Source organism: Homo sapiens, chromosome 5 (assembly GCF_000001405.40).
Source record: "Homo sapiens chromosome 5, GRCh38.p14 Primary Assembly".
Classification (NCBI taxonomy): Eukaryota; Metazoa; Chordata; class Mammalia; order Primates; family Hominidae; genus Homo; species Homo sapiens.
The window spans coordinates 143492384-143636562 of NC_000005.10; the positions used below are offsets into that span (position 1 = coordinate 143492384).

General features: G+C 39.4%; 2 long non-coding RNA genes and 1 pseudogene across 3 annotated transcripts, besides 7 other annotated features; 2 read left to right on the forward strand and 1 right to left on the reverse strand.

Moving 5' to 3' along the window:
* Window positions 14841–15135: an enhancer, noted in NCBI's record as "tiled region #10277; HepG2 Activating DNase matched - State 5:Enh". NCBI's record gives its function as "activates a minimal TATA promoter and a strong SV40 promoter by Sharpr-MPRA in HepG2 cells {active_cell/tissue: HepG2}" and the evidence as "EXISTENCE:reporter gene assay evidence [ECO:0000049][PMID:27701403]".
* LOC105378208 (uncharacterized) lies at window positions 38951–67759 on the forward strand. Of its 2 annotated transcripts, none has more exons than XR_944374.4 (5): window positions 38951–39022; window positions 47458–47613; window positions 48855–49035; window positions 52231–52300; window positions 66622–67387. It is a non-coding gene; the product is annotated as an uncharacterized LOC105378208 (long non-coding RNA). The 2 variants fall into 2 exon arrangements; XR_944373.4 differs by lacking the exon at window positions 38951–39022 and adding an exon at window positions 42517–42619 and having other exon boundaries at window positions 66622–67759.
* On the reverse strand, window positions 50131–50204 carry RNU7-156P (RNA, U7 small nuclear 156 pseudogene; annotated as a pseudogene).
* Window positions 67760–68929: 1170 nt separating the features above from the next.
* Window positions 68930–106051, forward strand: LOC105378209 (uncharacterized). The gene is made up of 4 exons (XR_944375.1): window positions 68930–69017; window positions 94280–94316; window positions 95060–95109; window positions 105635–106051. It is a non-coding gene; the product is annotated as an uncharacterized LOC105378209 (long non-coding RNA).
* Window positions 100341–100400: an enhancer, noted in NCBI's record as "active region_23349". NCBI's record gives its function as "activates an Ori minimal core promoter by ATAC-STARR-seq in GM12878 lymphoblastoid cells {active_cell/tissue: GM12878}" and the evidence as "EXISTENCE:reporter gene assay evidence [ECO:0000049][PMID:35858748]".
* Window positions 102858–104057: an enhancer, noted in NCBI's record as "P300/CBP strongly-dependent group 1 enhancer chr5:142974806-142976005 (GRCh37/hg19 assembly coordinates)". NCBI's record gives its function as "activates an origin of replication core promoter dependent on BRD2, BRD4, P300/CBP, MED14 and CDK7 cofactors, with strong dependence on P300/CBP, by STARR-seq in HCT116 cells {active_cell/tissue: HCT116}" and the evidence as "EXISTENCE:reporter gene assay evidence [ECO:0000049][PMID:35650434]".
* Window positions 102858–104115: a biological region, named in NCBI's record as "P300/CBP strongly-dependent group 1 enhancer GRCh37_chr5:142974806-142976005".
* Window positions 103821–104115: an enhancer, noted in NCBI's record as "tiled region #10152; HepG2 Activating DNase matched - State 5:Enh". NCBI's record gives its function as "activates a minimal TATA promoter and a strong SV40 promoter by Sharpr-MPRA in HepG2 cells {active_cell/tissue: HepG2}" and the evidence as "EXISTENCE:reporter gene assay evidence [ECO:0000049][PMID:27701403]".
* Window positions 103936–104080: an enhancer, noted in NCBI's record as "145 bp enhancer 27 fragment used in the MPRA reporter construct; PK_construct_1637". NCBI's record gives its function as "activates an SV40 promoter by MPRA in HepG2 cells {active_cell/tissue: HepG2}" and the evidence as "EXISTENCE:reporter gene assay evidence [ECO:0000049][PMID:23512712]".
* Window positions 104002–104015: a transcriptional cis regulatory region, noted in NCBI's record as "HNF4 motif; MPRA enhancer 27 activity is reduced when this motif is scrambled". NCBI's record gives its function as "necessary for full MPRA enhancer 27 activity {active_cell/tissue: HepG2}" and the evidence as "EXISTENCE:site-directed mutagenesis evidence [ECO:0005528][PMID:23512712]".
* Window positions 106052–144179: the final 38128 nt, after the last annotated feature.

The following is a 144179-nucleotide window of genomic DNA, read 5'->3' on the forward strand; positions in this document are numbered from 1 at the left end:
TCCACAAAAAGGCTGCAGAGGACAGCTCTTATGTACCTTCAGAATTGTGTTTATTTATTTGTCAACAAATCTCTTTATGTGCCAGATATAATAAAAGAATTTTAAAGACATAATAACATCTCCATGGCCTTTGCCATGTATCTTCAATGCTTCTGTGGTATCTGGCACATACTAGGCATTCAGCAGATATTATTGAATGAGTGGCGAAGGCCATGATTCTTGACTAGAGATGCTCAGTCTCACTGGGGCAATCAGACATAGAAAGAGTTGAATGATAAGGAAAAGACAACAAATCCATTACAAAATGAGCAAATAATATCAACAGGAAATTAATGGAAGATGAAAACCATATAGCCAAAAACATCTGATATAATGCTTAATCTCATTAGTAATCATGGAAATGTAAATTAAAATGACACTGAGATACCATTTCACAGCTATGCAATTGGCAAAAATTGAAAAGTCTGACAATATCAAGTGTTGGTAAGAATGTGGAACAATTAGAACAATAATACACTGGGGTGGGTGGATAACTGATAAATCAGTTTGGAGAGCCATTTGGCAATATGTTGTAAAATTTAAAAGTACAGAACCTGTGACTCAGCAATTCCATCTCTGGGTATATGCCTTAGAGAAATTATTCCACATATGCAGAAAGAGGCATGTACAAGAAGTTCATTGAAGCATTGTTTTAGCAGCAAAGAACTGTAAAAATCTAAATGTCCATCAATGAAAGAATGGATAAACAAATTGTATTATATTCATCAAAGCAATATTTTTACAGCAATGATATTGAGTGAACTAAATCAAATGTGAATAATTCTCAAACATCAGAATTAAATTTAAAAAAGCAAGTTGAAGAGGGCCAAGTTACAGTATGATACCATTTGCACAAAATTTTAAAACCACTTAAGCAATATTATGAAAATAACCATACAAAGTAAAAATATGTATGGGAATGATAGATGTCAGACTCAGGATACTATGTAATTGCTTACTGGGCCAGGGTAAGGAAATGTAATTGAGCAGGAATATATAAGAGGCTCCAACTGGATTTGTGATGTTTTATTTTTTAGCCATGTATGGTTGTATAGGTACACATATGACAATTTTTTATAGTAATGAACCTTCTACAGCCAGGCTTGTATCTAAACGTTAGCTGATTCGATCAGGAGTGGGTGGACATCTGATAAATCTAGACCAATCCTATTCTTTTTCATGTATGTGAAATATTTTCTTTTTCCCAAAAGGGAAAGGCAATAGTGCCAATTGTGGCAGACAATGCCCTTTAGCTGAAATATTGCAATTATTGTTCTTCCTTGCCATCTTCTGCCCAATACTCATCTTTCTAGCCTCAGCTGCAGTTGATGGTGTACTTGAGACACAGTTCTATGAATGAGATATAAGCAAAAGTCTTTTGGAATTTTTTCAGAGAAAGTTTTTGTATTTCTGATAATATGAACAAATCAAGCTAGTAACAATCTTCCTCTTCTTTTTCCTGCTTTGAACATTGATGAGATATCTGGAGCTCTGACAGTTATCTTGCAACCATGAGGTCAAGAAAAGGTCAAGAGAATCACAGAGATGACAGCCTTAACATCACTGGACCACTCACTCAGTGCCAGAAACTACCTGCCTCTAGACACCTTGCTATGTAAACACGAATAAATACATTTTCAACTGTTTAAGACCGTCTGGATTAGAGTTTTTTAAAAAAGGCTTTTGAACTGATACAATGGCATGTTGTAAAGAGAGATTAAGTTCCACCACCTGTTCCAGTTTGCCAATATTCCTGTTAATGAGGCACCTCAGATCGAAGGCTCTATTCCAGGAGAATCAGATTTTTATCAAATGGAGGGAGGCTGTCATTTTTTCTCATTTTAATGTATACATGTATATTATTATGTCCCAAGATCAAGCTTGCTCATTTGGTAGCCTTATAACACTGGTGAGTCATCTTAAACTTACTGCCAACTCAGGCCCCAGCATCCTTGACTAGCAGTTTGGTATTTATAAGGCAGTGTTCCTTACAGTAAGTAGAAAGTATAATCCATGACTGGTAAGCAGAGGCTCATACAGGCTAAAGTACTTTCCCCAAAGCCATGCAAGTCACAGAATTCCTTTGACCCTTCTTTCCCCTAAGAACTTCTCTTCAGTCTGCCCCCGTGGGCTCCCATGCACCCATGTTTGCATTCTTGGTCCTACCTGATTGGTTCAAGTGTGGATACCTGACTGAAGCTGTACTAGTCCTGTTGTCTCTCTGCAGTGCTTTCAAGATTGGAAAATCATTCCGATTTTTAAAGAATTCATTGCAATGGATGTGGAATGAGACTCAAAGTCCCAACATTATTTCAGAAACCTGTTAATCTTGAAGAGCAGGTATATGTAGGTCATTAGAGATAACAGTCAAAAATGTCTCCTGCTGAAATTGGTGTGTCCCCCTCATACTGTGTTGCCACCTTACCTGACTCATCCTGCTCAATACTACTGTGGATTAGGTGCTCTATGCCTTTTAGTTTCTGTCTCTCCACATTCAACCTAATATACTTCTTCCTAGGAAGAAGTGTGTGCTACCACATTATATTATGGAGTAAGAAAGTAAACATTTTTTTCCAAGTAATACATGCTTATGTCTATGTATCTGTCTCCTTATAGTAAAATCTACAAAAAGAAGGCAACAGAAATAAAACATTGTTAATTTCAATGTAAGGAAAGATTTAAGACACAAATTGACTGCAAGCTGTTAGGGACTGATTGTACCTTTGCTCCTGTGGATACTGGGAATTTTAAGGCAGTTTTCATAAATGAGAGAATTCAAGCATTAGAAAGATTTTAGGGAAGGGTCTCTGAAAAAAAAGGATAGCATCTAAAGGTTGGCCTTCTCTATATTTGCATGGGGTTAGCCTTGAGCATTTTGGTTTACGCAATAACTTGGGTGGATCTTGTACTTTCATTCCTGAAGAGTGCAGTGAACTTTTTTTTCTGAGACAGCCTACAGTTGAGTGACATGTTTTAGATTACCAGAGCCCTCAAATTTCAATTTTAACTAGCTGGAATGAGCAGACATTTTATTTTTATTGTTTGGTATAGGAACTTTGAAGAGTAATGATTCTTCTTTGCCACCGGAGTAGTCTTTAGGAAAAACAAAATAGTTAAGGTAATTTCCATAAAGAATCCTGCTCATGGCAACAGCCCCCATTGATAATTAGTCCCATTCAGAGAGATGGGTATGGAATTCAACTAACATCTTATTTCTCTACAGGAAATGTTTAGGTATCCCCCATGTTCTTGACTGTCACTTGGGACTAAGACTATTTTAGAATGTAAGGGGAAGATAGAAGAGATTTCTTGGAAGCAAAGAAAACAGCCTATTAGGGTCAAAACAATTATATGAGGAGTCCCTGTGGGTTTTGCGCTAAGTAAGCATGGCCTTATAGAAAATACAGATTGAGGCAATCAGCTCCTTCCAATTTTATGCAAGCAGTAGCAATGGGAAGTATGCCAAGAGAGATGATTAAGGATTAAACAACAGCATGGGAACTTGCTCAGAAGCTCCAAAATGTTGTCGCCAGCACCTGATATTTCTACATCCCTAACTTCTGGATTGTGAAAGGTGGTGCCCTTCTCCCAAACTCCACCCCTTAGCCCACTTACAGCTCCAGGGAAAGTTGAGGAAGAGAAAGATTCTGTCTCTATCAAATCCTAATAGGGAGCAGAGCCAAGAGAGACAGGAAGAGGCATGCTCATTTCCAACCTTTTTTGGCAAGCTCAAGCGGGAGCAAAAGCCATTGCCAATTCTATTTTTTAATACAGATTTAAAAAGGGTTGTGTCTACACATGCAAAGGGGAGTGCACAGTGCACTGTGTTAATTTAAGCAGCACAACAATTTTTTTAATAAAAAGAAAGGCTGACTATTCAGATATTTGTTTTACATTTGGTAGATCCAAATTGGGGGAGGAGACCAAAGTGCAATAATTTCTCCTCTAGTTATGCGTGTGCTTTCCAGCCCTACATTTATCGCTCTTCCAGTTCCAGGCTGGGCCAGCCAGAGACCATCCCTGGGACTTTTCAGTTTGAAGTGAGGAGAGAGAAACTCTTTCCTTTTGGAGACAGAATTGAGTTGCTAGATGTAGTGGACCATGATGTGAGCGCACTTTGGTAGTCTGAGTTGGATAACTATTAGGAGAGAGCAAGAGGCCAGGTGCGGTGGCTCACACCTGTAATCCTAGCACTTTGGGAGGCTGAAGTGGGTGGATCACTTGAGATCAGGAGTTCGAGACTAGCCTGGTCAACATGGTGAAACCCCGTCTCTACTAAAAATACAAAATTTAGCTTGGCGTGGTGGCGGGCGCCTGTAATCCCAGCTCCTCAGGAGGGTGAGGCAGGAGAGTCACTTGAACCTGGGAATCGGAGGTTGCAGTGAGCTGAGATCATGCCACTGCACTCCAGCCTGGGCAACAGAGCAAGACTGTCTCAGAAAAAAAAAAAAAAGAGATTGAGAGAGAACAAGAATGATAGTGAAAGCTAGAGAATAAAAGAGTGATTCCAATTGTATAGTTTGATGAAATGAGAAGTGAAGGAAATGCGTGTAGTTTAAAGGCAAATACACATGCTTGGGCCTGAAAAGTTAACACAAATTGGAGTTGTTTGGTAAAATGGTAGTTGAGTAATTTGGAAAAAAAACCTCATGGTATGTATAGATGCCTTTCCTGGAAAGTCATAGGTTCAATGAATTAACAAATGTTTGTGGAGGACCCTCATAGGATTAGTCATGCTAGGCTATTTGCAGGGGATCCTAGATTGTTTGATGAGAGCAGGGACCATGGCTATTTTGTTTTGGTCTGCATAATCCCTTATGGGTAGATATTGTTATTACTTTTTTTTTTTTGAGACAGGGTTTTGCTCTGTTGTCCACAGTGGAATGCAATGGTGCAATCTCGGCTCACTGCAGCCTCTGCCTCCTGGGTTGAAGTGATTCTCCTGCCTCAGCCTCCCGAGTAGCTGGGGTCACAGACAAGCACCACCATGCCCAGCTAATTTTTGTAATTTTTAGAGATAGGGGGTTTTGCCATGGTGCCCAGGCTGGTCTTGAACTCCTGGGCTCAAGTGATCCTCTCACCTTGGCCTCCTAAAGTACTGGGATTACATGTGTGACCCACTGCAGTTGGCCTGTTATTAGCATTATGTAAAGACTCAGAGAGCTTAAAACTTGCCTAGGGTCATCAGCTAGTTAGTGTGACTGCAAAGCTTGCTGGTACTGCTATTACAATGCTATCTAGACAACAGGTATAAGACTGTTGTTCTCTGGGCTGATAGAAGAGAGAAAGGAGGACAAAGGAAGAATGGTTGATTTAGAACCTTTTTAGCAACATCTATCTATCTATCTATCTATCTATCTATCTATCTATCTATCTATCTATCAGTCATCTACCTACTTCCTTATCAGGGTAAATAGCTGTAACCATTTATTGAATGCTTGTATGTGCAAGACTCTATGGTATTTTATCTCATTATATCCTCACTTCAAAATAGATAATATTGCCCCATTTTATGGATGAGGAAACTGAGACTCAAAAGATCACACAGTGGATTAGTGTTAGACCCAAGATTTGACAGTGGGTTTGTCTGACTCCAAAGTCACCACTCTCAACTATTTTCTACACTGCTGCCCTGACAGAGGAGTTTCTAAAATAGTCTTGCTTCTCTCTTCTAGTCAGTGAATATTTCCCACAGTCTGTTTCCCCATCATATTTTAAAAGGCAGTTTTACATTCCCCATGAAAAATTTGTGCTCCAAAGATTATATATAAAGAAACATTCATTTATATAGTCAGTGTTACATTTAACAGCCTTTTTATATTCTAGTCTTTTAAATTGAAAAGTATCTCGGTCAAAAATTCAAACAGTCAAAATAGAGAAATCCAGCAACACAAATCTCCCTCCTGTCCAAGATACCGAGTGCTCTTCTCCAGAACCCACTGCTGCTAATCTGCTTCCTGAGATCCTATATGGATATATAAGTACAACTATGTTTTTTGGTACCTTATTTTTCTTCTAGCTTCAGGACTTGGGGATCTTTTACTTTAATACATATTGCTCTTCTTGGTTTAATAATAGCATAGCAGCCACTGCATGAATGCAGTATACCTTACTTACTGAGCCCCTAATTGATGGGCATTTTTGTTGTTTCTGGTATTATGTAATGAGCATCCGTATACCTATTCCTTTATATACTTGTTCCAGTTACGGTCAAGTTCTTGGAAGTGAAACTGTTGGTTAAAAGGGCATCTTTGTCTATTTTGAGAGTCCCACAATGCCCAGCCATACTCAGCTGAGTAATAAACACACAGCATATGCTAAGTAAGAGGCAGTGAAGTACTGTGGTTAGAGCACCAACTCTGCCATCAGCCTGTTCCAGCTCTGCAACACACAGTCGGTATGCCTTTGGGTGGGTTATTTAAACTTCCAGAACCACAGTTTGCCATCTATTAAACAGAATAATAATAATACTTTTTTGAACTAGCTATGTAGCAGGCACTCTTTTAAATGCTAGGCTCACACTATCTTATGATGTAGGTGCTATTAGCATCCCCCCTTACAGATGAGGAAACTAGGCACAGAGAGGTTACTTACTTTGTTCAAGGTCACACAGCTAACAAGTGGTAGAGCCAGGATTTACCATCTAGGAAGTATGGCTCTAGAGCCCACCTTTTAAATACTTTCTTGGAGGGGGAGTTGCATGGATTAAATGAGACAGGTAGGTAGGTAATAGATGGGGGGAGTTGGGGAGAAAGAGAGAGAGAAGGAGAAAACAAAGAGTAAGAGAACATGAATATGAATGTAGCATGGTGTGCGGACCTCAAATTATGGGATATGGCTACAACAGAGATAAAATCCCAATCCTTCTTCCTCCAGTGCACATCCTTTAAGGATGAACAAGCTGGTCTGATGGATTTCCTTAAGATTTCATTTCTATGAAAAGGAAGAGTAGAAACGGAGAAGCATGTGACTCTGGAGATCTGCTAAATCTTTTAGTCTGGAAGCCAACAGGACCATGGGAATATATATAATGCTGAGACAGGGAATCAAGTGGTACTGATTAAAAAAGCTTTAATGAGTATAAGCCATTAGTATTTTATCTGAGGAAGCCTAAACGTGGGGTGGACATGGGCAACTAGTTACGGAGTATGACCTTGGCTGTGAACAATGGATTGTCAGGCTAGACCACATGGAGAAATTCTTCCTGATAAAATGAAGTGTGATATTCTGGGAGAGTTAGGCAGGGTTCCTAAAGGGTGAGGCAGTGCTCTACATGCATGACCTCACTGAATCCTCACAACAGCTGTCTGAGGTTGATGGGATTATTGCTCCTGTTTAACCAATGAGGAAATGGAGGCAAAAAGGGGTGATATGACTTGCCCAAGCCTCTGTATTCTTATTCATCACATTTAGCCTGAAGAGGTGGTGGCCATTTCTCTCATAGAGAGCACAGTTAAAATGGCAGAGACATGAGTTTGTGTCTTGTGTCTGCCACTAGGTGGGTAACCTTGGGCAATACACCACATAGTTCCAAGCCTCTGTGTTCTTATCTGTCATATGGGGGTGGGATAGTATCTAACTTACAGGTGGAAGGTTAGATGAGGTAATTCATGTGAAATACAGCACAGTGGCTGGCACATGGTCAGCACTCAAGAAATATATTAAGATCTGGAAAATACAGATTTTCAAAAAATGGATGTCAAAAATCACAATGTTTAAAATTAGGCTTTTTTTTGTCTAGATTATAAATACTTTCTAGAGTAATGAGTATCAAAGTGTCTCTTACACAGGAAATAGAATACATACAGCATAGATCATATGTCCTTAGTTCCAGTGAAACCAAGACTATTGTTACGGATTGTTTTTTATTGGTAATTTGCTGGATTCCACATGGCTTTGGACATGCCCTCTGTGGGACTGAACTGTGTTGTTTATAGTGTAAGGATACAACTATAATTCATAAATTATTAATAAAAAGGAATAAATAGAAGAAAAATTTACAAAAATAATTACCCTAACACATAGAATAAATTTTTGCTTGGTTCTAACTATGAACTTTGTCCTAGTTTTTGTTTTTTTGAGATGGGGTCTCACTCTATTGCCCAGGCTGGAGTGCAGTGGTACAATCTCTGCTCATTGCAACCTCTGCCTCCTAGGTTCAAGTGATTCTCCTGCCTCAGCCTCCCAAGGAGCTGGGACTACAGGCATGCACCACTACGCCTGGCTAATTTTTGTATTTTTAGTAGAGACGGGGTTTCACTATGTTGGCCAGGCTGGTCTCGAACTCCTGACCTCAGCTGATCTGCCTGCCTCGGCCTCCCAAAGTGCTGGGATTACAGGTGTGAGCCACTGTGCCCAGCCCAAAATTTTTTAAAGAAGAGAAATAGTGCCTCATGAAATAATAATAATTACTATTTCTGAGCTCTAACTATGACTCAGGCACTGGGCAGTGTACTTGACACACATCAGTTTAGTTAGTCCTCTCAACAGTCCTATGAGGGCCATAGCATTATTTATCACCTTTTAACTAATAAGGAAAATGAAGTTCAGAGAGAGAAGTAACTTGCTGGACATATCAGATTACCTGTTATCTCCTTCTCTTCCAAACCATGGTAATAACAGATAAAAGTGTTATAAAGTCCCTGTGAATAACTGGACTAAACAGCCAAGAAAGTCCTATAATAGATTATTTAAAAATTATTCTACATATAGTTATTGCTTTTATTACATCACATGATGACAGGTGGCAAGTAGTTTCCCGGCATAATTCACATCACAGGATTTCTCAATTATGTGCTATAACAAAGCTTTACCAATTTCGTGTTGTGCTTCTTTTGAAATTGTGAAACAAGAATGAGAAAATAGAGTTGATGACTCCCTGAGCCCCTATCAAGCAAGTGTCCCTCTATTGCAAAGCTGGCCCAGGGCCATACTCCGCTCCAACAGCCTCCAGAAGTCTCCTTCCAGGAGGCCCATCTGCCAGCATCCAGGCCCACAGGACAGTGTTCATCCTCCTGCTTGCAGGCAGCGAGAGGGGATGAAAAAGCTGCTGTACTTAAGTGGTTAATAGAGAAAGCACTTGGGGAGAGATCAGCCTGCAACAAAGAACTTTAGTGCGAATCCCAAGTCAAAGTCAGCAAGTTTTCAGAGAAGCAGGCTTGGTTGGAGGCTTTAAGCATGAATTGCAGATCAGGATAGGCCTGCTGTAAATAGGAAACAGATGGGGGTGAAGCTGAGGCTCCCTGTGGAAGCTTCTTCACCCTGAGATGACAGGCTATGGAGTGGGTGGCAAGAGGCCATCTCCAGAGAGCCACAACAGTTACTCTGGCCTTAAATGGGCTTCAATTATGTACAATTATGCACAAAATTTCCAGTTTCCTCCCTTACATGTCCATGAGCACCCCAGGCTCTTCCTGCCTCAGAGCCCTTTGGCACGTTTCCTCTGTGAGGAAATTTCTTCCGTCAACTCCTTGTGTTTCAGGTCTCACCTCCTCCGAGCTCTTCCCTGCCATCTTATCTGAAGAAGGCCTTTCCTACTATCCTCCCTCCCTTCTGGTGCTCATCATAATTCTAAAAGACACAATTCCAAATGCCAGAACCCCGAATGTTGAAATCCCAAAAGATCCAAATTTCTAAAGTCTAAAATCCTGAAAATCACAATTCTGAAAGATTAAAATCCTGCAAGCCGAGTTCTGAGGAAGGCAGCTGTGCATTTTTGATCGTATACAGCATAGTTGCCTTTTGTTTGTTGCAATATGTTGGCAGAACGATAAAAGACAAGAAATCGTCTTTACTTGCAAATCAAGTATGGCTTAAGGAGATATCTGTGGGTGCCAAGTTGACAAAAGGTAGACTAGTGGACTTAGTTTTACTTGTCAACTTGGATGGATTAAGGGATATGTGGAAACCTGGTAAAGCATTATTTTGGATGTGTCTGTGAGGGTGTTTCCAGAGGTTAGTGTGTGAGTCTGAGTGGATTAAGTGGGGAAGATCTGCCCTCAGTGTTGGTGGGCACCATCTAATCAGTCAGGAACCCAGAGAGAACCAACACAGAAGGTGAGTTGGTCTCCTCTGAGAGCTGGCACACTTTTCCTCTCCTGCCTTAGACATCAGAACTGCAGGCTCAGCAGCTGTTAGTCTCTAGAATCTACACAGGGTCCTGAGGCTTTTGGCCTGGAACTGAGAGTTAGACCATCAGCTTCCCTCCTTGTCAATGTAAAAACATCAAAACTTCTTCAATCAATAAAGAGATGTCCTTTTTGTACATCTATCTAAATTTGTGAAAGAAAAAAATTCTTGAGATCTCAGCTCTTCAGGAGATTGCCTATTTGGTAGTGATCTGTTGTAATGTTTGACAAATCTTGTCAAAAGCCTTAAGGTGTCGGTCATGGTATTTCAGATGACCACAGTTAAAAGCTAGGTGCACACAATTACCAACCATAGTGATAGGCATTTATACATTTTGCTTTTTGACCTATTTATTTGTGAATATGGTTCATCTTCTCATAACTGTTATGCTCATGTGACTGTCATTAGTATACCTGAGTGTTTATGCTTGCAAAAATATGTTATTATTGCCTATTTTATTCTGTGAAGGGGACTATGAGTGTTTGATTGTGGGTTTATGTTTCTAAAATAAATCCCCTAATATAAATAGATGTCTTAAATTTTTTTAAATTATTTTTTCCAGAATTATGTTTTTAGAATTTTGATCTTTCGGGATTGTGATTTTGGGATTTTAGACTTAAAGATTTTGATCTTCTGGGATTTCAACATGTGAGATTTGGGCATTCGGGATTGTGTCTCTCTGGATTATGGCCCAAACTCCTTCCCTTCACCCTGTTTGTTCCCCTCATAGCATGTGGCATGAGCTTAATTCCAGGTTCTGTTATTTATTCATCTATTTATTGCCTGTTTCTGCCATTAGTCTACAAGGCCCAGAAAGGCACATGTGTCTGACTCTCAACATTGATCTCAGTGCCAAGCACAGAGCTGGGAACAGAGTAGGTGTTCAGCAAATGTTTGCCAAATAAATGAAGGAAGGAATGGAACTCTCAACCACCCCCTGGGCAACATATTTGGAAGAAGATTTTAATAAATCCATGGAATAAGGAAGTATTAAAGGCCTTTGGAAAGAGGTTAATTTGATTTTAAAAACATTCTCAGAGAAGAACCTTGGGAGAAAAAGAAACATAAATAAGCTGGTTCATGGTATTTCCTGGAAATGACTTAATGACATTGCCTATCTGACATCCAAAAGCTGTGGGAACATTGTCCCTTTTATATTCTGTCTCTTCCCAGTTGTATTTCTAACAGGATTACAATGATAAAAGTACAGAGAAAGTACCAGAAGAGTTATATTTTCAGCTATGCTAAGATTACATTTATGGACATTGAAGTGCTGTCATAGCAATGTTGACATTTTGGCTGTTTGACTACTCTTTAGTGTAAAGAAATGAGTATGAAATCTGTATATTTATTAACAGTTCTTGTAAAGATATAAGAGGATGTAAGTTATTGACCAGACTAAAGTTTATATTATAATAAACTTACTTAATAAATTTCACTTATTTAAGGTATTCCTATGCCCCACGACCATAGTTTAAGACTGGAAGTACTGAATCATAAACTCAGCTCCACAATCAGTTGAGCATAGATAGCAGTGGCTGTGGCTGTGAGCAGCTGAGACTGGGCCTGGGCCTGGTGGAGCCAGTTGCAAGTTGCTGTACTGACCTGCTGGTTGGGGAGCTGAATCCCAGCTTCAGGGATATTATTAGAATTATAGAGTTAATGTGAGCACAGACCAGGTCTACTCTTTGGGATATGGGCCAAGCATCAAGCTAGAGGAAGAACTACAGCAAATCACAGTGGCTGGGAAAGGAAGAAAATATCTTCCTTCATTCCTAGTATTTGAATATAGGTGAAGCCCACTTAGAATTCATTCATTCATTCACCCAAACCTAAACTTATATTCTTGTGAGCGTGTAGTAAGTTACTATGATGTACCAGACGTAGAATTGATGCTCAATATATAGGCAGTCCTTACTTTGCATGTGGTGCAGGACCACAAATATTACCATGCAAGCTGAAACTGCGCAAAGTAATCATCATCATAAATAGGAAAAATTATGACTGTTCCATGACCTTTAAAAACTGCCAGTGATAAATATATAGGGAAATGAAAAATGTAATAAAACTATTATTTACTTAGTGCATGATAATTGAAAACATTAGAAACACTGAGAATTAGTGTAAAACACTCATCCAAAGTAGTCTGAACAATGCCTGCTCGCCTTCTCTTATCATCATATATCTTACAACATGGAGCAAACATGTTTTCTATGTAGCAGTAAATTGTCATATTCCTTTCTAAGTATGGATCAGTTTCTAATATTTTCTCCTTTGTTCTTTGTATGTTGATGTGAAATATCTCTGAGAGTTCTTTCAAGGTGAAATGGTTGGCCGGCATCACTTTCTCTGGGACATCTTTATCCTTTTTGTCACAGCCACTTTGCTAAGTTTCTCTGACTGCATATCTAGAGTAGATGCAATGGTAAAGGATGTCAACATGCCATAATCAGTTACTTCTTCTATAACTTCACTTACATTTGATTCGAATTTGACTTCCAGGTTATCACTTTTCATTTTTTGGAGTACTTTCATCTTTTTCAGCTAATTTCCAGTTTTGATTATTCATGTTTGTAAACTGTCACATGGGTTTATTACTGGGAGACAAGGAAGCAACACAACCACTTGATTTGCTCTTTGTGTGTCAACTGAATAACAAATGCACAGTGGAAGAAGTGATGTGATCGGTTTGGAAGAAGTGATGTGATTGGTTACTGATCATGATGTGAATCTGTTAAGAAGTGATTTGTGGACCAAAGAGCAAGCAGCTCACAGTTTATAGTTCATATATCATGGTTACTGAAATTTGAACTGTGTTGTTGAAGGGCTGGTGCTATTTAACTAAATTGTGGTCATTGAAGTTCATGCATAGTGGAACTGTGTAAAGCAAAGTGTTTTACTCTGTTTTATGCTGCCATAACAGAATGCCACAGACAGAGTAATTCATAATGAAGAGACATTTACTTGGCTGATGGTTCTGGAGGGTGGGAAGTCCAAGAACATGGTCCCAGCATCTGACAAGGGCCTTTGTGCTACATTATCTTATGTAGAAGGCAGATGGGCAAGAGAGGGTGAGCACAAGAGAGCAAGAAGGAGCTCAACTTGTTTTTATAACAGACTCTCTCCCATGATAACTAACCTGCTCCAGTGATAATGATCATGACCTAATCACCTCCCATTAGGTCCCACTTGCCAGCACTGTCACATACGAGATTAAGTTTCCAACACATGAACTTTGGGGGACACATTCAATCCATAGCACAAGGACTGCTTGCACATAATAGGGATAATTTGAGAATGTCGTGGGGGTACATGATAGAGATTCCCACTAAGTCTGTGGGTCAGAGAATAAATTCTTAGAGAGATGACATATAAGTTGAGACTTGATAAATGAGTAGTAATTATCTTATTAAGGGGGAAGTGTAGGAAAGATTGTTCCAGGCAGAGGGAAGGGTATGTGTAGAGCCCCAAATGCAAGAAAGTGCATGGGACTTGGGGTGGTAGCCATGGTTGTTTCAGGCTGACTGTGGGTGACAATCCAATTCCATTATCTTGACTCCCTCCAGCCATGCAGGCTGCTGCTTTTAGTTACCAGGCAGCACTGACTGCTGTAGCTGGGGACCTCAAATGCTCTGTTTGGGACATTCACCTGAAGAAGGTGAAGTGCAGTCTACTGCCTCTTCTATACCAAGAGTCGCAGTTGGGGCAGCTGGGAAAATCACCAGGAAAATAAAACCAAATCAAACAAAATTAATTTAGAGGATAGTTTATATACATAAGATAGGGAATACTAACGATTCAGATGCAAACACTCTAAGTACAGAATGGTATAAGACAGGAAGAAAATCCCTTTCACGAGTCACAATTCAGAAGGTCAATTCAAACCTTTAAGTGATAAACCACATTTCTAGTCAAGCTGAATACAGAGTACAGTATTTTATTTGCTAAAATCTGAATGGTTACTACGAGCCACCCAGCTTAGGTAACATACCCAAAATAATCTCTATGAATTCCCACAACACTCTTATGGGATAGCCATTATTATCTCAATTGTATAAATGAGAAAACAGTGGTTAAGTCACTATAAGGTCACAGAGCTTGGATCCAAACCTAGTGCTTATTTTACAGCCTGTGCCTTTAGCAACTATACCACCAGTATATTTAATCATAACTAATAGAAACAAACACAAATATTGAGTGATTACTTTTATTTTTTATAAGATAAACAGACCAAGAGAAATGCTAGTTAAAAGCATTTATCTTTAGAGCAAGAATGCTCCATCCTTGTAGAAACATTGAGACAAAAAGAATGCATAAGAGCAGCAGTTTTAAGAAAAGTTTGGTGAAACTAAGTGAAATTCCAGGCATGAGCAATCAATTTAAGATTCTATTAGGAAAGCAAAACAATGAGATTATTTCAATTATTGAGTTAACAATGAGATTTCACCATCTACATTCTAGCCATGAGTAAGACATTTATTTGAATCAGATAAGGAGATATAATGTCATTTGAAGGAGGCCCAGTACATTTAATAACAGAGATAAATGAAACTGACAATGATCTCATACTTTATAAATCTAAACAAAGGACCAAGGTTAGACACAGGGATCCTAGTGGTTGATGAGTTAGTTAAAATGCCGCTTTTTACCCTATCTATTGGAGACCAGACAGGATTTTTGTTTTCTTCCTCTAAACAAGGAGGTTAAGAAAGAATTAATCCAATTGCATTTAAAACAAAGTGCAGGAGCAAGAAACAACCTTGAACCTTCCTTACTCAAATAGCAGCTCTGTTGGTAATTTAATCACTAACTGAGTTGTGTAACTTGCCTATGACAAATGGTAAAATACCTACAATGTGGAAATCTGCCAGAGTAATTCCTTCACAGGAATGGGAGGGAAAGGCTCAGCCAGCTCACACTCATACCCTGCCTCCCTATGCTCAGTGTCTGAAATTGCTTCTGTATTAGGAGAGAATATGGGAACTGTTCTGGATCTCAGGAGAATGTGAAGTCACTGAAATGTTTTTGAATACCCACTTCCCTTCACTCCCCTTCCCACCCTACTTGGTACTTGCTGGCATGTGGCACCATGTGAGCTACAGGCAGTGCATAATGAAGTCTAAATGTTAGCAAGGAATGGACAGGAGATCCTGTGGTGTGTGATCTGGCTTGTCCTTTCTGCCTTCCTTGCGCTAATGTTTAGTTTCAGACACGGAAATTTTGAATGGGATCAATCTGAACTGTTCCTTTCTTTGCTGATAAGTACAACTTTTCGTTCTCCAGTCTCAGCTTAAGCTTCATTGTCTCTTGGAGGCTTTCCTAAGTCACCTGAACTACATTAGGACTCCTTGGCACACACTTCCACAGCTCCCTATGCTTTCTAGTACTAAACACACTTCTTCCATCTTCTCCAGTGCATCAGAGGGTTCACTGCAACATTTCAACACCCAGTCACAATGTCTGGCATGTTGCTTGCCTTTAGTCAATGTTTGCAGAATGAATGGTTGCCTTTGTCATTTTCTTTTTAAAAAGGTATTGTAGACAAAGGCAGTGGTTCACGCCTGTAATCCCAGCGCTTTGGGAGGCTGAGGCAGGCAGATCACAAGGTCATCACAAGGTCAGGAGTTCAAGACCAGCCTGGCCAGCAGTGAAACCCCATCTCTACTAAAAATACAAAAATTAGCTGGGCATGGTGGCACACATCTGTAGTCCTAGCTACTCGGGACGCTGAGGCAAGAGAATTGGAACCCGGGAGGCGGAGGTTGCAATGAGCTGAAATTGCGCCACTGCACTCCAGCCTGGACCACAGAGTGAGACTCCATCTCAAAAAAAAAAAAAAAAAAAAAAGGTATTGTAAAATATTTAAGACAAACACAAATGTGTAAATAAAAATATTACAAACCCCCACATATTGACTACAGATTAAGAATGAAAACAATATTGATACAAGTTTAAGTCCCTACTTAGTCCTCTTTGATCACATTCTGCTCTCTAGAGGCAACTAGTGGTCTGAATTTGGTGACTACTATTTCCATGCATTTCTTAATACTTTCACTACACATATATGTAAACTTATTGTTTTGCATATTTCTATAGTTTGTACAAGCATTATACTATATGTATCCTTCTGATATTGACTTCTTTCAAACTGTGTGTGATTCATGATTCATTCATGCTGTTGTATTTAGCTAGAGGTTATTTGTTTTCACTGCTGTGTATTTCATTGTATAAATGCTTCATTATTAATCTGTTTTCTTGTTGATGGGTTATTTTCTAAATTTTTGCTATTGCAAAATATTATGAATGTCCTTGTACTTGCAACACTTTTCTTCTTTTAGGTCACATTGTGGTTTCCAATATACTAGACCTTTTCATTATTCACCTGTCAAAAGTGACCTGCACAGGATCTCTGAAAGCTGTAGGAGAGATAGGTGATAAGCAAACCTATGCTTGTATGAAAATGGGTATCATTGGATTTACAAGAAGCAGTGTGGAACAGTGACATGAACATTGATCTGGGAATTCAACAGACATGGATTCCAGTAACCACTCAACTTCTTAGCAGCCACGCTGCACTGGGAATACAATGCTTCAGTTTTCATACTGTATAACTTGAATAATAGTCTCCTATCTGCCTACCTCACAAGGTTGTAACTATGATCAAATGAAATAATATTGCTAAAAAGATTTTGAAACCTGATATATTATGCAACATTGGAACATCAACAACCAAAATGTATTACCCAAGTGTAATGTGGCAAAAGAGGTATAATAAAACAACCATACAAAAATATAAAATAATGTGTTATTGCCTTCTACATTTAAACTTGTTATTGTCTACAAGTTGTTATCCTTTATCTACATTAAATTGAGGTGTTCTAGAAATGATACTTTATTCCCAGAGGAAAGATTGGAAGAAAATCAGGCTTTTGAGAGAAATGGACTTTGGGTTTCTACTGCCTATAAAATCCTACTGAGAACATCATTGAAATGAATTGAATTGGTTCGAAAAATGGTACTTTTGCCAAGGTTCTGTCTTTAGGCTTAGGTGTACGTTGAAGTAGGAGAGTTGTAATGGTTAAAATGAGGATTTTAGAGTGCAAATGACCTGGGTGCAAATCTTGGCTCTATTTTCCTTCTCTTTAATGAGTATAATATGATAATTTAACAGGATTGTTGGGAAGATTAAATGAGCTAATGTAGGTAGAGCTGCATATTTGGCCCTTTGAATATGTGGCTCAAATCCAGGCTTAGCTGAGATTTCCCAACAGGTGAGGCAAGGTTGCTGGGGTTTTGTTCCTGTCATATGATCTCAGTTACCTCAGTTTAACTCCTTCTCACTTTAAAAAAAAGTGTTGGTACAGCCATTATGTCAGGACGTGCAGCTGTCGTATGTCTACTGATAATTTTGAATGAATGACTGAGCTAGCTATGTTCAGTGAACAAAGAATGCTGTCACTACTAAAAAGAGTTTCGGATGTGTCAAATGTTTTGCCCTGAAGTGCTGACTTCTGGTTTGGAAACTGAGAAAGAGTAGCCTGGTTAATCTGTTTGACTAACCAGCAAGGAACCAAAGAGAGGGTTTCAAAGTAGTTGAAGACTAATTTTAATCATGCAATCTTTTTCTCAAGCAAGAGCTAAGAACAGATAAGACTGAGGCCTAGTATCAGAACTCTGGGTTCCAAATAGCTATTCTTGAAGCATTTTTTTTTCTTTTGAGACAGTTTCGCTCCATCCATGTGCAATGGCACAATCTCAGCTCACTGCATCCTTTGCCTGCCAGGTTCAAGTGATTCTCCTGCCTTAGCATCCTAAGTAGCTGGGATTACAGGCAAGCGCCATGACACTTGGCTAATTTTTGTATTTTTAGTAGAGATTGGGTTTCACCATGTTGGTCAGGCTGGTCTTGAACTCCTGACCTCAGGTGATCCATTGCCTTGACCTCCCAAAGTGCTGGGATTACAGGTGTGAGCCATCGTGCACAGCCTTCCTGCATTTCTGGTACCCACATCTGCTTTACCAGAATCCTCTTGTGTTATTCTTATGGTCATAATGAGTCAAAGACCAGACTGACCTGGTGCATTTGCGCACGGATGTTTGATTTCTTGGGAACTGGCTTGCTTTGCAAGTACATATTTCTGTAAACACATTTACTATAAAGGTCTCTCCACATCTAGGAGGAGGTGAAAAAGAGTAGGAAGGAGGGACAGAACAATGTCCTCTCCATTCTAGTAATCCCGGGAGGCTTCCTGGAGGGATGTGGCTGGAAAGAATGGGTGGAGATGAGTAGATGCAATTTTGCTGTCATGAATTTCTTTTGTTGCTCTATAACCTCTACTTGTTCACTCAAGTAGGTTTATTAAGCTCCTCCTATCAAACAACATAGCATAGTGACTTGGGAACTAAATTCCTGGGTTTAAACCCCCAATTCTGCCATTTACAAGTTGCATAATCTTGGGCAAGTTTCTTTTAATCTCTCTGTACCTCAATTTCCTTATCTGTAAAATAGAAATAATAAGAATACCTGTCTCACAGGGCCACTGTGGAGATTAAGTAAATTAATTATCTGTATCTATATCTACATCTAGCTTTAAACAGTGGTGGGTCCATTGTAAGAGTTTAAAAAATTTTAGCTGTTATTATTACTTCCAGCTGTAATTGCTGCTAAAAGTAGTAGTCCTATAAAATTTTGGTAAGGACAGGGCTCTTCTGATAAGTTCATCAGTTCTTCAGGGTTAAGAAGATACTTAACAATTTTGAGGTTATTAATTTTCTTGGGTATGACAAATAGCTCCAACTTGGTAAACTGATGTCCAGAACTGGTTTGGGGGGTAAAGACTCCAAGCTATGTCTAATAGTAAAGAAAATAAATACCATTATGTACCTGCTAAATAAGCTGTTCTTTCCAAATGGAAAACATTGCAGTCATTTCAGTTTGCTACTGAGTTCAGCCAATGCCATTGGAGCAGCACAAATGGAACATAATATAAAAGTATACACACAATGTACTGTTCTAAATTCAAAGAGTGCATTTCTCTTACACAGCTATTCCCCGAAATTTTCAGAGAGATGATGCATAGAATGAGGTGGTTATTAAGCTGAAAATGAACAACAGTAAAACAGAGGAGGAATTGCAAGCACTGATAGAGTTGAAGGGAAACCATTAAATATTATAGATAACAGGAATGGAGGGGGATTGTAAGAAATCTCATTAGCCCTGTTACTTTTTGGGAAGACTAAGGCTACTATAGTTTGAAATTAATGGACAAAAATCTTTAAAGAAGCTAAAAAGAAAAAAAGATGTCCACAGATGGAAAACTTACTTGTTTGTGCAATAGCCTATTGTTTAGTAATGCTCCTAAGAAAGTGACTTTTGTGCAACCTAAATTCCTAACACTGCTAAGTCTGCCTAAATGATGCTGCTGCCACTGTAGGAAAAAAAAAATACATAACTAGTATTCTTGAGAAATGGTTGGTCCTGTTGTTACTGTTTTTGTTGTTCTACTTAGTTTAACAAAATATATTTCAAGCTTTCTGTTTATATACATTTTTGCAGAGGGGGCTTGTGCAAGGCTTAGAAGTACAGTAGAATGGAAATATTTTAATCTTCCTTAAATAATTCACAGGACACTACAGGGCCTTGGGGCTCATTAGAAAGATGATTATGACTGGGCAGGCAGATGTAGAAAGCTGAGAAGACCTGGCTTAATCTTTGTTCATACTATACATATCTTGGAAGTAATACTTTTTATGGGGTGTGGGGTGAAAAGGCAGTCAATGTCAGAGCCTTTTCTGAAGAGAGTGAAAACTGAAACAAAACAAAATAATGCAGTTCCAGAAAATTAGAAGATTGTGACACTAGTTCTAGTTCATATAATTTTTAATACTTTTATTGAGATATGTCACATACCATGAGATTACCCATTTAACATATACAATTCAATGGAAGGTTTTCATTATATTTATAGGGTGGTGCGACCATCACTACAGTCAATTTTAGAACATTTTCATCATCCCCAGAAGAAACCCTATACCCATTAGCAGCCACTCTGTATTCCTGTTACCCACTTCATGCTCCAACCTCAGGCAACCACTAATCTACTTTCTATCTCTATGGGTTTGCCTATTTAGTACAGTTCACATAAATGGAATCATACAAAATGTGATCTTTTGTGACTGGCGTTTTTCACTTAGGATGATATTTTCAAGTTTCACTGATATTGTAGGATGTGTCAGTACCTCATTTCCTTTATTGATAAGATTCCTTTATATAAATATCGCACATTTTGTTTATCTTTTCATCAGTTGATGACATTTAGGTGGTTTCTACTTTTTAGATCTTATGAATTATGCTGCTAGGAATATTCATGCATAAGTTTTGTGTGGGCAGATGTGTTTCTCTTAGGTCAATACCTAGCTGTGGAATTGCTGGGTCATATGGTAACTCTATGATTACCATTCTGAGCAACTGCCAAACTGTTCTCCAAAGTGGCTGCACCATATACTATTCCCACCAGCAATATATGAGGGTTCTAATCTCCACATCCTCGTCCAACATTTGCTATTATTTGGCTTTTTTATTATAGCTTCCCTAATGGGTATGAAGTGATACCTCATTGTTGTTTTCATTTTCATGTTCCCAACGACCAAGGATGTTGAGCGTCTTTTCATGCACTTATTGGCCATTTATGTATCTTCTGTGGAGAAATGTCTACTAAAATTCTTTGCCAAGTTTTGAATTGTGCTATTTTTAATTGTTGAGTTATAAAAGCTCTTTATGTATTCTAGATACAAGTTCTTTGTCAGATATACATGATTTGCAAGTATTTTTCCATTTTGAGGGTTTTAAAATATCAATTTCTTGTTAGTGCCCCTTGAGGCATAACCATTTTCAACTTTGATGATGTTCAATTTGTTTCTTTATTTTTAAATTGTTGTGCTTTTGGTGCCATATGTAAGAAACCATTGCTTAAGCCAATGTTACAAAGATATACACCTATGTTTTCTTGTAAGAGTTTCAGAGTTTTAGGTCTTAAGTTTAGGTCTATGATATATTTTTGAGTTAATTTTGTGTATGCTGTAAGAAAGGGTCAACTTCACTGTTTTGCATGTAGATATCCAGTTTTTCTAGCATCATTTGTCGAAAAGACTATCTTACTCCGTTAGCTCATATAATTTAAAAAGCCATAGGGAAATATTTAAAAATTCAGCTATTAAACACATATCTGTGTGATACCAAACATTGATTTTGTGGATTTTTCTTCCTTACCAATACATTGTTTGACTTTGGACCAAACAGCTTTCATGTATTTGTCCATGTGTTTCATTAATTTATCAGTGGTATGTTGAATGCCTATTAGGCAACACTGGGCACACAGTGAAAAATTCGATAGTGGGTGCATTGAACCTGAGGCCAGTTCCTTCCTCCATAGAGAAGGGATGGGAACAGTAGATGATTCTTGCATCTTCTGTCTCTCTTCCTCTCCAATACTCCAGTCTTAATATGCAAGGGCCGTCAACATGCTATTTTCCCCTATCTTCAATGCTTTTCTTATTTGTTCTCTCCTGATGAACTCCTACTCACTTCAGTTCTCAACTAACCTTTCACTTTCTCAGGGAAGATTTCTTGTTCCCCCAGGTCAGTTCCTCCTTGACTTCAGCTGTGTAGGACTTACATGATGGTAATGAATGAATTAATTGGTAATTGTTGGCTTGATGTCTATCTCCACTGTTGGTGCGATGGCTTCTCCAGGATGGGTACTTTGTCTATCTTTCCCTGCTCCCTATTGCATATTGCTTGAGAGAGTAGGCGCCAGAGTCAACAGGCTGATCTGGTGAGACTCCTAGCTGTACTTAGCCACTCTGAATCTCTGTTTCCTCATCTATAAAATGGGGATAATAATGGTACCTCCCTCACAGGGCTCTGTAAGTATTGAAGAATAATAGTATGTGAAGTGCCCAGGATGGTGTTTGGCACATGGAAGCTGGTTAAAATCTATCAAATGAGTGAATGGTGCAATTTGCCATGTCCAATGGATGCATGTGGCCAATGTACACTTCCCATGGAGGCTGGAGGAGAAGGTTGAATGACTGAATGGGCACAATGAATCCCTAATAACATACTGGAATCTCAGGCAACCCCCCAGCATCCTGGATGGAGGTCAAACATCCTGAGAAGGGGGAGATGATGTCTTTCTGAGCCATTGTCTCCAAAACCACTAAAAACAATTATTAGCCAAACTACTTTTCCACAGAATACCAAGTAACAAGTTTGGCTGATTTAAAGAACAGATTTTTTGTGCCAACATTACTATAGCTTAGTGTTTAACATAGTGCTTAAGAGAAAAGACTTGAGTCCAACTGTGTGGCTTCTCTACTTACCATTTAGGGAAGTCACATCACCTCTTTGTGCCTCAGTTATGTCTGTAAGATGAGAATATTAATCATACCTTCATTGCAGAGTTGTTGAGAAAATTCAGTGGGACAATGCACAAATAGCACATAGCCTAGTGCCTGGCATAATTCCACTGGCTCAAAGAGCATGAGTTACTTTCAGTTGTTAGTGTTGGAGAGGCTCTGATTTCTGGCTATGAGAGATCTAAAACCCAAAGTATTAGTTTCATTAAACTCTTGACAATCTTCCAAGGAGAATGAGAAACAGAGGGCTTATAAAACACCCATTCTTGCTATTTTATTGTAAGCTACAGTTAATCAGGTTGCCAAATTTTCCATTCAACCCCAAGAAGTCATAATTGGGAAAACACACACACACACACACACACACACACAGTGTGTGTGTGTTTGTAACAATTTGGGGATGGTTGAAATTCAGCCAATTTATTTTTGTCTGGGTTCATAGAACATGAAACAAGTCAATCTCTTGAGTATTTCAGTTTCAAATTAAGGTAAAAAGACAGTTTCTATTCATCTTTTGTTTTAGGCCTTCCACAGTCATTCTATCATTTATCCCAGAAGAAAGCTGAGCTTGGGATCTCTGCCCTTTTCTTTCCTTCTTCCCTTCCTTTCCCCATCTCTCTCTCTCCCTCCCTTCCTTGCCATTCCCTTCCTTCCTTCCTTTCTTCTCTCCCTTGTCCTGTAAAGTGACAGCCTTACATCTCTGTGTTAAATGGGAAAAATTAAAATATTTACTTCATGTAGTAGGCACTGATTACATGTTAGTTATGATTCTTATTACTATTTAGAAAAGGCCCATTCTCTATTATTCCTTTTCTCTTGGTTCTTCTGAGTTTGTCTCTTCAAACTCAAAGTCTTGGGAAAAATTTGCCTATATTTCTTTCCCTAGATCTTTCATTTGAGCCTGGCTAGCAGCTGTCAGTAATGGGAGAGCATCAGAGTTGCTAATAAATGGTTTGTGTATGAGACTCCTTAGGAACCAGGCATCAGGCCAGCTTCTTAGATGAGGATTGATTCCTCGCTGGGATGTGCTCATGGCATTGGTTAGTGTGTGCATAGGTCCTGGCTGCTGCTGTCATGTTAGACCTGTCCCAAGGGTGCTGGGGCAATGACCTTTACTGTGCAGTGGGCGGGGAGAGACAGGCTCAGACACAAGAAACCGTTTCCATAGGGACCAGTCAATACCCTCACGGTCAGTTGTGAGTGCCTGCAGCCTTGCACACCATATTAAGTAGCATCGCATGGATCTCTGAGGTTCAATGTTCTAAATCAATGCATAGATTGTCAGTTGGCCAGCCTATTGGAAGGATTTCTTGCAGTCCATTTCTCTGGCTCTGGGGACTGAGGCAATATGAAAAGTAGGAAAGATGCTGGCATTCTTGCCTGATTCTTCCCTGAGGCCTAGCAGGGAGGGCCATGGCTCTTGCACTTTAGAGGGCAAATGACTCACTTTGTTAAATGCAGATTTCCCCTAGAGACCCAGATAGATTCAGTTAAGGGTAGAGACCAGGAAATGGCATTTTTAGAAGCACCTGGGGCTTAGAACTTAGTTGTAATCATTTTCTTATTTGTGGTCTGTTTCCCTTCCCTCTACCAGTGTGGAGGCTGATGAAGGCAGGACCTCGTCTATGCTGTTTACTGCTGTAGCCTTGTGGCCTCACCTTGGAGGACAGGAATGAAATGTAGCATCTGTCAAACTTCATTATGCACACTTTTGTGCATAATTATCATAAATGCAAATTCTCATTCATCCTGTCTGGAGTAGGGTCCAAAAGTCTACATTTCTAACTATCTCCTCCTGGGAAATGCTGCGGGAGGTTGCCCCTCTGAGTAGCAAGGGTGGAGTCTTTAAGAATACGACTTTGGAATCAGACTACCTGAATTTGAATCCTGATTCCTCCCCTTTCTAGTGGGGAGACCCTGAGCAGGCCCCTGCCCCTTAAAGTGGGGCTAGTACCTCCGTCACAAGGTTCTTTCGGGGTTTTCATAATATACTGGAAGCAGTTAGGCCAGTATATTGGGAGTGATCAATAAATGTTAACTCTTATTATAATTATTATGAATACCACCAAGAAGTTTGTTCTCAGATCACAACTTAAGAGACACTGGTGTTGTGGGTAATGCACAGAGTTCAGTGACAGACTGCCTGGGCTTACTTCCTGGCTCTATCACTTACTAGTTATATGGTCGTGGGCAAGTTTTTTAACCACTGCTGCAAATGGGAATAAGAGCAGCACCTATTTCCTATGTTTCTGGGAATGCTGGAGAAGGTAATGCATCCAAAGTTCTCATCTAGTATCTGGTGTCTTGGAGCCTCATTTATGTTACTATTATTATTGGTCAGCTGTAGCTATCTTTATGGAAAGTTTGGTATGAGATTGTAAATTACTGGGACCTCTGCTCTGATTAATCCAAACTAATAGTCAGTTCCATTACATATCCTCAACTAGCCATAAGTCATCAACATAGCCACCACTCTTCAGCTATTTCTTAAGAATAATCACAACTTCATTTATTAGCTGTGTGCCTTTATAGAGTTATTTAACATTGGTGTACTTCACTTTCCTTATTGATAAGTAGGGGAAAATAATAGATTATATAAAGCATATAATAATAATCACATACTAGCATTATAATCACATTTTAATAATTAACATTACTTATGTGGCGGAAAATGTCTTTGTTTTGCCTTCATTGACATTTATTTTATTAAAAAAATTTTTTTTAACTTTTAATTTAGGTTCGGGGTACATGTGTGCGTTTGTTACAGAGGTAAATATGTGTCATGGGGGTTTATTGTATAGATAATTTCATTACCCAGTTACTAAGCCTAGTACCCAATAGTTATTTTTTCTGATCCTCTCCCTCCTCCCACCCTCCACCCTCAAGTAGGCCCCAGTATCTGTTGTTCCCTTCATTGTGTCCATGTGTTTTCCTTATTTAGCTCCCACTTATAAGTGAGAACATGCAGTATTTGGTTTTCTGGTCCTGTTTTAGTGTACTAAGGATAATGGCTTCCAGCTCATCCATGTTCCTGCAGAAGACATGATTTCATTCTTTTTTTATGGCTGCATAGTATTCCATGATGGATAGGTACCACATTTTCTTTAGCCAGTCTGTCATTGATGGGCATTTAGGTTGATTCCATATCTTTACTATTGTGAATAGTGCTGCAGTGAACATTCACATGCATGTATCTTTATGGTAGAATGATTTATGTTCCTCTGGGTATATACCCAGTGATGGGATTGCTGGGTTGAATGGTAGTTCCGTTTACAGCTCCTTGAGGAATTGCCACACTGCTTTCCACAATGGCTGGATTAATTTACACTCCCACCAAGAGTGTATAAATGTTCCCTTTCTTCACAACCTTGCCAGCATCTGTTATTTTTTGACTTTTTAATAATAGCCATTCTGACTGGTAGGAGATGGTATCTCATTGTGGTTTTGATTTGCATTTCTCTAATGATAAGTGATTGAGCTTTTTTTCACGTGCTTGTTGTCTGCATGTATACTTTCTTTTGAAAAGTGTCTGTTCATGTCCTTTGCCTACTTTTAAATGGGATTTTTTTTTCTTGTAAATTTGTTTAAGTTTCTTATAGATGCTGGAATCAGACCTTTGTTAGATGCATAGTTTGAAAATATTTTTTCCCATCTGTATGTTTTCTGTTTACTCTGTTGATGGTTTCTTTTGCTGTGCAGAGCTCTTTAGTTTAATTTGATCTCATTCATCAATTTTTGCTTTTGTTATGATTGCTTTTGGCATCTTCATCATGAAATCTTTGCTGGTTCCTATGTCCAGGATGATATTGCCTAGATTGTCTTCCAGGGTTTTTATAGTTTTGAGTTTTACATTTAAGTCTTTAATCTGTCTTGAGTTTATTTTTGTATATGGTATAAGAAAGGGGTTCAGTTTTATTCTTCTGCACGTGGCTAGCCAGTTATCCCTGCACCATTTATTGAATAGGGAGTCCTTTCCCCTTGTTTGTTTTTGTCAGGTTTGTCGAAGATCCGATGGTTGTACATGTGTGGTCTTATTTCTGGTCTCTCTGTTCTGTTCCAGTGGTCTATGTATCTGTTTTTGTACCAGTAGCATGCTGTTTTGGTTACTGTAGCCCTGTAGTGTAGTTTGAAGTCAGGTAGTGTGATGCCTCCAGCTTTGTTCTTTTTGCTTAGGATTGCTTTGGCCACCCAGGCTCTTTTTGGTTCCATATGAATTTTTAAAAAGTTTTTTCTAGTTCTGTGAAGAATGTCATCGGTAGTTTGATAGGAATAGCTCTGAATCTGTAAGTTGCTTAGGGCAGTAAGGCCATTTTAATGATATTGATTCTTTCTATTCAGGAGCGTGGAGTTTTTCCATTTGTTTGTGTCATCTGTGATTTCTTTGAGCAGTGTTTTGTAATTCTCATTGTAGAGATCTTTCACCCTGGTTAGCTGTATTTCTAGGTATTTTGTTCTTTTTGTGGCAATTGTGAAAGGGATCACATTCCTGATTTGGCTCTTGGCTTGGCTGTTGTTGGTGTATAGGAATGCTACTGATTTTTGTACATTGATTTTGTAAACTGAAACTTTTCTGAAGTTGCTTATCAGCTGAAGGAGCTTTTGGGCCAAGACTATGGGGTTTTCTAGATATAGAATGTCATCTGCAAACATGAATAGTTTGATTTCTTCTAAATAAATTTAAAACACTTATTTACAAATTTTAAATTTATATTTGTTATAAATTTAAGATTAAAATATAAACTGTATTTTAAAAAATGTTAAATACATTTTGAATTTGAAATTTATTTAAAAAATTTAAAATAATTATAAAATATGTATAACATTTACCGTCTTACCTATTTTAAGTGTGCAGTTCAATAGTATCAATTATATTCATGTTTTTCTTCAACCACCACTATCATTCCTCTCCAGAGCTCTTTTCATCTTGCAAAATGCAAACTCTGACCTCATTAAACAGTAAATCCCCATTAATTTCTTCTAATTCCTTGTAAATGCCATTTTGTTTTCTGTTTCTATAAATTTGACTACTCTAGGTACCTCATACAAATAGAATTATGTAGTATTTGTTCTTCTATAACTGGCTTATTTCTCTTAGAATAATATCTTCAGGGTTCATCCATATTATAGTATGTGTCAGAATTTTTTTCCTTTTTGAGGCTGAATAATTTTCCATTGTATGTATATACCATGTTATTTATAGTTTCAAAAATTTTTATTATCATTTTTGTGTTCATCCATTATCTATCAACAGGGACTTGGATTGCTTCCATCTTTTAGTTATTGTGAATAATGCTTCAGTGAACACGGATGTATAAGTATCTCTTCAAGGTCATAGACATTCTGTCAGTTCTCATGACTTCTCACTGTAGTCAGAGATGTCTCTCCTTACATTATCATACCTTACCTTGAGGAGAAAGCCAAGAAACAAACAAGTAGGAACTTCCTTCATTCATTTATTTAGGTTTTATGTATGCTTTTATTTGTAGCGTTTCTTTGATTACCTGCTATGTGCAAGGTACTGTGCTAGGTGCTGTAGGGCTTAGTGGCAAATATTCTAGTTAGCTATTTGTGTGTAGAAAAGTTATATATACATAGCGACTTTTCTTCTTTCCCAAGTCACCACATAGAAGCTCAGAGTTTAGGTTAAAAAAAGTTCTGTTCACTGTTGTTTGGATAGAATTCCAGCTTCAGGCATACTCAGAAACTTGGTCTAAGTCAAAAATGGAATAGTCATCTCACATGAGGCAGCTTTTCTACCCAAGGGATTTCAAAATAGTCTCAAGACTTTGCAAGAACTGGGAATCTGTAGAGGTAAGACCTGTGTAGAAATTGTATAGAAGTACAAACATGTGGTTATACCTTCTATTGCTCAGAAACATATTTGGAAAAGTTTTTTTATTGCCTTTTTTTGTATATGGACAGGTTATTTCACACTAACTTTAGGGAAACCATAAATGTAAAGCTCTATACAAAAGCCCTTTCCTACCCCCTGTGTCTTAAAAGGTGAGCTGCCATGGTGGCTGGCGGTGCAGTGGGATGTGTCTTTGGGGAGGTACAGTGGTTAAGGGTGTGAGCTCTCAAGCCAGGCTGTCTGGCTAGAAATCCTAGCACACTTATGAGATGTCAGACCTTGGACTCAGAACATCATATCTTAATCCTAACTTCTCTGATGATTCTCAGCTTCCCCACAGTAAAATGAGGTGAACAACAGTTCCCAGCTCGTAGGATTGTTGTGCAGATTTCATGAGCTAATACTCCTAGTGGGCCCGCTTGTCACAGGGCCTGGCACAGAGAAAGTAAAAATTATTGTTGACAATCCATCCTAAAATGAACATGCTCCATGTTCCCTGCTGCAGCTGCACAGACCATCTTTTAATCCCTCAAATATGCTGCACTCTCAGTCTTCTATTGGCCCTTTGCCCATGCTCTTTCCTCTGCCTGGACCTTCTTTTCTACTCTGGCCCCCTCTGCCTTTCTAATCTCGTTCATTTTTCATGTCCCATCACAGATATTTTCTCTAAGAAGCCTCTTTAGCCCCAAGACTGGTTCCATGTCTTTTTCGTGTGCTCCATAAATACCCTGCCCAGACCTCCGTCATGGTAACCCACCACCTTGTGTTCTCATCCCCTCACTGAGCTATGAGTTCCATGAAGCCAGGGCCTGTCTATCTTGGTCTCTGTAGCATCTCAAGCAAAAGAAATTAATGAAACATAGACCTGTGTGTGGTATGAGCTTCCACTGGAAGGACCTCTACTTTGGAGAGCCAATCCCAGGCACTGTGGAGACCCCCGAGTATGGTGCTCCGTGTGACCCTTTCTCATAGACTATCTTGGAAAAGGTCCTAGTCAGTTCCCAAGTGGAATGTCTGTTCCTCCAAGCAACATTTTGTTGGCTGCCAAAGGGCAGACACGTTCTTTAGCTTTGCAGAGCTCCGATTCAGGTTTCAGATACAGCCATAAAGATTTTCCAAGGATGTTCTTGCCTGGGACCACTGGCCAAGGCTCTCTCCACAGCACACTAGATTTACTTGCCTCTTTCTTCCTCAGACCACTGTCTCAACCCTCATTAGCATTTCTCTATCCTGGTTCTTACAATGGCATATTTGTCTCCGTTTCATTCCAAATGAATTGCAATTAGCTACTGGGCTTGCCGGTTGGCTAATTTCTCAGAAAGGCTATGTTCTTGGTGATGAGACACTTTTGTGCTATTTCTATTCAACCCATCAACCTTCCTGTCAAATTAATTCCTCTCAGATTAATGTAAGAACCACTGCTATCATAGTAAACATTTATTAAGTGCTTTTCTGTGCCAGATGCTGTGTGAGTGCTTTACATGGGTTATCTTATTTAATTTTTATAACACCCTGTAAATTATTAGCATCCCCCTTTGCAGCTAAGGAAATTGAAGCAGGGAGAGATTAAGTCATTTGTTCAAGGTACACAGAAAGAAATTGACAAAACAGGAACTCAAACTCAGGTCTGCATAACTTCAAAGGCTGTGCTCTTAACCATGAGGCTCCATCACTGCCCTATAATTTTCAGTTATTATAATGTCCCCATTTGAAAGTACCAGGTACACTCAAAAATATACACTTTGTACCCAAAGTGACTTAGCTATCATGATCTTACTAAACCCATGCTTTTTGTGTTACATTCTAGCTTCCATTTTATCTTTTGTTTGAAGGGTAAATGGGATGGAAATATTTCATTTTCTCCTCTTCTTTCTTTTGGAATCAGGCATTGTTTTATTTGTTTTGGATTTAAGATTGAAGGTTATGAGATTGTCAATGGATAGATAGCTGGGCTAGTGTCCTGCCAGCAAGATTCATTTGATGATTTTGTGTTAATGGGAGCCACGTTTCTTCTCTTTGAGGACTGGCAGGCTTCACCCATCTGCAAAAAACGATCTTAGTTACGAGAGGTATTGAAGCGGTCATATGGACAGCTCTGCAGGCAAATCCACTCTTGTTATTTAACAAAATACTCTAAGATGTTCTCTAAACTGCCTCCATTGTTTGTGTGTGTGTGTGTGTGTGTGTGTGTGTGTGAGCACGCACGTGCAAGCATGCTGTGTTTGAAGATTAAGAATAGAGGGAGAAGAGAGGTTGGAAATCAGTAACTCCCAGTTTTGCTTTCAAAGTAAGTCCTTGTGATTCACCAAATTTGGAAAATGAAGTTTGATAAATATAGCAACTTGTTCATTCTTTTTCAAATTGCTTTTATATAAAAACTCCGGTAGAGGAAGAACTTAATACTTCTCAGGAGGAAATAATTGTTTCAATCTCATCTTAATTCATTTATCAAATACTTATTGAGTGTCTAATATTTGTCAGACATGCTGAGCACTTGGGGTGTGGAGGTGAATAAGAAGTCAAAATCCTTGCCCTCACTAAATTGAGAGAATGAATACAAATACTTAGATAGTGAACAAAATTAACTTGGCATTGGAACATGAGAAAGGAAGAACTGTCTCACAGGTATTGTTAACACATGGTTGGATGAGACTCTTGGCTGGAATATAAAATGGAAGAAACAATCTTCTCTTGCCTTTGATAATAATCTGTTATTAGGAAAGCATTTTCCACATTTTTGACCTAGCCTGCTGTTGATAGCCACCACAGTTAATATTCTATTGCCTCTTCTTTTCTCTAAGTAGCTTGATAAATTCTTGATTTACTGTGGTTTTATTGGTCAGAATATGGAAGAAACCACATGAGATTACTATTGTTTCTCCTATGAACAACAGACCACTGATTGGTGATGAGGAAAGGATGGGAATCTTGCAGAAAGTGACACTCCATTAAAGCTAGGGGATTCTGGGCATTTACATGTGTGTCCCAGGTTTTGGGAAGCTAGCTTTCAAATGACTGAGGCAGGTTTGTTATGGGCAGAAATTGTAAAACAGATCTAACTCAAGAGAAATTTAGGCACCAAAGAAGGTGATTCTGACTGCCCGCTTGTGGATAATTCTAATGAACAGAAAAGAGAATGTCTAAAGCAGGCAAGGTGAATAGATTTAATCCCAAATGCCAACTCAGACTGAATGGTAGCAGAAGCTGCAGCACTAGTTGAGAAATATTCTGAGCCTAATCTAGAATGCCACTGATAACAGATTAAACCTCAAATACACAGACGTTAGCCCCAAATCCCACAGTATAACTCCCTGAGGGTATGATTGAATTAGGATCCAAAATAATGTTAATATGCTAAACAGTGAATCAAAACCAACAAGAAAGCTAGTGAGAATAACTATATGTATATATATGTATATTTTTTTATTTAAATTCAAAATTCAGTGGTGGGTTACATTTTGGGATTGAGGAAACTTGATAGTGGTTCAGGAAGAAAGATTTGACCCTAAGTTCCACATAAATCATAGAATTATGGGCTCCAAAATATCCTAGAACCATAGTGGGCTTTCTAGGGTTGTACAAGGTAGCTCAACATTAGCCACTCCTCTGTAACTGAATTTTAAAGTGTCCCCTCCTCCTAGCCTGCCGCTTTGCTTGTAGACTGGAGTGTCTGCATAAGCCCTAGATTTCAGGAGTTGGACTTTTCTGTCTCTGAGACTAGGAAGGAGCATGCTCATATAGAAACAAAGGGGGAAGTTCCCTAGAAAAGACCAGTAACTCTTTATTTTTGAAAGAGGCCAGATTTGGAATCAGTAAAAAATAAAAATGCATCAAATGATTTTGCAAATGCATGGGTTTTTGAAAAGCTGGAAATGTGTTTTGCCCCACATGCTCTATCCTTAAACACACCCACATGCACTTCAGGAAGAATTTCATCCATATGGTACATTCATTGCAAGTTAACTCATCAAGATCACTATTGTGTCAGAACCATTTGATTTCCAAGTTGCCATTTAAGTTGTTCCAAAAAAGCTCCTGAAAGCTTATTTTCTTGAGCTAGGATATGGAGTTTGGTAAAAGAAATCAAGAGAATGTGGATTTTTCAGTTTGATCTTAACACGGAGGGAACTCAATAATTTTAAGCTTGTTAGAATTCGTTCTTCTTAAAACCAGGTTGACCTTTGCCACTCCCTTTTAAGGATAATGATAATGATGGCGATGATTGATGATGATGGTGATGATGATGATAATGATTGTGGTTATTTGACTCATTGGATTTAAGTTATTTTTCTGATTGTTCTTTGAGCAAACTTTTTCCTAATAATTATGACTGCAAAAATACAGCAGTTGTAAAAACTAGAAAGGAAAGTTAGAAAATAGCCAGAGTAGTTAGGCTACAAGCATTGGCATAGATTAAGGACATTAAGTTTGCAGGCAGAAAACAGTCTGGGAATAGACTTTCTAAGTAGAAAGCATTTAATTAGCTCTCACTTAGTTTTTCTTCATGTAGGAAGGCAAATTCCAGGGTTAGGAAGCCAACAGCTGGTTTGGTAACCAGCATCCAGTCACCATCTGTTTGCCGTCCAACTAACAAGAGAGGATGAGGACCTGGCCTAACTTAACATAGTGAGTGCAAGTTGGAATACAGGTTTCCAATCTCTGTGTAGTGGGCATTTGCTTTTTTTTTTTCACTAGTTTTCATAGTCTTCTTCTTTAATTGCCTTTCCACTAAAGACAGGGAGAAAGACTACAGCAATATTCTCTGGCATCCTACATAAGTAAGTAAAATTAACCCACCTGTAGATTTAAACTCACAATTTCGGTCTTATGAAGACATGGTCTCATGATTGGTCCTAGTTCTGTTTTCAGGTGAATGCCCCAGGTGTTGTTTGACTCAATGGGTGATGACTATTGATTGAGGGGGTAAACAATTCTACTTTATAGTCTTTGGTATATTTACCTTTTTTCAGTTGATATTTGAGGAGAGGGGCATGAAAAATTTTAGCTAAATTGAGATTCATAATAAGAGAGATAGTATAGGTACCACGTGTGGGTGATTGCAAATAATCTCAACTCAGGTATTTTAGTGGGTGCAATGAAGGGCCATGGATAATATTTAAGCAGAGAAGAGAAGAGAAGTGGATTTAGCATCTCTCATTTTAATACTGGCAGCCTCTGGAAAGCATTATTTGTTATGCACTGTATTATTATTCCAGAGAAATAGTTAGCGTCAAACAGGTCTTCCTTCATCTCCTTTGCCTTTTCTAGCCAAATAACTTTGAACATTTTTTGGTGACTAGAAATCATCAGTGTAGGCTGTAAGTTATAACAGGTACAGATAAGTTGCACATTCATGGGTGCTAGGTGTTTATTTTCTCAAGGAGGTCATAAAAAACGCACATTTACCCAAGCAACCCTTTATAATATTCTAGTTCTGGGCTCCTTTCGAGATTCCAATACTTTCTCTAAGGCCAATAGAACTGTTAAATTGGTGCCAATATTTTATAAAATAGCAAGGATGGTGTTGATTTTGAAAACAAAAATGGAAATGGTGCTTGTCCAAGGAAGGAAACAAGACAAATTTAGATGTGCGAAAACTCACTGTCTCAGGAAGAAACTTCCCAGGTAGCTGGCTGACCAGATTTGCTGCATGAACAGTTTCTAAGAGCTTTCAGTTCAGACTCTTAAAAAAGCCTGAGTGGCCGGGCACGGTGTCTCATGCCTGTAATCCCAGCACTTTGGGAGGCTGAGGCGGGCGGATCACCTGAGGTTGGGAGTTTGAGACCAGCCTAGCCAAGATGGTGAAACCCTGTCTCTACTAAAAATACAAAAATTAGCCAGGCTGCGGTGGCATGTGCCTATAATCCCAGTTACTCTGGAGGCTGAGGGAGGAGAATTGCTTGAACCTGGGAGGCAGAGTTTGCAGTGAGCCAAGAATGTGCCGTTGCACTCCAGTCTGGGCGACAGGGAGACCCTGAATCAAAAACAAAACAAAACAAAACAAAACAAAACAGAACAAAAAAAAACAAGGCCTGAGTTCCAGTTACAAACTGTGGGTTCTCTCATTCTTCATTGTTATGGTTCTGATTCCAGCCCTTTTGGGGCAAAGAGTGGTAAGTAAATAGAGGAAAGGTGAAGGTTTTGGGTCAAACATTCTATCCAAACATAATAACCATATATTAAAGAACTGTTTTTTCCCCATATTATCTAATTCATTCTCTGACCAACAAGGAAATATTCTATGAATAAAAAAAAAAGATTATACTGTTTTAAGGAAATTAGAAATTGTATCACCATGGTAGAATTTAGTTTTATACGTGATTAAAAATTATCACTTCTTTGGCAAGCTCTTTTTTTTCTTTTAAATGTTCTAAGGGTTTGCCTTATTTTGCTTCAACTTATTTTATTTTTTCCTATCTCTGTTATTTCTAAATCCAATTTAAAAATCTCATCATATATTGAGAACACATGAACACACAGAGGGCAACAACACACACTGGGGCCTACTGGAGGGTAGAAGGTGGGAGGAGGGAGAGGATCAGGAAAAATAACTAATGGGCACTAGGCTTAATACCTGGGTGATGAAATAACCTGTACAACAACCCCCCACGACACATGTTTACCTATGTAACAAACCTACACATCTTGCACATGTGCACCTGAACTTAAAATAAAAGTAAAAAAAATTCATCATATACATCTCCTGGTTATTGCTTATTTTTACTTCTTTTTAAAACATTTGTTTTAGGTTCAGGGGTACATGTGCAGGTTTCTGATATAGGTAAATTGCATGTCAAGGGGGATTTGGTGTACAGATTACTGATTTTTACTTCTATTTGCATTAAATCACTCTTTGAAGTACACATATAGCGACAGAATAGAAAACTACAATATATTCCTGAAGAATACATTAAGTGCTCAGTAAAAGTTTGTTCTATTAAGTAGCAAAAATAAGGTCTAATGGAAGATTCTCATTGCCTAGAACCACTTCATTGATTCTTGCAAATTCATATTAATTCAGCAAATATTTGTTGATTACCACTTATCTATGTGCCAGACACTGCTGCAGGTGCTGAGGACCTCTCTGAACACATTTAAGCTGAGGTTTCATTCTACTTACTGTGGCTTCGCTATGAGTCACCCTTGAACTCAGTGGCATAAAACAATGTATTATGCTCATGGATTCTCTGGGTCAGGAATTCTAACAGAGTATAGTAGAGACAGCTTGTCTCTGCCACACAGTGTCTGGGGCCCAGCTGGGAGGTGCTTGAAGGCTGAGGCTTGGAACCATTTGACGGTCTGCTCCCTCACATATCTGGTGGTTGTCACTCGCCGTCAGCTGTGTGTCTGCACTCCTATACAGGCCTTTCCATGTGACCTGCTCTCCTTACAGCGTGGTGGCTGGGTTCTGGGGGTTAGCCTCCCAAGAGAGAGTCATTGAGCCAGGTGGAAGTTCTATTGTTTTTTATCAGTTAGCCTTGGAAGTCACGTAGTGTCGCTTCTGCCAGACTCTTTCAGTTAAGACGGTTACAAAGACCCACTTCGATTCAATGTAGAGAAACATAGACACCATCTCTTGATGTAGGAGTTTCAACATATTATAAGAAGAAGAGCAGAAGGGATAAGATATGTATTGGTGTGGTCATCTTTGAAAAAATCCAATCTGCCACAGTCTGAATGACAAGATGCAGTTAGGAATGTGAAAACCAAGAAGAAGAATATTCTTGGAAAGGGCCTTGGTGGAAACTAACCTGGTGGATAGTTGGGCCATAGGTAGAAGGCCAGGTAGCAGGATATAAAGAGAAGGGCAAGAGTGCTACAAGGTAAACTTGGAGAGTTGGGCAGGGGCAAGGCCACGGAACACTGAGAACTGCCTCTGCTCTAGGCAAAAGGTAATGAAGACCGGGTTTGTCTTGGGGATCATTCATACCTTTGCGGGAATCTCTTACTGTTTCTTTGGTCAGTTTGACAATTGGGGCCTATATTTCTCTAGATTCTCATAGCACTCTTCTTAGCAGTGCTTTCGTTTGAAATTCCTGCCGGTCTAAATTTTTCCCTTACTAGACATTGGACACTGTGGGGTAGGGTGGGGAATATAAAGAATCATTTGATTTCTCCAGCTTTTCAAGGACCTTTTAATCTATTTGAATAGATTCACACACACACACACACACACACACACAAACACACACACACACAGATGTAAATTTAAATATGAGTTAGTACAAGTTTTGTCAAATATGCAGTAAGAACCACATGTGCTTCAGAAGTCAGAAAAAGAAGAGATAATCAAATATCTAACTAAAAAGAATTCATTGCAGTAGGTCTAAAGGAAAATATTGTACATCTATCTACATCAATGCTTAAAACTTCTATTTTTAGAAGTAGAAAGAAATGCCATAGACGAAATAAAAAGATGAATGATAAACGAGAAAAAAATTCACTGCACACATGACAAAGGCCACTGTTAGACAGAGATAGCTTATACCAGTCACTGCACAAAACAGAAAAATTAAAAAATGAGCAAAAGTACAAAGCAGAAGTTCACAGAAAGGAAAATATAAGCAATAATCGTGAAAAGATATTCAACCTCATCAGAATAAATAAAATAAATCACTTTCACCAAATTGACAATGTTGACATTTGGTAAAACTCAGCATTGGTGAGTATGTGGGGAATATCAGCACTGTTGTAAACGATTGGTATAAACTTTTTCAATGGAAACTTGGCAATATTTAGCATTTAGCATTTAAAATGAGTATTTTCTTTGCTTTGGCATTTCAAGGTTTGAAAATAATCTTATGGTTATACTTACTCCTATATGCACTAATATACATTTGAAGATATAAATTTTTATAGTATTTATTTGGTTATTTTTATAATAGCAAAAAATTAAAATTACCCAGATAACCTTCATTAGGGAACCAGGTTTATAATTGTGGCCCATTCAGAGGAGTATGAACCCTGAAATATCATGCAGAGGGTGGAAAATTAAACAGTGCTGAGAAAGAGAAGGATAAACGCCAGCCAATTCATAGACTATTAAATAGAGCAAGAAAGTGGGGGACAAAGGAAGAACATGACATCACAGTGACGAATTCTTCACAAAAGGTGATAGATTTGCACTAAAGAGCAATGGGATATTTGTAAAGAAGATATCATGTTATTAGTGACCTATTTGTATCCCATTGGTTTTCTAACCTCAAGAACATTTAAAATCTCAGACTTAAAATTTCTATCTAAACATAACAATTGTAAGCACACTGTTCATGATACTTGCTCCCTTCGAAATGCAGGCATAGTTGGAACTTTGTAAAGCATGGGAAGGCAAAAGATAGAAGTCTACAAATCTTGAAGGCCCAAGTAGACCCCAAGTAGGAATGATCATCTTTTCTTGCTTAACTCAGTTCTTTCCATCCACCCTATCCTCATCCTTTCATATTCCCAACACCCCCACAACTCTGATACCAACTCAAAATGAGGGAGGAGCAGACTTGTGAGGTGTCTGCCTCACAATTCAGTGATGAATTCAGCCTGCCTCATTTCAGTGATGTCTGCTACTGAAATTAGGGTAGAGTACTTTTGCAATTATAGCTTGGAATAGAATTTTCTCAAAGGTGGAAATTTTTTAGATTTGATATGAGGAGTCAAAGAGGTAAAACAATGTTTTATGACTTTTTGACTTTAAACTGAGAGTATTATTTATAGCCTATGCTTTGGCACACCCAGCCAGCAAGGATGACAAACAGTATAATTTGAGGGGCACCAAAGAACCTAAGATATGACAGCATATCAGTGCTTGACATTCCCACCAATAACTTCATTATCTAAGGACCTTGTAGAGACATGCTCGGAAGACATTTAGTATTATTTTTTAATTTTAAGATTAAAATAAGTGAACAAGATCTTAAAGGAAAAGATCAAACATGATAGAAGGTATATGATAAAAACTAAAATTCTTTCTACTCCTTTCAGCCTAGAATTCTATACTTCAAAGGCTACCATTAACGTTTCAGAAACTGTATATCCTTCCAGAATTGGATTATGTACATTTTATATATTTAACAGTATGTGAACTGGTGGTCATTTACCTACCTCTTTCTCACTAAGAAAGTTTTTAGGACCGGGCGCGGTGGCTCACGCCTGTAATCCCAGTACCTTGGGAGGCCGAGGCGGGTGGATCACCAGGTCAGGGATCGAGACCATCCTGGCTAACCCGGTGAAACCCCATTTCTACTAAAAATACAAAAAAGTAGCCGGGTGTGGTGGCGGGTGCCTGTAGTCCCAGCTGCTCGGGAGGCTGAGGCAGGAGAATGGCGTGAATCTGGGAGGCGGAGCTTGCAGTGAGCCGAGATCGCGCCACTGCACTCCAGCCTGGGAGACAGAGCCAGACTCCGTCTCAAAAAAAAAAAGAAAGAAAGTTTTTAGTTGTTGTTTAGTTTTCCTATTTAAAAAAAATCAATGATAAAAGTCTGTCTTCCACACGCATATGCATGCACATACTCATTCTATGGCAGTTAAGAGCAAAATTCCAAGTTAAACAGAATACCAACGACAGTCTGGAAGGGAAAAAGACAGCACACAAAGGTAGAAGGCAGCTTTTGGATTGAAAAAAAAAGGATCCATGGCTTTAGTCTTTTCTTTTTTTTTAATTTTATTTTAAGTTCTGGGATACATGTGCAGAACATGCAGGTTTGTTTCATAGGTAAACATGTGCCACATGATAGTGGTTTGCCACACCTATCAACCCATCACCTAGGTATTAAGCCCTGAGTACATTAGCTATTAATCCTGATGCTCTCCATCCCCCTGCCCCCAAGACAGGCTCCAGTGTGTGGTTCCCATCCCTGTGTCCATATGTTCTCATTGTTAAGCTCCCACTTATGAGTGAGAATATGCAGTATTTGTTTTTCTGTTCCTCTGTTTACTGAGGATGATGGCTTCATCCACATCCCTGCAAAGGACATGATCACATTCCTTTTTTATGGCTGCATAGTATTTCATGGTGTATATGTGCCACATTTTCTTTATCCAGTCTATCATTGATGGGCATTTGGGTTGATTCCATGTCTTTGCTATTGTGAATAGTGTTGCAATAAACATTCACGTATATGTATCTTTATAGTAGAATGATTTATCTTCCTTTGGGTATATACCCAGTAATGGGATTGCTGGATCAAATGGTATTTCTGGCTCTAGATCCTTGAGGAATCACCACACTGTGTTCCACAATGGTTGAACTAATTCTCACAGGCTTCTCCAAAGCAGCTAGCGTAACCACCTTCTTCATCCTCTTTTTTACTTCCTTGAGCCATTGTGGAGATTTCTTCCCTTGGCTCCTTTACAGATGAGAGTTCTTTACTCACATCTTGGCAGCATCTATTGAAAATAAAATTTCACCCTGTGGCCCAGCAGTAACATCTCTAGGTATCTATCCTTGTAATCTTTTGCCTTTGCACAGGGGACCATGATAAGGACATTCAGTGCTGCGTGGCGTTTAAGAGGCCCAAAGTGGAAATGACCTTTAGATCTTACAGAATGGGAATAGCTAAATAATTATGGTGAAATGATAAGAGGAAATGCCATACAGTACTTAAAATGGATGACTAAACATATATCAATATGATAGATGTCTCAAAACATATTTTGCACTGAAAATAGCAAGTTGCAGAACAGTATGACACCATTAATGCAAAAAATCCAAACCCATATTATATGTTTTATGTGAATTATGAATATGCATATTGTGTGCATGTAAAAGTGTGTGTATGTGTGTGGGGGACCTCACTACCTCTGGGAATATGGGGAAGGGATTAGGATGAGGATATTGGTGAAAGAGGACCTTAGCTATATCCATAATATTCTAACTTTTAAAAGTAGAATTGAGTCATACGAATTACTTGTGGAACTAAAACTAAAGTTAAAATATCTAAAGAATTATTAGACTTCTGCCTTTAAAGAATGTCTGGATAGGGTAAAATAATCAAGCTGGGTTCTGTGGAACACTTGTGCTCTGTCAGATAGCATTGGGCATTTGTTGATTTCTAATGTCATTAATCATACAGAGGTCAGAGAGTGAAACAGAATTGGCACTGGACTCAGAGGGATCAGAAAACTCAGACTTTGCTTCCATCTTCACTTTCTGCCAGGGAGCTTGTCAAGGATGAAATGGCTCTAAATGGCTCTATAATGGCTTTCCTTTTAGTGGTGTTATAATATTTTGTTAAATATATGTCTTTAGATTTTAGGACTTTGTTTCAGGCCTTGTAAATAAGAGGATAGGTGGGAGAGGTAAAGAATGTATTCTTTCTGCCATCTACATAGAAACTCAGAATCTTTGCGATCTAGTAAATGTTCAAAGGAGGCTGCCAATGGCCTATTTGCAATATTAAAAGATGAGATGAGACCTAACAGGACCTAACAGACGACATCTATCGTCTCTCTTGATAAGCTCCTCTCTGTTCTCTCCCATTTCGTGATATAGGAAATCATGTTGTGTGACAGGAGTAGGTTGGAATTGGAGGAAGAGATCTCAGGCAGTTGTTGTCAGTTTGGGGCTCTGTAAATTCTTTGAGAAAACTTTTCTGGGTCAGGTTAATTCCTGGACTCTCAAGGGCAGGGGAGGGAGGATGCCATGAGGTCAATGAAATCCCTTAAGATTCTACTGGTCTTAGCGTTCTATATTTTTAATTTTATGCCCCAGAATCGAGGGGACATGGTCATGGGAGAATGTGGCTTTATAGCCATAATGGTAATCTCCTCCTCGAAAACAGTTGGGTGCTCAAATAGGGAAACACTGGGTAAAACAAAGTTAATATGTGTCTGTACTGCAGGACTCTTCAGAGCCTTTAAAATGTCTGTCCACACAGGGATTCTCCAAAATTAGGGTAGCATATGCAATGGGTTTCTACATGTGTTTGGCTTTTTCTCTCTTCCCTCCTTACCTACACCTGTAGTAGATAGCATCTATAGAATATTGGATGGTAAAAGGCAGAATGAGAAAGTGCTACCTCATCTTAGTGAAGGTGAAGTTCTCAAATTGCTATGATGGTAAATTTTATGTGTCAACTTGACTGGACCATGGGATGCCCAGATATTTGGTTAAACATTATTTCTGGGTGTGTCTGTGAGATTAGCATTTGGATCAGTAGAATGAATAAAGCAGATTGTCCTTTCCAATATATGTGGGCCTCACCCAATGTGCTGAGGACCTGAATAGAACAAAAAGGGTGGAAGAAGGGAGAATTCACTCTCTTTGCCTGACTTTTTGTGCTGGGACACTGGTATTCTGCCCTCAGACAGGGGCTCACATTATCCTTTTATGATCAGTGTTCCTGGTTCTCAGGCCTTTGGACTTGGACTGGAAGGTCATCACAGGTGTTTCTGAGTCTCCAGTTTGAGATGGCAGATTGTGGGACTTCTCAGCCTCCATAATTCAATAAGCCATTTCCTTATAATAAATCTTATATATATTTATATTTTATTGCTTCTGTTTCTCTGGAGAACTCTGCCTAATACACACCAACTAAAAGTGATGCTTACTGGACTCTGTACTGGGTTCTCACACTTACTGTAGCAAGAAAAGAGTAGAGATTATGAGTAGCTTTGCTAGTAAGAGCCTACAATTCCACTTATATAAAGCCTACTGTCAATTCAAGCTGAAGTACCATGCCATTGGTATGTGCTGCCACCACCAAGTTGGCTCTCACAGGGACTGGCACACAGCCATACACATCCCTGCAATCATGACCTTTGATAGTGAGGTGAGGAGTCGGATAACCAGGCGACATCTCTGCTCCAGCCAGAGATGACTGGAGGCAATTCATGGTGAAGATGGATGAAGATAAAAAATTCAGGTTTGGGGAGTTTGTGGGTGTTTTGCAGAATTCTGTTATCCTCTTTCTTGATTTATTGGGGGACAGTGTCATCTTAGCCACAACCGACGTCTGTCTGAGCTGCTTGGGAGCCCATGATGATAAATTACTGAAAACACTGAAGCAATTATCCAGTTAATTTAGGTTGAGCACCTATATTATCTTCAACACCACAAAAATGTTCTTCTTCTGGCAGGAGAGCTCCTCTATTAATATTATGGCTGCCTAATAAAAAATGTGATGTAAAGCAGAGGGCAGCTACGTCTACATGTGCTTGCTGATGAGGAACAGTACACATAAATGGTGACAGGTAATGATTAACTTAAAGTGTCTAAATACATCTGAGCCCTGCTGAATAAAATGCTTAAATCTAAGAATGGCTGTCAGTGCAGGAAAGGCGTGTGGAGTATTTCCAATGTCTCCTTTCTCTTACGGTAGCCTATGCTAGATGAAACTACGCGTTCAAGATTCCACTGCTGCAGCAGTGCTGTGACATGGTTGGGAGCACAGGCTTTGAAGTCAGGAGCCCAAGGCCAAGTCTCAGGTGTGCTGTGTCCTAGTTGTGCACGTTTTTTTGGGCACTGGGATTCTCGTAAGAATCAAGAGTAAGTGCGAGAATGTTAAGCGCTAAGCAAAGTGCTGGGCATGGAGTGAGTGCTCAGTAAATTAAAGCTGTTATCATCACCATCACCATCATCATCATCATCACGTCATCAATATGATCATGTTTACACCCGACAGCTGGGATAGGTGCATAAGAAATAATCTGGCTTCTAGTTTGAAAGAACTGTGAAATAGGATCCATATACAGATGCATCCTAGTTAACTATGGGAAAGTGGCTTTTTCCTTAAAAGTTTCAGAAAGAGTTCTTCAAAAAAGTTGGGCTTTGGTGGTTTAGTTGTGGAATGGTGGTGAGAGGGGAAAAGACATAGGTTTTGCGTTCACAAACTTGGGTTTGAATCCCAGCTTCACTCCTCATCAGGTAAATGTCCTCAGGCTTTACTTTCTTAAGCATCAATGGCTTTATCTACAAAATGGGATAATGGGCCAGGCGTGGTGGCTCATGCCCATAATCCTAGCACTTTGGGAGGTCAGGGTGGGAGGACTGCTTGAGGCCACAAGTTTGAGAGAAGCCTGGGCAACATAATGAGACCCTGTTTCTACAAAAAATTAAAAAGTTAGCTCAGCATAGTCCCTGCTACCTGGAAGGCCAAGGCAGGAGAATTGCTTGAGTCTAGGAATTTGAGGTTGTAGTGAGCCATGATTACACTACTGTGCCCAGCCTGGGTGACAGAGTGAGACCCCATCTCTAAAAAATAGAAATAAATAAAAAACAAATGAACGAAGTTCATTTCCTGGGCTTCAGGGAAGATTGTCAGATAACATTTGAACAGCATCAGTCACATACAGGTTCAATAACAGCTGGTTCTAATATCCAATAGGGACTGGACAAGCTCATGTGAACTTTAGGGGAGCATTTTAATCTGCCTTTACAACATAAAACACCCAGCTAAAAGGTGGCTGGATCTAGTATTTCAGTTAACTTAACCAGCACAGCCAAATCATAGCTCAGTTGCTGGGTGCCATGGTGTCAAAAAACCCATAATGATATAACAGAGCTAAGAAAATCTTCTGAGACATAGACGTCACTCTGCCAATACAAGGTATCATTATAGAGGTGAATTCCTAAAACAGGCCAGATCTGTGACTCCCCGGTGCCCCTGCCAGAATTGATCTCGAAATGGTGGATTACAACAGCCGTGGTACATCCACAAGCTGCCTGGGAGTTTCTTGTCTTCTCATCACAGTCAAAATGGCTTACTGGCTTGGTTCCACCAGTCTTGCCTTCATTCCTACACCAGGAGTCATGACTGCAGCATGCCTTCAGGATGACTGTTATCATGGGCTTTGGCTTCCACATCTCAGCTCCTAGCCAGTCCTCCCAGGGGCTTAGGAAGTCTGCTCCAGCTTGGCCAGCCTGCTTGGGGAAGGACTGAGGAAGAGGGCAGGAATGTGGAGGTGGCCTGCAGGGGCACCCCTATCTGAGGAAGTGTCTTGGGAGAGTGGCAGTTTCTGAGCAAATGGGGAAGGGCAGAACTGGCTGCCTTGAAGTTCTGAGGGGGACAAAGAGGTTGCTGTAGCATTTGTAAAGCCAAAACCTGGAATCAACCAGAATGCTCATGAACAGGGGAATGGTTGACTAAATGGGGATGTATCTGTGCTATTGTAGAATTACCTGTTACAGAGGGAGTTAGAGCTCAGTCCTTACACTCAGAGGAATGTCTGTGCTACTAGGAAAACAAAGTCCAGAGCAGTATATGTAAAACCACCTCCATATGTGTACAAATAATAATGGCTTCCATTTATTATCTATTGTATGCCAGGGACTGTGCTAAGTGCATCTAACTAATGCGTTAACTAATTTGAATCTCACAACAACCTGATCTATTTATTAGACATTTCCCTGGAGAACTGAAGACATTTAGTAGAAGAGGCAGACGGTAAAAATCTCTCCCTATACATACTCTCTTTCATTTGCTTTCAAGTGTATGTGAACTAGTTGAACTTGTTTGGCTGTGTCTATACCATTACTGGATTTAATTTGTGTTGCCTGACAGCTTTTCAAAGAAAACAGCTTCATTGAATCCTCAGGGCCCACACATAATACACACTAAAAACCAAACAGAAATAAGGTCCTACTCACCACAGACTACCAAGAAGAGCCTTTTTCTCCAAAAGTACATTTTCAAGGCCTTAGGTGAAATATACACTGCTTAATAAAACCCATACTTGAGTGGAGGGTAAAGGCAGGAAAAAGACAGGCAGAACAAACAACTCATGTTCCAAGAGTTCAATTGCAAAATTTTAAAATTGTACCCATAGGTGGCTATGTTAAAATGTCCTTTTATGTAAAATAAATTGGTATAAATCCAAAATGGTTAGACAGTATCTGTTAATTATTATTCTTTACAAAATATTAGAAGTACACAGGGAGCTTCAGGGCCATGTACAGGTTACGATTTCTCCCTTGAAGGGTTCTACTTGTTTATAGATGAATTCAGCACCCAAGAAAGAGGTCTGCCTGTGGATTTATCAAATACCATATTTCAATGGGGCATGGGAATGTGACAGTAATTTTGAACTTAGGTAAGTTTTATAGATTAATTTCAGTACAAAAGAGAAATAGTTTAAGTTACTCCTGATGATAGAAAAGCAACATTTTGTCTGTGTAAAACCTTCAGACTATACAAAAAAGAATGTACAACATGTTAGAACATAAAAATTACCCTTACTACTCTTGGAGATAATTTCTAATATTTTTGGTAGATTTCTATTCATCGGATAGTGCCTGTTAATTATTATTATTATTTGTAAAGCATTGAAAGTGTACAGGGAGCTTCAGGGCCATGCACATGATATGATTACTTCCTTGAAAGGCTAGACTTCAAAGGCTTTAAGCAGCTACAGGACAGTAAGTTTGAAGATCTACTTAAAGTGGATAAATTCCTAGAAAAAAGATTAAATGCCAAAACTGGTATAAATAAGGTATAATAAACTGGTATAAATAAGAAATATATATATATATTGTTTTTGAGATGGAGTCTCACTCTGTCACCCAGGCTGGAGTGCAGTGGCGTGATCTTGGCTCAGTGCAGCCTCTGCCTCCTGGGTTCAAGTGATTCTCATGCCTCAGCCTCCTGAGTAGCTGGGACTACAGGCATGAGCCATGATGCCTGGCTAATTTTTGTATTTTAGTAGAGATGGAGTCTTGCCATGTTGGCCAGGCTGGTCACGAACTCCTGACCTCCGGTGAGCCACCTGCCTCGGCCTCCCAAAGTGCTGGGATTACAGGCGTGAGCCACCACGCTTGGCAGAAATATATAATTTGAATATATCAATGAATATTAAATAATTTGAAATGATAAACAAAGATCCTCCTTACTCATAGAACTCTAGACCCAGATGGTTTTATTAGAAAGTTCTACTAAATTTTCAAGGAATATTAATTCCTATGTTATACAGGTTGTTTTTGTAAAACAGAAAAAGGGCAAAATCTATACACATCATTTTATGTGTAATAAGCATGGCCTCATTCCAAAATTAGATGAGGATAATACAATGAAGAAAATAATAGCTCACTTTTTAATGTATAATGTTATACATAAAAAAATTATACATAATATATTAGCTAAACTAATTGTAGATTTAAAGAAATACCTTAAGATCAAATAGGGCTCATTTTGTATTTTTTTTTTTGAGACAGATTCTCACTCTGTTGCCAAGGCTAGAGTACAGTGGCATGTGATCTCAGCTCACTGCAACCTCCACCTCCTGGGTTCAAATGATTCTCCTGCCTGAGCCTCCTGAGTGGTTGGGATTACAGGCATGCACCACCATGCCTGTGTAATTTTTGTATTTTTAGTAGACACAGGGTATCACCATGTTAGCCAGGCTGGTCTCGAACTCTTGACCTATTAGGGTTTATTTTAGACATGCAAGGATGGTTCAATAGAGAAAATTCATTTATGTATGTTAGTGTATTAACAGACTAATGGAGAATAAAACTATATGATTGTATCAGTCAACCCCCAAAATATAAATTTGATATGGTTCTACACAAATTTATGATCAAAACTCTTAGGGAATTAGGAAAAGTAGGGAATTTCCTTAACTTGGTAAAAATGATTTCTACTAACAATTTATAGTAACTCTTATACTTAATGGAGAAATTTTAGACTCATTTTCTCTATGCTAAAGTTAAGACAAGGATGCTTACTATTACCATTAGGGGTTTTGGTTAAAGCTAAGGGAAAGACAAAGAAATAAGAATGAGAGTTAGAAAGAGTAGTAAATTATATTGTTATTTCCAATTATCCCCTACCACCTTTCCTGCAAGAGTTTTGCACTTGCTTGCCCATTGCCTTGTGATTTCTAGAGCCTTCCTCTGAGAAGAGAACACTTTTTACCCTACGTCATTTTATTTAACCATGGGATTTGTTTTGGCCAATGAATATGAATGAGTTTGACAGTGTGCTAGTTGTGAGCAGAAGCTTTAAAAGTCATTGTGTAGATCTGCTGGTTTCTTTGCATTTTTCCTTTGCTATGAGAATACTGTGTTCCTGACCAGGGCTGCTTCTTCTGTTCAGATCCCAGAATAAGAAAATATACAGAGGAAGCTGCAGCCAATATATATTCAACATGTTACATAAGTGAGAAACAGATGTTTGTGGTTATAAGTCACTGAGTTTTGGGAGCTATTTGTTATCACAGCATAACTTAGTGAGAGCTGACTAATGCAGAAGGTAAGAGAGAAAACTTTCCTCATTTGCATATGATATGATCATTTATCCAGAAAAATCCAACAGATTTCAAAAACAAAGTGTTAGAACCAATAAGAGAACTGGATAAAATTGTTGGATACATCAATCCTTTTTTTTTTTTAGTGCTAGCAATAGCAAATCAGAAAACATAATAGATAATAACATATCATTCCCACAACTAAGAAGTCTATTAAATATATAGGAGCTAATTTTATTAATAAAATAATATAAAAGCTATCTACAGAAAAGATGATCTGAATAAGTGAAGAAAATTACTGAGCTTTTGGATGAGGCAATATTATACTGGAAAAAAATAACATTTAATCTGTAAATTTGATACAATCCCATCAAAAATTCTACTTATATATTTTTGAGCAACATGATAAAACTTACTCTAAAATTTATGTGGTAGAATAAAAGTTTATAAACAGCTAAGTCAAGCTCAAAAAATATAAGTAGAGAATGGGCTAGTCCTACTAGACATGAAAACATATGACAAAGTCACAGTAACAAAAACAGTGCTACACTGGTGCAAACAAAACAAAACACAAAAAAACCCAAATACCCTAGATAAACAGACCAATAAAATAGGACACAGAGCTCAGACACAAACACATATATATATATAGGTGGAAACTTAAGTATGATAAAGAGAATATCATAAGTATCTAGCAGCTTACATTGGGAAAATTGACTCACTATACACAGAGTAAACTAGATCCTTACCTCACATAACACACGAATGTGGCCCCCACTTGAATTAAAGATCTAAAAGGAAAAGGTACAACTATACAGTTAATGGAGTATGATGTAGGAGAATATCTTAGTGACTGAGCTTAGGGCAGGGAAAACCTTTTTAACAAAAGTTTAAAAGGCATACTCATAAGGAAAAGTGTTGATGACTTTGAGCATCAACATTATGGCTTTCTGTTTGAAGAAGACATCATGAGCAAATTTATTACACAGATGTCAACATGGGAAAAGTATTAGAAATGTCTAAAACCCAAAAGGGCCAAATGAATAACACAAGTAACTGCTGCAAATCAACAAGAGAAAGGCAGCAACTTCAGCAGAAAGATAGGCAAAGGATACCAACAGGCAATTTACAGGAGAGGAAGCTCAAATTACTACTAAACATATGAAAGAAATGATGCCCAAATTCTGAGTTATCTGAGAAATGTAAATTAAAATAACAACAAGTTGTCTCATGTTTTACTTTTTAGACTGGCAGAAGTTAGAAAGATGGATAAGGCCAAGTGTTGGTGGAGATGTTCCCACATACAGGAATTTTACCATTGCTGATGGAGTCACTGTGTCATTACTGCAGCCTTTTTGGAAAGCATCTGTCACTACTTAGCCAATTAAGAAAATGCATATTCTATAACCCAGCAATTATACCTCTGGGTATGTATTTCAAAGAAAATATTGTATGGATCCTTCAGGGGATGTGCATGAGGATATTAATTACATGTTACTTGTAGCATTAGAGACTTGGAAGTAACCTATGAGTCCAATAACTGAGAGAGCAGATAGATAAAATGTTGAGGACACACATTCTGGAGTACTAAGCAACATTTAGAAAGAATGAATTAGAGGTACACACAGCAACATATTGTGAATTGTGGATCTTCAAAACATAGTGCTTAATGAGAAAAGTAAGATCAATGAGATGTATGATAGTTTCACATAATTACAAAATATTGTATAAAACAATAATTATTTTGCAATATACATATACAAAAAAGCACATGTTAACACATTAGAGTGGTTGACGCAGGTGGAAATGGAGCCCAAAGAAGCACAGAAAAAAATTATTCTTAAGCCCATACCCAGAGATAATAACTATCGACATTTTGTATCATCTCATAGGTCATAATAACAATGGCCATGGTTTACAGATCACCTACTGTGGGGCAGGAACTATGCTAAATGCTTAATATACTTTATCCATTTAATCCTCCTAGCAACCTCAGGAAGCCAATTCCATTATTATTTTCTTTAAAGAAGAAAGTGAGACTGAGAAAGATTAAACAATCTGTCCAAGTTCATCTAGCCAGGAAGAGAATGGATTTGAATCCCTGTCAATCTGACACTAATATCTATGCACTTAATCATTGCCCAGGTTTGCTTGCATCCAGACTTTTAGCAACGTGACACCACAAGCTCACATTTCCTGTTACGAGAATGAGATCGCACCACACTACTGCTTCATAACATGCTGCTTTAAAAATTTAACATTTAACCATATAATGAATCTCCACCTTAGTAAACATTATCCTCAATCTCATTTTAAAAGGTAGCATAGTATTTCACTGTCTAAATGAATGATGGAGGAATATAATAGAATAATGGGGGATGATTCTATCTCCAAAAGCTAAACATTTAACAGGCACTAAAAGAAAGACTCCACCTATGTCAGACATGTGTTGATCGAAGAGGGGTTCTTTTGTGTGTGTGTGTGTGTGTTTGTGTGTGTGTGTGTGTGTGTGTGTGTGTGTTGGGGGTGGATTTCTTCTTCTTTTTGTAAAACCCCGAAGACCTGCTAGACAAATTCAAAAAGAGCAGTAACGCTGAGGAGAATTCTTGATAACTATTAAGTAGTGAGGAAAACAAGAGCTACTGGATAATCTTTCAACTTAATTGGACCCTGGAAATATGTGGAGGATGCATTTTGATGATTTGTTACACTGAAAACAGTGCCACCAGATAATGTAACCAATACAAACACAATTATATTTATTTAAGGCAGTGGTTATCTTTTAAAATATAGACTTTTGGATGTTGTTGAAAGATGCTGAAGGAAGATGATAAATTTCACTAGTGGATTAGTCTTAGCTGTCTAAACCAGTGATTTTCTCAATGAACTTTCTGGGCATGCCTCACAGAGCTAATTCTTTAGATAACAGCGTCAAAGGATTCAAGCTCACGAGAAGGGAAATGTTGTGTCAGTTTCTGCTGGTTAGTCTCAGTAATAATGATAGCACATGGCATGGGAACAGAGCTTTACACTTCTTAAACTCAAATAGCCACTGGCATATTTGATTGCCCTGTTAGCCAAATGAGCTATATTGGGTAAGTGACATTATCACCTCCCTGAAGATGAGGAAAAGATTTAGGAGATTTCGCCAATTCCACAGTAGTATCTTTTTGGGAATTCCAAGTTCAGTGCTCTTCCTCCTACTTCATACTTTCTCTGAACCTGGAGGAAAACATCATTATTTATTCTGAATTGTACAAAATTATTAATTTTTAATGATATAGAGAGAGTACAGCCACAGTAAATATCAAAACTAATTTTTGTGCATGTCCGGATGAGCTTGTTTTGTTGCACACATGCAGATGTGCAAACTAGCATTTTAACCAGCAGAATAACTTGCTTTTATTTCTACACTGGGAATTTTGTTTAGAGTGGAGTGAGGTGGGAGAGGGGAGATTATCCATGTTGTTTTGAAGTACACAGGATGGAGTTTATCCAGAGGCCAAGTTTTACAGGTATTGTCTTTTGGTCTCCCTGTGGGTTAGACAAAGGCCATTCACTGTGATGTCATGTAATAAAACAAAACCAACAACAACGCAGATTTCCTTCAGATCACAATCTGCTCCAAGGAACAGCTCTATAGAAGCCCTTAAAATGAACTGTTTAAATGATAGCCCATTTAAAACACATTTGCTGAGGGCCCACTCAATTATTAGCTTGCTGTTTTGCTAAAGTAGTAGAAATATTTGAAATGCTGTCTGGTAAACAGAAGAATGCAGCTGGCATTCCATTAAAATGAGAGGTGAAAAGTGTCCTCAGGAAAGAGTGGGGAGATAGATCACAGTGTTTAGGGATAGAGGAATAGGGAAAGCAATTTGAATTAGACCTTCAAGGACAGGAAATAGGTTAATAGAGATGATGGGAGGCCGCAGGATGGGACAGTCCAAGAGTTCAGAGGTGAGGCAACTGATGGCATTTTCAGCACATCCTTGTTGAGTGGGTATGGCTGTGAGAATAGGGTTCTTGGAGTGTTTTACACCTTTTCTTATCCCCATTCTGCTCCCTCTGCTTGGTGAGCCTTGCTTACTCCCTCTCCCTTTTTGCTCTCCTGGAAAATTCCTACTCATCCTCAAGAGTCAACACAAATATTTCCAACTTTGTATGCCCTTTTACTGACTCTCCCAAATGTGACTCATCCCTGTTACTGTATCCAGTACCCTTTAAATAGCTTTTCAACTTTTCTACCTAAAGGTTTACACATCTTTTGTAGGATGTTTTTCTCATTACCTTATATCTTTAGTTGCTACCATAGTGGTATCTTTTTTTTTTTAAATAAAAATTTTCTCACGCTTATGGATGAATAACTAGATTTGCAATGGACTTTTGTATATTAATATATCTAAAAATTACTAAATTATCTGAATTTTAATAATTTGTCTGAAAATGTTTTTGTGCTATGTAGATAATTTAGCAATTGCTAATGCTAGAGTTTTATGTTCTCTTTTTAAATGCTTATATATTTAATTTTTCCCTCTTCTTGTTATTCTGGCTAAGATTTTCAATGTATTATTCAATGGAAATAGTGATAGAGGGCTTCATGGTCTTAATCTTGATTTTAATAGGCATGCTTGCAATATTTCTCCACCAAATATGATGATGGTTCCAGGTTTTCTATAGATACCATTTATCCAGGTAAGAGGCTTATTTCCTACTCCTAGTAGCTAAGAAATTTTGTCAGGAATAGTTGTTGAATTTTATGGACTCCTTTTTCAAATATGTTGCAATGGTCATATGTATTTTTTCTACTATTCACTGGATGATGTGGTGAACTATATATTAGTCAGTTCTCATGCTGTTATGAAGAAATACCCAAGACTGGGTAATTTATAAAGAAAGAAGGTTTAATTGATTCACAGTTCCACATGGCTGGGGAGGCCTCAGGAAACTTACAATCATGGCAGAAGGCACCTCTTCACAGGGCAACAGGAGAAAGAATGAATGCAAGCCAGGGAAATGCCAGACACTTATAAAACCATCAGATCTGGTGAAACTCACTCATTTTCAAGACAATAGCATGGGGGAAACTGCCCCCATGATTCAATTACCTCCCTTGACACATGGGGATTATGGAAATTACAATTCAAGGTGAGATTTGGGTGGGACACAGAGCCAAACCATATCAACTACATTAACAGATTTTGTAAATTTGAATTAAACTTGCATTTTGGGAAAAAGCCCAAAACCCAAATTATGAGTCATATTTCTGTACATTGCTTAATTTAGTTTGATAATATATTATTTAGGGTTTTTGCTTCTATTTTCATGAATGAGACTAGAAAATAATTTTTTCTTCTATTTTTCTTTTTCTTTTTTTTTTTTGAGATTGAGTCTTGCTCTGTTACCCAGGCTGGAGTACAGTGGCACGATCTCGACTCACTGCAACCTCTGTTTCCTGGGTTCAAGTGATTCTTCTGCCTCAGCCTCCTGAGTAGCTGGGACTACAGGCATGCACCACCACCCCCAGGTAATTTTTGTATTTTTTGTAGAGACAGAGTTTCATCATGTTGGCCAGGCTGGTCTTGAACTCCTGACCACAGGTGATCTGCCCTCCTCAGCCTCTCAAAGTGCTATTTATCTTGTTAATTTTCTCTATCAAGTTTTATAAGGCTGTAAAATGAACTGGAGAGTGTTATCCCCAACTTTTTTTTTCTATTTTTTTTGAATAAGTTTAAGGTTGAAATGATCTCTTCCTTGACTACTTGGTGGAACTCACCTGTAAAACTGGATCCGATGTAATCTATAAGGAAGATTTTAAACCACTGATTTACTTTCATTAGTAATGATAGGATAAATTAAAATTTTCTATTTTTCTAAGATTGGTTGTGGCAATTTTCATAACAATTTTATCTACATTTTCAAGTTTGTTGACATAATGCTGTTTATAACATTCTCTTATCTTGTTTTATTTTTCACATCTTAAAGCTTTACTGTATAATTTAAGTGCAATAAAATGTACCCACTTTAAGTGTAAAGTTCAATGAACTTTGGTAAATGTATTTGGTTATGAAAACAACACTACAATATGCTTTAGAATACCTTTCTCACCTCAACAAATTTCTCATGCCCTGTTGTACTCAATTTCTGCTTCTAGACAACTAAATACCTGTTTCTGTTCCTACAATTTTACCTTTTCCATAACTTAATATAATTGAAATCGTGATATTTCATCTTTTATACCTAATTATTTCCATTAGAATGTTTTCATCCATGTTGGAAATATCAGTAGTTTGTTTTTCTTTATTGTGGAGTAGTATTCCATTGTATGGATATACCACATTTTGTTTATTCATTTTTCACTTGATAGACATTTAGATTGTTTCCACTTTTTGGCCATTACATGCAATGACTGCTATGAACATTGTGTACAAATATTTGTGTGAACATATGCTTTCATTTCTCTTGAGTAGATACCAAGGAGTGAAATTTGTGTATTGTACAGAAAGCATGTCTTTAACTTTTTGAGAAACTACTAAATTTTGCTCCAAAGTGGCTGTACCATTTTGTGTTCCTATCAGTGATATATGAGAGTTCTAGTTGTTCCATATCACTTTGTCAACACTTGCTATTATCAGATTTTAACAATGTTAAAGAATTTTAGCCATTTTAATATATGCATAGGCATATCTCATTGTGGTTTTAATGACCAATGATATTGAATACTGTCTCCTGTACTTCTTTGTGTATCTTCTTTTGTGAAGGTTATGTTCAAATCATTTGCTCATTATTTATGCATATGCCCATTTACGTTTTTACTGGATTGCTTTCTCGTTTTGAATTGTGAGTTCTTTACATGAAAGGTCTTCAAAAAGTTCATGGAAAATGGAATTAAAAGATAAAAATAAAAAATAAAATTCATTTCTTAATTTAAGCTCTAGCAAGGTCAAGACACTTTTGTAAGCAATAATACCAGCCATTTAGTTCATCTTAAAGAACTGAGGGTCTTGGGAATTTAACCACATCAATGCAGTCTTTTTTTTTTCTTTTTTAAGAGACAGGGTCTCACTATGTTTCCCAGGCTGGTCTTGAACTCCTGGGCTCAAATAATTTTCTCACCTTAGCCTCTCAAAGTGCTGGCAATACAGGCATGAGCCAATGTGCCTGGCCCCATAAATGCAGTCTTTTTACATTACTAACTGAATAAAAATGGGGGCTGTTTACAGATTTTTTAAAATTAGGAAACAAAAAGAAGTCAGAAGGAGCCAAAGGACTATAAGGTGGATGCATAATGATTTCTCGCCCAAACTCTCATAAAATTGCCCATGTATGAGAAGAGGAATGAGCAGGAGCATTGTTGTGGTGGAGGAGGGCTCTCTGGTAAAGTTTTCCTGGACACTTTTCTGCTAAAACTTTGGCTAGCTTTCTCAAAACACTCTCATAACAAGTAGATGTTATCTTTCTTTGTTCCTCCAGAAAATCAACAGCAAAATGCCTTGATCATCCACAAAAAACTGTTGCCATGACCTTTGCCATTGACAAGCTCACTTTTGCTTTGACTGGACCACTTTCACCTCTTGGTAGCCATTGCTTTGATTGTGCTTTGTTTACAGGATTGTGCTAAGTAAATGCTTCAGGATCTTGATCCCACTTGTATACATTTGTATTGAAAGCTCTGCTCTTGTCTGCAGCTGTTTGTTCTTGCTTCAATTTTAGCTGAATTCATGTTTCTTTGATAGGGGTTCTTTTCAAATTAATGTCTTATCCTTCTCAGTGTCTAAAACTAGGTCCTGTTCAGACATGTTACAACAAGTTAGTATGAGTTTATTCTGGTGCAGAAAAATTTTGAAATCCATGGATACTTTTTTTAATAATATGCCTTTTCCATGAACTTTTTGAAGTCCCACAATATATTCTGGATACAAATCCTTTATCAGACCCTCTTATCTTTTTCTTTTTTTTTTATTTTGGATATGGAGTCTCACTATTGTTGCCCAGGCTGGAGTGCAGTGGCACGATTTTGGCTCACTGCAACCTCCACCTCTGGGGTTCAAGTGATTCTCCTGCCTCAGCCTCCTGAGTAGCTGGGATTACAGGTGCCCACTCCCATGCCTAGCTAATTTTTGTATTATTAGTAGAGATGGGTTTTCATCATGTTGGGCAGGCTGGTCTTGAATTCCTGACCACCGGTGATCCACCCATCTCGGCCTCCTAAAGTGCTGGGATTATAGGTGTGAGCCACCTTGCCCAGCCCCTCTTATCTTTTTAATGTCTGCACCATACATATGCTAATTATATTTTCTTTTTTATTTCTAGAATTATTTATTTGTGCTTTTTTTATTTTTACCTTGATCAATTTTGCCAATTATTATCCTATTATAAATTTTATTAGTCCTTTTAAATAACAAATTTTTGGTTTTGTTAATCATTTCTAATGAATGTTTATTTAATTGACTTGTAGTCATACTTTTTTTCAGCCTTACTGAGGCATAAATATTTGAGATATATCAAATCCTCACATTGTATACATTAAATATTTCCAATTTTACTTTGTATTTTTTGTCTATAAAATTGACAAATAAAATTGCATATATTTTGTGTATGTAATCTGATGATTTGATATACAAATATATTGTGAAATGATTACCACAATCAAGTTAACTAACACATTCACCACTTCACATAGTTACCTTTTTGGTGTTATGAGAACTCTTAAGATCTACTGTCTTAGCAAATTTCAATTATACAATATAATAATATCAACTATAGTACCCATGCTATAAATTTCTCCTCAGAGCTTATTTATCCTATAATTAAAAGTTTGTACCCTTTCACCAATATCTCCCCATTTTCCCTACCCCAGAAAGTCCTGGTAAGCACCATTCTACTCTGTTTCTATGAGTTTAACTTAAAAAAAATTCCACATGTGAGTGATATTATACATTATTTGTCTTTCTCTGCCTGGTGTATTTGACTTAGCATAATGGCCTTCAGATTCATCCATGTTGCAAATGGCAGGGCTTTCTTCCTTTTTTATGACTGAATAATATTTCATTGTGTGTATATATGCCACATTTTCTTTATCCAGTCATCCACTGATGGACACTTAGGTTGTTTCTATATCTTGGCTATTGTGAATAGTGTTGCAGTGAACATGGGAATGTAGATGGTTCTGAGATACTGATTTTCTTTCCTCCAGATATATGCTCAGAAGTGGGATTGCTAGATCATACAGTAGTTGTAGTTTTACTTTTCTGAGAAACTTCTGTACTATTTTTCACAGTGGCTGTACCAATTTACATCCTCCCAACAATGTTCAAAGGTACCGTTTTCTCCACCTCCTTGCCAACATTTGTTAGTTCTTGTCTTTTTGATAATAGTCAACCTATCAGGTATGAGGTGATACCTCATTTCAGTTTTGATTTGCATTTCCCTGATGATTAGTGATGCTGAGTACTTTTCATGTACCTATTGGCCATTTGTAATATTTTTTGGAAAAATACTTTTTTTTTTGAGATGGAGTCTTGCTCTGTTGCACAGGCTGGAGTGCAGTGGCGCGATCTCTGCTCACTGCAACCTTGGCCTCCTGGGTTCAAGTGATTCTCCTGCCTCAGCCTCCTGAGTAGCTGGGACTGCAGGTGCATGCCACCACACTGCGCTAATTTTTGTATTTTTAGTAGTGACGGGATTTCACCATGTTGGTAAGGCTGGTCTCAAACTCCTGACCTCGTGATCCACCCGCCTTGGCCTCCCAAAGTGCTGGGATTACAGGCATGAGCCACCGCACCCGGCCTGGAAAAATAATCTTATCTTTACTGCTTCTTTTCTTCTACTATACTTTCCTTTATTTACCTAGCAACCAAAGTAGTTAGGTATATAACTTACAGCGTTTCTTATTTTTCTAATGTAAGCATCACACTTTCCTTTAGCTGCTGCTTTAGTAGTTATTGTTGTCAGGGATTTTAGTTCTATCCTGACTTTTTAAATTTCATGAATTAGGCATTTTTCCTTTGCTTTCAGTTATGCAGTAATACTATATGTTATGTCTAAGGATGTATTTTTTTTTCCATTTGTTCTTTCTCCTCTTCCCTATTTCTCCATTTGGAATTTCTAAATTTGAATTGTTTTATCAATTTTAGAAAATTCTAAGCCCTTTTACTTTTCAAATATTTTTGCCCTTTCATTCTCTCTATGAGCTCCTTCTGTAACTCTAATAAAATGTATATTAGATTCCATTAGTTTCCTTTGTCTCTTATCCTTTCTTTTAATATAATTTTTTTCTTTATGCTTCTTTCTGGATATTTTCTTTTGTTCTCTCTTCCACTTCATTGATTGTCTCTTTAGTTGTGTATAATCTGCTTTCTAATCTCTTCTTGAATTTCTAATTTTGATTTTTATGTTCTCATTTCTAGAAAGTGTTTTTTTTTATATCTGCCTAATATAGTTTGATAGTTTCTAATTTCTTTGTTATAATTTTAGTGCCCTCTTTCTTTCAATATTTCTTCAAGGCTTTTTATGTTTTGTAAGATATTTTGAATGTAAGTAGACTTATTGGTCTGATTCTATAGTTTGTAGTTTTGACCATCTCTTGCTCATGGTGGTTTACTTCAAGTGTTTATTTTTGATGGTGAATTCATTTTTTTTTGCAAAGACATCTGTGAGATGTTTTTGAGGCTTGTGTTTGAAATAAATTTTTTTTCCAAGAGGATTTGTGTTGGCAGAAGCAGATTTGGGGGAACTCCTGACCCCATATTATTTTAAATTTCCTTACCCTCCCTTACCCCTCCTCTTCCTCCTTCTTTTTCTTGCCACAAAGATTTTATAAATTATCACCCCCAAACTGTGTTTGCAGTACTATATACCTTAGGAATTCTCAGAAAGACACTCTCTCTCCTTTTTTAATACACCACCTAAACCCTTAATCCAAGCAGGCATTTATTTCCATAAGCTCCCTCTGTAGGATGGTTTTTTTTTTTTTTTTTTGGAACAGTGAGGTGTGATCTCTGAGTTCTATGACTTCATGAATAGTCTCTGATCTGGTGTCTTACTCTGTCTGCTTAGATTTCAGGATTTACCTCCTATCTCTCAGAAGAAAGGGCTTTTAAAATTTAGATTCAAAGTCACCAGAAATTGGCAAATTATGCTATTGCAAATGCTACTCTAGTGCTTACTAACCTCTATGGAATTATATTTTTGGCCTCCAGAGAATTCCCTACATTTGTGCCAGCTCAACATACATATGTGTGTGTGTGTATTTGTGGGTGTGCATATTTGTGTGTGTGCACACAGTTGCATGTACGTGCAACACTTTTAGGCATGCTGTATCAGAAAGGGGTTCTCTAAATATCTAGTCTACTTTTGACTCAAAACAGAAGTCTTTACTCAGATGGTTTTAATGTTGTTTGGGATTGTTTAACCCAAAGTTTCATCGGATCATGCCTTACTCAAAAGCCTCCAGTAACTTTCCATCACACTTAGCATGATATCCAAAGTCCTACTCATGGCCTGCAAAGTCTGGCAAAATCTGACTTCTGCTACCTCTCCAACCTCATCTTCTCTTCCTTTCTTTCTCACTGATTTAAATATACTGGCTTCCTTGCTGTTCCTTGACTATGGCCACACATGCCTGCTGATGCCTCTGGCACTTTGTGCTACCCTCCTCTCTATCTGGAACTGTCTCCAAATATTCATACGCCTTACACTGCCATTCCATTTTGGTCTCTTACTTGAGTGTCACCTTTTCTGAGATATCTTTTACCCTTTGTAAAATTACATCCCTCATCACTCTCTCTTCTCTTTTTCTTCATAGCACGTAACATACTATATATCTGTTTATTTATGTATTTAATCACACCATTAAAGCTTGCCTGCCTTGTTCACTGCTGCATTCCTATTGCTTACAGCAGTACTGAACATATAGTAAGTACTCAAATATTTGTTGAATGCATCATTATCATTTTAATACAAAAATGAGTTATTCCCTTTTATTAAGGGAGCTGTTTTCTGGGACATGTGGCTTTGAAACTAATGCTAAAAGAATATCCTGTAACACATGGAATCATTTATTTTTATTAACAAGTCAATTCAGTTTTTTTGCAAAATGCACAATTCCCAAGCAGCTGCTTAAAAACGAGACAATTCATTTCCAAGATGTTTCCTGCAAGTACCGTTGATGGTGCTAAATATTTATTAAGTGCCAGTGTGCTAAATTAGGTGCTGGTGGACAGTGACCACATTTTAGTCCAGCCCAGTGGGTCCAGAGAACACAAGGAGGGAAGATGTGGAGTTGGCCTGGTCCCCTTCCTCAGAGCCCTCAGGATTCACTTCCCAGATGAGGGGAGGTGATTTTAGAGAAGGTGTAATTATTATGTGTTAAGTGTTACAATGGCCCCAAGTGTTCAGGTAATTTAGATAAGAAAGTAGAAGGGGACCTTCTCCTGGGTGACTTGGTTGTTCCTGAAATGATTAGGTGCTCCTAAGTTTTAACTGAACTGGCTCAATAAAGAGTTGTTCAAATACGTTTTTGGGTCTGTGCTTTAACAATTGCTCTCTCACTTCCTTTAATTCCTCTGATTCCTGATTTAGCTTGAGCCATAGTTGCCTGTTCATGGCCAACTGTAGGTCATCCTCCTAGGTTCTAGTGATGTTTTCTATCGTCTTGATATTACTGCATAAATTTCCTAAATCCCCAATTACCTGCTGACCTTAGTCCTCAATTTCTCAACCATTTCCTTGAAAACACACTGAGCCTTCATAAATATGGTATTTTAGCATTGTGTTTTAACTAAAACTGGTATGTTAGTATCATCCTGTTGCTTCTTTGTGGTAAGTCCAGCTCTACCATCTGCCGTCTTTGTCAGCCATTGTGGGTCAGAATTGTCCACAGAGGCTTAAATGAGTGGCAGGAGGAAGCCATTCATGTGAGGTAACAACCCACAATGTAGAAGCACATGCAGCTCAGTGGGACTCAGTGGGGCACTTCTTGGCTGAGAAGGCTGTGTGGTATAGAGAACTTACTGGCTGAGGCTGGGCATGCTGTTTCTAGTACTGGTTTGAGGTTAAAAGTATATATAAGCTATATACAGCAGTGGACTGTGTTATCTATTTATTTAGGAACTGTTTGAGACAGTATTATACAAAATTCGTACTATACGGGGAGACTTTAATCACAATAGGCACTTACTAGATGGAATTCTGTAACACAACTGACTCTAGCTGTGGTCATGCACAAATGAGCATGATGGGCTTTTAACATTTGGTGTATTGTAAGACTATGGGCACAGCTTGTCCTTTAAAGATGTCTGCCTACAAAGGATATTTATATACTATGTATACACGTATAAACATATGTTACAGATATGTGTAAATTTTGTAAAAATCCAATTTAATTTAATAACAATTTACTGAGCACCCACTATGTCCAGACACTTTTCTTAAATACAAAGGTCGATCAGAAATAGATCCTGCCCTCAAGGAGTTTAGTGCCATCAAATGAAATACAGACTTATTCCCTCACTCCTTCCTGGCAAGGGTGGGTACAGTTTCCAAGACCCAAGAGGCGTTAAACCATTCATTTATTGCTTTAGCAATCACATTACTTTCTAAAGTTGTCATTTGGCTTGGGTTGGGTGGTAAGATACAGTTTGTTTTTTTCTCCTACTTTTTTTTTCAATAAGCTTTCAACTAAACCAAAAAACCCAAAAAACCCTAAACGTTGCAACTAATTTCAATAAATTATCGTTTAAGGTTTCTTCTATTTTGGCATATAACGTGGAAACTATTTTTATTATGTGAAGAGAACGACAGCTTAGTATTAAGTGTTTAAACTAGACTCAACCCAGGTTGGTTTTATTCATGAAATATTACAAATAGTTAATAAAAGCCGGGGAGAGGGAGAACAAAAAATGCAGTTGAAACAATGAGTAATATGTCAATGAACTGATGACACTTCTCATGTCCTAAAGATAGTTTTCGAAGGTGGAATATGAACTGAGAAACACATTTAGCATAAACGAATCTCTCTAATCTCTTCCTTTGTATAATGACCTTTCATTCACTCAATAAACAATGAGGACTGACTATGTGCCAGGCATTTTGCTAGGCACAGAGGAAATGGGAATAAACTAGCTATAGTCCCTGTCTTCAAGGAACACATAATTTAACTGGGGGAGCTAAGTGTGTAAACACATATGTATGGGAGGTGAGGGACTTCTAAAACTTAAATATGCCCATATGCAAAGCTATGACTGGTCAGAATTTTTATCTCCGTATCATGGACACTAAGATTTTTTTTAATCTTGTTCATGGCATTTCATATTAGTCACCTACTCCATTTGGCAAAGCAGAGTACATGTCATAGACTTGAATTCTGGTCAGAGTCCTGCCAACTTCTAGCTGAGTGGCCTTTGGCTAGTCATACCATCTCTCTGAGAATATTGCCTCATCTGACAAAAATGGAGTAGGTTTACCGCAGGAGGATGTTGATATGAGAAAGTACTTTACAAAATGAGAAGTGCTGTAGGGTATGGCTGCATTCTTACAGCTGATGTTTCATCTGGATGATCTCTAAATTTTCCAGTTTCCCATCTTGCACTTCCAATAGACCAAGGAGTCCATGGATTAATAGTTGGCTTCCAAGGTTAGGATTCTAGCTGAGATCATTTGTAAAGTTTTGGGTATATATGCAGATGCATATTTTTCTAGTTCCTCAGGTTTCATCAGATTCTTAAAGGGGTCCATGGCTGTAAAAGAACCCAAGACTACTAATCTAGACAGTCTCGGAGTTTTTTGTGGGGTGCAGAGAGTGCCTTGTTTATCTTTATATCCCAATACTTATATCATAATGCCCTGTGCAAAGTAAGGGCTCCTAAATTTGTTACATTAATAAATATCAAAATGGATAAGTGCTATGATGACAAATATTAACATTCAAAACAAGTCTGGCCTCATCCCAGGGATGAAACATTGAATTCTGATGAAGCCTGTCATTGGTTGTCACACAGGGAGAGGTGCCAAATTCAGACTTCTTTCCTTATGTTTTCAACCAACTTGGGGAAGCTCCTTCTCTGCTCTTTCTTGAATTTGCGGATGGTTTTGTTCGTTTGACTGTGTCAAGGCTGAAGGTCACTCAGTCATACAGGCCTCCTACAGACTCTTTTCTGAGCACATGGGAAGGATCTGGTGAACACACGCATCCCGCTGGAGAGGGCTTGTTTGAAAAGCTGAGCAACTTTGGAGGAGTAGACACAAACCTTTCAGGCATTTGCTTATGTCTACTCTGACTAAATGTTTCTTACACAAATGCAAATATTCTAGTACTAAGACTTTCTTGCACAACTACTTGAGATTGTAAAGTCTATATATGTGCCTCAAACATAAACATTATTGCAACAGGTTAGGAGATTGGCCTGTCAAATTGCATCACAACTGGAGGCAAAGTGCAAGGTTGTCCATTGCATCATGATAGCAATATTGAAAAGCTGAAAAACAATCTAAGTGTCCATCAAAAGGAGGCTTGCTAAAATAATTATCATATAACTTAACAATGGAATGTCAGTAACCCATTCAACAGAGTGAAGTAGTGTAACGTTCAGTATTTCATTGTACAATAAACAATGATTTTTTTAAGTGAAAAGTTTATTGCTTTTAAAACACCTTTTATTTTAAAATATTTGTGTACTCACTAGATGTTAAAAAATAATACAATAATCCTACGTATCTTTTACCAAGCCTCCTTCTATGGTACATTTAAAATATATCTTAAAGAAAAATATAATAGGTTGCAGAATGGAAAATATGGTAGGATCCTATTTATGTAAAAATAAAAGTATGGCCGGGCGCGGTGGCTCACGCCTGTAATCCCAGCACTTTGGGAGGCCGAGGCGGGCGGATCACGAGGTCAGGAGATCGAGACCATCCCGGCTAAAACGGTGAAACCCCGTCTCTACTAAAAATACAAAAAATTAGCCGGGCGTAGTGGCGGGCGCCTGTAGTCCCAGCTACTCGGGAGGCTGAGGCAGGAGAATGGCGTGAACCCGGGAGGTGGAGCTTGCAGTGAGCGGAGATCCCGCCACTGCACTCCAGCCTGGGCGACAGAGCGAGACTCCGTCTCAAAAAAAAAAAAAAATAAAAAATAAAAGTATACCAAACTGTTGACACTGGATATCTCTGTGGAATGGAAAATAACATGCAGCAGGAAAAGGAGGAAAATGAGAGATTTTAATTTTTTTCAAGACTGAGTCTCTCTCTGTCACCCAGGCTGGAGTGCAGTTGCGCGATCTCAGCTCACTGTAACCTCCACCTCCCGGGTTCAAGTGGTTCTCCTGCTTCAGCCTCCTGAGTAGCTGGGACTACAGGCACACACCACCACACTTGGCTAATTTTTTGTATTTTTAGTGGAGACGGGGTGTCACCATGTTGGTCAGGCTGGTCTCGAACTCCTGACCTCGTGATCCGCCCCTCTTGGCCTCCCAAAGTGCTGGGACTACAGATGTGAGCCACCATGCCCAGCCTTAATTTTCTTAATTTATAAATATCTATACTATTTAATGTTGCTGTCATTATCTACATATTTATATAGATGCCTATATATCTATATGCAGATATAAATACATACTTCAAAAAGGAAGTATTACTTTTATTTAGAAAAATACCTCAAATAGCAAATTTAGGAGAATAATTTCTATGATGGCAAATCCAGGCTCTAAAAAATTAGTTATTCTCAGCTTGACAGATTTTTTTTTTTAAAAAGGAAGCTATGATGCAGGACTATATTATGAACATTTGATGCCTATTGTCCTAGAACTCAACACTGCAGTGCTTAGACAATATGTCCTGTAAGACGGTACTGTTTGTGAACTACAAGATATATTTTCCATGATTCCATGGATTGTTGGACCCTGTAGCCAAGACTAGAACACATACTTGGAATCCAAAGTATAAGGTAATTCTAAAAGGCCTTGGTTTCTGTATTATAAATATAACTGTACTAGCAGAATTATGTTTTGACCATTTCTCCCTAAGCCACCATTGAATGGGCAGGAACCACTGAGAGCTAGAACTCAAATCTGGCCTTGGTATGCAATCTTGACTATTTTAAGCTCTCTGATTCCCCATGTGCCTTTTATCAACCTTTCTCCATTCTGCAACTATTTTAATTATCTGGTACATGATCAAAAATGCATTCTCAGCTGTATTGTACCAGTCAGTAGTGGGTGACAAGGCCTTCCCACAGCATTTATCTTTAAGCTTCAGCATACGTATTTGTACTCTTCATCCTATCTATTTGGAGTGGTCTCAAATTCCACAGGCTACTCCACGGTGTGGAGGTGGAGCAGGAAGAGGAAAATGAAGAAGGCAACTGCTGCTGGGTGTGTAACATAATACCCAATAGGTCACTGCTGATGTATTTAAACATTTATTTGTTGAGTAATTTATCTCTGGCACATTAGGAGATTGTTAATGGTGTTAGAGAGGAGTAATTGCTATTTCTGTGATTAAGTTGAAAGGAACACAGACGCATAGTTAACAAGACACAGTATTTATATGATATTTGTAAGTCATATAAATAGATTTTTCCTTGAATGGTAACCAAAGGCACATGAATCATTCATGGTGTTTATGTGACTGAATGAATGCTGATTTCTTAAGCAGAATTAGCAAAGAAGTTGATTCATATGAAGAATACTGTCATTTCTACTTCCTGTTTAATAGAATAGCCTGAATTAAAGAGAACAGAAAAATTCCCTCTGCAAGTTACATTAGTAACATTCTCATTCCCTGAAAGACACACACAGACATGCATACACACATACACTCATGTTTATTAATTCATGCATGCATGCATCCATCCATTTTCTCACTCAATTTTAATTGCAAGCCAGTTATGTGCCAGATTCTATGTGCCAAGCTGAGGAGATGATGGTGAGCAAAAACAGATCCAGTCTCTCTTCTTATAGGGTGTAAAAAATCTATGGTAAATAATGCCATTAATTAAAAACTACCCAAATGATTATATATTAATAATTACCAATGGAGTCAAGTGCTCTAATGGAAAAGAATAAGTTCTATGAGAATATGTAAGACCAGATACCTGATTTAACGTGGGAGGGTCAGGGTAGGCTTCCCTGCACATGTGGTGCTTGTGTGGAGATCTGAAGGATGACTAGTAGTGCTGGGTAGGAGAGGATTTGTGCTTGATGAGTGTGTGGGGTTTGTGAGTATGTTTGTGTGTGTGTGGTGTGAGTTGTCCAACACTCAGAACTATATGTATGAAGGCTCTGGGGTGGGAGGGAAGATGAATGTGTCAAGGATTGAAAAAAAATGACAGGTAGATGAACTGCAGAGAGAGAGGGTCAAGTGATTAAGAATGAAACCAGAAAAAACAGGACCCAAAACATGCAGGACATTGGAAGCCAGAGCAAGAAATACAACTTTGAAGAAACATGATCAAATACACTCCCTTCTCCCATCCGTAACATACATTATACACAAAATGAACAAAAAGGAAACACATGTCCAAAAGACACTGGGGAACTGTGTTATATTTTAAACAGTAGTATAATAAAACTGTCCCATATTCGTATTCAGGGTCCTGTATACAACCATGCCAGAAAAACTCCCAAAGAGATTTAATAAAATGAAACACATTTATTTTCATGGTCCCTTCATTGAGCTCTTTATGAAACTGAGACAATTACACGTATATGACCACCTTGCAGACATCAGGAAAGTACAGAATTCCCAGCTGGGTCCATAAGGCTGTACTACTTGACAGTGCCTGGTTTAGGCTTTCATTGTATTTATAGAGCTACTAGAAACTCACACACTGGAGACAAATGGGAACAATCAATAGAAGCTGGATACTTTGCACATTGAGTTATAACAATGGTAATTAATGTGGACATTTCTGGGACCCCCAGAACAGTAACTTTGGTGTAAGAGAGGCTGCTTACCCTATTATTTGACTCCCAAAGAATTTTGATGATTACGGTGTATCTTATGTGTCTACCACTTTGCAGAAGCATTTGGCCTGAGAAGATACCACACCCTCTCCATCGTTTTCATAAGAATTGCCTACCATCTACAGATGAACCCACCCAAGCAAAGCCAGCATGCTCTGCATAGGAAGCCTGAGATGATGGAGTCCACATGCTGTTTATTTAGTCATCATAGCTTTATGACTTGAAAATGTTGACAGAGACATGCATCTACCAGTCACCATGGCAGGGATTCAATAGCCCACTGTGCCACAGAGGGCATGCCTTGGATGTAGAGAGTGAAGACTTTCCACAACTTGTGAATGAGCCCTCTGTGAGTTTAGCCAAAACATTCATGTCAAAGAAATGGAAATCTCAAATAAAACCCATCGCAGGCCAAGCTCAGGAGGGCTGGCTAGCCAACAAATCCTGAACAAGGGGGTTCAAGGGAAAAGGAAAACATGTGTTTCATAGGCATGTATGAAAATAATCTTTTCTTCTATAGCTTTTGAAATGAGGATAATGAAATATCAGTTGGTCTTTGAGGATGATGAAAGGAATATTTTTTGTAAGTTATAAAACAATAGCGTCTGCCTTTAGCAAGTAATCTCAAGAGAGTCACTTTCAGAGTCCAGACTGGAAGAACACTTAACTTCAAAATAGCTCTTTACAAATACTAATCAGATGGTCCACAAAACTCTCTGCCATATGAAAGTTATCTTAACCCAAGTAGGGAAGTCACAGATAGCTGTAAATATCTGTGTGCCTAGCTCTGTGTTAGAAGCAATGGTGAATGTGTGTGTGTGGGATGGGGTGGAGTCAGTGGGTATGTGTAGGTGTGTTGGTGGGTGGAGAAAGGCTGCATTCATTTAGGTGCAGGAAAAGGCTTTTTTTTTTTTCTGACCAATTAGGTTTTTGACTGAATGGACCAAACTGACTGTTGTGGTGTCATGGAAACCTAGCCATGGAAACCTTATAGAAATATCAGGAGCTGAAGGGAGGGAGTGTTGAAGAAAGCATCACAGAGAGATTGCTACCAACTGATTCCCATAGATACTATAAAAATAACTCCTTTTATCTTCCCATTTTCAGTGAGAGAATCTCGCTATTTGGAAAATCATGCTTGCTATTCTGCAGCTTTTCTGTACAGATAACTAATAAACAACTTGGAAAACACTCACTCATCTCAAATGGAACTGAATTGAATCAGATGTTCAGTTTGGAGGGCTGAGGGAATGAAACTTACCTTTATATCTAATGCAGGCCCCCAGCCTTCATAACTAGTACATCAGCAAGTCCTATTAATTTTATGTCATAAACAGATCTTGAATCCACCTCTCTTTACCCTTACCACCAAACTACAACATTTATCACCCCTCCCAGTCCCCAAAGTCCCCTCTTATATGTTTTCATGGCACTCTATGCTTTTTTCAAAGCACTACCCTTTACATGTTCATTTATGTGATTACCACATTCATTTGTTGTTTTATTAATTCATTCACTTATTCATTCAACAAATATTTATTGAGGGCCTGCTCTGGGCCAAACACTGTTTCAGCGACTATTGACACAATAGTGAAAAAAATAGACAAGCTTCCTACTCCCATGGAGCTGACATTTGAATGGGCACAGACAGGTATAAGCAAATAAGTAACAAATAAGAACAATGCCTACTGTCTAATTGGGAAGACAGACATTCAATCCATTATTCCCTCAGCACCCAGTATGAACTTCAAACACAAATCAGACCAGGTCAATCTCTGCTGAAATCCTTTCTATGGCTTCCTATTGCACTTAGAATAATATGCAACCTCCAAACATAACCTAATCATGTTCAGCCATTGAAGGTAGTATCTTGGTTTTAAAATATCATTAAGTAAACAAAGAAGGTATTAGGCCTACTTCATGAAAAGCAAATGAACTCTCAAAGGAATGGGTGTCCTCCTTAACACCTTCATTTTCAACATCTGCAATGCATGAGTTGCATTTTGTTTTATGGCATTTTTTTCTATTTATACTCAAATAGATAATTTTTAAAAAGGTTAGTTTGATTATCATACCATCTCTTAGAAAACTGTTATTTGATGAGTTATGTGACCTCCCCAAGCTTTAGTTTTCTCCTATATGAAGTGGGGATGGTCATATTTTATATCATACATTTGCTTTGGTGATTAAGTGAACCAAAGGGCATAATACCTGAAACAAAATAAATGTTTAATTAGATGTTTTTCCCTTTGAGCAAATGAATCAGCACTCATCATTATTGCTGTAAATAAACAAACTTACTGACATGGGAATGAGAATGTCACTGAAATGAAAATAACATAATTGTTTACTTCACAGCAGGGTGATGGTTGGGGCAAGAAGGCATCTGCAGCCTGGGTCACTGGTAACCTGTCGTAGTGACTGAGCTGACACCAAGCCTTGCTCTGAAGCAGGTATTTTTATGCAGTTAACCTTCTCTGGGCTGGTGATTATGCAACATGTTTGTTCCCTGAGCACACATTGTTCTCAGGCGGCCGGCACGGTCACTAAAAATCCTACCTGTTTTAGAATCTTCCTATTAGTAAATACCAGGCAATGTCACTAAAAAGGCTTACAGGCTGAGAAGAGGAACTGAACAAATCTTGGAGCCAAGATGCATCTCCTTTTCAGGTGGTACTTCTCCAGGGAACGATGTCCTTATCTGTGAGACCTTGAACTGAATGTAAGCTCATCCCCCATCATTTACCCCTGAATAGCCTCACTCCTACAGACCTGCTCTTTAACCGCTTTTATAGCTTCATCAACTTTTTCTGATCGTAAAATAGAATATATAGCAAGAAGAAAGAATAAAGATCACTAGTCATTCTACCCTCTCTCTACCTCCAAATAACAACATAACTTTGGTTGACATTTGATTATAGCCTTCCAGGATTTTCCCCCTATTTCTCTATATAGACATATTAACTGGTTTAAGAGCATGGACTGTGGAATAAGACTTCCTGGCTTAAATCCCAGCTGTGTAACTTATTAGCTATGGAGCCTAAGGGAAATTACTTTTAGCTTCTCTGCCTCAGTTTCTTCACCTATAAAATAGAAATATTCCTGGAGTATTGTGAGGATGGGTAATACATATAAAATGGTTTGAACAGTGTCCACTAGGCACTCAATAAATGCTATCTAGATGTATAATTATATGTAAAAGTTGAATAAGGAACACTTAACTATGTGACTTAGGAAAGAGAAGAAGAATGTCTCTACTTCACAGCTGATTTCCCCAAATAAATAGTCGGTACACAAGAAACATTTGTTCAATGAATGACAGTGTGAACCCATAAATGAACTGATAAAACATGGACGAGTGGATAAATGATGAGAATGGATCAATGTAGTGTAAATGCAGAGGAGCCCAATGGAAAATTTCTGGCTGAGGAGAATCTGTGGATCTTGGTGATTTTTCTAGGAATATTTGTAAGACTTCCATTAGGCACTTGAGGACTTCTTGGTGGGAAGAATAGAAACCCACAGAATTACTCTGGATTGCAGGGGGACGAAGGGAACTGAATTGTTCAGCGGGACTGTAACTGACAGTGGAGCTCCTGGTTTCCTTTGTTGTCAGATCTCCTCCTACTGCTCAAACACCATGCTTACCTTTCTGCGGGGAGCGGAAGGCTCCGTTCCTGAGTCTCCCTCCTACTTCTCCACGTGCTTAGGAAGAAGATCCTGATCAGCAAATGCTAGAACTCTTCTCTGAGTCCCAGAACCTCATTACCTGCTGGGTTTACTTGGGTTTATTTATAGACTTGAAGAAATAACAGAAGTCAGTCACTCATCATGAGGTTTCCGAAAAATCTCTTCAGAACTTCTCCAGGCAAAGTGCCCCATCTTACCTCCCAACTCAGACCAGGGAAATGTATCTAGTTGATAAGCAACTCTAAGCTCTTGGTGAAAGGCAGCACTCTGGAATGAACCAAATGTTAGTATTTTCCATCATGGAGTTCTTAGAAGAGAGGAGTCTCAAGGGGCCTTGAAGAGGGGGTGTGAAGGGGTGTGTGTCCTGTTAATGCATGGTAGAATGGGCTGAGAGCCTGTCTGAGGCCTGGCATAACACAGGGTGGTTTCACACATGGCTCATGGTGAGGCCTGTCTTCCACCCTCGTCGAATATCATTACATCACTCTTTTCCAGTTACAGGAAATCCAGTGAGTGCTGGCCATAGTATTTCCCTGAGATCCAAAGCAAACAAACCCGCCTCTCCTCAGTCCCAGAGGCTGACGACATGTGAAGGAAAAGCCAATTCATAGTATGTTTCTGTTGGGCCTGAGCAGCTGAGGGTGAACCCACTGGGCAGGCAGACAGTGGGCAGCTTTCTAAGCACATATACAGCCAGAAAGCAGGGACGCACATGCCCATCTTTTTCTTTTTTTCCTTTTATAAGAAACATTATTTGAAGTCCATTTTTGTATTTGACAGACTACCAGGGCTGGAGTCCCAGCTCTTCTACTTACTAGCTGTTTGAGTTCAGGCAAGTCCCTTGAGCTAGCAAAGCCTCAGATCCTTTATCTGTAAAATGTGGATCGTAGTAGGACCAGTCTTCATGGGAAACAGGGGCATTAAATGACAGCTTCCATGTGAAGTGCTTAGCACAGTGCTTGATGCGTATTACATACTCAATAAATGTTTTCTATTCTTGTTATCTCCAGTTAAGATAGATGATCAGTCCATATTATTTAGGATATTTAGTGCCATTTCTCCCTCAAATGCAGTACACAGTACTTTTTTTTTTAAAAAAAAAGTAAAAGCTTTTTAGAAATAAAAAATTCACACTGAAATCGGCAGAAGCCATAAGCGAGTAGCTTGAAGAACGTGTATAGAGTGAGTGCCATGTAACCACACCCACATCAAGATGCGCAGCATCAGCAGCTCACAGAAGTCCACTTATGCTCCATTCACATACACTATTCCCACTTTTCTGACCTCTGTCATGACAGATCAATTCTTTAAATGAAATCAGTGTCCTAACCACCATCCAAATAAGGAGATAGAACATTTTCAGCAACCCAGATGAATTCCTATCTCACCCAAAGAAAACTGCTCTTTTGACTTCTATTACAATAAATTTTGGTCTTGAGTTTCTATAAATGGAATGATGCAGATGATATAGTATGCACTCTTTGGTGTCTGGCTTCTTTTATTATACTTACTCAACCATATGCTTGTGAGATTCATCCATGTTGCTGTGTGGAGCAGACATTTCTTCTTGTTGCTGTATATAATATTGCATTGTATAAATATTCCATAATATATTTGTCTGTTTTATTGTTGATGAATATTTGTGCTGTTCCCAGACTTTTGCTATTACAAATAATGCTGCTATGAACATTCTTGCATATGTTTTTTGGTGCATGTATATATACCTTCCTGTTATTTATATATTTAAGAGTGAAAGTGGCTACATCATAATGTCCATATGCATTAGTTTTAGTAGGTAATGCCAAACAGTTTCAACATTGTACCAATTTACATCACAGCAGTATATGAGAGTTCCAGTCACTATACATTCTCATCAACACTTGTGATTACAAGTTCCTTTTAAAAAATTTAGCAGTTCTGGTGTGGTGGGTGCATTGCATTATCTCATTGTACTTTTCATTTGCATTTCTCTGATGAGTAAGATGTTGAGCTCTTATATTGGCCAGTTTCATATCCTCTTTTGTGAACTAGCTGCTCAAATATTTTTGCCCATTTTTTTTATTGGATTATCTGACTGATTTAGGTGAATTTAAAATGTAAATATGTTCTGGAAACACAGAATATATAGATATTTGTATGCAAATATCTTTTCCCACACTGCAGGTTGTCTTTTCATTCTCTTGATAACATTTTTTGATGAGCAGAAGTTTTAAATTTTAATATAGTTCAATTCATCAATCTTTTTCTTGTGGTTGGTACTTTTAATGTCTTATTTAAGAAAATATTGCTTATACTGAAGTGATGAAAGTATTTTCCTATGTTATCGTTTGAAAGATTATTGTTTTTCTTTTCATATCTGAAGTTGATTTTTATAAATCGTGTGAGGTGGGTTCAGTACTCTTTTTTCCTTCTTTTTTTTTCTCATATGGGAATTCAATAGACTTGACACTGTTTGTTATAAATATCTACTTTCCCTATTGCAGAGTAATAACACTATTGTCAGAAATTTGGTGACCATATATGTGGGGGTCCTCTTGGGATTTTAATTAAAAAAAAACTGTGCTTTTTACCCCTTTAAAATATTTAACTTGTGGGCCAGGCAAAGTGGCTTATGCCTGTAATCCTAGCACTTTGGGAGGCTGAGGCAGGTAGATCACTTGAGGTCAGGAGTTTGAGACCAGCCTGACCAACATGGTGAAACCCTGTCTCTACTAAAAGTACAAAAATTAGCCAGGTGTGGTGGTGCACGCCTGTAATCTCAGCTACTTGGGAGGCTGAGGCAAGAGAATTGCTTGAACTCAGGAGACAGAGGTTTCAGTGAGCCGAGATCGTGCATTGTACTTCAGCCTGGGTGACACAGCAAAACTTCGTCTCAAAAAAAAAAAAAGTTTAACTTACGATTTTGTGATGTTGGATACACAGATCCATGTCCCCAAAGCAACACCTTCTTCTGTTCACAAAAAAATTTAGGTTTGAGATAAACTCCCAAAGTTCCTACACTGAAATAATTTTTTTCTTTTTCTTTTTACCATACTGAGGTGGACACTAGTTTCAAAGGATAGAAGTACTGAGAAAGTAATTACAAGTTTGCATGTGCATCAGCAGGAATCAGCCCATAGTGCAGTGATTTCATACAATTTATGATTGGTAAATATTTTTGAAAACACATTATTTTCTACTCAAATGTAATTGGATGCTACATTCAATATAATGATCAATATCAACTGAGATTCTAACACTTAAGAGATAGTAAATATATGACATGATCCTCCTGTGATCATGGCAGACACTGCTAATTATGACATTCTCCAGCACATATATGGTAAATATATGACATATGGGCCCCCATGCCTGCCTGTGATCATGGCAGACACTGCCAATTAATCGTGGCATTCTCTACTGTATAGCCCAGAAGTGGCATCAGAATCCTTCTCAATGTAGAGCCCTAGGCATTCACTACCACCAATTGATTAGATTTGTCACATAAAATGAAACCTACTTGCCATCATTAACTTAGAATTTCTGGCTGCATTCACCTCTACTATATCCTTAAAGCTCCTAGATTCCTGCTTCTTCCAACATAATCATCCTACATTTTTCTCTGAATTGTCTGTATTATGTGAGCTGTGATTGAATCATTTACAGTGGTATGAAAGAAGACAACTGGCTGGCTGGCTGGCTAGCTGCCTCCAGCGGGCCTGCTTGGGTAGGCAATTCCTTGGTTGTGTAAGCTCAGGACAGAACCTAAGCCTCACCTTTGCAGCTTATAAAGCTTCATTCAATCAGCTGTCCCTGAGTTTATCAGGCTACCAGGAACTAACTTATAAAGAAATTAACAGGCGACAGATTTATAAATCAGAATGCTGACTGACTGATTGGTAGTGGGGTCACAAAACTTTCCAATGGGTAGAATATTGGTTTCTACTACTCAGGAGAGCCACTCTCTTGTATAGAGCTACCTGAAAAACTGAATTAGTAATTGGAGGTTTAGTGGTTCAGAGCGCAGACTCTGCACTAGGACCTCAGAGTCTAGGTCTTGGTGATTTTAGGCAAGTTACCTTTAGCTTCTAAATCTCAGTTTTCTCATCTTTACATTGGGAGAGGGGGTGATAGTAATTACTTCTGAGGATTCAGTGCACAAATGCATATGTATCATTTAATAGCTTAGGATCAGGCATGTAGTAAGCAGTCAATAACTGTTAAATTATTAGTATAGATTCAGCACAAAGGGAATGGGATATTTTTAAGTGCTGTTTTGTCCAGACTATGGAAAATCTTTGAACTCCTTTGCTCCTTCTTTTCTTTTTCTTCTTTCTTTTTTTTTCTTTGAGAGAGAGTCTTGTTCTGTCACCCAGGCTGGAGTGCAGTGGTGCGACCTCCGCTCACTGCAACCTCCACCTCCTGAATTCAAGTGATTCTTCTGCCTCTGCCTCCTCAGTAGCTGGGACTACAGGCATGTGCCACCATGCCTGGCTAATTTTTTGTATTTTTTAGTAGAGATGGGGTTTCACCGTGTTAGCCAGGATGGTCTCGATCTCCTGACTTGGTGATCTGTCCGCCTTGGCATCCCAAAGTGCTGAGATTACAAGCGTGAGCCACTGCACCAGGCCTACTCCTTCTTAGAAGCAAAAATAAGTCAGTTCATGTGATAAAGTATCTGTCACACTTTCTTTCTTTTGGATAGTTTTGGATGAATAAAAATTCTTAAACACAAAATCCCCATTCACTAGATTTCATGCTCATTTCCCTCTTCTTCCAAAACCAGTCATCATTAGATTAGATAAAATAAAAGGACTAGGTTTTCCCATTTATATTGGTCATGTTCTAATCCCGAGCATAAAAGCTGGCCACCTTGCTTGGACAACAGGCAGAGAGATAATTTGGTCTTTTGATTGGCCTCAGGAGATCTCCTATTTCCTTGATAAAGACTTGGGAGAGTTAAGGAAGAACATCAATGTGCAGCTGAGTATATTTTTATTGTAATTTTACTGGAGGTGGGGTGAGGAGGAAGATGAGTATGTTTCCTGAGCGGCTACTGTATGTCACAAGCACTTCCCATGTGCTACTTCACTTAATCTTCATAACAACCCTATAACACGGATGTCTTTATCTATGCTTTATGGGCAATGTCCAGAAGGTGAATAATTAGCCTAAGATCCCACAGCCAGCAGGTGGTGGATTTGAACATTTGATGAACTTGAACCCAGAGCCATCTGATATCAGAGTTCATGTTCTCTGAACTCATGACACCTTACTGGCTACTTTTAGCTGAATTTTCAGAGGCTGACATTTCTTCTCACCTCATATGGAAGATTATAGTTTGCAGACTCTATTAGTGTGATTACAAAATATTTGTCCATTTATATAAGTATGAGAAGATAGATACCAGTAAGGAGATCTAGAAGAATAATACCCAGTGGAAGGGAGAAATTGTTTAAACCAGTGGTTCACAGTCTTGAGTGTGCATCAGAGTCACATAGAGGGCTGGCTAAAACACAGAAGGCTGGGCCCCACCCTGAGTGATTCAGTGGGTCTGGGGTGGGGTCTGAGAGTATGCATTTCTGACAAATTCATATATGTGAATATATATATATTCACATATATATGAATATATTCATATATATATTCACGTATATATATGAATATATTCATATATATATTCACATATATATATGAATATATATATTCACGTATATATATATGAATATATTTATATATATTCACGTATATATATATGAATATATTCATATATAGTCACGTATATATACATATATACATATATACACACACACTCATATATATATATATATATATATATATATATATAGTATTAACTTACACAATCACAAGGTCCCACAATAGGCTGTCTACATGCTGAGGAGCAAGGAAAGCAAGTCCGAGTCCCAAAACTGAAAAACTTGGGGTCCGACGTTTGAGGGCAGGAAGCATCCAGCATGGGAGAAAAATGTAGGCTGGAAGTCTAAGCCAGTCTCTCTGTTTTCACGTTTTTCTGCCTGCTTTATATTCGCTGGCACCTGATTAGATGGTGCTACCAGATTAAGGGTGGGCCTGCCTTCCCCAGTCCACTGACTCAAATGTTAATCTCCTTTGGCAACACCTTCGTAGACACACCCAGGATCAATACTTGCATCCTTCAATCCAGTCAAAGTGACATTCAGTATTAACCATCACAATGCTGATGCTGCTGGTCCAGAGATTACATTTTGAGAAACACTGGGTGATTTAAACAGGAGAGAGAGAAACAGGTGGGAGTAAGAGTGGAAAAGACAGTGGGCTAGAGGGTTAAATATCCACTAAAAGCTGTACTCTCCTATGGCCACATATGCTATGTTTTACAGGATTTATGCTCTTGTCTATCACTTCCAGCATCACTCCAGTGTACGCATTGATTCTGGGAGCAGTAGAGATGTGGTTGGACAGGGTAAGGACAATGAGGGCCGAGTAGTAGAGAAGGAATGAGGTGGCTGTGAATTGGGTGGATTAGATGGCAGCTCTGTTACCTGCCAGCATCCAGATTGCCCTTTCCCGAGGGGAGAACTGACTCTGGCTAGGCCCTATGCAGGGAGGGGTGGGCTAGAATTAGAGCCGTAGCAGGCAGCAGATCCTCTTGGGCCATTCCAGAGTGAAGAGTGTGGGCAGCCAGGCTTCCAATGGGGAAGGTTCAAACCACAGAATTTGTTCTTGAGTCACTCCCCCTTGTTTCTGTACTGATATTGGAACCAAACCAAGCCATAGTTTTCCGATCAAACTGCTCCCCACGCACTCCTCTGTTCCCACCAAATTGCAACATAGAAGAAAAATTGAAGAGGAGACTCTTTGGACCCTTGCCATGCTAGGCTTGGAAACTCAGCTGGGGAAAAGGAGCATGAAAAGGTTAAGCAACTTGCTTTACTACTTACTATCCAATATTGGACTTTGGGTTTGGAATTTGGTTTGAGGTAGATAGGGAAAAATATTTCCTCCTTAACTGATTGTTCTTGGGCAAACAAGAATGTCAACGAATGTAAGAAAGAAGCTTTATCTGCAGTTATCTTCCTCAGCAGAGGTGTTTGTTTTATATCTCTCTAGCTTCATATGTGGCTTTAGGTGAAAATAATAGTGATTAATTTCAGGCATTGTTGGCTTTTACTGAGCAAGAGGTGTGAAAGATTCCTGAGAGGCCTGTTTTCTTGGCCTTGAAGGAGAAATGTTACGTTAGATGTTTCTAGTCATTTTCAGAGGCAGTGTGATGGTAATTTATGTTTAGGATACATTTCTTGAGCACCTACTATGTGCCAGGTACTGGTAGGTGCCAGTAGTAGCAGTAATGAAAAGATCATTGTTAAGACCAGGTTTGAATCTTAGCTGTATGCTTCCTAGCTGTATGTCACTTTGCTTTTCTGAGCTTAAATTCTATCTATAAAATGGCTGTACACTCAGCACACAGGGGTGCTGCAAAATGGCTTTGAAAATCATAAAGAGCCATGTGAGTACAAGGTGGCAGTATTGTAGCGTTTGAGCTACCTTCTCTCGGCATTATACAGTCAGACATTATGGTGTCACCTGGGATTCGCACAGTGCTTGACACATAGGGGTACTCAATAGCCACTTGTAGAAGGAAGGAAAGAGGTAAGAAGTGAGGAAGGGAAGTCCAATGAGTAGGTCCTCAGCAGTTGCACTTCAGTTTCAGTTCTTCCAGAGCAAAGGTCCCTGATAAAGTGGTAAACTATCTATGGTTAGGTGAGAGCTGCATTGTACTTGTGGTGATTCATTCTGGGTCAGGCTAAGCACTAACCCGCATTCTCTTGTCCACTGATCATTGATCCTTGAATGTGGACTTTGGTTCTGAGGTGAAATCTCCTCTGAAACATAAACATCTTACTTCCACTCTGCCATCTCACTGGTATGTTTGGGGGATCAAATTAGATAGTAGATGTAATTGTGCCTTGAAAATTGTGAAGTATGATACAGAAAAGATATTTTCTTCTATTTTTATGCACAACTGCCTCACACTAAGTTTTCAACAAAGGGCTTAAAGGGAGGTCTCATATTTATTTTCATGGCTTGCTATGGTCGTGCTTTCTCATGAACTTGGGGAACTACTGTGGGAAGTTGAAAACAAGGTATTTTTAAGTAAGAAAAAATAACTTTTTTGAACACCTTTAACAGGAATCCCACAATGAAAACAATAGGTGGTAAGAGAAGTGAGTAAGAATCTTGCTGTACAATGGAGAGAAAGGAACTAATGATCAGCAGCTAGCAAGGAAGGCAGGAAGGAGAACTGGCAATGGATGGTCAGGAGTTCATGGTGGATGGTGGAACTGCTCAGAGAAAACATCTGCTGACGCAGCCACAGACTGATCTTCCCTGGGTGGAGGTGGCCTGGTCCACATGAGGTCCAGGATCTCCTCACTTTCTCCAGTGGTAGCAACTACTGATCAAGGACCTCTGCTTTGCTAACTACAAGCTGAAATATGCCCTAGTCCTGTGCGTGAGCCTCCACAGGAGGTTGCCCTTCAAATATCTACGGGGGCCAGGCAAGGTGTATAAACAAGTGAAGTTTGCAGGAAAAATAAACAGGGAGTTCTGAGAACTGGGCAAACTGAAGAACACACGCGTGGGCTGCAGGCAACAGTGGATCCAGTTCATTAAAGTCATCTGGAATATGATCCAGTTTTTCTAGATCATCAACTTTTTAAGAAAAGGAAGAAATCTGTATCTGTAAAATAAAACCTCCCAATCTTAAATGTTAGATATACTGTGTGGGACTGGCAAACTATCTCCCTGATTTATTTGTTTGCCATCTCTGGCGTAAATCCTGATATGCATCTCAAACATGCTTTTATTAATTTGTGTGAATTTCTCATAAGAACCATAAGCACAAGCCCTACGTATTCACCATCTCAGAGCACCCTGACCTCTTCCCTCTTAGAATAGTTACTGTACATCTGGTGGGGACGCAGGCAATACAGTACAGTGGTTATGAGCTTGGGGTCTAGAGTTAGATGCTCTGGACTCGAATCCCTGCTTTAGCTTTTCCCAGCTGTATGACCCTAAATCGGACATTTACAATTTCTTTCTTTTTTCCAGAAAAAATATTTATTGAGAGCAACCATCATACCAGCACTGCCTTAGGTCTTCTGGGAATATGGTTGTGAACAAGTTAGGATGTCTGTTCTGGAGGGATTAATAACATGACACATTCTGGATCATAATAACATAGCTTAATGGCACTGAAAATGAGCACATCAGAATAAACCGTAAATAACACCAACCACTAATGCTTACATTTAAAAGTAATAGCGGCATCTAAAATAACCTTTAAAATAAAAAAAAAGTCATTTTCAACATGTACTCAGCTATGTTTTTTTTTCTTCAGACAATAGCAGGGATGACATATGTTAGAATATAAAATATATCAGTTTAGGCTTTTAGAACAGTCTTGCATCACTCCGTGCCATTTATTTTTTTGTCAGATGAGGATAATAGCACCTTCTCTACTGATTTTAATCCATTACTGTAAGCATTGAATATTATTGACATTATAAAGAACAGCGCCCTTGCAAGATTTATTTTATGAGCAAAAATATATTTAAGATTTGCCTCTTTCTCTTAAAGTATAGCAAGATTGAAGAAATAACCAGTGCTATGTATTGCAGAGGCAGACAGAATCACTATTCTTCAGGGGCTCATCAGTTACAGTTAGTCTCTCTTGCATATTGCTTGCCAGGAACAAGGGGGTACCCAAAAAATCGCAAATTGATATGTGTAGAAGATGTTGACAGTGATCCATTGTTACCATAGGGTACAATGCACTCTGTGTTTTGATGCAGTGGTAGGAGTCAGCGATTCTCAGTTTTACTAGAGAAGATGGGAGCAATTGCTTTTTTATCCAGAACTTCACCTTTGTGAGTCCTGGGTTTCTAATCTGACACAGAGCTAATTATCCTTCGTTCTTCAAAAGGGTTTTGTGAGGATTAAATGAAATATATATAAACTACTTGTGGCCATTCCTGGCACATAGCAAACACTGAATAAACATTAAATATTCTCATTGTTGTTAATAACAGTTAAATAGTTAGGTTTTCAAGCATTTTAGTTTAATCTCACTGTTATTCTCTTTTGAAGCAGCAGCTCTGAGACTTCCAGTTTATATCCCACAGAGTCCGGGGCCCAGCACAAGTCCTCAAATGCTGGATGATGACATTTGCACCACCACTGTCATCAGCATTATTATTACCACCTGTGTCTGTTACCGTCACCATCATCGTCACCACTAGAGCTATTGTTTACTGAGTACCATCATGTCCCAGTTCCTGTGTTGCTTCCATGTTTGTTCTGTTCATATTCTCACAGCAACCCTATGAATTTAGGAATTATTTCCTCCTTTCCCCACGTTACAAATGAGGACGATGAGGCTCTCAGGAATTAAACACCCAGCTCAAGGCCACCACTAAAGAACATCAGAGACAGAATTCAGACCCAGACCCGTCTGACCACAAAGGCTGAGCTATTTTCCTTACATCACGCTCCAGATCCATTTGGGAAATGGAGGTGGTGGGAGTTACAGATTATGCAACTGGTCTTGGATAGCTTGGCGTTCTGAGGTGCGTGTCCCTTTGCATTTTGGTACACTGCTATCATTTTGTCTCTTTCAGATGGCTGATAGCAGTTTATTTATAACTGAGAACTGACAGTTTGTTTATCCAAATAGCTCTTTGAAAGGTTCCAATTATGGTTCCGCCACATCTCTGAAGGCTAGTGGTGGAAAGGCAAAGTGATGCTATCTGTGCTGCCGGCTTAGGTACAAAACACAAGAAAATGCCATTCTTTGAGAGGAGGCCCTGACTGGGGCAGACACGGCCATGTCCCGAGAGAGATCAGCACCAAGCAGACCTCCAGAATGGATGCTGACTACCTTCCAGTTCATGTCTTTAGTTGTAATTAATTCTCCTAGGCAGGTCCATGTGTCACAGATATAACTAGGAAGTCCTCTGTCTTGTGTGACTTCCAGAAGGTGGTTTCTTCCTAGCCTTGATTTACAACCTCAGCCATGTGGATATAGCTTCCTTTCTCACTCTGCCTACCATCAAAGCGAGATAGTTAATCCCCAGTGGCCTTTTAGTCCTCAGTCCTCCGTGATGGAGCAGCTCCTGTGAGCAAGACCCTATACTTAGCACCAGAGAGACACTAAAGAGAGATTCAGAAACTTCAACATGTTGGAGGAAGCAATGAGATCAAATTTGTAAATTTGTAAACTTGATATCTGGGTGCCCATTGTTCCAGCATGATTCTGTACTTTTGAGTGCCTCTGCATGGAAGTGAAAGAACTTACTCAGCAGAGGCAGCGTAGCATAGAGAGAAGCTTGTCAGACATCTTCTGTCACAAACTTGCTATGTAAGCTTGGGTTCACTGCTTCATCTTGAGTCAGATTTTCTGGATTCACTTCCCAGCCTTGCCACATATTGGCTGTGTGACTTGAGCAGGCTGGTTAATTCCTCTGTTTTTCAATTTTATTATCTGTAAAATGGGGATAACTTTCTCACATAACTGTTATGAGAATTAAAAAAGATAACGTATGTAAAGTGCACTGTGTGCCTGGCATATAGTGCCAAGTGTTAGCTGTAAAAATAATAATAAAAAAGAATAAATCTTACTAATATTATTAGTGTGTTTCAGGGCTCAGTGCTAATCTTGCTCTTTTATAGCTGTGCTCACTCTGTGATGATCTCATCCTCTTATGACTTTAAATACCATCTCCAAATTTGTAGCTCAAGCATCAGCTCCTCTCCTGAGCTTCACACACGCACATGCATCTCCATATGTATCTATGTATGTATATGTACTTATATATTTTTTGCATAGACATTTAATGGACCTCTAAAGCTCTACAAGTCCCTAAGTTAACTCCTGTTTATCCCCCTACTCCACCAAACCTCCTCCTCTCCCAAGCTCAGTAATGTCTGCTGCATCTCTCCTAATGTTCAGGTCAACAAGCTTGGCGTCACCCTTGACTCCTCTGTCTCACTGCCCTCTAGCTCCTCCATTGGCAGAGCTTGTCAGTTCTATGTTCACACATATCCAGAATCTGATGGCTTCTCACTACGCCACCACTTCCATGCTGGCCCCAGCCATTGTCCTCCCTCCCCAGGATGACTCCAACAGCCTCCTCCCTGGTCTCCCTTCTTTTCCCCTGGCCTCCCTTCAGTCTATTCTTGCACAGTGGCCAGACTGATCTTGTTAAAATATACATCAGATCATGTCACTGCTCTGCTCAGTACCCTGCAATGGCTTCCTATCACCCTGAAAATGAAATGCAGTGTTCCGCTAAGCCTGCAAGGCTCTTCATGCCTGGCCCACAGCTTGCCTGCTGCTTTCATCTCCTATCATCCCAACCCTCTCTCATTGAGCTCAGCACCAAGCATGCTCCCCTTGGGGCCCTTCGCTTCCCAGCCCTTCAGGCTGGAATGTTCTTGCCCTGGAAGTTCACATGGCCAGTCCCTTATCTCCTTCAGGTCCCTGTTCAAATGTGCCAACCAGAGCAGTCTTTCATGTCTACCATATAAAGGATAAATTCCATCTCTTGCCCTCCTCTACTGTCTTATTTTGCCTTATTTTTTTAATAGCACACATTCCCTTCTTACCTAGCATATGTTTTTTGTTGTTGATGTTTATTGCCTCTCTAGAACATAAGCTCCATGAGAGCAGAATATTACTTTGTTCACTGTTGCATTCTCATCATCAGAACAGTGCCTAGTACTTAGTAGGCAATCAAGCAAATATTGTCTTGTTATGAATGAAAGGAAGGAAGGAAGAAGACTCATCATGAGACTACTTTTTCCTATCTCTAAAGTACAGTGGCTGAGTTAGAGGCTTTGTAAAAGGTTCCTTCCAGCTTAAAAACTTTATGACTGTGAGGTCCACTGAATTCTCATGTATTGGATTCAGCTCATATCTCTTAGCAAGGCCAGTTCACTCAGAAGGCAAGAGTGCTTCTTCACAATAAATTAAGCCATTTACCACCCCCCCGCCAACACCAAAAATCTCATGAACAGAATTAGATTGGCTAAAAAGATCATCTTCAGCAAATTTCAGACCTGTTCACTCTTAACCCCAGCATTGGTTATTTTTCATGCGCCCACTGCAAGCATCCATTCCCTGGGCCATCCACCCCCACTGCCTTTCTCTGTGCCTCAGGAGGCTGATCTGTGGACTGCTTTCCCTGGGCTCCTTCACCTGCCAACTTTGCTGGCTGGGTTTGGCCAATGGAAGCAGGAAATTCAGAGGAGGAAGAGAGGGGCCAGAGTGTTTTGTCCCTACTCCCTCTCTGTCTTTCCACTGCCATCTGGCCATGAGCTGTGAGCCTAGCTCCAGCCAGGCAGCCCTCGCTTCTCAGCTCCAGCTCCCACAGGGCTCCCACAACACTCTTTCCTCCCCTTTCTTGTTAGCTTAAGGGGTGGAAATGTCTTCTGGCCGTTGCTGGCCCCTGAAGCTTCAACATTCCTCATTGGCTTCATTTACCCTATTGATAATTCCTTCATTAAAGTCTCTTCAGTTAGACTCCATGCATGGAATTCTGTTTTCTGCCTACCAGGATATTTACAGGATATTAATTAAGTAGAGAGTGAGTCTATTTCCTTGGTACTTTAAAAGGTGTATAAGGGTTGGGTGTGGTGGCTCACACCTATAATCCCAGAACTTTGGGAAGCTGAAGTGGGAAAATTGCTTGAACCTGGGAGTTTGAGACCAGCCTGAGCAATGTAATGAGGCCTCATCTCTACAAAAAATTAAAAAAATTAACCTGGCATGGTGGTGTGTGCCTGTTGTCCCAGCTACTTTGGAGGCTGAGGCTGGAGGATCACTTGAGCCCAGGAGTTTGAGGCTGCAGTGAGCTATGATTGTGCCACTGCACTCCAGCCTGGGCAACAGTGAGAACTTGTCTCAACAAAACAAAACAAAAACAAAAACAAAAACAAAAACCACACGCTATGGAAAAAGACATAAAATATGAAATATGTAGGGCTTTCTGAGTAAACACTTAAGACTATGTGTGTTGGCTATACATTTGTTTAGAGCTGGACTTAGAGATCTTTCACAATCTGGGGAGAAATCAGTAAGTCTTTTTCACTTGGTTCAATTCCCAGACCCATGAAACAAGGACTTCTTGGGGAAACTCATGGGTTGACACACAGTGGAAGTTCCGCTGATACATACTTTAGATTGGGGGTAGAAAAATCTGGCTGAGTATTATTTAATTTGAATATTCTCACTGCCCAAAGGAAATGCTGTACTCATCCTCTGTGTGGTACAGGTATGAAAATATCCCTCTGCATGCCTTTCTTGGAAGAAGAGTTTCAAATTCTTTTACTTTTTTCAGAATAGTTCTGCACATTCTTGAAGAAACAAGCCTTAAATCCAGAGAGCTGGGTGACAGGGCAGTGGCAGAGTGCCAGGAAACATATTATAATGTGTGCTAACCCTGTTTAAGAAAACAGATCATTTTAAACTTAAGCAGGTTACATAAAAAATGAAGTGAAGTATGACCAAGGGGCCCTTGCAGAGAGACTGTAAAATGAGACTTTAATACAAGCCAAAAAAAGAAAAAAAAAAGAAAAAGGAAAAGTGAAGGAAATAATACAAATACGTGGGGAGGGACAAAAGAGTTAAAGGAAAAGCCATGTTAGTAATAAAGTAAACTATTGTATTCCTTTACCTCTGTACTTTTGTTAGGGATAGAAACATATCACTGAAAAAAATATATACATTTAAAAATAAAAATTTTCAGCTAATTTGTGCTATCCAGCCATCACCACAATAAAGAATGAGCTAGACTTCCCCATATTGTGAAGGGCACTAAATTCACAAATGTGAAGTTGCAGATAGGAAAGGTTTTATAAACTGCAAGGTAGCAATGATTTGTGTGTGTTTATTTCACCTTTGTAGGATACTGAACATGTGCATTCTTCCAAGTATGAAGGATTTGAGTTCACTAAATAGTAAGCCCTCTCATTCCTAGTGGAGAGAGGAGAAAGGAGAGCAGAGGCTCAAAACTGGGATGAATGCCTGATGAAGGGAGAGTTGCTCTCCCAGCCAGATCCTTTGATTTGCCAGCTGCTGAGGCACCAATCAGAGCTCTTAGCTGAAGCTCACAGGAGATCTGTGACTTAAGACCTGGCCAGGACATGCATACTTTCAATGGGGCCCTAAAAGAAGCCTGTATTCTGAGATGAACTCCTTATCTCCCTCTAGTTCCATAAGCAGGGCCATTTGAGAATCTTTCTGAATCTTCTGAATCTACTGTAGCTCACTAGGTCCCTTTTTTGCAAGATGGCCCCTATGCCTAGGACACTGCGCTAAGGGGTTTCCTCTCCCAGCAGTCTGGTAGTCCTTCTTTTACCAGCAAACAAAAGCCATGTGACATATTATGTTTATTCTTTATTTTCTCTTATGAGTTAATATAATTCATCATGTTTCTCTTTTTGGCTCTGTGGACAGAAATCTTAGCAAATGTGGTAACATTCTTTGTGCGTGTGTGTGTGTGTGTGTTTCAACAGCAAAATCTTTTCTTCAATGCAAAGCCTACACAGGAGTTTGATATATAAAAGAATTAACAGGCCAGGCGCGGTGGCTCACGCCTGTTATTCCAGCACTTTGGGAGGCTGAGGCGGGCAGATCACGAGGTCAGGAGCTCGAGACCAGTCTGGCCAATATGGTGAAACCTGGTCTCTGCTAAACATACAAAAAATTAGCTGGGCATGGTAGACCCGAGATTGCGCCACCGCACTCCAGCCTGGGCGACAGAGCAAGACTCTGTCTCAAAAAAAAAAAAAAAAAAAAAAAAAAAAGAAAAGAAAAAAAAATCTAACAAGGTGCTATTATGAGTGGCACAGAAACAGAAAAGTCTATAAGTTTGGCCCCTTCGTACTGTCCGTCTTCCTTGGTGGGCTCTAAGTCACCTCTAAGAATCCTCTTAAGGCAGGGAGGATTTCTCAAACAAACAAGACCCAGAAATCACACACCACAAAAGAAAAGATCGATACGTGTACTATGTTAAATCAGTTGCTATATTTTTAAAAAATGGCACCCTAAGTGAAATTAAATAAATAAACAATCAACTGGGAGAAGATATTTGCAACTATTGTAACAACAATGAAATTTGTTTATGGATTATATAATGAATTGCAAATGAACCAGAAAAGACAAAACTTCCAATTTAAAAAAATGGAGAAAAGATATAAACAATTTCCAATAGTGGGAAAGTGACCAGTAAAGATATGAAAAAATGGTCAACCTAACTAGTAATTAGGAAAGTATAATTAAATGAACAATTTTGGACATATCAGACAGGGAAATGTTTTAAAAGTCTGACCATACCTATGTGAGGATGTGGGGAAACTGACATGCTCCTGATGGGTTTGTGAACTGGTCAACATGTTGGTTCCCATTTACAACACCCCACTTTCTGAAAGCCTTTCTGCAGGAATATGTGAGGTATATAAACAATAGAAAGCTACTTGGTAGCCCTTCATTTTCCTCATCATCAGCATACACCCATTTTATTATCTCACAGTGCTGTAGACCAGAAGTCCAGGAGGCTGGGCTGCTTTCTCTGCTCTGAGGTGCACAGGTCAAAATCAAGATGTAGGCTGTATTAGTCTGTTCTCATGCTGCTAATAAAGATATACCTGAGACTGGGTAATTTATAAAGAAAAAGGTTTAATGGACTCACAGTTCCACCTGCCTGGGGAGGCCTCACCATCATGGCGGAAAGTAAAGACATGTCTTACATGGCCACAGGCAAGACAGAATGAGAGCCAAGCAAAAGGGGGAACCCCTTATAAAACCATCAGATCTTGTGAGACTTATTCACTACCATGAGAACAGTATGGGGGAAATGGCCCCCATGATTCAATTATCTCCTACCAGGTGCCTCCCAAAACACGTGGGAATTATGGGAGCTACAATTCAAGATGAGATTTGGGTGCACAGCCAAACCTCAACATATCTAGATGAACTCTTATTTTTTTCCCTCCCCTCATTCCCATCCCTATGAAACCTGTTATACCTTTACCTTAGCCATGTCTTCAGTCTCCCCAAGGTCTAGGGGGAATCTACTTTCAGGATCATTCAGGTTGCTGGCAGAGTTCAGTTGCATGTGTATATGAGGCTTTGGTCTTGTTTTCTTGCTAGTTTTCTGGTCAGGGTTGTTCTTCACTTTCTGGGGCTTCCCGTATTCCTTGGCTCATTGCCCCTTCATTTCCAAAGCCAGCAATAGTAGGCCGAGTCCCTCTCATGCTTCGTGTCTTTCCTGCCTCTTCTGACTGACTCTTCTGCCTCTTCTGCCTGCAAGGGCTTAGGTGATTACACTGGGCTCAATCCGATAATCCAGGATCATCTTCCCATCTCAAGGACTGTGACTTCAATCACATCTGCAAAGACTCCTTTTGACATGTCAAGTAACATATTCATAGATTCCAGGAATAGGATGTAGACTTCCTTTGGGTGCTGTTACTTTCCCTACCATGCCTCTTATTCAACTATTTTGGGAATAATAACAACACAACAAAAATGATTAAGATAATAAGGCCAGTGTCATAGGTGACAAAATGGAGGTCTAGTCAATCCTGGTTCCAAGATAAAAAATCAGGCAGCCTGACTCCAGAACCCACACTCTTAATGACGATACCACTGCAAAAATGCCTGGCCTGGAAATTCTAGATTTGTAGAGATGCCAGATTACTGTGTGGTTCTGATTCCCATTATCCCTTGTGAATTTTCCTGCAGTGCTCTAATATGGGAATGATGTTATGGGGAGTCTAGAGAGACAGGGTTTGAAAGTTCTTTCCAGTTGAAGAGTAAATATGGATCTTTTTATTCACATATTAGTGACATAGTCATGCCTCTTTTGTATATGGATCTTATGATCTATACATATGAATTCCATGGCAGTGGCATGGATCTTATTATAGTGACAAAGTCATGTGTCTTATGTATGTCACATATACATGTATTATGGGATGTAGGTAGAATCAAATATAAAAGTAATCATCATAGAAAATACTCACGGTTTATAAAGTGAAAACAGTTTATTATAGCACAGAAATAAGTTAGTATTTATTGAGCACCTAGGAATTACCAGGCACCGCATTAGGCGCCTGGGGTATAAAGTGAATAAAACAGACCAAAAGAAAAAAAAAAAAACCCACAAGGGCTTACATTCTAGAGGCTGCTGGGAGACTGACAATAAGCAACACGTATTACGAATTAGTAATTATATAATAAGTTAGAAAGTGGTAAATGCTTTGGAAAAAATAGAACAGGATAAAGATCACCAGTGGTGGAGGGAGAGCAGATTTCAGTTTTAAGTGGGGTTCTCAGGTAGGATTCATTGAGAAGCTGACATTTAAGCGAAGATTTGCAGCAGGTAAGGGTTGTCATGCAGATATCTGGGGAATATTCCAGGCAAGGGGAATATTCCAGCCAAAGGCAATAATCCAGGCCAAAGGATATCCAGTGCAAAGGCCTCAAGGTAGGAACATGCCTGGTCTGCTTGAGGGGGAGCAAGAAGGTCAGGGTGGCTGCAGGGTAATGAAAGAGGGGAACACAGAAGGAGAGGAGTCAGAGAGTAATGAGAGTCAAATTATGTGGACCTTGGCTTTTACCCTGAGTGAGTCATTGGAGTTCCATGATCTGCTCATGTTTTATGTAGATTGGCGTGGCTGTTGTGTTGAGAACAGGCTACAGGGGCAAGAGTGGAAGCAGGTTGGCCTGTAATCCTGGTGAGGTCTGCATCAGGTAGTAATTACTGGAGAGGCTGGACTCTGGCTCTGTTTTCAAGATATGGATATGCTGATAGATTGGTTAGAGTCTTGAGCAAAAGAGAAGTTTCGGGTTCCATTCGCTGAGATGGCAAGGACTAAGGTAAAGGTATAACAGGTTTCATAAGGATGGGAATGAGGGGAGGGAAAAAAATAAGAGTTCATCTGGATATACTGAGTTTTAAAACATTTATTAGACATTCAAGTGGAGGTGTTAGGTTTGCCATTGGTTATGAGTCTGGGGTCCAGGAGAGAGGTCTGGGCTGGAGATAGAATCCTTGCAGTTGTCAACATAGGATTAAATTCATGAGATGAATGAGGTCACCAGTGGAGTAAAATGAAGACTGATGGAGCTGCTGGGGCACTCCAGCTTTGCAGGGGAGAAGAGGAGGAACAGCAAAGGAGACTGGGAGGAGAGTGAGGGAGGGAGGAGGAAAACCAAGAGGGAATGCTGTCCTACGAATCGAAGTCAAAGTGAGAAGTGACCATTGAGTTTAGTAATCTGGAGGCACAGGTGACCCTTACCAGAGCATTTTTGCTGGGGAGGGGGAGTGGGGGAAATCTGGCTGGACTGGGCTGAAGATATCATGGGAGGGGAGGAACTGGAGTCTCTGAGTGCAGCTCTTAGTATTGTGAAGGAGAGCAGTGAAATGGGGAGTAGCTGTGGAGGATGTGGAGCTTTTTATTATTGTTATTTAAGATAGGAGAAATAGCATCATGCTTATTTGCTGATAAGAATGATCCGGGAAAGAGGGGAAAGTTCTGATAATGTAGGAGAAGGAGGCAGAATGCTGAAGTGTTGTCTTTGATTGGCTAAAGGGAATTGGGTCAAGTGCACATAAGAGGAAGAATTGGCTTTAGATCAGAACACGGTATAGGAGTACTGCCCATCAGGGGGGCTGAGGGAAACGAACTCTTAAGTAGCTCTTACATTTCCTGGTCAAAGAAAGGTAATTCTCTCATCCTGTGGTCATTGCAGCAGCTGGAGCTTTCAATATCTGGGAGGCTGGATTCTTTAGTTGACCTCAACGTTGGTTTTGCTAGCACCAAGTTACCCTAAGGCTTTCTGTTTTTTTTTTTTTTTTTTTTTTTTAATGGCAAATAAGTTCAATCAGCAGGTTGGAATAGCGAAGCTCACTGGACAAAGCAGCTTATTGCCTTACAAACCTGGGGCTGAATTATTAATAATACAGAACAGGTATGCACTTAAAGTCCCACCAGCAAAACAGGGGCTCTAAAGAGAGATGCAGGGAGGGAGAGGAGAGAATAATTCAGTTAATTAAACATATTCAGAAATTTGCCACCTGTAAAGCCAGAGTGAAATTACTTTCATTTCTGTATGCACATACATTTTGTGTTTTACAGGTAAGCATTGTTTTCAATTACAGAGAGGAGAGCACCATCAACTGTCAATGCTTATGGTTTCTAAACATCTTAACCCAGTCCAGTTTAGGTCAGTTTCCTTTGAGTAGAAGAAATCCTGATCCATGACCAGAGATTATACCCTAGACTATACAAACAGATCTCTTGCAAGTGCCTGTCTCAAGGCGGATTGAGAAAGAGCATCTGCAGCTCAGCGTTGACTCGTCATCTCTCAGTGAATAATAAAGGAAATGCATATCCTATAATAGTGGGCCAGAGTCTCACCTCTTCATGTGACAAATGACACGTGCTCAGTCTAAATAAAGCTCTTTACTTTATGAAATACAACGGCACCAAAGCCTTATGCAGCTCTAGGTCTGCCCCACATTTCTCCACAGGCAAATGACATTTAAGTCCATGGATGGATGCCTTTTCTTGATGTTCACACAGGAAACATATCATTCCCTATTCGACTCTATTAAGTTACTTCACTTGATCACATGTTCAAGCTTTCGTGGTCTTTTTTTCTAAAAATTATATTCTCCAGAAAAGGGGTGGTGATCTTGCCTTTCCCTTATTCCAGACTTTAAGGAGATGAAAACCAGGTGTAGGAAAGAGGAGGGTAAACATCAGGATATTAACAGAAAGAGGAAGAATAGAGGGGACAGTCAGGTGGTCCAGGAGACTGGAAGTAAATTCAGTTCACGTTCACCACATGCCACAGCAACAAAGATAACACACTTCCTGGTTTGAGTAGCTTATGCCTTAGAGCAGAGGTTCTCCATCTTTTGAGTCATACCTGATAGATAATATTTCATATGTTCAACCCACTTGCATTACTAATATGGACACTTCTGGACTGTGGCACTCACTGATTAAATACTCTGCAGATTGTATATAGTTCTGAGCTCAGGAACTACAAATCCTCCTCTTTCCCTATGTTCCCCTGTTGCACATGTTGTGGCTGAACTCCCTGTCTCTATTTCCCACCTTCCCCAATGAGTAGCAGTCATGGGGTAAGGGTGATAGTGACCCATTCCTGGCTCTAGGAGTAGGCGTTGATGAACTTAAGCAAACCAGTTGTCCATTCTTTTAGATTCAGGGGAAGGCATTTGACCTATGATTTCCTGGAGGGAAAACCAGGACTGTGGTTTGACTGTTGGTTGAGAAGAGGTCTGTGGGGAAGAGAAGATCTTTCTCCTAGATGTGGTACAGTGTGGATGTGAAACCTAGAAGTGCTGCTGCCATTTTGCTACCATGTGTGAAGTCAGCATGAGACAAAGTAGCAGAACAAAGAGAATTGCAGATCAAAGGAGCTAGAGCCAAACAAAACTGTATCTAAAGTCCATATAACACACACAAACCTATATTTATTGGTGTATTTTAGTTATAGGAGCTAATAATTCTCTATTATTCTTATTTAAAAAAATTATTTCAATAGGTTTTGGGGAATAGGTGTTTTGGGTTACATGGATAAGTTCTTTAGTGGTGATTTCTGAGATTTTGGTGCACGTGTCACCTGAACCGTGTACACTGTACCCAATGCGTTGTCTTTTATCCCTCAACCCCCTCCCATCCTTCCCCTGCCAAGTCCCCAAAGTTCATTATATCATTCTTATGTCTTTGCATCCTCATAGCTTAGCTCCCATTTATAGGTGAGAACATATGATATTTGGTTTGCCATTCCTGAGTTACTTTACTTAGAATAATGGTCTCCAACTTCATCCAGGTTGCTGAAAATGACATTATTTCATTCCTTTTTATGGCTGAGTAGTATTCCATAGTATATGTATACACCACATTTTCTTTATCCACTCATTGGTTGATGGGCATTTAGGCAGATTCCAAATTTTTGCAGTTGCAAATTTTGCTGCTATAAACATGCATGTTCAAGTATCTTTTTCATATAATGACTTCTTTTCCTTTGGGTAGATACTCAGTAGTGGGATTGCTGGATTGAATGGTAGTTCTACTTTTAGTTCTTTAAGGAATCTCCATACTCTTTTCCATAGTGGTTGTACTAGTTCACATTCCCACCAGCAGTGTAAAAGTGTTCCCTTTTTACCACATCCAAGCCAACATCTATTATTTTTTTATTTTTAAATTATGGCCATTCTTGCAGGAGTAAGGTGATATCACATTGTGCTTTTAATTTTCATTTCTCTGATAATTAGTGATATTGAGCGTTTTTTCATGTTTATTGGCCATTTGTATATCTTATTTTGAGAATTGCCTATTCATGTCCTTTACCCACTTGTGGATGGGATTATTTGTTCCAGTACTTGACAAGTGGGCAAGGGACATTATTGGTATAAAATCTACCAATAAATAAAGATATGTATTTTGCTGATTTGTTCGAGTTCCTTGTAGATTCTGAATATTAGTCCTTTGTCAGATGCACAGTACCTTCTCTTTATTGTTTAATTCAGTTTGAACTGGGTTTTGGGAACTTGCCACCAATAGCACTGATCCATATAAATGACTTTTCAACACTGTGGCTAAGAACCTCTGGGTTAGAGGAAATTCAAATAAGTTACTGACAAATGAAGTAAATAATAATAATGATAATATTAAAATCAGAAAGTGAGTGACAGCATTTAGAAAGATGTCCTTGGGTTAGGTTGGTAGTAGTTTTGGAATGCAGCCAAGGAGACAGAAAACAGCAAAAGTAAACCCCAGGTAAGGAAATACTTATATTTCTTAATTGGTTCTAAAATATATAGAGTTATTCAAGAGGGTTTCCAATCATAAAGCTATAAATTCAGAAACTGTAATGGTAGAGGTACTGCTAGAATAAGAGGCCCCTGGGAAAGCAAGTTAAGGCAGGTTGGAGTGGGTAGGCAGCTTTCAGGATGTCTGGAAGGTGGTAGGAAGGTTTGGATGAGAAATGCTAAGATTGCTGGAGTAACTAATGAAGCTCATGTCTGATGCTGCTGATGTATTACAAAAATCTCAGAAGCCCGGAGTATTGAAGCCAATGGTAAATTCAATAAGTATTTGATCACTGACAGAAAAACAAGTGTTCCAGGCATATAGGCAGCTAGTTTGTGTGAATCCGTAGTGTATTTAAACCAGCATGTTAAAGGGGCCTATAGAGAAGGTAGTCCCTAAGAATCTATCACTTTGTTGATTCAAATAAGACATAGCATCTTTTGCCATGTCTTCAACTACAGTGTTTGTGTCTTTCTTTTAAGATTGTTTTTCCTCCTTCCCTCCCTGTTCACTTTCTTTCTTTTTTTTTCCCTTCCTTTATCTTGTATGTGGATGCTGACATTTATGTATAGATCTCCCTCATACTGAGATCACTAATGCTGGTGGCTTTAGATATAGACTGTGCAAGTTCAGCCTGAGTGGTTCTAGACAGTTCCTTGAACTTGACTGCATTCAGGAAATGTTAAATATTTCCTGGAAATTGCCTGAGTCAGTGCAAGACTCAATGATAAAGCATATCCTGCAAGTCCTGAATGCCACATGTAGGCAGAGAAAAGGCAAAGCAATTTTCCAGCTGTTTAAATAATGAGCACAGGAGTCCCTTCAGGGGGTTCCTTTGAGTAGAAAAGCAAGTTAAGGCAGGATGGAGTGGGCAGGCAGCCTGCAGGATGTCTGGAAAATTAAGTGGGAAAGAAGACAGTGTGGTGGTACGAAGTCGTTTGAGCTCTAAAAGGACAGGTCCTGGGAAAGACTTAAGGCTGGAAACAAACCAGAAACATCCTTCATTTTCATCTTTCCAAACACAGCTTTGTTATTATCTAAGACAGTTGAAGAAAAAGAAAAAATTGACGTGCCTTTGGAAAATTCAAAATGTGTCATTTCTGTCTCAAAAGTCCTGTATTTTGTCTTGCAGTTCAGAGACTGGAGATGGGCAGTGTCACCCATATCAGGTATGTGGTTGAGTAATGTCTTAGAAACAAAATATGTTCCTCTTTGGTTCCAGATGCTTGGGTTTCTAGAGTCTGGCAGGACTAGTAATCTTGAATCTGTCTACTTCACACAAAGTTTGACCAAGTCTCACAGGGTTTGGGACCCTCACAGTTTTGTCAGGAAACCAGCCTACCTTTTTTCCCTACTCCTCTTCCCTCCCTCCCTCTTGCCATTCATTCAAACAGTGGTACAAAGAACACTAACAGGTGTCATACACTGAGGTATGTGTTGGGAATAGAGATGAGTAAACATGGTGTCTGCCTGAGGAGCTTATTCCCTAATAAAGGAGTCAAACATGAATAGATAAGTTATAATATGGAAAGATGAGTGTTATGAAGAACCCAGAACTGTGGGAGCCTGAGTCCAGCTGCAGTTCCCTGGCAGGGGAGTGTCAATACCCTTCCAGTTAAGGTGGGGTGGAGGGAGCTCACCAAATGCCTCCAGAGAGCCAGGCGCCAGAGTTTATCAGCTATCAGGAAGTTCTGATACCAAGAATAATATTTTAGATGGAAAGAAATACTTTCCTGCAGTGGTTTGAGGAGATGGTGTTGCAAAATTTTCACATTTTCTTTTATATACTGTAGTTTAGAGAGGAAATTATCCTTTTCTTCTGGGGGTGGGGGGTAAGTTGGCAGATTTTTCTGTCAAAATTAAAAATAGACATAAAAATACACATCCTTGGACTCTGCAATTCTATTTCTAGGAATATTCCCTCAGATACAGTCAGAAGAATATACAAGGATAAATGTACAAGTAAGTTGATTATAACATTGTTTGTAACAGTAAAAAACTAAATAATATAAATATCTAATTATAGGGGAATGGCTAAATAAGTTATGGTATACTATGGAATGCCATGCAACAGTTTAAAACAATATTATAGAGCTCTATATACTGAAAAGAAAGGGATTGTTAAGGAAAAAAGAATGCTGCAAATAATTGATATAGTCTGATGTCAACTATGATTTAAAAAAATTCTACACACATACATATACATCCATCTATCTGTCTGTCTGTCTGTCCGTCTGTCTGTCTGTCTGTCTATCTATCTATCTAAATATATGGAAAAAAAGCACTGAGGGATGTGCACTAAGCTGATAAAAGCAGCTATTTCTAGGGAGGGGAATAAGGTTGGGAGTGGGGAATGGGATGGGTAAAAGGGATATTAACTTGTATATGTTGCTATATCACTGGCATTTTTCCTGAATATACATTCTTGTATCACTCAGGCTAAACATAAAAACATTTTCAATTCCTATGGCATCTGAAATGCTACCATGGGCATAAGCTGCATAAAAATGGCCTTTAATGCTTATATGCTGTGGTGGGAACGTAAATTAGTTCAACCATTGAGGAAGACAGTGTGGCAATTCCTCATAAACTAAAGACAGAAATACCATTTGACCCAGCAATCCCATTACTGGATATATAGCTGATATGGTTTGGCTGTGTCCCCACCCAAATCTCATCTTGAATTACAGTTCTCATAATCCCCATGTGTGGTAGGAGGGAATCCAGTGCAAGGTAATTGAATCATGGGGGCAGTTTCCTCCATGCTATTCTCGTGATGCTGGTAAGTTCTCAGGAAATCTGATGGTTTTATAAGGGGCTTCCCCCTTCACTCCCCCTCAGCCCTGCAGAACCATGAGTCAATTAAACTTCTTTTCTTTATAAATTACACAGTCTTGGGCAGTTCTTTATAGCAGCATGAGAACGGACTAATACAATACCCAAAGGAATATAAATCATTCTATTATAAAGATGCATGCATGCGTATGTTCACTGTAACATTATTCACAATAGCAAAGACATGGAATCAACTTAAATGCCCATCAATGGTAGACTGGAGAAAAAAATGTGGTACATATACACCATAAAATACTATGCCAGCACAAAAAAGAATGTGATCACGTCCTTTGCAAGAACATGGATTGAGCAGGAAGCCACTATCCTTAGCAAACTAACACAGGATCAGAAAACTAAGCGCTGCATGTTCTCGCTTGTAAGTGGGAGCTAACTGATAAGAACACATGGACACATAGAGGGGAACAACACACGCTTGGGCCTATTGGAGAGTGGAGGGTGGGAGGAGGAAGAGGATCAGGAAAAATAACTAATGCGCACTAGGCTTAATACCTAGGTGATGAAATAACCTGTACAACAAACCCCCATACCACAAGTTTACCTATGCAACAAACCTGCGCATGTACCCTAGAACTTAAAATGAAAGTTAAAAAAATGGCCTTCAACATTCTGAAAGTTCCCCAAAGGGAAAAGACCTCAAACTTGATTTTTCTAAATCATACCTAAGGTTCTAGGAAATGAGTTAGACACACAGCAATGCTCATGCAAATGCGTGACACCTCCAAGCTGAGCTTCTTTGCTCTGCGCAAATGGTACCACAGTGACAATGTGAAAAGAGAAAAGTTTGGTCAATTTAACTAGCTGCTTCAACTACCAAACTGGGTCTCTTCCTCCCCCATACGGCTCATCGACAACATCAGCCAAACCAGTTATACTTGTTGTCATGCAGATAATAAACCCAATTATTAGACTGAAATGTTCCCTTTTCCACCAGTAGCCATCCCTTCTTGTATAGACATAACCAAAAATGTGCACAGTGCTCTCCTGTTATTAAATTGTCGGCTTCTCCTTGTTCAAATAATCTTTGAAGCCATTTCTTGGCAGGAATGAAGGACTTCTCAGCTCAAGAGATAACATCAATCCAGTTTTCAGGAAGGCATACAGGAAAACGGGACTTTGGAGTCTGACAGAGCTAGATCTGAGTCCTGTCTGTCTCTCAAAGGCTCTATGATGGTGAGCTAGTTCCTGGACCTGTCAGGGCTTTACTTTCATTATCTGCAAATGAGAAGAATATTCTCTAATTCAGTTGCTTCCTGTAAAACTTAAATGTGACTTGTGAAGCACCTAGCACAGTGCCAGCCATATAGTTCCTGTATTGTTGTAAACATATTGAAGAAAAACATGTTTTTTGCATTTGATTTAAAAGTAGAATCATCCTGAAATTATCATTTGGTCCAAAGCTTTCCTTTTCATTTGCCTTTATAAATTCAACCAAGGCCTCTCTTCTGGCTTGAGAAATGCCTTGGTCTTAGGTTAAAGGGCAGTTTGGTTTTCAGGTGAGCAGGGTTGGCATAGCTTGGGACAACCTCGTGGGACTCTGTTTCCTGCAGTATATCCATGGCTTCAAAATATCTGGTAATACTAAAAGCAAACTTTTTTAATTGAAAAAAAATTTTTTTTTTTTTTGAGATCGAGTCTCGCTCTGTCACCCAGGCTGGAGTGCAGTGGCGTGATCTAAGCTCACTGCAACCTCTGCCTCCTGGGTTCAAGCAATTCTCCTGCCTCAGCCTCTTGAGTATCTGGGACTACAGGCACCCGCAACCATGCCTGGCTAAGTTTTCTATTTTTAGTAGAGATGGGGTTTCACCATCTTGGCCAGGCTGGTCTTGAACTCCTGACCTCAGGATCCACCCACCTTGGCCTCCCAAAGTGTTGGGATTACAGGCGTGAGCCAATTTTTTCTTTTTATTTTTCAGCTTCATTGAGATAAAATGGACTAATAAAAATTACATATATTTTAGGTATATTACTTGATATTTGTATACATTGTGAAATAATCACTCATACAAGCTAATTTATACATCTGTCCCACAAAGTTACTATCTTCTTTCTGAAAGCAAATTTTTATAAACTGGTAATTCCAGGTGAAATTGGACTTCAGACAATTTACCAAGAAGATACTCAGGCAAGCATTAACTATTTGGTCTGATTATTATTATTATTATTATTATTATTTCAGACTGGGTCTCACCTGTCACCCAGGCTGGAGTGCAATGGCACCATTTCGGCTCACTGCAACCTCTGCCTCCAGGGTTCAAGCGATTTTCTTGCCTCAGTCCCCCAAGTAGCTGGGATTACAGGTGTGCACAACCATGCCCTGCTAGTTTTTGTATTTTTAGTGGAGATGGGGTCTCCCCATGTTGACCAGGCTGGTCTCAAACTCCTGACCTGAAGTAATCTGCCCGCCTCGGCCTCACAAACTGTTGGGATTACAGGCGTGAGCCACTGCGCCCAGCCTGGTCTGATTCTTATGGGCAATTTTACTTCATAGCCCTCTGAATCAGTCTGTTCTCATGTTGCTGATAAAGACACACCTGAGACTGGGTAATTTATAAGGAAAAATAAGTTTTTATTGTACTCACAGTTCCATGTAGGTGGGGAGGCCTCACAATCATGGCAGAAGGTAAAAGACACATCTTACATAGCGGCAGGAAAGAGAGAAAGCTTGTGCAGGGAAACTCCCCATCATAAAATCATCAGATCTCCTGAGACTTATTCACTATCGTAAGAACAGCCTGGGAAAGACCCTCGGCCATGATTCAATTATCTCCCACCTTGTCCCTCCCACAACATGTGAGAATTGGAGCTACAATTCAAGATGAGATTTGGGTGGGCACACAGCCAAACCATATCACCCTCCTATTCTCCTGTCATGGCAGTGAGAAGTGGACAGTTCTGCAGGCAGCAGCAAGCCCCACCTACTTCTTGGTCCTCTCTAGAAAAACCAAATAACCAGGGCAGTTATAAAAAGTATATTCAGCCGGGTGCAGTGGCTCGTGCCTGTAATCCCAGCACTTTGGGAGGCTGAGGTTGGTGGATCACCTGAGGTCAGGAGCTCGAGATCAGCCTGGCCAAAGTGGTGAAACCCTGTCTCTACTAAAAATACAAAAATTAGGGGCGTGGTGGTGGGTTCCTGTAATCCCAGCTATTTGGGAGGCTGAGGCAGAAGAATCACTTGAACTCAGGAGGCAGAGGTTGCAGTGAGCTGAGATCGCCTCACTGCATTCCAGCCTGGGAATGCAGCCAGCAAGACTCTATCTCAAAAATAAATAAATAAATAAATAAATAAATAAATAAATAAATAAATGTATATTCAGCTACTTATCTTCAGTCCACCATGAGGACTTACTTATGTCTGGAAGATGATCAACCTGAGATATGGGGAAACAGTGAACCGCATTAAAAGCCTAACTTAGAACACTGCCTTTATAATTTGGGAAGGTGCGTAATGAAAGAACTGTGAATGTGGCTGTATTCCCAATGAATGGAGCTCCCCATAAATTACAACCCAGTCCCTTGGCCGGGCAACCATCAAGGTGAGCAGAATGCCTCCTGGACGATCCCTTTCACAGAGCTGCTTGGCCAGGCTGGCAAATGAGTGCGTGAACAGAGGAAGGTCACCCAGTATGCTGTGCAGCTGGATTGTAAACTACACCGTTGGACTTCAGAGTCCAAGCTCAGAACCTCTGCAGTAATGGAAAGTCATACAGATTCCGTCATCATGTTCCAGCCAGGTGACCTTGGGCAGGTGCACAACTTCTCTGCAGCCTCAGTTCCCTCATCTATAAAAATGGGAATAATAAGAGGTGCTCCCTCAGAAGCAAGTTGTGAGGATTAAACACATCTCGAGTTTATCACACAATGTCTGGCACATAGTAAGTGCTCACACATTGTTGTTTATTATTATTATTTATGAATCCTGGATTCCTATCATAGCACAAACAGGTAGGCATTATTGCCATTTCACAGTGAGGAAACTGAGGCTTAGGGGTGTTAAGGGGCTTACCCAGATGAGAAAGTGAGTATAGAGTTAGGGCTCTCTGGCTTGATGTGATTAGATTAGTTCCTAAATACCAGTGACACAGTTTACCCATCCCCTGCATGGAGGAAGCTGGGTATTAGTGGATGGTGAGGGAAATAGAACTGGAACTATGGGGTGCTCCTTTTAATGTCAACCCAGGAATGAACTCTTTAAGTGCCCCCCACCAGTCAGGCTCCCCACCAGCCCACTGGGCTCCTGTCCCAGCCAGATTCCCTCGCAGAAAGCCCTCTTACAGCCAGGCCAGTAGCCTTCTTCTTCACCCCATTCCCAGTAGCAGCAGGCATGTGGAGAACCCATCTGTCTCCTTCCCACAGTGGGAGAGGGCAACTGAGGGGCCAGGGCTCAACTGCGCAGGCAGCAGCGTTTGAACCTGTGGACCAGCAGAGGTGGGCATGGGCCCTTTGAGTCTGTTGGCTGTGGCAGAAAACTAAATCTGGAGCCCCTCACGTGACAGGAAGCTGCCTATGAATAAGTCTGTGCTCGGTGTGCAGCTGTGTGGACATCCAGGGCATGAGGAAAACAGAAACCTCTGTCAGGCAGTCCAGCAAAAAAAAAAAAAAAAAAAAAAAAAAAAAAAGAAAAGAAAAGGTCAGGAACAAGAGCCCCTGCAAGAGATTTTAAAACTTTTTGGTGTATTTCATGCACCATGAGGACACATGCTGCTCTCTGGACTGGGTCTATCCAAGTCCACAGAGCTTTCTAGATTAAATCTTTGTTGTATAGCAACTTCTGTCATTTATTCAACAATATTTACCAAGTGCGTAATTGATGGTAGGCACTTGCTGGATGCTGGGTAGAGCAGGGAACACAGCAGACCCCATCATTTCCATCAGGGAGCTTATGTTCTAGAAGGGAGAGTGGCAATAAATAAGTACTTAAAATAACCGTTATATGAATTATTACAGGGATTAGCATAATGAAAGAAAACGCAAAGAATGGAGGAACTCATCTAATTTGGTGGTGGTGGGGCAGTTACAAAAAGCCTTTTGGGATGAAGTGATCTTTAAGTTAAGACTTGAAGTTTACAGCGAAGTTGGCCACCCAAAGAGGAATAGAATGGAGAGAAGATCATTTTCATTCATTTACCCATGCATCATTCATTTATTTATTCAGCAATTACTTATTGCATACCTCCTGTTTTCAGGCACTTTTCTGGAAGGCAAAGAAAATCAGGTGAAAATTGCTATGCTCAGAGTTAAATTCCCAGTTCTTTTGATTATCTATTGCAAGTACTTTAAACTTAGCTTTAGAAAATAAAGGCTAATGTGGGTCATTCTCCTATCTTTCAGCACTAGTCATCCTTTATAGACAGTGGGGTACCAGGGAATGCCCAAGCAGACAACAAGGAAAGGGAGACAACCCAGCGCCTGACTTTTAAAGCGATCCTTTTTTTCTCAGGCCTTGGTGAAGTTATAGGCACCACCTGCCTTGGGAAACAGTGAAACTTTTACTGCAGTTCAACAGTATCGCACTTGTTGAAGCATGCAAATTTGAGAAGAATGAGGTTGTAGGGGCAGGTGGATGGAGGGGGTAGTTGAAAATAGTTTTTGTAAAAGGAGAAAAAGAACGGAGCCGGAATGTCTGTTCCCTTTAGGGGAGCCAACACACCTGCAGCACCTGATACAAGCGTGAACATATACAATAAACATGGCTCAGTGCTTGGTGGACACAGAACTGTGTGAGCTCTAGAGAACCTTGTGGGATTTACATTGTGACAGTTTGTTAAACGCTGGAGGCTGTAATAGCAGATAAAGAACTGGAGCTATAAAATGATTGTTTCACTTCATCTGTTAGGTTAGGCAACATGTGGAGGTCATTGTTTCAAACAATTGAACAAAATTTCAAAGTTTTGTCTTTGTTCATTAAAGAAAATGTATATGACAAATCAAAGGTGTGTTTTATGGATTGTAGATTTAGGGTGATATTAAGAGACTTTTAATTTGGAGAATTGGTTCTTTGCAAAATAAGAAGGACTGGATATAATACAACCAGCTGGATATGGTGCAGGTGTGCTTGATTCATCTTCAATGGGCGTCAGCAAAGTAGTGGCTAAGACCTTGAACTTGGAGTCAAGATGGGCCACCCTTTATTTGCTGTGAATGTTGGCAAAGCTATGTCTCATTTTCTTCATCCATGAGTTGAGAATAATAATGGTAACTCTTCCATGGTTCTGAGGATTAATTAACACAGGTAATATATGTGGTGCCTAGCACATGGTAAGTACATGTTATTAATATCCATTTCTAAGGCTCCTTGGTGACAGTTTCGACCATCCTAGATATTTTAGTGAAGCTACTGTATGTATATGGATATTTGTCTCTCTGGTTGATTTTTCTAACGTTGGTTAAAAATGTATCCAGAAGAAGAAATAAAAATAACAATCATCCTCCAGTTTTAAAAGCAGATGAGTTCTTGAGAAGAGGGCAAATGAGTCTGTATATGGAGCACAGGCCCAGCCACTTTTACATTTTATTTGTTTATTTTAAAAAAGACCACATTTCGCTTTGTTGCCCAGGCTGGAGTGCAGTGGTGCAATCACAGCTGACTGTAATCTTGAACTCCTGGGATCAAGCAGTCCTCTCACCTTGGCCTCCTGAATTATTGGGATTACAGGCATGAGCCAACATGTCTGGCTGACCCAGCTACTTTAGAGATCAATAGTGATCTCCCATCTGCTCCCCCACAGGCATAACCAACAATCTCATGCTGAGAACTGATGCTTCTCTCTGCCTTTGCACATTGTAAACATGGTGCATTTGCTGCATTTTCCTATGATCTTCTGCTAAACTCAGGCCTTTTATTTACAGACAAACGGTGCGACTTTTACACAGGCATCATGGGAGTAAGCCCAAGATATTTTCTCACACTTGATTCCAGGCATGTGGGGTTTGGTTTCTTGATCAAATATCTGTGTTTGCTCTGTTTACAAGTATCTGATGAGCAAAACCAACAGAGGTGCTCCAGACAGGCTGGCTGTGCTGATCCCTTGGAAAAGAATTAAACAAAACCCAGTCTTTGTGTGAGTACTGTCCTAGCGTGCTGACTGATCTATTTGCTGATTAAATTCTTAACCTGTACCTATTTGATGCTTACGTCAGTTTTGCGTCTTTGAACCCTAATTTTGCAGTGCTTTAGTGACCAATTTATTTTTTTCAGTAAACTGCATAAATGACTCATCAGCAGGAAATGTGAATAAATAGTCAACTTAACTGAAAATACAAATAAACATATCTTTCTTTTGTGAGGAGGATTTGCTTAAAGGGGAAAAAAACCTTGGGAGGATGGACTATAGTTCCTAAGAGGGCATAATCTTCTGCTTTTTCTGTGGGATTCTAGCCCCCTTTTCTGGGCAGGGATGGCATGAGCCCAGCTACTAAGGAGATATCTGTCCACATGACATTTATTAGTTTAGAAGTGGTAGCCTCTTCATCAGGAATTTAAGTAATTTTTAAAGAGTTACCTGATGAGTGCATACATGTATGTGTACGTGCATGTGTACGCGTGTGTGTGTGTGTGTGTGTGTGTGTGTGTGTGTTTTCTGGAATCCCTGTAAGTCATCTTTCTGGTCACTCATGTAGCCAGTGCTATGACCTCATATAATTGGAACTCTAATTCTACTGCCTACTAAACAGTCAATAATATTGAGCACTATTAAACATCTCATGAAAGAATAGCATTAGAATTAGCACCCAGATGGCATCATAACCATATGGGCACAATAATGTGGATATAAAGACATTTTCTTGATTACCATATCCACAGGACCTTTGATTCTGGAATTCTACATGGGATTCCTAATTTCCATGTAAATAGTTTTGTTAGCATGGCAATCACAGGCAGTCATTACAAGAACCTGTCTTGTATCTCTTAACTGAGATGAAAGAGAGGCAAAACGGAGGTGGTGATGAAAGCATTGCATAAAGAGTGACTTTCCATATTTCATGTCTGGATTAAATCCAAGTTTCAAAGTTCAGGAGGCCCCCTGAGCATGCTGGATACTTTCACTGATGACTCATGAGAGGTGTACATATTTTTCTCCCTTTGTTCAAGCGTGGTGACCAACTCCCTCTGCCCTCCCATTCTTATCTCCTTGTAAGTGCCCTAGGTGAGTATTTCCCCATCCTTCCCATCCTGTGATATGCCTGGGAACTTGCTGAGACACCACACTAGAAGAAAGGGTGAATCTCCCAGGGACTTTCACGCCATTATGACTTTTTCTATTTTTGTATGGAAAATATGAACCTCTAATGTTCTGATACTGGAAATCCAGAAGCTGGGCAAGTAACAGGTAAAATTCAAGGCAACATAGTATCCAGCCACAATGAAACTGAAAGAATATGGATAGGCTTGTACATGGTTTTGTTTTAAAGTAGTTCTAAATACTAAAGTTACAAATATTTTAAATTTACACATAAATACATAGAATTCTAATGATGGTTACAATCATTTAATAATAATACATCAAAAATTAGCAAAAGAGGAGAATCCAAGACCCTTCCTAAAAACCCTAAATAACTTCAATAAGAGCTAAAATATCAGGATACAATGTCTAAAACACCAGCTACACTCGATTAAGTTTCAGGGAAAAGCCAAAATAGACTCTTGTCTCTCTGACTCTGGGAATTCCAACTCAGGATGACCATGAAGAGATATGGGGACATTTTTAGGAGAGCCGTTTCAGCAGATCTTGTAGGTGAATGGGCAGACACATTAGCAATCTGGTATGAAATTCATCTTGGTTATCAGCCTGGAGTATTTCCACGTATTGATATCCTCTTTACTATCTTTCCAATTTTATTCTATTTAGTATTTATTATATGCATAGTTTTATTCTATTTAATATTTTCTTAATTTTTATTAGATTCAGATCTCTGGTTTTAAGACAATATTATTATATTACTTCTAATAATGATAGTAGTTAATACTTATTTAGTGTGGACTACCTTCTAGGCACAGTTCAAATTGCCATACAATTATTTTCTCTTTAATCCTCACAATACATTAATGAGATGGGTGTTACTATTATACACATTTTACCGATGTGAAAATGAAGGCGCTTAGAGGTGCTATAACTTGCCCAAGGTCACACAGCTGGTGTGGGGTGGCAGGATTTGATCAAAAGAAGTTTCTTCTCTAGCCAATGGATCAAACACATGCTCGGGGTCCAATCTCTACAGCCTCCCTGCACTCAGTGAGATGCTCACCAGTGGAGGGCAAGAGGCATTCTTATCTCACTGACCAAGTGTGGCTGGCCTCTCTCTGCTCACTGTACTCTGACGTTTCTTCTGTAACTCCTTTCACAGTGGTAATTAATGAGGAGTTGGGTGTTTATTGTCTATTTCCTCTACAAAATTATAAGCTTCTTGAGGGCAGGAACTATGCTTATTTGAATCATTGATGAATCCCCCCATTCCTAGCAGTGCCTCATACCTGACAGACATAAAGTACAAATTTTCTGAGTAAACAAATCTTCTTCTATAAAGAGTTATAATATTTGGGTGTCATTAATCTACACCACTAGAAATATTACCCAATGTAATGCCCATGTGACTAGGTAAATTTCTACCCCGCCTTAACTCTGCTCATCTTTAGGGAACAGGAGGCCTGACGTCAAAAGCTCCCCCTCGTGACCAAATCGACTGGGACTTGTTGGATCCAAGATGGCAGCTCACTTGACTTCTGAAGAACCTGGAACTTCATTATAATCAAATTTCCGTGCTAAATGACATTCCCGCGAGCACCATGACAGTTGACAATCACCATGACAATGACAGAAGAAACCATAAAATGACAAAAAGGAAGGCGGCAACTCTGGTTCTGAGTTTTCTGCCCATTTCCAGAAAAGATGTGAATATTCTTCTCTTTGCTTTTAATGCCTGACCCTGTCATTAGAGATATTCTGTATCTGTGACTTCCTGGTTTTCATAAGCTGAGAAGGTGATTTGTGAGCCAATCTCCTGGTTCTCAATTTCATGGCCATTGAATGAAGCTGGTACTGCTTGATGCTCACTTTCTGTTCTGTGTATTGGCTTCCTGGCACTGAAGAGGGAAAGACCTATTTTTGGGGTGGGGGCGGGGGGGACCAGCTTTATCAGTAACAGAAAGTTAGGACAGTCATTCCTTTTCAAGACACCTCTTCATCCTCAAAGATTAACAGCTCTTTCTTAATGTCATAACAATCAAAATTTGGAATTAAGCTCCTTATGGATCACGGGTGAGAGTGAATTTGCTCTTTGAAAGAACAGATGTCACAATATATGAACATATTTTCATTTTATTAAACATGCTAGTACAGTACAGTGGTTAAGACCTCAGAGGCTGGAGCTAGGGGCCCTGGGCTGGAATTCTGACTCTGTCACTTACATGTGAGACAGTAGGCATGTTATCAACTCAACATGTCTCAGTTTCCTTGTCTATAAAATGGGGATAATAATAGAACCTAACTTATAAGGGTGGTTGTGAGAATTAAATGTGTTAATATATGTAAAGTTTCTGAAATGGTGCCTAACAAAAAGTAATCATTATATAAATATTAACTACTCATCTTTCTAATGTGTTACTATTTTATGGTATTCTGTTTTCCTACTATTTTTATTTAGCTTGTTTATCATCATTGAACATTATTTTTACTATTTAATATTTTCTTTATTTAGAAGAATTTATTTTTCTAGGGCAGTTTTAGGTTCATAGCAAAATTGAGAGGAAGGTACAGGTATATTTCCCATATACCATTGGGTCCCATACATGCATGGCCTCCTCCATTATCAACACCCCCCACCAAAGTGGCACATTAGTTACAACAGATGAACCTGCATTCACACATCATTATCACCCAGAGTCCGTAGTTTACATCAGAGTTCACTCTTGATGTTGTTCATTCTGTGGGTTTGGACAAATGTATAAAGGCATGTGTGCACCATTATAGTTTCATATAGAGTAGTTTCAATGCCCTAAAAATCCTGTGTGTCCCTGAACACCTAAAGGAGGTCTGGAGTGGAGTGAGGCAATCAATTGGGGGGTGGGCTGAGGGAGCACAGCTGCAGAGACCGGCCTTGGAGGGCACCCTGAGGGTCCTGTGCTTCCATGGTACATGCAAAGCCAACCTCTCAAGGGCTACAAGCAGTGACATTCCATAAGCAGGTTTCCATTTTGGAGAGATCACCCTGTCCTCTTTGAGGGACGTGGGTTAGAAGATCACCTGGGACTTTAGCAGCCTTGGGAAGGCCCTGAGCCAGCAACCGCTCATACACTTAATTGGATCAATGAAAAAGGTCCAAATTCCTGTTGACGCTAACATCTGATCACCATAGAGCCCTACGACAATTTTAGAATCGGCAGCCTAATCCAGTGGTCTCCACTGTGGGGTGACACACCTCAGAAAGTGCACAAAACAATTCGTTTCAGAGTGGAAGAGAAATACTAGAACTTCTATTTTTAAAAATAATAAATACAACTAAATAACAAATTTCATTATTTCCAAATTGAACATTTCCTTTGTATGTTTTATAATGTATTATATAATATACATTATCTCATTTATAAACAAACAAATATGAGGTGGTGCTAAAGTGTTTTTACTGATTGAGCGCCGTTTCCTTCCATGCTGGAAGTCTCCTATCTGTGTCAAAGGCTATCCTGATTCAACCCCTGAAATTACTATTCCAGGACTTTATTGTCATATATGACAGAGATTTAGGGAAGACTTAGGCCAAAATTTATACCAATATATTAAAACAAATAAACATAATAAAGTAATTTAAAATTTAACATGTGCTTGTCTCTCATGCACAGCCATTCAGTGCTTGGGACAGTGCCTGACATACAGAACACGTTCAGTACATATTTGTTGAATGAATAAATGGATTAAGGAATAATCATTTGTTGAAAAATAAAGTCAATTCTATGATCTAAAACTTACCTACTAACTGTCTAAATTGTTCAATGCACTCATAAATGAATGGCGAAACCCTTGCTTGACTGGGTACAAACATTTCAGACACATATCTTGTTGTTTTTTGGTGTTATTCTCTGGTTCCTCTATGAGACTCAATATTTTCACCAGTACCTTTTCTTCCACCTTGCCTCTTCCTGGCTTTGGCAGTTTCTAGAAGTTGGCTGGACCCCCTGCCTGGCAGAGCTCCTTTATTCCATCTCAACCTCACTGACTCACCTTCCTTCAAGCCGCTCATGTTAAACTCCCGGTTCTGACATCAGAAGCCTAAGTGAGATGTAAACCCACCTATAACCGTCTCATTTTCTTCAGCTAAACTGGGTATTGATTTAGGTTCCCTTCCACAAAGCCAGAGCTGACAAAGCATGGCAAGATAAATGGTACAGGTTCCTACAACATTTTTAGGAGCAGCTCAGGTTCTGGGGTGAGCCTGAAAGCTCAGGGAAATAGTTACATTAGCTCCTGCCAGCAGCAGCTGCTGCTGCTGTAGAACTATCTAAGTCAGAGGTTGCGAAATTCAAACATCTATGGGGACTAGCAGTTAATGTCAATGAAGAGTATGCTTTGAGAGACACAGAGAACAGAGTTCTTATGCTGTACAGAGGGAATGCCTATTCCTTAATTCGAGCAAACGCTCACATCTGAAATCTTTTTATATAAAACATTTCAGTTTTTAAATGTTGGCAATTAATTCAACATTAAAAAGACTCATTGTATTGGCTAAATAAAACATATCCAATGGCCGAAATCAGTCCTCAGGCTACCTTTGAGACCTCTGGTCCAGAGGGATACCACTGCTATTTTCTTCCATAATCTCACGTGTTCTTTATTATTGGTGTCACATTTGTTTCATTTTTTCTTCCTCTCTTCTAAATGGCCTTAAATTCAGATTTTTTTTCTTCTTCATTTCTCAATAAAATAGGAAACATTAAAGATATTTCTTATTAACAACTGTCATTTGGAAAGTTTAAAAAATAAAAAGCAAATCTTCCTTTTATAATGGGACAACATAGCTATGGGTACAGACTTTGGAGCAGAGGAGCAGCGGGGTTAGAAGGAAATTTGGAATAAGAGCCAGGTGGCCTGCTTTCTCTCCTGAGAGCCTCAAATGACCTTGCACAAGTTGCTCAACTCCACATTTATCCTATCTTCTTCTGGAATGCTCTTCCTGCTTTCCTGTTTAAAGGGGCCCTTGTCATACCGAACGAACCCAGGCCTAGGGCCTCTTGCATCCAGGTTTGGAGAAAGTTTAAGTTCTCCGGCACACTGAAGAGCAGTCCCTTGTGGTGGACGTGGGTGGGTTTTACGTTGAGCATCTGTGCCCCTTGCTTAGGTCAGTGAAGCCATGATTTTCCTTTGGGAAATGACCTTTCCTTCTTTGGATGCAGCACAGGTATCAATGAATGGGTCCTGCCCTCCCCTGGCCTTGGAGCTGTGCTTGGGCTATCAAGAGAGGATGGTTTCCCACATAGACAAGGGGGCACCAAAAGAAAAGAGTACATTTGTTGGACAGGCAGAGCTAACTGGTGACCACTATAACCAACACTGAGTGATGTGAATTTGGGGAAAAGGAAGTGTGTAGAGAAGCCCTGGACTAGGTCTCTCATGCTGCAGATGAGGAAGCTGAAGCTTGGAGGTGTTGGGCGACCAGCCAAAAGCATGAAAGATGGGGGCTGCAATCTGTCATCGGCTTCTGATGTAACTTAGGAGACTTGGGCCATATTGGTTTGTCAGTCCCAAACCTCAGTTGCCTTATCTGCAAAGTGATCACAATGGTTTCTGACCAATAAATGTTCTGAGAACAAATAAGGTCTTATCTTCAAAGAACACTGTGCCTTGAAAGTACAGAATGTAACTAGCGAACAGATACCCTGAAGGGTTCACATCTGCTAAAATCAGGCACCACAAAGCCTTGAATATACATGAGGCTTCTCTTTCATCTCGAGTTATGTAACATATCACAGGATCATAACATATACCTAATTCGGCTTCCTGAGCTAAGATTGTTCTAGAGAAGTTTCCAGTTTTTTATTTCTACCATAGAGAAGTGGCATAGTATGGTGGTTGAGAGTGGGCTGACAGACCTGGGTTTTAACTCTGAGTTTATCACTTTCTCATGTGACCTTTGGCACATTACTTTAATTCTCTGCATATCAGTTTTCTCATCTGTAAGTGAATAGTCTATGTTCGTAAACAGTTATATCAGTTTTCTCGTCTGTACCTGAATAGTTGCAGAAACAACAACATGAGTGAACGTGGAAGGAGATCAGGAAAGCAAACGCTTAGGACACAGGGAACTCAGTGGTACAAATGAAGATCTAAGTCAATGCTAACCAAAGAGGATGATGATAAAGCAATAGTACTAGTAGTCATGGCGGTATTGTTCATGAGTGGGATAAGTTCTTGGCTACCTGCTGGTTTTTAGCGGGTAGGAGGAAGGACAAAGGTGAGCATATCACAGAGAATCTGGCTCAAGTGGGTCATCTGCTTTCCCCCATGCTGTTGCAGGCAAGTCCTATGGGACCAATTGTTAGATGCAGTGGGGTCACCCAGCCTTGTACTGCTTGCATAGAGAAAATCACCTTTCTAGTAAAGGGAGTGGCAGTAGAGGGAAGGCGAAGGGAGACAAGACAGGATCAAGGGTTGGCCTCGTGGTGGTTCTTCTTTTCTGTGAGTTTGCCTTAATGCCAATGCAGCATGGCAGTTCTTCCTGAAGAACTGCGCCTGGTCAGGAAGAGCTGCTCCTGCTCTCTCTTTGTCATAGCATCCTGTGCTTTTCCCCTGGATCTCATCACAAAATAAATATTTATTTGTGTAGTTACTTTGTAACTATATGTCTCCTCCATCAGACTCTGAATTCAACAAGAGCAGAGACTATTTCTGTCACATTTACCACTGAATTCTTGCTACCTACCACAATCCTTGGATTTTGTAGGCTCTCAATAAATATTTGTAGAATAAATGAAAACATGCATCTGTCATGGGCTTTCTGTTTCTTCATGTATCTGGGAACCTGAAGAAGCAAGTTGGATCAAGTCTGTGACAAAACTGCCCCTGCTTATCAAAAGTTGTTACTGCTCTGGTAGTCCTGGGTGAATTCTTCTCTTCTCTCTCTAGAAGAAATTTCCAGATGAGGCAGAGATCAAATACACAACGATTTTCTCATTTGGCGTAATGCAGACTCATTCTACTTGAGTCAACAGTCACATGCAGGCTTCATCCATATCTATGAAGTCAGGGATTTATCCAATCCATATCTACTAAGTCAGTCAGGGGTTTATTCAACAGGCTTTAGGAATTCAGTCAAGAGCTAGGCAGACGAGGCTGGGCTCGGTGGCTCATGCCTGTAATCCCAGTACTTTGGGAGGCCGAGGCAGGCAGATCACGAGGTCAGTAGTTCGAGACCAGCCTGGCCAACATAGTGAAACCCCATCTCTATTAAAAATACAAAAAATTAGCTGGGCGTGGTGGTGGGCACCTGTAATCCCAGCTACTCGGGAGGCTAAGGCAGGAGAATTGCTTGAACCTGGGAGGGGGAGGTTGAAGTGAGCCGAGATCATGCCATTGCACTCCAGCCTGGGAGACAGTACAAGACTCTGTCTCAAAAAAAAAAAAAAAAAAAAAAGAGCTAGGCAGACAAGGCCCCCGACTTCAAGAGTTTACATTCTAATGGAGGAAACCAAAAATTAAGAAGAAGAAAAGATAATTTAGCCATGTTGAAAAAAACACCTGGTAACATGATATATGTGATAGTGACTGAAGGGTAGAAGGAACAACATAGATTTGGGTGCTCAAGGAAGGCCTGCGAGATGACTGTTGAAATGAAGCCCAAATGACAAAGGAAACCTGCCATATGAAGATCTGGACGAAGAGCATTCCAGGGAGAGGAAGAAGCAAATGCCCTAAGGGACAAGCTTGTTATGTTTGAGGAGCAGAAACAAGGCATGTTGGGTATTTGTGGAGTGGAATGAGGTATGAGGTAATTCAGACAGGAGGAGAGGCTAGATTCTGTATGGCATTGCTGGTATTAGTAAGGCATTACTTTTTCTTTTTCTTTTTTGAGACGGAGTCTTGCTGTCTTGCTGTGTCGCCCAGGCTGGAGTGCAGTGGCGCAATCTCGGCTCACTGCAACCTCTGCCTCCTAGGTTTAAGCAATTCCCCTGCCTCAGCCTCCTGAGTAGCTGGGACTACAGGCGTGCCACCACACCCAGCTAATTTTTTGTATTTTAGTAGAGACGGGGTTTCACCATGTTGGCCAGGTTGGTCTTGATCTCCTGACCTGGTGATCTGCCCGCCTTGGCTTCCCAAAGTGCTAGGATTACAGGTGTGAGCCACTGTGCCTGGCCAGGCATTTTTTTTCTTAAGTGTGATGGAAGATGGAGGGGTTAGGCAGGGGAGAATGGGTTGCCAGGAATCAAGAATAAAAGCAGGTCTGTTTTAGTAATCCAGGCAAGAGATGGAGGAAGCTTGGACTAGAAGAGCAGCCATGGATGTGGAGACATGTGGCTTGACCTGCTGATGGATTGGATATGAGGAAAAAGATGGGATGAACAAAAATTGTTAGAGGTGTGTATGTGAACTGGGGTGAAGGATGTTACCATTTACTTATTTGAGAAAGAATGGGAAAGAAATGGGTTTTTGGGGAAGAAACCCCCACAAAGTTCTGTTTTGTTTATGTCAAGTTTGAGATACTTATTGGACAATCATTTGAAGATATTAAGGTGGAGTCGGCTATACAAGCTTCAAGCTCAATGGAGATATCTAGGGCTGGAGAGGGAGTTGTGGTATTATAAGGGTAATGATGATGCTTAATTCCATGGTTCTGAATGAGATCACTGATGGAAAGTGTGTAGATCAAAAGTGGAAGGAAGGGAGGAGAACACCTGGAATATAGAATCATGTAATCTGTGCTGATTTATTTTATTTTAGGATCTGAATCATGCTGATTGTTTCTTCAATTCCTCACCATACCTTGCATTTGTACTTCTGAAGAGTCATATGTTTTTATTAGTTAGGCATTTGGTATAAAAATTGTTACTGTAAGCTATCTGTAATCACATTCTAGAAATCAGTTGGCGGGTAACAGATGCACATATGACCACAGGAAATGCCAAAAACCACTTCCCATGGTTGTTCCTCTTGCATGTACACATCTATTTTTAACACTCATGATTGTAAGGCAGAGCTCTTGTCACTTGAGGGAACTGTGTTTCCTCGTGGAGATCCAAGGCCACTGGACACAGAGAGTGGCATCCCATGGGCCAGCATTTACTGCTGCTGGTTTGTTAACAGAACTCCGACCTCATGGACATTTGGTTGCTTGATGGTTATGTGCTGGGAGTAGGGAATGGGAAGGTAAGTGGTTGCAGAAAAGCAATTCTATAGTTCTGAGGATTTCCTAACATGTCAAAATTTCTCAGAAAGCTTTGCTAATTTAGGACTTTTTGTCTAATTATCGGAAGTATTTACTCATCTCTTTCCTAAGAGCCTGTGCTCAGTCAGCTCTCTCCTAAGTGGAGTTGATTCTTTTCTAACATGTGATGGGTTTTGACTCAATAATGTGAGAGAGGAAACTTGAAGGTTCAAACCCTGACAGCTCCCTGCTGATGCACAGGAACTGTATTTACATGGCTCCCAAATACCCAATTGGAAAACTATTGCTTAACAGGTGGCTTGTACTAGCTACAAATAAACGGTTTATTTAAGGGGTCAAAATCAGCTATTTCAGCTTAGTGTCGTTGCTTTAAAGAAGGACTGTTTTCTAGCCAGAGGTCCTTGGCTTGAATCCAGCTTTAAAACTTACTTGTTCTATTACCATGGGAAAGTCACTTTTTTTTTTGTCTTTAGTTTCATCATCTGTAAAATGGGTATTATTGTCATAGCCACCCCAGAGTCCTATAAGGAGTGACATGTTGCTCTCTAAACCACAAAGTGTGAAATAAACTCTTAGATAGGAGAAATCCCATTTTTTCATTTTGTTCAGAAGAACTTTTGGAAGGGAGGCAAGATTGAGAAAAAAATATTCTCGTCTCCAGGGTTCTCCTGAGTTCATAAATTCTCAACCACAGGGGGACTGGGTTTTACTGGTCATGTCTCACCCTACCAGGCAGGATGTGGGTGAATATAAATCTATATCGTGGTGACTCAAAATGGCCCATTAAGAACTCGTTGGTCTTGGTCATATCAGATGAGGAAGCATTGAGCATCTTTTGGCCTGTGTCATACAAAACCATATTCCCTTTCATACTTCAGTGTTCTGTGCTTTATCTGACTCACTATCCCACACCTTTTCTAGTTCTACTTACAGGAGGTTTTAATGCTCCTTTCTTCAGAGTTAGACTCATGGAAGGAGTCAGTTAAACAATATTTATTGAATTTAAAATGCACAAATCATGGGTGCTAGCAATTACAATTTAGGGGTTTTTACTGCAAATAGACTCACAAAAGCACTCAAAGATACATGGGCAAGACATTGCAGCATGATACTAAAGAACTGAAAACAATCTAAGTCCTAGGAGATTAAATAAATTACAGTACTTCCAAACAATGGAATATTATGCAACCTTCATAAATAATAAGATAGATACATATTTTCTGACATGGGAACATATCTTAGGTATATTACTGTATAAAAACCAAACAGCAGAACATTTGTAAAATGATTCCATTTATGTAAAATAAAATATCAATACGTCTATCTGTATCTATATAAACATTTTGTTAAAGATATATAAAGAACTATTAAGGACAGTTACTTAGGGACTGAGGGTAGAGGAAGATTTTTACTTTCAGTTTTTTTACTTGTGCCATGTTCATGCGTTACTTTTTACATATATAAATCAAAATTAGTTAAAACTAGGTTAGCTTCATGGAAGGTTTAGAAGTCACTAATGCCCCTTTCCGAGACAACAGAATGAGAACTTGTATTACTTAGGATTTCTTGGTTGCAAGTGAAAACAAACAAACAAACAAACAAACCAGCTTAAGCTACCCATAAAGGATTCCTTTCATAAGAGAACATGGGTATCCAATGAACTCCAGGGCAGAAAGCACTGCCTGGCCTCAGAAGTATCTGGAAGTGGGAAAGCCATTGTGAGCATAGGGCACATCCCCCATCTCTTGCCTCTGTTTCTCTCTGTATTTCTGTCTCATTCTTACTGTTTGTAGACTCACTTTTTTCTGCTCCCTAGTCCTCATGGCAGAACCTGGGACCCCATGGCTCTCAAATCACCATGTTAGAAGTCTAGTCAAGTGGAGAGATGAAATCGCTTGATTCCAAATTCTTGATCCTAATTTCAAGTTCTCAGAGAAGAGTCTCTGATTAGTTTAGCTTGTGTCCAGTGTCCAGCCCTGTCCAATCAATGGTGGCCACAAGATGGGGTCTTAACTATTGACTGCTGAGGGCCCATTCAGGCTGAGGGCAAGGAAAGTTAATGTGGAAGACACTCCAAAGTGTCTCAAAACCAAGGCTATTGGATGCCTTTGTCTAACTCCAGGGATGCTGGATTGCTAGGTTACAGATGATGCTGTTTTTAATTACCAACTCACTAATTTACTCCTTTTTGTCATGTCACTGATTTATTTTGCTATAAAAACTCACATTGGGGAATTTATAGCAAAGATATATTGACTATAAAACAGAACATTGATATAGTTTGGCTGTGTCCCCACCCAAATCTCACCTTGAGTTGTAACTCCCCCAGTTCCATGTGTCATGGGAGAAACCCAGTGGGAGGTGATTGAATTATGGGGGTGAATCTTCCCTGTGTTGATCTCATGATAGTGAATAAGTGTCACAAGGTCTGATGGTCTTATAAACAGGAGTTTCCCTGCACGAGCGCTCTCATTTTGCCTACTGCCATCCGTGTAAGACGTGACTTGCTTCTTTTGCTTTCTGCCATGACTGTGAGGCTTCCCTAGCCACGTGGAACTGTAAGTCCATTAAACCTCTTACTTTTGTAAATTTCCCAGTCTTGGGTATGTCTTTATCAGCAGTGTGAAAATGGATTAATACAAACATTTTGAGGGCTATAAAGTACTTACTTTAGATATATTTAGTAGTTTGATGATATTAGTGGGTAAACAATTTACAATTTGGACTGCTGCATGGTGACTGAGACAACTCATCTATCACATGTTTGGAAGTGTTGAAATCAAAAAGATAATCCAACATGATCAAATGGGTTTCATACCAGGGATGCAGGGATGGTTTAACACATGCAAGTCGATAAATGTGATACACCACATAAACAGAATTTAAAACAAAAATCACATGATCATCTCAATAGATGCAGAAAAAGCATTCAACAAAATGTGGCATACCTTTATGATTAACTCTCAGCAAAATTGGCATACAAGGAACATACCTCTATATAATAAAACCCATCTAAGACACACCCACAGTCAACATAATACTGAATGGTGAAAAGTTGAAAGCATTCCCTCTGAGAACCGAAATAAGACAAGGATAGCCACTCTTACCACTCCTCTTCAGCATAGTACTGGAAGTCCTAGCCAGAGCAATCAGACAAGAGAAAGAAATAAAAGGCATCCAAATTGGTAAAGAGGAAGTCAAACTGTCACTGTTTGCTGACAATATGATCGTTTACCTTGAAAACCCTAAAGACTCCTCCAGAGAGCTCCTAGAATGGACAAAAGAATTCAGCAAAATTTCTGGATACAGGATTAATGTACAGAAATCAGTAGCTCTTCTATAAACCAACAGTGACCAAGTGGAGAATCAAATCAAGAACTCAACCCCTTTTACAATAGTTGTAAAAAAATAAAATACTTAGGAATATACCTAACCAAGGAAGTGAAAGGCCTCTACAAGGAAAACTACAAAACACTGCTGAAAGAAGTCATAGACAACACAAACAAATGGAAAGACATCCCATGCTAATGGATGGATAGAATCGATATTGTGTATATGAACATACTGCCAAAAGCAATGTACAAATTCAACACAATCCCCATCAAGATACCACCATCATTCTTCACAGAATTAGAAAAAAACAATTCTAAACTTCATATGGAAACAAAAAAGAGCCCACATAGCCAAAGCAAGACTAAGCAAAAATAACAAATCTGGAGGCATCGTACTACCTGATTTCAAACTATACTATAAAGTCATTGTCACCAAAACAACATGGTACTGGTATAAAAATAGGCAATAGGCCAATGGAACAGCATAGAGAACCCAGAAATAAACCCAGATACTTACATCCAATTGATATTCAACAAGCAAACACAAACATAAAGTAGGGGAAAGGACACCGTTTTCAACAAATGGTGCTGGGATAATTAGCTAGCCACATGTATGAGAATGAAACTGAATACTCAACTCTCACCTTATACAAAAATGAACTTAAGATGGATTAAGGACTCAAATCTAAGACCTGAAGCTATAAAAATTCTAGAAGATAACATTGGAAAAATCCTTCTAGACATTGGCTTAGGCAAGGATTTCATGAACTAGAACACAAAAGTAAATGCAATAAAACAAAGATAAATAGCTGGGACTTAATTAAACTAAAGAGTTTTGCACAACAAAAGGAATAGTAAGTAGAGTAAACAGACAACCCACAGAGTGGGAGAAAATCTTCACAATCTATACATCTGACAAAGGACTAATATCTAGAATCTACAACAAATTTAAACAAATCAGTAAGAAAAAAAAACAAACAATCCCATCAAAAAGTGGGCTAAGGACATGAATAGACAATGCTCAAAAGAAGATGTACAAATGGCCAACAAACATCTAAAAAATTGCTCAACATCACTAATGATCAGGGAAATGCAAATCAAAACCACCATGTGATACCACCTTACTCTTGCAGGAATGACCATAATCAAAAAATGAAATAACAGTAGATATTGGCATGGATGTGGTGAACAGGAACACTTTTACACTGCTGGTGGGAATGTAAACTAGTACAGCCACTATGGAAAACAGTGTGGAGATTCCTTAAAGAACTAAAAGTAGAACTACCATTTGATCCAGCAATCCCACTACTGGGTATCTACCCAGAGAAAAAGAAGTCATTATTTGAAAAAGATACTTGCATACACGTTTGTAACAGCACAATTCACAATTGCAAAATTGTGGAACCAACCAAAATGCCCATCAATCAACAAGTGAATAAACTGTGATATACATATACATATGATGGAATACAACTCAGCCATAAAAAGGAATGAATTAATGGCATTTGCAGCAACCTGAATGAGACTGAAGATTATTATTCTAAGTGAAGTAATTGAGGAATGAAAAACCAAACATCGTATGTTCTCACTGATATGTGGGAGCTAAGCTATGAGGACACAAAGGCATGAGAATGATACGATGGACTTTGGGGACTTGAGGGGAGAGGTGGGAAGGGGGTGAGGGATAAAAGACTACAAATAGGGTACAATGTGTGATGCTCAGTGATGGGTGCACCAAAATCTCACAAATCACCACTAAAGAACTTAATCATGTAACCAAATACCACCTGTACCCCAATAACTTATGGAAAAATAAAAATAATTTAGAAAAATGAAATTATGAGAAAGGGACTCTTTATGTCACCACATTGAAGATTCTCATCTTCAATAAATTTATGTACCAGGAACTGACTAAACGATTATTGTTCAAATATATTTTTAAGATATGTCATAAGAAAAATGAAAGAATGTAAGTATCCTACATAGAAGTTGTATATCTGTAGCCTTCCTTTCTTCCATCCCACTAGTATTTATAAAGTACCTACTATATATAGCTCAAGCACTCTGCTAGGCATGAGAATTAAAGAATAGTGATAGTACTTGTGTGACCTCAAGAACTTCACAGTCTAGTGGAGGAGACATTCATGTAAATGAAAAATAACAATATCATGTGTTAATAGAGATAAATACATGTAAGATGATAGGGCTCAGAGGATAGGTGGAAGAAGTGAGCCTCAAGCAGGGTAGAGAATATTTCTACCCTTGTCAAAAGATGAGGAGGAAATGGTAAATGCAGTGTCAGAAAAAGTGAACATACAGAATGCCTTACAAACACCAAAATGAAGGAATAGTCACCAAATGTGACTATTTTTATACACTTATTTTTAAGCTTCAAGATGGGCTCTTATTTGTACACAATTTTTGTTTTTATACAAATTAAAAAATAGCTCATTTAATTCCTTATTTGACTCAGTTTCATGAGAGCAGGGCCCATGGTCTTCTAGTTTATACCATGTTCCCGATATCTGCACCATGTCTAGTGCATCATAGGTACTCACTAAGCATTTTTAAAAATGAATCTATTTATGGAATGGAAACAAATACAGAAAAATGTTCACAGACCATAAGTGTACCATACAATAAATTTTCATGAACTGAATGCTACCACCAAGTTCAAGAAATTAAGGAATTACTGGGTCATGAGTAAGTTCCCAATGCATACATTTGACATTAGTAGGAATTGTTAGTTTTCCAAAGTCGTTACACCAATTTACGTTCTTCTCAGTAGTAGATAAGAGTTTCAGTTGCTCTTCATGCTTTCCAGCAGCTTGGAATTATAGGTCTTTTAAATTGCAGCCATTTTGCTAGATCTGTAGTGGGATTTCATTGTGGCTTTAATTTGCATTTCTTTGATGGATAATAATCTTGAGCCTATTCATATGTTTTTTGTAATTTGAACATCCTCTTTTGTGAAGTGCCCTTTAAATATTTGCCCATTCTTCCCTTTAATTGGGTTATTTATCTTTATTTCCTATGATTTGAAGGAGGGGGGTTCCACATATATTTTGGATATAAATCTTTTGTCAGGTATAGGTGTTGCAAACATATTCTCCCATTCTGTGGCTTGTTTTTTTTCACTTTCTTAATGGAGGCTTTTGATAAACAGAAGTTCTTATTTTAATGCGATTCACTTAATCATTTTTTTTTTTTTTTTGAGACAGTCTTGCTCTGTTCCCAGGCTGGAGTACAGTGGTGCGATCTCGGCTCACTGCAACCTCCGCCTCCCAGGTTCAAGGGATTCTCCTGCCTCAGCCGCATGAGTAGCTGGGACTACAGGCACGTACCACCACACCCAGCTAATTTTTGTATTTTCAGTAGGGACAAGGTTTTACCATGTTGGCCAGGATGGTCTCGATCTCCTGACCTTGTGATCCACCTACCTCAGCCTCCCAAAGTGCTGGTGTGAGCCACCACGCCTGGCCAATCAATCTTTTCTTTTCTTTTATGGCACCTTAATGTTTCCTGTGTCCTGTTTAAAAATCTTTGACTACTTCAAGCTCATGAAGATATTCTCCTATGTTTTCTTATAGAAACTTTATTTCACCTTTCAACTTAGAACTATAACATAACTGGAATTGACTTTTGTGTATATGGAGTCCAACTCAATTTTTTTCAAATGAATTTCCAGTTGTCTCAGCACCATGTATTGAAAAGGCTATGCTTTGTCCTAATTCAAGTGATTCTGTATGCATGGGTTTGTTCCTGTATTCTCTATCTTGTTCTACTGTCAATTTGTCTAGTCTAGTGCCAATACCACAGTGTTTTAATTATTGTAGCTTTTACAGTAAATCTTGCTATCCAACTTTGTTCTTCAATTCCCATGGCATTCATGGCCATTTGCATTTCCATTTAAATTTTATAATCTCGTTGTCAATTCCCATGAGAACAACCTTCTGAGACTTGGACTGAGATTGCCTTCCTCATGATGAGCTACTGAATCTATAGAGTAATTGGGAGAGAGCTGATATCTTTATATGTTAAATCTTCCAGTTGCTGAACATGCAACATGTTTTCATTATTTAACATCATTTTTACTTTCTCCAAAAAATGTAGGCTTTTTTTTTTGTGTGTGTAGAAACTTTGCCCATCCTTTATTAGATTTATTCTTAGGTATGTGACATTTTATTTTCTGCTATTGTAAATGTTATGCTTTTAATTTTCTCTTCTACTTGCTTAGTGCTTGTTTAATAAATATTTAATTGAATAAATCAAACAACTAATCAATTGAACTGAGAAATGGTAAAACTAGTTACTGTGTATCATTTAGACAAAAATAAAGTAGTTAAAATTCTTAGAACAGAATACAGAAAACTAAGTATGTGAGGCGGATATTACTCAGAATGAGAACACAGGTAGAGAATTGAGAGCAGAGGACAGGCCTCCTCCTTCTCTTCCACTTCTAATCACTAGACCAGGGATTTTCATTAGTCAAACCATCTGGCCTGCAGATGGATTTGTTTGATTGTCATGATTTTTTTTTTAAATAAATTGAGTCAACATGGAACAATTGAGAAATTTCAAATACAAATATAGCCGTCGAGATTTTCTTTAAAAATCAGAAATCTAACACACTGGGCTACAACTCCTTTATGGCCACATTAGGCTGAAGCTGATGGAACAGGGGCAGGCTGGGTCTCTAGTATCACCACTGTCTTTGTGACATATTGTCTCTTGGACTGGGCTCATTTAATTCCCAGCCTGGCTTTACCTGAAAAATCCTTAAAAGAGTTATTGAAACAAAATGTTTTCACTTTCTCACCTCCTGTTTTTTCCTGATCCCTCTCCAGTGGATCTGCTCTTTTCAAAGTCTTTGCTGACTGAAATCTTGCCAAATAGTTGGCAATTCTTTGTCTTCGTTGTAGTCAGTTTCTTGGTATAATATTTGCCAAGGTTGACCATATGCCCCTTCTTGAAACTTTAATCTTGAAAACTTCCACGATGCCACAGTCCTTTGTTTCCCTTCTATCTTACCAATTACTCTTTGGTTTCTCTTGCTTGTTGTTACTACTCTGGAGCTTCTAAATGTTGTGCTCCAGAGCTTTGGCCTCAGCCTTTTCTATCTTATCTATCTGCCTTCTCTCTGGATAGGCTTGCCCAGTTTCATTGCTTTAAATACCAACTGTTGATGATTCTTAAATCTGTATCTCTCTCTTTTGACCTTGCTCCTGAACTCTATCTAGATCTGAAAATCTAGTTGCTTACTGGGAATCTTCATCTGGATGTCCAATAGGCATTTCAAACTTAATCTGTTCAAAACAGGACTTTTGATCCTCCTTCCCAAGCAGCCTTCCCAGTCTTTTTCATCTCAGTGAATGGAATCACCATCCACCTGTGCCCAGGTCAAAAACCTGGACATCTTTGATTTCTATTTTCCTATTAAACTTCTACCCAATTTATTCACCAGTCTTGTGGCTTTCCAAAATACATCCTGAATAGTTCTCAGCATCTCCACTGTCTCAGTGCTCGTCTTAACCACCAGTATCTCTTTCCTTCCAGATGGCCCCCCACTGCTTCCTCTCTTGCTTCCCCATGGTCCACTATCCATGAAGCTGCTACAATATTTTAAAAAGGCATATTCTGTTTTTAAAAAACCTTCCAATGGGAGCCCATTACATTTAGCATCTGTCTTAGTCTGTTTTGGCTAATTTAATAACTTAGGCTGGATAAGTTATAAACAACAGAATTTTATGGAATCTGGGAAGTCCAAAATGAAGGTGCTGGCAGGTTTGGTGTCTGGTGAGGGATTGATCTCTGTTTTATAGATGGCGCCTTCTGGCTGCATCCTCACACGGTGGAGTTGGAGAACAAGCTCCCTTGAGCCTCTTTTATAAAGACACTAATCCCATTCACAAAGGCTTTACCCTCAATGACCTAATCACCTCCTAGAGGCCCCACCTGTTAATGCTATTACATTGGGATCATGCTGTTACATAGGGGATTATGAATCTTGGGAGGCGCAAACATTGAGACCGTAGCTGCATCCAAATGCCTTATCCTGAAATAAAAAGCCCTATGTGATTGGGCTGCTGCCTACCTCTGCACTTTTTGTACCACTCCCTACTTTAACTACCATGCACCAGCTATATGCGCCTTCTTTCAATTCCTGAAAAATCACAAGCTTTTTTCTTCCTCAGGACCTTTGCATGGGTGCTCTCTGCCTGGAGTCTCTTTGTCCAGATGCTTGCACACCTGGCTTTTCATTAATATCCAGGCCTCAGCTTAAATGTTGCATTCGGCAAGAGGCCTTTCCTGACCACCCTATTGAAAGTGGCCACCAGCCATTTACTATTACAGCTTTCTTCTTCTTCCTCTTTCTTTCTCTTCTCCTCCTTCTTCTCCTCCTCCTTCTTCTTTCTTCCTCCTCCTTCCTCCTCCTCCCTCCCCCTCCCATCCCCCTCTCCTCCTCTCTTCCTCCTCCTCCTCCTCTTCTTCTTCTTCTTCTTCTTCCTCCTTCCTCCTTCCTCCTTCTTCCTTCTTTCTTCTCCTTTTAAGAAAGAGTCTCATGCTATTGCCCAGGCTGGAGTGCAGTGAGGCAGTGAGTTGCCCACTCATGGCTCACTGCAGCCTCAACCTCCTGGGCTCAGGTGGTCCTTCCACCTCTGCCTCCTTAGTAGCTGGGGCTACAGGCATGTACCACCACACCCAGCTAATTTTTTTTTTTTTTTTTTTTTTTTTTTTTGTGGTGGGGCTTTGCCATATTGACCAGGCTGGTCTTGAGCTCCTGAGCTCAAGCAATCCACCTGCCTTGGCCTCCCAAAGTGCTGCAATTACAGGTATGAACTATTGCACTTGGCCGAACCTTCTGTTTAGTAACCTGCATATCAGTTATCATTGGCTTTCCCTTTTTATTATTACCCTATTATTTGCCTCTTCCCTCAGAATTTAGCTATAGAAGGGCAGAGTCTTCAACATGCTGACCCCTCCATCTCTACTATCTATGAAAATGCCTAACACAGGGTAGGAGCTTGATGATTTTTGGCTGAATGAATGAGTGCAAATATTGCGAATGAAGATTCCTGATGAATTCTTATTGTCCAGTATTGTCAAACTTTCCCCACTCCTTGTACTATTTCTGCGGACAAATGAGCTGTTTAAATGGGATTGAGGATATATGGCTTTAATGCAAAAATTAATTAATTAAAACATGTATTGGGAAACAAAGATATGTAGGAAGTGAAACATTTCAGTTATTGTGTGTCATATATATGGTCATGCTGCTTTAAAATATTGACAAAATATAGTATTACAACACCAAGAAGAGAAATGTAGTCTGGAACCCCTAAATTAGATATGACTCAATAACACTCCTAATGGGGGTTGGGATGTCTGTAGAGATCTTTTTATTTCCATCAGATGTCCTCTTCTAACTTACCTGAGAAAATACTCATATTTTTGTTTACCACATTATCTGATTTCACTAATAATAATTACACCGAAAATGAAATTCAACTTACATTCTTCACCATTACAAAAGTCTGTAGAAATATCTTTTGATGAGATACCATCTCACACCAGTCAGAATGGCATTATTAAAAAGTCAAGAAACAACAGGTGCTGGTGAGGTTGCAGAGAAATAGGAATGTTTTTACATTGTTGGTGGGAATGTAAATTAGTTCAACCGTGTGGAAGACAGTGTGGAAACTCCTCAAAGATTTAGAACAGGGAATACTATTTGACCTAGCAATCCCATTACTGGGTATACACCCAAAGGAATAGAAATCATTCTATTATAATGATACATGCACACGTATGTTCATTGCAGTACTATTCATAATAGCAAAGACAGGGAATCAACCCAAATGCCCATCAGTGATAGACTAGATAAAGAAAACATGGTATATATACACCAATGAATATTATGAAGCCATAAAAAGGAATGCATTCATGGCCTTTGCAGGGACATGGATGAGACCGGAAGCCATTATCATCAGCAAACTAATACAAGAACAGAAAACCAAACACTGCATGTTCTCACTCATAAGTGAGAGCTGAACAATAAGAACACATAGACACAGGGAGGGGAACAACACACCCTGGGGCCTGTCAGGGGAGGGCACGGTGGAGAGAGTGTTAGGAAAAATAGCTAATGCATACTGGGCTTAATACCTAGGTGATGGGTTGATAGGTGCAGCAAACCACCATGGCACACATTTACCTATGTAACAAACCTGTACATCCTGCACATGTACCCTGGAACTTAAAATAAAGAAATATCTTTTGATTATACTTGCAGGGTTTTTTTTTTTTTTTCTTTTTTGAGATAGAGTTTTGCTCTGTCATGCAGGCTGGAGTGCAGCGGTGCGATCTCAGCTCACCTCAGCCTCCACCTCCTGGGTTCGAGTGATTCTCCTGCCTCAGCCTCCTGAGTAGCTGGGATTACAGGCATGTGCCACCACACCCAGCTAATTTTTGTATTTTTAGTAGAGTCAGAGTTTCACCATGTTGGCCAGGCTGGTCTCGAACTCCTGAACTCAGGTGATCCCCCCCACTTCAGCCTCCCAGAGTGCTGGGATTATAGGCATGAGCCACCGCGCCACACCCAGCCATATTTGTAGTTTTCACTACTGCTTATCATGCAGTTTGTTGTGGATCCCAGTATTTTATGCATTTCCAAATCAATGGTCATAATGGACTGAATTTTACCTTTGCCAAGTGTGCCAGTGAGAAGTCTTCCTGAAGATAAATAACTATATTAAGGACAAATGTCACCAGAAAGGTATTATCCCTGTATGCATGCTCTTAAATACAGGGCAAACTGTGCAGCCTTTATTTTAAGCACACTGCTATATGTCTTGGTGATTTATTTGTTTAAAAATTTAGAAGTCAGAAATTCTCTCCATTCTGCTAGTCTTTCTCTAGCTGCAACTTCTTATCCACAGGAGATTTTTCTTTCTATTTAAACAATTTCTGGAGATTTGAGTACTTTCTTGTTGACTACATTTAGATGAGTAGTTTTATCTCAGCCAAAAGCTTCTCTCCGTTCCTGTGTGGAGTCTAAGTAGACTTCATATAAACTACTCCTGCAGCTTTTCGGGTTGCTGAAAGACTGAGACAAGGTCTGCTTATTTTAGGGAGCAAACCAACATGCGAGGACCGTAACAAGGTTGGATGGCTACTTGCTGGGTGTAATTTTCTTTGAGCTATTTTATAAAGATGATTAATGACAGCATGTGCCTAATCACATGAGTATCAGAGTCCAGCTGTCTGGGAGTGAGAGGTAGAGGGATATTAATCAGCTCTATATGAAATGTGATATCCAGGGTGAGAACTATTCTCTATCATTTCCACTGTCATCCCCCGACTGGTGCATTTGATCCTAAGCTCCGAATAATTCCTGCTCTCCGGTATTGTCAGGCTTTCCCCCATTCCTGGATTCTTTCCCTCTGCTGACAAATGAGCTGAAATCACCCCCCTTTAAATGGATTGAGGATATATGGCATTAATTCAATAATTAATTTAACAATATTTATGGAGGAGCAAAGCAATTCTAGGCTTTGTAGATGCAGGAGTAGACAAGACAGTCAAGGTTGCTGTTCTCATTAAAGTTACATTCTAAGGAGAAGGGGGCTGATGGTGGGGAAGACAATAAACAAATAAATGAATGAGAAGCATGGATGTTAGCATCAAGCACTATGTGGGAAATGAAGAGGGTGATGGGATTGATAGTAACTGATGGGGCATGGGGAAGACTGCTCTAGGTTAAGCTGGTATTTGTGTGGAAGTCTGGTGGGACCCACAAAGTCTGTTCCCTTCCTTCATCTTCCATCTTCTATAGCATCTCTATCCATTCGGGCCAAACTTCTAGGAAGTATGGTTTGATCTACTGGAACCTGAATCCCTTCCAGCCACTGATTCCTTTACCTTACAGTCTGGCATCACTAAAACGACTCCAAGCTTTCCTCATAACTATTATGTAAGCCTGGCTTTTGTGGCTCAGACACTGTATTCTCAGTGCTATTCTCATTTACTTCTCTCAACAGTCTAATAAGGCAGGTACTAATATTACCCTTGCTTTTCATTTTACTTATGCAGCCCAGAGACATTACATAACTTGCCAAGCTGTAAGTGGAGGAAAGTGCGTCCTTTACCACTGGGCCAGCTGCCTTTCTGACCTCATGATTTTCCAGGAAGTGTAGCCCTAGAACACCCCAAACTCCCATAGCTAGCTAATAATCCCTCTATCAAGTCTTTTCTGAAACTCCCCACCCAACACTTCCCCTTAGAGAACTGGCAACCTTGTGCTTCCACTATTGCCCGCACACTCTGTTTCACACCACCTGCACCCTTTTATTAACCTCATCTGATCAAGTTGAGTCTGTCCCTGCAGGGTTGCAGGCTCCTCCACTTCATGGCATACCTAGCATATTTGACACCCTGAGAAGATCTTTTTTTTTTTTTCTGAGATGGAGTTTTCTCTTGTTGCCCAGGCTGGAGTGCAGTAGCGCGATCTCGGCTCACACAACCTCTGCCTCCCGGATTCCAGCTATTCTCCTGCCTCAGCCTCCTGAGTAGCTGGGATTACAGTTATGTGCCACCATGTCCAGCTAATTTTGTATTTTTAGTAGAGATGGGGTTTCTCCATGTTGGTCAGGCTGCTCTCGAACTCCCGACCTCAGGTGATCCATCCGCCTCAGCCTCCCAAAGTGCTAGGATTACAGACGTGAGCCACCGTGCTTGGCTGAGAAGATCATTTTTTTAATACCTTCCTCCTCAATATGTTGACATTGTTTTCAATAATAATCATGAAATGAAGTGAATAATAGTGGCCAGAAAAGAAATGTAGAAAGTATAAATTTTCTATTATTATGTTTCATGTATATGGTCATGTCCGATTAAAAAATATTTAAAAAGATAATATTATAATACACAAAAATTAAGATGGCTTAATGTGTTTTAATTATGCCACTGTATGTTTTGAACAAAAGGAAAAAATTCATACCTACCAATTGGTCTGCCACAGAAATGAATGACAGTATTATATTTCTGTTTCCTTGACTTACGTGCATTTGCCAATGACTTTATCAAAATTATTCTTTTCACATATTCATGTTCAATAGATGGCTAGCCAGATTTCTCAGTCTATCTTCACTTATGGTTGATTAAAGAATGTGTTTTAAAAATTAATTTTGGAAACTTTTGCACAAAGTAACAGATATAAAGGAAAGGTCTGAAATGTAAGTTTGGCAGAAATACATAAAAATCTCTCTGCACAATATATTCCACAAATTGCAATAAGGTCTATGTCTTTGTTTATTTGGGATCAATTCTAGCAGCCTTCACATGGCTCTGTAGTCAAAAAATTTAAATACAAATAAAAACTCCATGTGTTTACAGAGAACGGCAGAGTTAAAATAACTCAAGTTGTATTTTTCATCTTTACAATCCCTACGTTGCCATTTATAATTTTAGGTTTTCTGTTTAAATGCAGGAATATGTGATACCAAAGGTTTGGAGACACACTGAGCCCAAAGCACATTGAAACAAATTGCTACAAATTTTACTCAAAACAAACATATGTAGCAATTATGTAACTGGGAATTCTCTGAATATCTTCCATGTACAATATAGTATTTATTAAAATATAGGAAATAAAAACCTGCTAATATTAATCTTACCTATATATTATTAAAACTCAGCAATCAATTGATTAGAACTTAGACTAATAAGAGATGTTTTGAGAGAAGAGTATTTTATCACTGACATTGTTTAGAGTTGCCAGTGCCTGACAATAATAAAAAGCATTGAATTTTGAGTTGGTTTTGTTGTTATTTTAAAACTTTCTACAGATAATGCTCCCAGCAGTTCATCCTTGGTGTGCCATGGAGCCATGTTTTACTGATCTTTCTGTTCCCAGGACCTGGCACTGATCTCTGCAGCACTTGGACTAGCCAAATACCTGCCTTGATGCCCTTTAATCCCCTTGGCTCCCTTGACAGGGCCCTCACTGACTCTCCTCCTACCTCTCTGCCTGAAACTTGTCCCCAAGGATTTCCAAAGATTGATATTTCCAGGTATTACAATCAAAAGAGTTTGTAACATATGGAAAAAAGTTCAACATCACTGATCAGTAGAGAAATGCAAATCAAAACCACAAGGAGATACCATCTCACACCAGTCAGAATGGCTATTATTAAAAAGTCAAAAAAGGCCGGGCGCGGTGGCTCACGCCTGTAATCCCAGCACTTTGGGAGGCCGAGGCGGGCGGATCACGAGGTCAGGAGATCGAGACCATCCTGGCTAACACGGTGAAACCCCGTCTCTACTAAAAATACAAAAAATTAGCCGGGCGTGGTAGCGGGCGCCCGTAGTCCCAGCTACTCGGGAGGCTGAGGCAGGAGAATGGCGTGAACCCGGGAGGCGGAGCTTGCAGTGAGCCGAGATCGCGCCACTGCACTCCAGCCTGGGCGACAGAGCGAGACTCCGTCTCAAAAAAAAAAAAAAAAAAAAAAAAAAAAAAAGTCAAAAAATAACAGATGCTGATGAGGTTATGGAGATAAAGGCATACTTTTTCACTGTTGGTGGGGTTGTAAATTAGTTCAACCATTGTGGAAGACAGTGTGGTGATTCCTCAAAGACCTAGAAACAGAAATACCATTCGACCCAGCAATCCCATTACTGGGTATATACCCAAAGGAATAAACATTATTCTATTATGAAGACACATGCATGTGTATGTTCATTGCAGCATTATTCACAATACCAAAGACATGAAAGCAACCTAGGTGCCCATCAATGGTAGAGTGGTTGAAGAAACTGTGATACCTATACACCATGGAATGCTATGCAGCCATAAAAAACGAGATCATGTCTTTTGCAGAACATGGATGGAGCTGGAGGCCATTATCCTTATTACACTAACACAGAACCAGAAAATCAAATACTGCATGTTCTCCCTTATCAGTGGGAGCTAAATGATGAGAACACATGTACACAAAGAAGGAAACAACAGACACTGGGGCTTACTTGGGGGTGGAGGGTAGGAGGAGGGAGAGGACTAGAAAAAATAACTATTGGGTACTAGGCTTAGTACCTGTGTGATGAAATTATGTATATAATAAACTCCCATGACACAAATTTACCTATATAACAAACCTGCACATGTACTCCTGAACCTAAAAATTTTTTTAAAAATTAAAAAAAATCAATCTAGGTGCCCATCAATGATAGATTGGATAAAGAAAATATGGTACATATACACCATGGAACACTACGCAGTCATAAAAATGAACAAGATCATGTTCTTGGCAGGGACATGGATGGAGCTAGAGGCCATTATCCTTACCAAACTAACGCAGGAACAGAAAACCAAATACCGCATGTTTTTACTATAAGTGGGAGCTGAATGATGGGAACACATGGACATATAGGGGGGAACAACACAAACTGGGACCTGTTGGAGGGTGGGGGGAAGGAGAGCATCAGGAGGAATAGCTAGTGGATGCTGGGCTTAATGCCTGGGTAATGGGATGATACATGCGGCAAGCCACCATGGCACATGTTTATCTGTGTAACAAACCTGCACATCCTGCACATGTGCCCTTGAACTTAAAAGTTGGAAAAAAAAAAAAAAAACTAAAACTAAAAAAAGTCCACGAAACAAAAGAGTTTGTAAGAACCATTATTTTCTCTCAGATGCTATGATTGGGATTCCAGTCCAGCAGTACTTTCTGGAAGCACTGGGATTTATGGGTGAAACATTCTTGGATCTATAGAGCCCTGCAGCCAACTTAAAATTTATTTTCCATTGTAACCAAATGTACTGCATGTGCACTATTCTGCAACCAGGGATAGTGAATGAGTGGTGGATATACTGCTACTCTACCTCCCATGGCTTATCAATCCTTGCCCTTCTTCGCCAGTGATTGCAGCCTGCTTTCCTCAGAAGCATCCTTAATACAGCATTCCTAGTAGTAATGACCAAATGAGCAGAATTAATGAAGAAAACCACTTGCTACCCCTAGGCTTACCACTCCACCCTGAGACCTTCCAGGTACAGAATCTAAATATTGGTATCCAAAGAGTGGCCCAACTTTACATTATAATTAGAACCTAAGCCATTCTGGGGCTAGAGATTTCACTGGCTTTAAGCACAGGACTGTCTGTGCCAAATTCCAAGAGAGCTCAAGAAATACTGTTCCCAGGGATTTGTCTCCAGGGATTTCCTTTCTCTGCACTCATCTCTTACTCTGGCATCTAAACCCACCCATGCACAGACTCTCAAATCTTTGTCCATAGCCCTAGTCATTTTTTTCTTTTTTTCTTCTTTTGAGACACAGTCTCTCTCTGTTGCCCAGGCTGGAGTGCAGTGGTGTGATCTCGGCTCACTGCAACTTCTACCTCCCAGGTTTAAGCAATTCTTCTGCCTCAGTCTCCTGAGTAGCTGGGATTACAGGTGTGCACCACCACGCCTGGCAAATTTCTGTATTATTTAGTAGAGACAGGTGTTTGTTCTGTTGGCCAGGCTGGTCTCAAACTCCTGACCTCAAGTGACCTACCTGCCTCAGCCTCCCAAAGTGCTAGGATTACAGGAATGAGCCACTGAACCCAGCTACCCTGGTTATTTTCTGACATGGCCTTAACCACATTGCAACGACGTGATGGGATTTCAATTCCTGGTTATTGAAGTAAACTTCCAGGGCACTAGAGTAAACTTAAAATACTGATTTATTCTCCAATGTAACCATATGTACTGCATGTGCATTATTCTGGAACCAGGGACAGGAAATGAGTGGTGGATATACTGCTACTCTATCTCCCATGGCTTATCAATCCTACCATTCCTCTCAAAAGCAGAGGAAAACCAGTGGGATGAAGTGCCAGGTATGTGCAAGGAACAAAAAGATCAGTAAGACCAGGCCCTTACCATTGAGGACCAGCAGGGAGAGACCCAGTGCAAATAGATAAGTGCATTGAAGAGGGACAGAGGATTGGTAAGAAGTGTAGGGACCAGTAGAAGCACAAAGTTGCATTTTATTAGATTGGGGTTTGGCTGGGTAACACAGTGGTTGACATCAGAAGAGAATCAATAGAAGGACTATTTCTGCTGGTGGGCTAGTTACGCACTCTCCCAAGGCTTCAGCTTTTTCATCTATAAAATGATAGGGGGATGGGGGCTGGATGGCTTCATGGTAAAGAAGGTAGACTTCTCCATTTACTAGTTGGGTGACCTTGGGCAGGTTACTTAATGTCTCTGTGCCTGTTTCCTCATCACTAAAACGGAGATAATAATGATACCTAGCTCTACCTCATAGTGCTGTTGTGAAGACTGGACAAACTAATCCATGTAAAGTGTTTAGAGAGTGTCTGGGTCACAAAAAGTGCTCAAGTGGCAGATGACATCGTCTTTTAAGTTTTTTTGAGGCTCTAAATCCAAGGGTTTTTAGTTTATGCAGTCTTCTAACAGTTTCATTGAGAAATAAATATTAGCTCTGGGACAAGTCACCTTCTCAAGTTGGGTGCAGATCATGTCTCTCTGACCAGCTTTTGCTCTGCACACAGCCAGCGTTCCTTTCCTTTTCTCTCTGGTGTGGCTGTTAAATGTTTACAGAGTAGGGGCAGGAGTGGCATGTCAAAGGGCAAATTCAACTTGTGTGGTTACTTGAGGGGTTGTGAGTGGCTGTGTAGGAATTCTGGGCAGGGTGAGAAAGAGACAAGAAGATGGGGCATTAGATCTGCCAGCTAATTATTCCATATGGCACGTGTCATAGTGGAAATACGTCTCTAGCTGGAAGGAATTTTTAAAAATCTTATGATGAGAGAGGGGACAAGAGAGAATGAGAGAGAGAGAGAGAATGAGAGAGAGAGAGAAAGAGAGAGAGAAAATGAGAGAGAGAGAATGAGAGAAAGAAAATCAGCTATGGGAGGTATAGAGAAAAAAGTAGGATTAAAAAATAGTTCCGGTTAAGACTAAACAATAGAAACGTGTTTCTGGTTAGAACCCAAGGAAAACAGCCGAAGCAGAGAGCTAAAAGAGATACTCAATGAAGATTTTGTGAAGGAAGCTTGATTTTTAAGTGACTAGGATTGATTTGACCATAATGTCTGTTTTCCTTTGGATTGCACAGTTACTTTTTATCGAGAGGTGAGCAGAAAGATGAATCAGAGCTGGGTGTGGTGGCAGGAGCCTGTAATCCCAGCTGCTCTAGAGGCTGAGGCAGGAGAATTACTTGAACCTAGGAGGTGGAGGCTGCAGTGAGCTGAGATCGCGCCGCTGCACTCCAGCCTGGGTGACAGAGCGAGACTCTGTCTTAAAAAATAAAAATAAAATAAAATAAAAATAAATAAAAGATGTGCCAGCAACATGTTGCCTGCAGTGGGGGACAGTGGCAGACAGAAAATATATTTAATGAAAGAAAACCAGAAAAAGAAAGCGTCAAGAAGAATGCCAGCTTGCTTCAGGTTGAGGAGTGAATGAACCTGCCTGGTCTTTGATTACTTCCTTTAGGAGACCATTGCAGAAATCAGGCTAAGACTTCAAGTTACTCTAGTGGGCAGATCATAGAAACTGAATTTTTATGCTCTGAAATCAACTCAACCGCCCACATTCAGAGTCAGCTCCAGAGTTTCTTTTGAAATCTATATTATTATCTGTCTTTTAGTGAACAAACAGGGGTGTGTGAAAAGACAGACCAAGTCATCTGTGAGTACAGACATGTTTGGATTTTTGTCTTTCCTCTTAAACGTGTTTGCTTGAAGGTAAAATGAGAAGACACTTCAATAATCACTTCCATGAGAAGACTTTTATTTCATCATCAGATCTTTTATTTTTCACCTTTGGGTTTGTCCTTATAACCACCAGATAAAAAATGGAATAGTACCTATGTAAAAATTGAGGGCAATTTAATATGCACAAAAGGGAAAGGAAAAAAAAGGTTAGGTTTCTGTACTAGTGTAAAAGAACCTAAACAGGCCGATGCATGTGAATTTATGCCGATATACATAATGTTTTTTAAATTTATTTTTTGTGCTCTCTACATTAATAGATGCTAACACATACTCAGTGTGCATGATATGCCAGACATCATTCTACAGGACTTAAGGTATTGACTCGTCCCATCCTCACAGAAATCTTAGGAAGTAAGTTCTATTATTATCCCTATTTTACAGATGAGGTAACTGAGGCAGAGCAAGACTAATTGATCAAGATTAATTACACAGCTAGTAGGTAAAGACACAAGGCTTAAACTCAGTTTGCTTTCAGATTTTCTAATCATTATGCTAAATTTCTTATGTCTTTTCATTTTGTCCCAACAGATATATTTATAGAACTCTGAAATACCTCTCAAAGTAATGTTCCTCAGTATTTTGTCTGGGATCAGGAACTATAAGCCCTGATTCAAAGCCCTGTCTGCCTCATAACAATTCGGAACCAAGGCCTCTGAGGGCATCCCATGAGGCTGCTGTTCAAGCTGAGGGCAAAGGCCTTTTTGTGCTTCCGCTAAAGCCATTTCTCAAAGGGATAACAAGAGCTCTTCAGTTTTTACAGTCTTTCACTGTAATTTCAAGGGTGATTCAAGCTCACAATAAAAATGTAAACACTTAAAAAGATATAAAATTCTCATCCAAAAATATTTATTGAGCATCTACTAGGTGCCAAGCAGTGGGGATGCAATAGAGAATAATATAGACAAACATCCCTGCCACTATGGAAACTCATGTTCAAATAGAGGAAGAGAGGCAATAATCCTAATAAATAAGCTATATAGCACTTAGCAGGTGATGAGTGCAAGGAAAAATTGGAAAGGAGAAAAGGGGAAATAAAGAGTGTTAGAGTATTGTGATTTTAAATAAGGTTAACCGGGAAAGCTCCTCCAAAAAGGGTGACATTTGTGCAAATGCTTGAAGCCTGTGAGGGAGTGAGCAGAGAGGGGAAATGTTCCAGGCAGAGGGAAGGATCCAGTGCAGAGGTCTTGTGGCAGGAGGCACCTGGCATGTTTGAAGAACAGCCAGGAGACCAGCATGGCTGAGTAGAGTGAACGATGAGGGAGTGAGAGGAGATAAAGTCAAAGAAAAAAAAGTAACAGGGACCAGGAACGTAAGGACCCTTTCAGCCAGGGTTAGAATTTTGGCTTTTACTCTGAATGGGGTGGGGAGCCGTTGGAAAGTTGTGTCCATGAGTGACATGACCGAGTTAGGTTTTACACATGACTGAAATACTCCTATGCAACTTTCTTTTTTAATTAACAATACATCCTGGAAGTCTTCTATTGCTACATCTAAACCTACTGCATTATTTTTACCAGCTGTATAGTAACCCATGGTGCAGATGTAGCATACTTTTAAAAATCCTTAATTGATATTTTGTTTGCTTGCAAGATTTTGTGGCAACAATATTGTAATTGGAAACCCTTTGTACATACAGATTGACAACTCTTTGTGAGTATATCCACATGATAAATTTCCAGAGGTGAAATTGCTGAATCAAAGCCATGTTTAAAATACCCTCCAAAGAGTTACCCTCCACAAAATGTCTACCAAATTACTCTCTCACCACCACCAACAAAAAGACAAACAACCCCATCAAAAAGTGGGCGAAGGATATGAACAGACACTTCTCAAAAGAAGACATTTATGCAGCCAACAGACACATGAAAAAATGCTCATCATCACTGGCCATCAGAGAAATGCAAATCAAAACCACAATGAGATACCATCTCATACCAGTTAGAATGGCGATCATTAAAAAGTCAGGAAACAACAGGTGCTGGAGAGGATGTGGAGAAATAGGAACACTTTTACACTGTTGGTGGGACTGTAAACTAGTTCAACCATTGTGGAAGTCAGTGTGGCAATTCCTCAGGGATCTAGAACTAGAAATACCATTTGACCCAGCCATCCCATTACTGGGTATATACCCAAAGGATTATAAATCAGGCTGCTATAAAGACACATGCACACGTATGTTTATTGTGGCACTATTCGCAATACCAAAGACTTGGAACCAACCCAAATGTCCAACAATGATAGACTGGATTAAGAAAATGTGGCACATATACACCATGGAATACTATGCAGCCAAAAAAATGATGAGTTCATGTCCTTTGTAGGGACATGGATGAAGCTGGAAACCATCATTCTCAGCAAACTATCACAAGGACAAAAAACCAAACACTGCATGTTCTCACTCATAGGTGGGAATTGAACAATGAGAACACATGGACACAGGAAGGGGAACATCACACACTGGGGACTGTTGTGGGGTTGGGGGGGGAGGGGGGAGGGATAGCATTAGGAGATATACCTAATGTAAATGACGAGTTAGAGGGTGTAGCACACCAACATGGCACATGTATACATAAGTAACAAACCTGCATGTTGTGCACATGTACCCTAAAACTTAAAGTATAATAATAATAAAATTAAAAAAAAATACCCTCCAAAGAGTTACCCTCCACAAAATGTCTACCAAATTACTCTGTCACCAACAGTGTATGTGGAATGTCTATTTCTGCACACTCTTATGAACCCTGTAGACTGAAATTTTACATCTTCTTTGCCAAATTGATAGGTTTTTCATTTCTTTCATAGTGAGCTACATTGAATGTCTCTTTCTACGGCCATTAGTCAATTCATATTTTTACCATATTATTTGCCGCTTTTAATTCTGAGTCTATTTCTGGTTGATTTGTAGGCTACTTGAATATCAAGGAAATGATATATTTTTTCTGTCATATGTGTAACAAACATGGCTCTCAATATCTCCAATCCTCAAGTGTGAAATGACTTTGTTTATGGTTGTGTGTATGTGTACGTGTGCTATAGAGAAGTTTTGTTTCTAAACCAGAAGCATATTTTTACATACTCTAATTTATGAATGTTTTTCTTTATGACTTTTGGTTTTACACATATTGTCTCTCCTCCCATGCAGTAAATGAAAAAAAAAGTTTTTATCTTTTCTTTGGTTACTTTGATGGCTTTTGTGTTTGATCCATTTGAAATTTGTCTTGGTGTAAGAAGAGAGATACGATAATCCTAAGATTTCTTATTGGTGGTTTTAATAATACAGCAGTGGGAAATAAAGCTAATGCTATATGACTTAAAAAGTTCTTTGTTTTTTCTTTGTGCATTTGTTTTAAGATTTCAAAAGTAGAGAATGACACAGGATTCCACAAGTTGGTTTCCCAATTCCTGACTACCTTTACATAGAAGCCAGAAGAAATCTACTCTAATTAGCTCCTCTTGCATCTAAATCTTCTCTCAGTGAGAGAGAAGAGCTAGGAAGGACTTAAAGTAAACAGCTAAAGGGAAGTCCTTAACTTTCTCTGTCTTTTTTTCTCAGGAGTAAATGTATTTTGGGCATTGAACAAAGAACAACGTTGATACATCCTTCATCTTTAGGAACTTGTAATCTTAAGCAGACAGTACTAACATAGGTTGCGATTTCTGGGCTGAAAATTTTAGAAGCAGCTGTGCATTAAATTTTATTTTATTTGCTTGAAGTAGTTCCTCAAAAAGTCTACTCTTTCAACTAGATTTGTATTTAACTTAAAGCTAGGCTTCACTTAAAATTACCTCTTTTACCTTGCTGTGCAGGCACAGATAGAAATGCAATTTCACTAGTTCTGCAGGTAATCAACCATTATCTACAAGATGATACTCCCATGGACTGTGCACACCTCAGCTCCTCTACCTACAAAGCACACCTGCTGAAAGACTTCCAATCCAGCACATGTAGGCACTTCATAAACATTTGTTGAATGCGACCATTTAAAAAATAAGTCTGATTCTCTTTTGAAAAAGGGGGAGAAGGAAGCATAACTTCCAGCTCTGTGTGTCAAAGGAACTTTTAAGAAATTCTATTAGCTAAATCAATAGTGGTGACTTCCTGTCAGAGCAGGAGGTAAGAGACATTTCCCAGCAGTGACAACATATTTGGTTTGGTCAGATTTTTTTCTACAGTGTCACAATGAAGTAATCCGTAAACAATGCATCACATTTCCACCTCAACCGGAACAATATTCGAGCTCTCAGGTGTTAGAAAAAGCCTCTGTCAGTGACAAGTTAATCAGTTTAAGATAGTTCAAAAGTGTCCTTCGAGTGCTTAGTTTCTTCAAGTGCTTTAAAGTGCTTTAGAAACAAGTTACAGTTGGTGGAAAGTGGTTTCCTTTTTCTCCTTAATCCTTAGCCATCAACTGTGAAACTCAAGGCCTCAACAGGCCATTTGTTTTAAGATCGTGATTTCAGATTTTAGTTTTTAAACCAAATTCTATATTTCTATGATCGTCTATGTTAGGTCACTTCTTTTCATGCCTCTTCTAAAAAAACATGAACGTGGGGCTCTCAGACAGGCTGTGCTCTCGTGAATGGTCCTGCCAAGCCTGGACCATGTGGTATGTGATCTCATTCTTATTCATGTTTTGTGATCCTCGCTCACTATCAAAGTCAAAATTCCTGGTGCTATACATTCTGGCTCATTTCTTATCTTCTTATGAAAGAAATAGAGCATATATATATTTGCTTCCTCAAGTCTCCTGGACATTTCAACTCTTTTCAAAGAACAGCTACTATAGTGTGAGTTTTATGCAGGAAATGCCTAGTGGATGTGCTCCGCATCTTTGATCATCATGTCTTCCTCAATTTACTGTGGGAAGAGGCATGTTTATTTCCACATTTTCTGCTTATTTCTTACTCGACCTGCACTAAAATTAATGTGGTCTCCCCAGTCCAGTTTTGACCTTTCTATATGCATTTAGGAGGGAAAATACCTAACCAATCCAAAGTATTAGCAATTAGTTATAAGCAAGCCTGCTTTATTTGGGGGAGATTTTGAGATTTGTGAGAATATTTCACATAAGATTTTTTTTTAAAAAAACATGCCTTAAGTGAATCTGTTGCATGAAATGTTTAACCAAATCATCTTTCATTGTTCACAACCCTCTAGTAGCTTCCCTTTGTACTTAGAACTTAATTAAAACTTTGTGCCAATGGCTCCCAAGTCCTTACACGATCGGGTTTATTTTTCTAACAACTTTGAGGAAACACTGACATAGAATAACCTGCACATATTTCAAGTATACAAATATAATCAGTTTTGACATGTATTTCTACCCATGGAACCATCGACACAATCAAGATAATGAGTTAAAAAAATCAATTTCTCCCTTAAATTTTGTTACGTTGCTTTTTAATGCATGTCTCACTTCACCTCCATCCCCAAGCAACCAATGATTTGCTTTTTGTCCCTATATATTAGATTGCATTTTCTAGAATTTTATATAAGTACTTGTACTCTTTTTTGCCTGCCTTCTTTGACTCAGTGTGGTTTTGAAATTCATCCATGTTGTTGCATGTATTGATTATTTATTCCTTTTTACTTTTTATTAACTTATCATTAATATGGATATAATGCGAATATACCACACTTTGTTTATCCGTCTACCTATCAATGGACATTTGAATTGCTTTCAGTTTTTGGCTATTACAAACAAAGCTTACTTAAAAACTCTTTTTTTAAAAAAAAAGGAAACTAAGAAAAAAGTAAATTACTACTGAAAATGGAAAACAAGTTTTATTGCCACGAATAGAAGCTAACCATAGAAATAAGCAGAAAATCAATAAGAGAATTGTATTACTTAAAATCATTGCAAGTACCGCCAATGGCACATAAATGCTTCCGAATGCTTTGGGAAACCCTGTTCCTGCAGGACCCCAATGGGCTTCTCTCAGTCCCAGCCCCAGCCCCAGCCCCAGCTGAAAGCTATGGAAGCAAGTCAGAGCAGGTTGTGATAAAGATGGCAGGTATACGGACCCACTAGTCAAGAAAAGAGCCAGTTACAAAGTTGGACTTGCACCCTCCCCAGTCACAAACGAATCATGGCATAGCATTGAGAAGTTATATTCTGTGGTGCATAGTTAAAAATAGTTAACCTATCAGAGGGTAAGACAGAATGTGGTGCTGTAATGTTAACAGATGCTATTTGGTCATTTACTTGTTAAGTAAAAAAAATGATCAGTGACTCTCACCTGTGTGCTAAGCACTAGGGGTACAAGGGTGAGCAATATGGATATGGTGCCTGTTGCTCATGAGCTTATTTAGGGACTTAAGAGAAGAGACTGATAATGCAACAAGCTTTAAAGTGGGATAAGCACTGTAATATGCAGTCGCCTTGTGGTCTGAAATCTCAAAGCAGAGTACTTGCTGTGCCTAGATGGGTGTTTTAGGGAAAAACTCTCTTAAACTGTGTTTTCCCTTTACTCTCTCACCATCACAACAATCATCAACACAGAAGAAGATTTCTGTGTCCAAAAGTGTAGGAGTTTTTCCCACACACCAAGCAGTGGACACCAGTTCTAACACTATCTATCTGGAGATAGTGTCAGATCCCACAGTTTGGGGGCTCAGTCCCCAAGAGTGCCGCCCGTACCCTCAGACCCAAGTCCAAGCCTCCAGAACTTCTGACCAACCAGCTTCAAGTTGGGATTCCCATGACACCTCTTTGGGTTCAATTAATTTGCTGGAGTGGCTCACAGAACTCAGGGAAACACATTTAGTGGTTTATTATAGAGGATTTTATACAGGATACAGATGAAGAGATGCACAGGGTGAGGCATGGGAGGAGTGGTACCGAAATTCTGTGTCCTCCCTGGGAACACACCTTCTAGGAATCTTCATGGGTTCAGCTGTCCAGAAACTCTCAAAACCCTGTCCTTCAGGGTTTTTGTGGAGGTCTCATTACATAGGCATGATTGGCAACTGTGTAGAGATGTCATTGGACAAAAACTACATGATTTAAACCCAGCAAGGCCTGTCTGTTCAGACTTTTCTTGGCCTCTGTGTAGCATGCCTTCCTCTAGGGTATGAGGCAGGACTCTCTCTGGAATGAGAGTCTTTTGACCCATGATCAGACTAGAGTCCTGCCATGAGCAAGTGAAAGAAGGACAGGCGAAGGTCAGAGAGAGAGAGACTCTGTCTCCTGAGGACTAAAGTGCCCCAACATTATAAGGAGGACTATTGGAGTTATAAGCCAGAAACTATGGATGAAAACATTTTTATATATATAACACCACAAGGGGTCACAATATTTAAATGGTTACCCAAAAGGTAATTAGTGTCAGACAGAGGAAGTGGAAGATGTGGGGAATAGGACAGAGGGGCAGGTTCTGGGAAGAGGCACAGATAATTGGAGAAGTCTAGAAGTTGGGTTGCGATCTCACCTCAGCACAGACGAGGCATGATCAATGTGGTAAAGAATCCATGCCAGTGTTTTCCTCTTACGCTCTTTATCACATCACTGAGTAATTTCTCCCTGCCCAGGTGGTAACTAGGTGATATAAATGCTGGTAGACTGGTGGTCTACAATGATTCTGGGAAGAAACTGTATTTGATTTATGACTTGTAAATATTAAATGGTTTATTTTGTAAAGCTAATATCAAGTTATTCTTTTAAAATGAGTCTGGTCCTTGCAAAACCAACCAGTTAGTGACTTATTGAAGCCAGTGGAGGTGGTGATGAAATAAGTGAAGGAAAAGCTCAGAAGCTCAGACCTAGAAAGCTGGAGAGATCAAAGCTATGATGGCGAGGAGCAGTTAACATCAGAAGAGACAGGGGAATTATAGCAGACTCTTATGCCATCTACCCAACCTTCATTCTTTCCTTCTTCCTGGTTAACAAAATGCCAGTTGTATGCAGGGATCCACATTCCTTCTCAAATCCAGGGACTTCAGAGGAGAATGACTGCATCCCTGGCTTGGAGTTGGGTCTGATTGATCTAAGTCAAAAACAGCAACCTCCTTCTACTTGCCAATGACTGGTCTAGCATGAGCATGTGTCACACTTCTGGTCACAGAGATATCAGGTGAAGTCTGCTGGGGGAGCTCCTGGCAAAGGTTTTCCTTATCTTAAAAGGGGTCCCAACAAAGACTTGGTTTCTTTTTTCTCTGGAGGCTGTTGTTGTCATTGACTATGACTCCTAAACTGCTGCAACCACCTTGTGACTATGGGTAGGGAAGACAGCCAGGGAACAATTGAGGGATGGCAGGACACAGAGATGAATTGTTTATAGGCTTATCAAAGAGGAGAGTGCATCTGCTAATTGTAAAATTATTATTATATTCAGAGTTCAGTCTTCTAGACCTAAATACCCCCAAATCTCAAATAAATAAGATTTGTTAACACTGACAAATATAAAGTTTTACTTTTAAGGTTACAAAATTAATTGTAGCAGGATTCAGTAGAAATCTGATTTCCTCACTGTTAAAAAAAAAAGACCAAAGAACTGACAGAATACCCAAAAATATATTATTAAGGTTATTTGTAAAAGTATAGTGCCCAGCCTAGTGGAATCCCATAGTACTCAGTATTGCTTCCATGTCTGGGATGTGGCATGGGAACCCTCTTTCAAAGGAATATTGATGATTAGAGGTTATCCTGGGAAGAAGAACCAGGATGGCTAAGATTTACAGGTCCTCATGTGCAGGCCCTCACTAGAGGCAAGCAGGCTGTTTAACTTGGAGGAGAGAAGAGTTAGGGAGGGCACGTTTACTGTCTTTAAATCCCTAACGAGGAGCCAACTTCATCTGGGTGGGTCCAGAGGGCCAAACCAGAACCAAAAGAGGAAATGTCAGAGACACTGAGATCAGTCCAATGTAAGAAAAAACTTTGACCTTATAATAATTATATCTGTGCAACAATAGAAATGACTGGATCTTGAAATAGTGAGTTGTCATTAGAAGTGTTCCAACAGAGGATGAATAACCTGTGTGGACATAAAACTCACTCAACACTTATTGCACATCTACTAAATGGCAGATGATTAGTGGGGAGTAGAAAGATTAATGTGATGTAATCCCTGATCACAGGGTGTTGGAAGTCTACAGTGGGTAGATGACAGGTAAACAGCTATTTATTCTGTGTGGTAAGTGATATTGTAGAGTTTGTGCAAACTTTTATGGAGACATTAATTCTGCTTTGGATAATCAGAAAGTATTGTGAGGAAGTTATATTTACTGAGACTTGAATAATGATCTGGAGTTTATATTGCTGGGAAATAAACTATCAATGCAGGGGAAATTCAGTGAATTGTAAAATCTAAGAAAAAAGAAGAGAAAGAAAAAGAAAAGAAAAGAAATAAAATAAAATAAAATAAAAACAGAAAGGAAGGGAGACAGAAAGTAAGACAGAAAGAAAGAAGAAAGAAAGCAAGAAAGCACAAAAGCAAGCAAGCAAGAAAGAACAAAGAAGTGGTTGCCTTATCTGGATGGCTGGTGGCTATGACTCAAGGCTCACTAGATGAAGTGGAGAGAGTAAATAAAGCCAGAGATCTTTAAAAGTCCCAGGCAGAGGCATGGAACTGGATCCAGAAGGAAAACGTCAAAGAGCATACAAGGGCGGTCCTTCCCCTGGTTTGCTTTTTTTGTGGAGAGTCAGCCACCTTTGATGCAGTTGTTCACACACTTCCAGTGGCCTGTGAAATCCCTCAGGAGCAGGGGGAGCTTATGATCTAGTTTGATGGTAGGACTTTACTGTGAAGCTTGAATCCCCCCAGATTTGCTTAGAAATATAACTGGGAGGCTGGGCGCGGTGGCTCATGCCTGTAATCCCAGCACTTAGGGAGGCCAAGGTGGGTGGATCACCTGAGGTCGGTAGTTCGAGGCCAGCCTGACCAACATGGAGAAACCCCATCTCTACTAAAAATACAAAATTAACCAGGCATGTTGGTGCGTGCTTGTAATCTCAGCTACTCGGGAGGCTGAGGCAGGAGAATCGCTTGAACCCGGAAGGCAGAGGCTGTGGTGAGCCGAGACTGCACCACTGTGCTCCAGCCTGGGCAACAAGAGCGAAACTCCATCTCCAAAAAAAAAAAAGAAAAAAGAAAGAAAAGAAATATAACTGGGAAAGATGGATGAGTTTTGGAAAAGAGGTCAGTTTTGTTTTGTTTTTCCCAAAGGGTGTGGTGAACTGAAGTAGCCAGAGGGACAAGAAGCAGGAGAGTGAATAATCATCCCTAACGCTCTGCAACATATGAGAAGAGGGGAAGCAAACCACTCACACTGACAACTCCTTTCTTTAGCTCCAATCCAGACTCAACAAAAAAGGACTTATTTGACAAAGATACATGGCACTTGATGGCAAGCAGTGGCAGTATGATAAACTGGTAAAGCAGTCCAAGACTTAAGGCCTAAGCTTTTGCTTCTGGGCTATGTGACCTTGGATGAATTACCTCACCTCTCTGAGCTTCAATAGTCTGCAAAATTTGCAAAATGAGGTACAAGTATTGATCACTCAGAGAAGCTGTGGGGATGACACAGGATAATGTTATATAGCTCTATTAGTGTGCTAGCACAGTTCTAGCCATGTAGCAGGGAGTCGTGAATTATAACCATTGTTATTATTTTATTCTTAGGAATAATACAAGTTAAAAAAGGAATTAATAGTTAGGGCTTATTGGACTTTGGGGGACAATTGATTCAACAAATTTGAG